Raw genomic sequence first — 144179 nt, 5'->3', positions numbered from 1 at the left:
CAATCCGTGAATTCTCTGCTAATTTATACTCAAACACCTGTTTTCCAACTTTAATCTATTTACAACAACAACTATATATAGCTATATTTTAGCAATCGTTCTTCCCGCTACACTTTCACTTCACTCTGTGGTGAATTTTGGCGTAGTCCATTTCTTGTGAGATGGCAGGGGTGACTGGAAGAAACCAAGTCGTGGGGGGAATATTTTCTACAGTACCACTATATACAACTTGAACTTGAGACACAGAGAGGAGTTGACTGCGATGACGGGGTTCAAGTCTGGTGAAGAATGGTTCCAGAAAGCGAGTAGGACAAAAACAGAACCCAAAAATAAAATAAACAAGTAAATAACAGGATGAAAATGTGGTAGGATGTGAAAATGTGGTAAAAATCAGATGAAGACTTTTCTTTTTTCTGGATTGCTTTTGAAAAACTGTCGGTTGGGTTTGGGGAAGAGGGTGGGTGGGTCAGTCGATTACTCAGTCAGTCAGTCAGTCACCAGCAGCCTCTGGTGGATTTACGTGAGAAGAGTACGCACGAACGGCATTCGCGAGACAAATCCAATATGAAAAAGCGTAAGTGCAAAAACAAAAACGGCAAAAAAACATACCTCCTGGATGTATTTGGCGCACTCTAAAAATATAAATAGGGGTACGTTTTCAGAATGAACCTGGGTTGACTTTATGTGTTCAGTCTATTGGCATATGCAACTTGACGACCAAAATAACAATGGAGCTCATGATTGTATGAGATGAATGCATAATGATTCTTTACACAGTGACAATGTCAACTACGGCATGGCATATTATACATAAAAACATATGTACACAATATGTCTCAGAAACGGAAAGGAACAAGTTTGCGTTTTTGGTACACTGTGTTTCCAGAAATCTGTCTGTTCTGTTGTCAGCTACGCCAAAATGGAAATGACTTGCATTTGTTTGTAATATGAGCTCTTATTGTCATTTTGTCACTCGGTCAGGTAATCCTGTTTCTGTTTGTATCCCCAAGCTGTCCTTCATCTTAGCTGAAAGTAGATTATGTGAATGGTACGGTGACTGTAATTACTTCTGATCTCTTCTTAGCTTCACTTTTATTCTCTGTGCTTTTCTTTCATGCTTCTCAATGCTTCTGCCCTTAAACACTATTTTGCACCCATTAGGATGTTACATGCTCTTCATGGTTGGTTAGTGGAGGATTAAACCAGCCTGATAGATCTCTGACTCCTCACTGAGGTCGTGTAAATAGCTTTTTCTTACCATTGGAGCAGAAAACTTTATGTGCAGTCACTTGCAATATTCAAGGCTGTTGAATTCAAGGAATAGTTAACTAAAAATTGCAGTTTTTCAAAAAAAACTGAAGTCATCATATTCTTGTCATCTTAAATGTAATGCAAATGTCTTTATTCATCAGAACACAAAAGAACTTGAAGAATCTGTATTTAGGATGAAAACAACAATGAACCCATTGAGTTTTATTATATAATAGCTTTATTATTTCTTAGACAAAGTCATGTTTTGCATTCCAAAGAAAAGTTTGGATTGGAGTGGCACAATTCTGTCAAAAATGACAGAATTTTTATGTTTTCTCTAAATTTGTTCTCCAATCTGGCACTGAGAGGTGTTGCTGAGGTAAAATCTGTGGCCTTTCCTCACGGCCTCAAAACCGTAAGGTCTTTCTCTTTTTGGAGGCCCCTTGACCTTTTTTATTCCCCCAGGGTCAAAGAGCAGGTCCTCCTCAGGGTGCCTTTGAATGGTTGCCGTTTTCTTAATTCACTGAGGGTTGCTGGTGCATTCCACATCTTTACTCCCAGGATATTGAGAACCTGGACGGTTGGTTGGTGTTTTATTAACACTTGTTGAAACGTGAAAGAAAGTGTGTCCAGTTCAACAAAAAAGCAATATAAGAAGCAATACCTAAGCACTTGGTTCAATACAAGCTGAGTTCAAACACCGGCATTTGCAGTATTGATTACTGCACAACAAGAACAATAATCATTACAATAATCAATTAGATATAACCTTACAAAAAATATTAAATTCAGGTTAATAGTCATAGTGATTGTATCACGTCTATTTAAATCTGGTTTGAGGGTTGTACATGTCAGTGACATTGCATTATGTTTATATGCCAAAAAGTACAAATACAGCAAAGTATATAGATGTTCTCTTACAACAAATTAAATTGTAGACTTTGCATTGTGTTATGATGCCTATTCAGAAATTTAAATGGATGACATTTGCATCTGAATTCCATAATGCCACAACACAATCTGAAGTATTGATTTTAACATTTTTTTTTTTTTTACTAAAGTCTGAAATTTGAGTGTGAAAAAAATTGTTAGTTGAAATTGCTAGCTAGCTCATTCAGACTGTAACTACTGTAAGCCCTTATTTAATTCCTGATACCAAGGTGCACTTTTGTCAATCAGATAACAAATGATGCTCTATATCGATGAAAACATTGGCTGCATCTGAAATCGGCATACTTCCATACTATATAGTATGCTAAAAGCAGTATTCGAGCCGAGTAGTACATCCGAATTCATAGAATCCGGCGCCAGTTTGCAAGAAGTACCCAGATGACATACTACTTCGAGCAAGATTCTCTAGTGTGCATCCGATGCACGCTACGCTATCCCATGATGGCATGTGGGAGAATTCATGAATGGGAGTGAAGTGACACAACTGACGTGGGTAGGTCACGTGATCATGACAAAATGGCAAATGTAATGCGTCCGAGTTCCATTTATACTGCATAGAACGTACTTTTCTAACAGCCGAGTAGTAAATTTAAATTCAAATGCAGTACCTACTGAGTAGTAGGCCGTTTCGGATGCAGCCAAGGTCTAAAATCTTTTCAGCTTTCAGTCAAAACAGACCATATGACTTCAGTGGTTCAATTGAAATATTATCAAGCTACGAAAATACTTTTGTGCACACAAACAAAAATAACGACTTCATTTAACAAAATTACAAATTTTGAGTGAATTATTTCTTTAATCTCTGCCTACTTTAGCAGTTCTTAAACATCTCTAGATATGTAGCTGAAGAGTACTGGCCAGACAAGATTTAAAACAACATATTCTGTGGATATCACAGAATAATCCAAAGCTGTTGCTCTCTGTATCATTTTCCATTGCCTCCTTTAGTACATTTTGGCCGCATTTACACTGCACGGTTCAAGTGACTCAATTCCGATTTTAATTTTTAATTTTTTCTCTCATGTGGCACAGATCGGATATGGCCCATGTTTGTGTAAGCAGGAACAAATCACATGGATTCCGATTTACTCAAATCAGATTCAGACCTTGTTCATATGTGAAAATTTATCCGATATGAATCGGATCTGTATCCAATATAAACTAATGAAAAACTAGTGCAGACATCACGTGCATAAATCACGCCATGGACATGACATTATGATGCCTACTGGTTTAAAAAGTCCTATATAAAAAGAAGATGGACAAATGAGGACCTTTCTGTCATAAACTATAGTGAAACAGCTTGTCAAAAGCTGCGAACAGATTGCATAAAGGAATAGAGAAAAGAGCACTCTTTAATTATCAGCTGTTAGTCAGCGCCTGCTATTTTGTTTCCTGGTCATTGCGCCTTTGCCGTGTGCTGTGTAAATGCACTAATGCTGACGATCGGATACGAGTGACTTTTAAAAGATGAAGTAAGCAGGTCATCAAAAAAATCGGATACAATCATAAAATCGGAATTGACCATCAAGATCTGCAGTGTAAGTGCAGCCTTTGTGAAAGCTTATTCTCCACTGATAAGAAGATCAAAATAATCCCAAACCTACACCCACTCATAGGCACTTCTCTCCAAATAAATGATGAAAGTGCACAAAACAGACAGATTAAAACATCAGATCTATCAGATCTACATTGGGAATATGTCTTCTCTGTATATTACCCAAATTGCATCGTAAACCCAGATATAAACAGCGAATCACAAAATGCGGCAAACATTTAAAATCTATCTTGTTTTTGTCAACCCAGGCTCATTCTGAAAACCTCGCCCTATATACATTTTTGAAAACCACCAAATATGTCCCAGGAGGTAAGTTTTTTTTTTTTTTTTTTGTAGTTTTTGTATTCGCGAATCCACCAGAGGCTGCTGTGTATGCTTTTTTTCAGATCTCAAATTTCTTTTACGAGTGCCATTCGCACCTGCTGTTCTCACGTAAATCCAGCAGAGGCTGCTGTCGACTGACTGACTAACTGACTGACTGAGTGATTGACTGACCCACCCTCCTCCTTCCCTAAACCCAATCAATAGTGTTTTCAAAAGCACCAATTTACCTGCCCACCCACTTCCCTTAACCCAAAATCCAGAAAAAGAAAAGCCCCCTGATTTTTACTCTGTTTTCTGATTTTACCACATTCTCACCCTGTTATTTACTTGTTAATTTTAGTTTTTGGATTAAAGTTTTGTTATACCTGCTTTTTGGACCCGTTTTATGTTGAACTCGAACCCCATCGTCCCGATCAACTCCTCTCTGCGTCTCAAATCCGCCGACATATGCGAAAAGCTACTGGACAAACTGGCAACAGCAGGAAAGCCGTCCATACGGAGGTAAGCTGTCAGCTGGTAAGGAAAGGCTTTATACCACCTCGTAGCATTAATTTTAAAGATGAAATGCAGCTATATGTTCTTTTGGCTACATAATTTGCGATCCCCAAAAATATATATAGGCTTATGCTTTCAGAATGAGACTGTGTTGGTTTTTGTTCTGGGACACTGTCAGATGGTTAAATCCATTATTCTGGATTTATTGTTGACGTTATCATATATAAAGTTGAGTGGTTTTGGAGGAGCAGCTTACAGCACTTGCCCTTGAGTTCTGTTTACACCGTTTTCTTACATAGACTGGGTGTAGCCAGGTGGTCAACACTGAAATGCCGTTTTCATATCCTTTCTATAACTCAGCAATTCTCAGAATTTTGTGGCTTCCTGGTAAAGTAAATATTTTAGTAACGTTAAACCAAGTGCCTCACACCCTTAAGAAATGTGCACTTTAAAAAAAAAAGTAATTGCTGCCATATACTTGCCTCTTATGGAAAGTTGGGTCAAGACTTGGTGTAAATTAAAACAGGGTTTTTTTCTTCTTTGTTGAGCTCTGCAATTGTACAAATGCTGTTGTTTACAGCAACCAGATTGTCTTGTTTGATAGTTTCCCGCTGTTTGACCTCCCTAAAGCAGTGATCCCATAGTTTGATTTGTTGCAGGGATGTCCAGCAGTGTCTATGTTTGGGCCTGTGGTTTTAGTGGTGGTTTTTGCTCTCTCTACAGCGTTGATGTTGTCTTGTGCTGTAATCTGATAGTCACAATATAACTGTAGGGAGGCATATAGACATGGTGCTGCTTCTGCCCCCACACTGCTGTGGCTGGACAGATAAAACAAGGCCAACGGCCAAAACAAACCAAAGCGTCATCCTCCCTCTCCGCTCTTTAAGGAGGTGAAGTGTGGCTGAGGGTTTTCTGGCCCCCTTCGTGAGCATTTGAGATGGGAAGAGGCTGGGAATGGGGGCAGGGGATAGAAACATGTTTATTACACAGGTATGATTAACACAGACAGCCTTCTGGCAACACCTGAGTTGTAAAATTACAGTGTGTTAGCATTTCTTCCACTATGAGATTCGTGTGTCAGATGGACTTTTTCTTGGGATAAAGGGATAGGGCATAGATATTTCAGAAATGATTTACACACCCGTTGGAATATTCCAAAACTAGTTTTTTTTTTTTTTTTGTAGATTTCAAAATGTGAACCTTTGAAGACTGCCTGTCCAATTTAATTCAATTCATCTTTATTTCTATAGTGCTTTTACAATCTAGATTGTGTCAAAGCAGCTTAACATTGAAGTTCTAGTAATTTGAAACTGTGTCAGTGCAGTTTTTGAGGTTGAAGTTCAGTTTAGTTCAGTTCAGTGTGGTTTAATTTTCACTGCTGAAAGTCCAAACACTGAAGAGCAAATCCATTGATGCGCTGCTCCACAAGTCCCAAACCAAGCAAGACAGTGGCGAGGAACAAACTTCACCAATAGACGAAAGTGAAGGAAAAAAGACCTTGAGAAAAACCAGGCAACCATTTCTCCTTTGGGCAAACGTCTTGTGCAGAGCTGCAGTCTAGGTGCCGGAGGCTGGAGAACACTGGACCTTTATCGTGGAGAACCTGTATGTGTGTGTAGGTCACTGGCGGCCCACAGGATCTATGCAAAGACTCGTCTATCATTAGGGTCTTTCAGGATCAGTCTCATGCTCTCCACTCCTCCATGATCACCAAAGCATCTGCTTAGGATACGGCCTGGTCCAGGATTATGGAGAACTCAGTATAGGGAAAAACAGACTAGCATAAATGTAGATGCTGTTCAAATTGTAATGTCTTAATTAATGCAGCCTAACAATCCTTTAGAGGATGTGGATTTCAAAAGCATTTGAGCTTTGTGTATGCTAATGCAAAGAGATGTGTCTTTAATCTAGATTTAAATAGACTGAGTGTCCAGTCTTTTAATATAATAAAGGTGAGTAAGCATGAGTGATGTCACAGCTATCATAATAGTATCATAAAATAAACCCTAATTCTGTGTCTGTGAGTCAATAGCTTTAAGGGAAATACAAAGCGAAACTGAAAAACTAACCAAATGAACAAACCAAATTGGGAACAACAAACCAAATTAAAATTGGTTTTCTAGATATACTGTAGTTTCTTGATTAAAATGACACCAAATTGACATCTAACATTGGCGTCAAAAATCAATTACAGGGCAGTCTTTTTGTGTGTTTGTTTGATGTCAGTGTTAGATGCCTATAGAGGAATTACCAACCTATGTCACACATGACGTCACATGGGTTCCCGGTTGCAAAAAAAGACCGGTTGCAATAGCTAACATGTCGTGTTGTGCGGTAGGATGCCAAATTCGATAGTCAAAAAATAAAAAACGTAGCTTTTACCGTACACCACACTGCTTTTAATGCCAATCACAGATGTCTTTGGTTAAAAGGGAGCTGAATGACGACCTAATTAGAAATGCTGGACTCTGCAGTTCTTATTTTATATCAGGTAGGTTCACGCTATGCTGAATCATACACATTACTCGTTTTTTATTGCAGCAATTATTTCAGCAAAAACAGTTAAATATGGTTAATTAAACTGCGGACACTGAATGCTAACAATGAAATGTAAACATGTAAGTTCACATACCTGCCGTACAGATGCAGTTAGCTGTCAGAATGCAGATGCTTTGCTTGTTGATGATTACCCAGGCCATGTATAGCTCTGTCTTCTTTCCTTGTCTTTGGCTAGGCAGAACCTCGATTTTTAGCACTACAATCAGAATCAGAATCAGTTTTATTGCCAAGTGTGCTTCACACACACAAGGAATTTGTTTTGGCTACAGAAGCTTCCAGTGTACATAAAGTGACAACACAAAATAAATCTGAAAAAATAAAATAATAATAATAAAAAATGATGAACATTAAACAGATGCGGATAGTGAAGAAACCTGGATGTTGAGTTGTATGTACAGATTGTTATAAATATACAGGTTATAAGGTGCTGTGTACAAGTGCGAATGTAGAAAGTATTGCATTGTATATTGATATAAGGTGCTGTGTACAAGTGCGTATGAGAAAGTATTGCACATATTTATTGCACCTTAGGGGAATATTTAACTGTTCATAAGGTAGACAGCCTGAGGAAAGAAACTTTTCCTGTGTCTGGCTGTTTTTGTGCTTGGTGCTCTGAAGCGCCGACCAGACGGTAACAGTTCGAACAGGTAGTGTGCTGGGTGTGAGGGGTCCAGAGTGATTTTGCTAGCCCTTTTACTCACTCTGGAAGAGTACAGTTCTTGAAGTGTAGGAAGGGTTGTACAAAACTACAAAGTTTTGAATCTGGTAATCATGGAACATTATTTCTTGCATATGTCCACACAGATAAAAATTGTTGGCATCCAAAGGCTTGTAGGCCTTTAACTGTAAAATCTCTTGGAGTTTCAATTAGATAGTTGTATATTTCGGGCTGGATGCTTGGCCATTTCGTCTCATCCAATATCCATTGGGAGGGTGCTATCGTAAATGGACCTATCAGACGAATGCTGCTCACTTTTACGTTAATTTTGCCAAATACTGTGCTTATCACTGGATGACAGGCTGTTAAAATACGCTGAAAGCATTGCGTATATAATATATGTAATCAATATAACTTATTCTTAAAATAACAAACTCTGTACCGCATCAGATGTCATTCCTTCGCCGTTTTTTTTTCTGCAACCTCGCTGTGCACATATCTTGAATGTTTATTAACTGGTAATTCGTCTATTTAATGTAGTTTTGTAAGGTAGTCAGGTAAGATAGTCAATTGAAATCAAATCGATTCGCATCTTCAACATGTTTTTTGATGTCCACTTGTCATGAACGTTTTTTGCCATAGATTAGCAGTGCTCCATTTTTTTTTTGACAAACAACAAAAGTGTTTTTTTGTCTGTTGTGGTCAACATGAACTTTTCTTTTTCAACATGAACTCATAAAAATTGATTTCCTAACCTGGTGTCTACATGATATTCCACACAGTCCACCCATGTTGATCTACTTCACTGTATGGTTTATTTATCAGACTTGCTGGATCTCAATGGAGGGCACATTGCACATTAAAAAGAAATGTAACACAGAGAATTGTAAAGCAATGCAGTTTTCTTCATACTTTAATCTGAGCTCTGACTGAATCATTGAAAATAGTGTTTGCCACACACTTCCATTAAGGTCCCTGTGTGAGAACCACAGAAAGGACTTCAATTAAGTCTTTTGTTCTGGTGTGACTGAACGCTTGTTAGATTCCATCATCATCCTGTCTGAGAAAACACACATCCTCCTCCTTCATCACAGAGACAATATTTCAGTTTTTAAATGTACTGCTGTTTATACACGTTCTTTTGTTACCTGCTGCACTGTCATCTCTGTTTCCATGATGTGGCTTGATCTGGAGCCAAAAAACAGCTGAGGCTCCAGGTGTGCTGATGGTGGGTGGGCTTAAGCAGTGATATTGCTGTGGAAAATCCACTTAAAGAAAGGACTTCAGGAACGTTCAAAACTGCCATAGAGTCAAATTTCCCATATCAGATTTTCAATGTAATATTATGTAATGTAGTACACAGTAATAGTATGTAGTAATGTTTAAACAGATTTTCAATGTAATATCTAGGGAGGTTCCAATCAGATTTTTTTTGCTCTTGAGTCTGAGTCATTTGATTTAGAGTATCTACCGATACCGAAACCCGATCCGATTTTTCTATAATACATAAAAAGAAGAGGAAACAGATCCAGGATGTTCTTTATTTTTTATTTAATTCACCTTATTTTAACAATAAACAACTCTGTTAACAAACAGAGTACTTTTGTGAGGTAGCTTGAACAAACAAGTAATAAATAACATCAATTCTTCACTTTTGGACTTCAGTGCAACAGTAAATATAAAAAAAATCTAATATAAAAACAAATAGCACCTCAACTTAAAATACCCGGCAGACAATCCCAAGTTTACATGTCTCACAGTTTTTGTCAACGCATAAAAAAGGCAATTTATTGATGCCAAACAGGTATTAGAGGCACTAATGCCTGAGTAATGATGGGTTGGTAGCATGAGGCTCAACATAATAGACAATGACTACAAATAATAATTTTAATGACATTTTTAGCAATATCAAAACAGCAGTGGTGTAAAGTAATCGACTACAAATACTCAAATACTGTAATTGAGTACGTTTTCCTCAGGAATTGTACTTTATTTACTTTACCTTTAAAAATGAGTACTTTTACTTGAATCCATTTTTAGTTCTATATCAGTACGCTTCCCACAGGTTTGAAATATACTTGTGGTGGTGGCTAGATTGAAACCCACAACACATAAATAGTTAACTATATGAGACAAACAAAACATAATTAGATTTTTAACACATTTTTTTTATTATTATCTGTTTCAAACTTTGTCTTTTCAATGGGTTAACGTAAAATAAAAGACTTGAAATAAATAAATAAAAATCCACTATTTCTCTTTTATGCTATATATGAGCCATGTGCACGCACTGACAGGTCAAATCTCTCATTCAAGTTCAGGTTACTTTGTTGGCATGACATTTTGTACAGTGTTGCCAAAGCATCATCAAATTAATAAAATATACAGCAAATGAGATATAAATGACAGAAAAAAAATTATAAAAACAGACAATTTCTCTAAAAATATATAATAATTACAAAAATAAAACATGTAGTTTATTTAAATAAGACAAATGAGTTGATTACCCATTTTTAATGGTGTACAAATATTTAGCAGTCAATTTAGATGTAATTTCGTCCTCTCCAAGTATTTAGTAAAGTTATTCTGAGTTGTTTAGATTAAAGAATTAATTATTGAATGTCTCTCTCACTCTTGTGGCTGTGCGCATAAAATGAACGACAGCTTAGAAAACGAAGGCAAAACCAAATCCTGGATGTTTTAGATTTATAAACCACTAAAAGTTTTGGGTCTGTGTGGGACTGCAGCGCACGTGAGATGGTCTGTGGGAGTGTTGATAATTCTCGCGCACACAGAACGAGCAGTATTTAACGGGAGAAGATTTTCCACCACTTAATCGCCCGCGGATGTTTTTTTATATTGGGCGGATACAAAAAAAGGGTGATAATAATAGTTAAAAAATGTGTCACTAAATATACTTGGGCGGCCCGCCCAAGTAAAATCTATGTGTGGGAAGCACTGAGTTCTTTTCTGCAGTGACTACATTTTGTTTATTTTCTTTTTGATTGGCTAAGTAGAATTTTCATGCTTGTTATTCCCGTCCATTAAAATTGCACATAGAAAAATTGCATTAAAAGCATTAACCTTTTAGCCAGCACTCAATTTTGGGGATTTACACCTACTTAACTTTAAATAAGAACAGTTCCTGACTGCAGTAAGCTACAAACACAAACTGAGTATCATTGGGAAAACGACACTTTGAGCTTTACGGTGGTAAAAGGTGAAATTACATGTTAAAAAATATAAAAAGTTATACATTATGAGGTCATGAGAAAAAAAAAATTGTATTGTGTTCAATATTTGTTTTTCCATCTACAAACCCAGAAAAACATTAATGGAATGTCCTAGAAAATATGACTAGAAAGCCAAGTGTCTCATGAGTTTATATTTCAAATTTGTTGAAGATAGCATGCAAAATGAAATTTCTGTCAAGATTACTTGTGTTCATTTTGGTGTAATCTATTCATAAAAATTGACATCCTGTGTTGGCTGTTGCTTCAGCATGACTTAGGCAAGTTGAATGTGCTGGCTAGTTTGCTATTTAAATTAATACTTATTGGCATATTGGATATTTAAATGGAAATAGGCTAGTTTTTAATTTAGATTCATTTAGATTAATTAGATTAATTTAGATTTAATGCAGATTTCTTGTTTTTTTCTAATAATATATATATATAATGTAATTGATGTAAATGTTTAGAAATCATTAATAAATGTTTTTGGTCCATCTAAAAGTGTGGTTGTGATGACCACCAAACAAGTTAATCCAGCAAAAATTGTGCTTATAATGTCACTAAAATGCAATCTATTTAAACCTTATAATTAAATAGAAAATGAGGTGAATAACTGCGAAAAGGTCCACTTTTTAAGAAAAAAGTACCACCCCTTTCACCAGGCTGGCTATGGGCCTGTATATAGCTAGATTTTGCCACTTAATTTTCTCAGATTTTGCATGTAAACGAATGATCCTCATGTGCATGACTAGATTTTACTGACATTTTAGGTATACAACAATCTTCGCCAGTCCTAGTATTAAAAAGACAAATGTGTGTATGGTGTGTGGTGTAGAGTAAGAGACAAACTCTTTAAATGTCTTTGTATTGAGAAGCTTTCTGAAGATGTGTAGAAAGAAGTATTGCAGTCCATATGGAGATGTTTGTGTCACCAGGTGTCTGTTTAGTGCTGCTATACCAGGGGTGAACTCAAAATATTTTGAGGTCTCTAAGGGTGATAACGGGACTTTTTAGAGGGAGAGGCTCACAGGGTCGAAAGAGGGTTCATAAATTGTCATTATGTCTCCTTACTGGAAGAATGTTTTGTGTGGTGAAGTGAAAAAGTAGAAAAGTGATAGTGAGCATGGACTTTGAAGCTACAGAATGAATGAATGAATGAATGAATGAAGAAATAAATTAGCAAATAAATAAATTAGTACAAGCGTGAAAGAAAGTGAAAGATTGAAGCAGTGTACTGACGCTGTGACATGTTACCTGATAGATTCAAAAGACAGAGTCGTTAGACAGAGACAAGATGAATTAAATATCACGTTTAACAACTATAGTGAGACGCGATCCAGCGGTACATCCTTGATAAACTGTCCTACGTGCACTGCTTTCTGGGGTGACTGCTGGAGCTCAGACGCTGCAGCACAGGACAGAGTGTTTCTGTGTGTGTTTGTGGTCACGTGATGTGCGTTTTCAGCGGTATAGTGTGGAAGGAGGGCTTTTCAGAAATGCTAGGTGAAACGCCAGTGTGGACAAGGATCGTTTTCCTTCTAAAATGCCATGCACGTTTTAGTGTAAACGGGGCCTAAGTGTGTATTTTTTGCGAGCGGGTTGCTGCTGCGACGGGGTGGGCCAGAGGATCGCGATACCGGCTCAGTTCGTCTATCGACCCAACCCTATTTCAGATTAAACTTTTATTTCATGTAGTTCCCAAGGAAATATTAATAAAAATAAATAAATAAATAAAATTTTTAATAATCCATATTTTTTTACAATTAAATAATAAAAAAATAATTAAATAATTAAAAAGTTGTTTTAAAAAAAGTCCTAACATATTTTCTTTTTTTCTAAAATCCGGTATATAGAGCTCTTCTTGATACAGTGACATGCAAAAGCATTGAGATGCTTAAATAGTTCTTAAAGGCTTTGAAGGACAAATTGTTAGGAAACTTCTTATATGGAGATGGAAAGAGGAAGTTTTATTGAAACGACTGTCTTTGTGCTTGCAGACACTCATTTACAATACTTAGAATTCACAAAAATCTTGTGCTTATTGATATTTTGTAAATTACACTAAAGGTTTTCATGAGACTTTCAAATGAGCCCAGTCCTGGGTCTGGGGAAAACTTAAAGTATAATGATAACAAAAGTTATTTAAATGCATTTTTACTAGAAACATTGTTAACTATTGGTACAGTATTCTTCTCTCGTGATTGCATGTTGGTTCCACTCCAGCTTTCATATGTTTCATTAACTGTGATGTTTTTAGTGTCTGTTTTTTGCATGTTTCCTGTTTACCTCACCTTCACTGAATTCCTTTATGCTCAGGTAGTGTGCAAAAGTTCTCTGTCTTTCTCCTCACTTCTAATGGCGAGGCAGAACTGGGTTGCATCTGACCCAGAATCGGTGCTGTGTGGAACTCATTGCTGGAGTCCCCTGGAGTGTCAGCAGCACCGGCTGTTCTAGTTCTTCAAAATAGGGCCATTTTCTGAGCATCTGCAATGCAAGTTGTTGAATTAGGACTTTTGAAGGACGAGGGTTTTGGCACGCCTGGCCATTAAAAAGACTCCAGCATGTTTGCATGTTTTCCAAAGGTCTGTTCAATGTTTTTGTCAAATCCTGCTTTTGTTTAATCTACTTCCTTCCACAATGTGGTTTAGTCCTTTTGTAATTAAATGAACATGAGTGAAGTCTTGTGATCCACTTGTGTGTTTCGACCCCTTTGCTTTCTGGCCAATGACAAGCAATGACCTATTTTCCTTAGTCTCCGAACAGCATGGGAAACGCAGCGCTAATACTGTGTCCTAACTAGATGTGATACACTACGCTGATAAACAATGAACAATGAATTGATTCTTCCATTCAATTCAGAGATTTTGTTTAGCCTTAATAACTTACCTAAAAATAAACTTTTATGAATTTCTTTATTTTGTTGAATAATGAAGAATGTTGGGAAAAAGAATCCAGACATCCATAGTAGAAACAAAGAGTTTCATGGAAGTTAATTATTTTTCCAACGTTCTTCAGATTCATGTTGCCAAAAGTATCTAGTTCGGTACCAATCGTTACTGAAGTTTTAAAAACATCCATTTCCCGCTAACATTTAAGCGCTCTTGAGCATGTATTAAACACTGTTGATTGACCCTTGTGTTTATGTGCTCAACAAAAATGACTGTGATTGGCTGTAAAGGTCATTAATTCATCACTGTTCACAGAGTGCAAACACAGAAACAGGGACAATGGAGCGTTTCAAAGTCGCGTCGATCAGCTGATCTGTCTATGAGCTGACATACAATGGATCAGCTGATCTTCGCGGCATTGAAACGCTCCAGTGTCCGTATCTGTGTTTGCACTCAGTGAACAGTGATAATAAGCAATGAACTGATGACCTCCAAGGCCAATCACAGTCATTTTCTTAACAGCACTCTAATGTTGGCAGCAAATGGACGTTTTTAAAATTTCAGTACTGATTGGTACCGAACTCGATACTTTTGACAGCCGTACTTCGGATAGAACGTCTTCTTTTGTGTTCAATCTTAAACAGGTTTGGAACAACAGGAGGATGAGTAAAATGATGGCAAAATTGTCATTTTTGGGTGAAATACCAGTTTAGGATGGAGTTCTAGGCTGATTTAATTTTACAGACAATCTGAGAATAATCTTCTCTTGAACCTCTATCCTGATGTTTGTGTCTGGATTATCTGGTGAAGTGTTTTACGAATCAAAACGTAATCTGATCGCAGACACATCAGGTCCACCATGATTTTATCAGACATGTTTGATTTTTAGGATACTAAATTGGGATGAACCTGCCCTCTTTTTTTATTATACTCTTTCGTAGGAGTGCTCGGTGCTCTGTTACTCTAAAACTATTGAATGAACAAACACCTTCAACACGGGCTCATTAGAAACTTGCTTCAATCTACACTGCAAAAATGCACTTGAACATACGATATGTATGCGCAAACATAATTTAATGTTAAGGGGCAGTATGACGCCAACAACTTTTATTATTTTTCTCATGAATGATATTTACAGGGACATATTATCTGCAAATAAGCAATTATTTATCAATTATATCTAATAAATACATCAAAACAAACCTTAAGTTGTCAAAATTGCTGTTGTAGTAACTTGTGATTCAGAATGCTCTGGTTTGAGCATTAGTAATGTAATAGCAAGGTAAATCTACGTGGTCGCAGTACACTTTTCTCTTATGCTTGCTTTTCGAACACTGTTGGTTGGGTTTAGATCAGTGGTTTGCTGGTCTTGGTGATCGGTACAACAAGCCTCGCCTTCTAGTGGATGTTCACAAGAAATACATGTATCTAATAGTACAACAGACCTACCTCAAGTAACACATTTCAGTTTTGCAACATATTTAATGAGTCCAGCAACAATTCCCATGAGTCTAGGCTGGATATATTACATGGCTTATGAGGGAGCAAGTAAAGCATGGCAACAATGATTTCAGTTATAATCTGTCCTTCCCTATTTGTGTAAAGCATGAAACTACTTTTTTTGTGTGCTTTTTCAGAAGCTGTTTGTGATCATATGCTTGGTCAGTAGAAACTAGTGTAAAAAATTCAAGAAGCAACGTAATATAGTTCATTTTTGTAAAAATGTCACCACTAGCATGTTTTTTTTTTTTATTAACCTCGATTGCAAAATGTCCAATGTTTTTAAAGAAATTAAATGCCCAGTTCTAGAATCGAACAAAAAAAAGAAGAAAAGTGATCATTCTACCATTCATCTTATTTATTTATGTTCATTTTTGTTTATTATTATTGATGATATGTTGTTTATTGTTGATTATTTATTAACATTTTTGAGCCGGGTATACTAGGTACGATTCTCCAGAGACCTCCAGAGACGTATGTTGGGATGGTACCACTAAAAGTGTGCTTAATGAAGAGGGTGGAGGTGGTTAAAAGCTGCAGTAGCAGCCTCTAATGTAAGCAAGCAGTATTGATTAAGGGTGATGCTGCAGTTATTATCTGTTATTTCCTCCATTGCACTTTTTGCTGCAACCTTGGTGTTGGCCTGACTAGGCTTTTCTGAAATCCTTGGCTTTTGTACTTGTACAGGTCTGGTCTGGCCTGGTTCAAGGTGAGCAGCTGGGATTATGTGTATCAGAGCATGACCTGCTTTGCTTCTTGTTTAAGGTGCATACCTACAGTACAAGACAACAGAATGTCCTGTGTCTCACAAACAGGCAAACAGGTCATCTTGTTCAGGCATGTTTAAATGACAGGGGAAGATTCCCTCCTGCTGTGCTTTACTCTTCAGATAAGTTAGGTCCACAGATCCTGGAGGTCCTGAATAATGAAGTAATGTTCCACCTTAAAATAGAAATATTTAGTTGTATTTTAATGTATAATAATATTAATAATGTATATAATAAGAATATTTTATATGCAATTGTTTATTTAGAAATAATTCATTGTATTTTATTTAAAGACATTTTTATGATTAACTTAATAATAATTTTCAGAAAATTTCATTCATTCATTTTCTTTTTCGGCTTAGTCCCTTTATTAATCTGGGGTCGCCACAGCGGAATGAACCGCCAACTTATGCAGCACGTTTTTATGCGGCGGATGCCCTTTCAGCCGCAACCCATCACTGGGAAACATCCATTTATACGTATTCACATACATACACTACGGACAATTTAGCTTACCCAATTTACCTGTACCACATGTCTTTGGACTTGTGGGGGAAACCGGAGCATGTTAAGGAATATTTACATTTTTTTTTTTTTTTATTTATCTCCATTTTAAAATAATTTCTTTTAGAAATTTTTTACAAATACGTTTAGTTTTGTATTTTTAAAGATTTTTTTATCTTAAAAATTGGCAATGCATCAAACAATTTATAAAAAATATGCAAATTATCAAAACAGATGCTAACAAAACAAAAGTTTCAGACATTATTTAAAAAATACAAATGGTGGATTTAAGGAAACATTGAAAGTCGTGAGTTCTTACAAGACTTTTTATTCTTTTTTAATATTTAGTCTTTTTGCCATTTGTTATGTAAAGGTTTATTTTATTTTCATTCATATATTATTTTTTCAGCTTAGTCCCTGTATTATTCTGGGGTTGCCTCAGCGGAATGAACCACCAACTTATCCAGCATATTTTTATGCAGTGGATGCCCTTCCAGCTGCAACCCATCACTGTGAAACATCCATACACACATATTCACACTTATACACTATGGACAATTTTAGCTTTACCAAATTCAACTATAGCGCATGTCTTTGAAGTTGTGGGGAAAACCAGAGCACCCGGAGGAAACCCACACGAACACTGGGAAAACATGCAAACTCCACACAGAAATGCCAACTGACCCAGCAGAGGCTCAAACCAGCGACCTTCTTGCTGTGAGGCGATCGTACTACCCACCGCGCCACGATGATGCTCTTATTTTATTTTATTTTATTTTTCTGGTTATTTTATTTTATTTCTGTAGTCCTGCATTGTGGTTTGTTTCATTTTAGGAACACTTGCATTTTATTTTAGGAATATTTAATTCACAAATAAAACAGTTGTTTTTACTCAAGATAAAGTTATACTTCTACACTGCAGTGTTGAACCTCCAGTGCCAAACCTATGTTTTTGTCTTTGTCTTTTTTTTGTATACTACGCAGTAAGCAAGTGTCTATATCTTCTCACAGCATTTCTTGACAGCAAACATGAGTAGCTGAAGGTTGGTGGTGGGTGGAGCAGCTGAATTATTCACCATCACCACACCTGTTAATAAACCATTACTAATAGTTATTGTGTGGCATTCACCTCCTAATGCGTTTGTATTCAGAGGTGTGGATTTTTTGTTTGTGTTTTGAGTTAACCATGTGCAGCTGAACAGGTTTTAAACACGTAAGAGGATAACCAGATTAGGCAGCACTTTGTGAGTCAGCAGTGGCCAATATGTCTGGGTTAGTTTCCTTTCTCTCAATAGTCTCATGCTATTTTTCAAGCCCCACCACGTCTCTTATCGCTCGTAAAACAACACAGCATCACAAGCATGCGGCTTTGGTTTGAAATAGGAAATGTGAGTGCTAATGGACTTCCCGCCACAGTTACTCTTTATCCCCAACAATCCTGGGATGTTTCGGGCTTTATGAAAAATGCTGGGCACTTTGGGGAATAGCGATGCTGATGTTTCACATGGGGTAATGTGATCATGCCATGGCACATAACAAAACGTGAACCCTCTGATCCGGCCTTTTATTGGCTCCTAGTGAACAGAGTCCCATCCACGGATAACACAGCGTGACTGAGACTCCAGCCGGCCGTTCCCAGCACGAGAACACCAGATTACTGCGGTAAGGTTTCACCATCAAAAAGAGCAGAACACATCTGGGATCAACAAGTTAAACCAGAGTTGTTAACCTTCAGATTCCAGTAATCTGGTGTAAGCATGATTCCAGCTTTCACAACAGCTGCAGTGTAGTGAAGAGTTCAAAGTTTCATAATTTGGCGCCATCTAAGACCAAGGTCTTTTGAAAGTTCATCATTAACCTTTTAAAGCACCATTCGTAACTTAGACCTTAACTAATGTGGGTCTGTTTTTAAACAGTATCCATGGGCGATTTAGCGAAGTGCTGATAATGCCAAGTGCTCTACAGATAGCAGAAACAAGATTGGGTCAACAACATCATTGGCCTGGAATGCACATTGAAATATGTCTGTCCACTGTAAATTTTGGAGAGTAGAACTCAGGCTGTGTCCACACTTGACAGGTTTTGTTTTATTAAAATGAACTTTGGGGTCGAGTGATTTGTTAGTGATTTTTTGTTTTGGTTGAATGTGAAAGCTGCTTTGGTGAACTTTGGTGCACATCAAAAAGCTAGGCCGAGATCCCTGAAAAGATCTCAGTTTGCCACAATACACACATACACAAAGGAAAAAACCTCTGGTGTCATTGCTAGGTTGAATTTATGTCTGAACCTAGGTTTGCACACAAAACAAGCAGACCCCTAATAAGATCAAAAGATGGTTCTCAGTCTATTTAAGAAAGAACTCCAGTGATATGAAAACACTCTTCTAGATTGACACTTTTCTTGCATTTACTGCATACAGTCTCCATCCATACAGTATGTATAATCTAAGGGGTGGAAAACACCAAGTCGATGGTCTGCCATTGGGCTTTGTTGGTTCGTCAGTCCGGCTAGTTGGTTTGGTGTGTTGCACATATCAGGTCTTGCTGGCCCGATTAAGCATGCCGAATCGGCTAAAGAGAGCAATCTGGCTAGTTATTTAGTACGAATGAGAGCAATCCACTGCAAGGTGACAATACAGTTGGATTTCGTTGGTGTTAGTTGTTTGGTATCAACTTGATGTGTCCTAGCCCCTAAACGCATGAAGGCTGGTTTATACTTCTGCGTCGAGTGTCGAGTGATTGGCGTGACCCACGGAGCATGCCTTGTGCGTTGCCGTGGATTTATACTTCTGCTTTCTGTTTGTGTTGCTCTGCAATAACACTTCCAATACGCTAGCTGGCAGTGAGATTTTTATATTCCTGCGTTTAGTTTTTTTCTGAAAGCTATCTTAAAGTACAAGTAGCTAAAACTGCAACAACTTTAATCATAAGATAAACACAAAACAAAACTTTCCATCTGGAGCTCTTTCACGGGACCTGACACTTGTAAACACTTGCTCCAATGGATTCGTGTGGCTCTCAGTGTTGGTTCTACGTAGATTGCTAGGCGACCATCAACTGATTTTTCAGAGGATGACAAACTGACAAAACATTGCTGTAACTCTGATACCAGTTTTATTTATGGTAAAATTTCAAACACTGCAATGTTTGGGTGTTCTGTGTTTGTCTGAAGTAATTAGTCTACCAAAATGTGTTTGTTACAAACAATGTATGAATTTGCTTGGTTGCTCACGGTATTCTGAAATATATATTCAACTGAGTGCACCTGGAAGGTCCAAGCGTGTCGCTCCGATTCCATGCGTCGTTCCTATTATGTTCGGAAAAGACGTTAAGGGCCCCTAAAAGACCATCATCATTTGCAATCTCCAGCAGTTCATCTTCTTGCACAGATATGGTGGATTCACCTGATTTGTTGACAAATTGGTTGCGAGTCCATTCCTTGGCAGTCCATAGGTCTTCAAAGAAACTTTCCAAAGATGTCTGTTTTTGCTAGCTTGTGGATTCAGTTTTGGCACTCAAGTGACAGAGAGGTAGCGAGAATACAGTCATTTTTTAAAATAAAAGATTCTTCTTAATAAAATATTGTTCAGACTCTTAATAGATAATAAATAATTCATGATTTTTTTTTTGGTACCAATTGATCCATTTGTTTGTGGTACCAATTGATCCATGGACCGGTATCGACTACCGTTCATCCACTAGTATCCACTAGTTCCTGCTGCACTCCACTGAATGATAAATGATCTCACACAGATTTATTCTGACATTAGTCTGTGTGGTGTTTTATTCTGGAGAGTGAGAGTACTGTTTTTGTGAGTTGTAGTAGTAGTAGTGCTGGAGGGCTGAAGATTACAGGATTGTGGGTGATCCAGAACCGATCTGATGATGCCACGGGTAATTAGAAGCTTGGTGAGGGTAAGTAGAGCTATTCTCCAAGCATTTAATTTGTGATATGAAGGGGCAGGGAGAGCTGTAGCTGTGGTTTTTGTTGAAATAGGGCATCTTAAATTTACCATTTCAAGATGTGGCTGGTGTGTGTGAGAGTAATTGGTGGGCTGAAACAGCAACATGCGTGTTCAGTTTTTCTTAGAGTTTAGATATTCCAAAAAAAATAAATAAAAAGATTTACAATTTTTGTTAAGCATTAGGTTCTTTTTCTGTGGTTGTCCAATTCATTTCAGTTTATTCGTTTGTTGGTTTGTTCGTTCGCTCGCTCGCTCACTTGAACCGTTGAACGCGTTCATTCATCCGTTTGTTCGTCTGTTTGTTTGTTGTTTGTTCATTCATTCTTTTAGTTTTCTTTTATTGTGCAGAAGTTTTTTTTTTTTATCCAGAGTAACTTAAACATTAGCAATGCATCAAACAGTTAATAAAAAACATGCAAATATAAAAAATAAATGGGTGGATTTAAGGAAACATTGAAAGTCCTTACAAGATTTTTTTTTTTTTTTTTTTTTTTTTTTACTTTTTAACTTTTTTTTGTTATTTTTTGCCATTTTATTTTGATTTATTTTAATTATTTTACTTTTTATTTTAATTATTTAATATTAAATTAAATTAATTTAATTTAATTTAATTTAATTTAATTTAATTTAATTTAATTTAATTTAATTTAATTTAATTTAATTTAATTTAATTTAATTTAATTTAATTTAATTTAATTTAATTGTACAACCTGCAGCAAAACTAATAAAGCTGAATAAAAACTTCATTTTTGGCTCAACAATGCTGAAATTCGTTTGCTCGTTCGTTCGTTAATAATTTATTTATTTTTTTAGTATTTTTATTTCATTTAATTTGTTTTTATTGTACAAACTGCAGCAAAACTACTAAAGCTGTTAAAAACTCCAATATTGGCTCAACAATGCTGAAATTTGTTAATTCGCTCGTTCGTTCATTTATAATTTAATAATAATTAAAAAAAATATTTAATTCAATTAATTCATTCATTTACTTTTCGGCTTAGTCCCTTTATTAATCTGGGGTCGCCACAGCAAAATAAACCGCTAACTTATCCAGCATATGTTTTACACAGCGGATGCCCTTCCAGCTAAAGCCTATCACTGGGAAACATCCATACACACTCATTCACACACATACACTATGGACAATTTAGCCTACCCAATTCATCTATACCACATGTCTTTGGACTTGTGGGGGAAACCCACGCGAACACTAGGAGAACTTGCAAACACCACACAGAAATACCAACTCACCCAGCCGAGGCTCGAACCAGCGACCTTCTTGCTGTGAGGAGAACGTGCTACCAGCCTAATTTAATTTAATTTAATTTAATTTAATTTAATTTAATTTAATTTAATTTAATTTAATTTAATTTAATTTAATTTAATTTAATTTAATTTAATTTAATTTAATTTAATTTAATTTAATTTCCAGCAGCAAAACTACTGAAGCTAAATAAAAACTGTAATATTGGCTCAGCAATGCCTAAATAACTCCGGTCTGATGAATATTTGTCTTGTGTGAAAAGCCTTTCCCTAGCTATTTGTTTTACATTTGTGAATAGGCCATTCACAGTGAATAGGCCTTTATCCACCTTATGCAACCACATTTAAATGGTTTTACCACCTTATGAAGTATGTAACTCCCAGAGGTCACAAAGGATTACCAGACGGGGCACAGAACGGTTTGTGCACAGCTCCATCAGATAACTTTGATTCGGCTCACTTACAGGCGGAAACAGCTCCATAAAGAGCACAGAACGAGTCCTCGGTGTCTGCACAGCTGCTCTCCAGACGTGCCATTGAGCTGCAGGCGTGCGGGACGTTCAGAAGATCTCTATCGCCCCAAGCACAGATTGAAATCTTTTCCCCCTATTGACGGCACGTCTCTGAGCTTGTACGGCTGCAGATTTGGCAGAACGTGACACTGACTGTGCCAACAAATTGTGCATTGTAGCCACTGAGCTAAATGATCCATTTTGCTTCACTAAATAGGCTGCGGTGCATATTGATGTTTTAAGTTTTCCTACCTAACAAAGGTGTGCGCAGAAAATATCTGGAGATGTTCCTGTACACTACATGTATGTCAGTTTCATTAGCCACTGCTCTTTAAAGTCTGCATTAAATCAAAATAATGTAGTAATGTAGTTGGCGACCCCAATCAGGGACTAAGCCGAAGGAAAATGAATGAATGAATGTCATGTGAAAGTGAAAACATAAATGGTACTGCGCGGTTATTAAAGTGACATTACAGTATTTTCCTGCTGCAGACTGTTTTTATTATTATTAATCAAACAAAATAAGACAAGAACCAAATCACTCACTGCTCTTGACTGAAAGAGCTTTTTTGTAGCTTTAATAAGAAACAAATCAAGTTTAATTCTTTCAGTGAAGATTCTTAAAGCAAAGTTTGCTTCATTAGTATATTTTTATTCTATTGTATTTATTTCCTGTCCATAAAAACTATATGCATACTTTTTTGGGCATATGGCCCACTTATAATTGTTTTTAAAAATTGTGATTACAATTATGAGCAAAATGATCATGATTTTTTGAGTATTCGAGCAGCCTTATTATGAAGCACAGTCTAACACAACTTATAAATAAATAAATAAATAAATAAATAAATAAATAAATAAATAAATAAATATATATATATATATGTGTGTATATATATATATATATATATATATATATATATATATATATATATATATATATATATATATATATGTGTGTGTGTGTGTATATGTATATATATATATATATATATATATATATATATATATATATATATATATATATATATATATATATATATATATATATATATATATATGTATATGTATGTATGTATATGTATGTATATATATACATAATATATATACCTATATATATATATATATATATATATATATAAACCTAATATCTTTTAATGGTTTACCCTCTGTAGTGACAGCTTCAAAGGGATTTCAGTTTGGGACACCAATCAACTTTCCTGTGCAAAGAGTTATGGTAACCTGAAGTGTCCATCAGTTGTACCATATGAAATCCTTTTGAAGGATCACCTTTTGAAGGAGCCAGTTTTGAGCACTCCAGTTTGGATGGTTGAGCCATGGTGGTTTTCACTATGAAGTTATCCTTTAGACGGTGATAAATCCCATTTGGATTAGACTGCTTATTTAACTAGTCTAACTTTTCCAGTTTTCACTGATTTTGCAAGCTGTTGAGTCATTCTAAAGTGACTGAAACCCTCCGACAGCATTTTGTTCAGATGAAGACCAAAGGGTTGAAGCCACAGCATAAGGCACAAAAGTGGCCCAAAAGTTCATTAAAACAAATTGAAAATCTCTGGAAAGTATTTGGTGACAAATTTATGGCTAAGAAATCCAGATTTCAAATACTCAGATTTCTGTCATAATATTTCTTTGTGCTACAGTTATTGTTGTTCTTTCATTTTGCTTACTGTGTTAGCCACAAATTATAGGGTTTTCAAAGTGCCTTGCTTGTTTAATATAGGGATGCACCGGTCCCGATACTTGGATCGAATATCGGTTCGATACTGCACATTTTTGCTGGATCAGGTATAGGCCAGCTGGGTCGGATCCAAATCCGATTTTGTGCTTGTGCTATATTCAGTGTAATTTATAAGCCAACAAAAGCCATGAAGGTAGCCTATTATAAGGCACTATAAAGTTATCATGTAGGCCTACTGTATCCCAAATGTTCTGAAGCCATTCTATAGCTATATTCTATAGCTATATCTTATATTCAAGTGGTTGAATTCATGTTTAGTTCAGAGCTTCCTGTCAATCATTCTCCATTCATCCACAACTCAAACTGCGTGCCACGTTCATGACAACACGAAAAACTTTCTACAATTTTTCATTGCTGTTTCTAAATCATGTTGTGCTGTGTCTGTTAGATCAGCAGATCGCATTCGCAAAAACGGAGTAGTGAGGGTTAATACCTGCGCTTCACACACAAAGTAGGCCTACCTGAAATTTTAAATTAGAAAAGGCTCAATAATACATTGGACAGATCCTCAACACACTCATTTCTTTTCTTTGTGCTGCTCAGTTTTGAAAGTGTCTGCAGATACCGGAGGGCTGCGCACTGTGTCTCAGTGATGCATCAAGTGTGTCATTCACGCACCGGCTGCGCAGATGCGACGTGCGCCGCTCAGTAAAATTATTCTCACAGTGAGTTTCTGTTCTCTCATCCTTCCGACTGAGTTTATTCTTTGGCGGGAATACTTTCAGTGCTGCGAATAGTTTGCAAAGCCTGGCTCATTGTGGTCAAAGTAGTTGAATAAATTAATAAAAGTGAAACTGGCGGGCGCAATATGGATTGTCATTAACAGAAAAGGAAATGTTCATTTAGTAAAACTGGCCTCAGACAGTTTAGTTTAGTCTGCAGGAAAATATCAGGCTTTGCTAAATGGCTGATTATTTTACCAATGATTAGGTCAATAGTGGTAGCCTATTACATATTTTAAAGAACAATCTTTTTCTTTTTTATAATTATTTTTTAGGGGTTTACACCTTTATTTGACAGGACAGTAGAGAGAATCGACAGGAAAGTGTTGGGAGCAGAGAGAGGGTAAGGATCGGCATAGGACCTCGAGGCTGGAATCTAACTCGGGTCGCCGGGAACACCGGAGTGCATGTGTCGGTACACTTTCCACTACGCTATTGGCACCGACTTTAAAGAACAATCTTAATATTAAAAAAGGAAACATAAGCTGGACTACAACAGATCAATGTCATAACGAATGCTCAAATAATGTAGCCTAGTTTACAGCAAGCATCATGTTTTTACTGTCATATACAGTAGGCCTATAGGTCTGTTATTTTCACTAAAGAAGATATATTATTTGAGTTTATCATAAGAACTATAGAGACCGTATTATGCTTAAAAAAAAAAAAAAAACGGAACGGCACAGTATCGGAATCCAATCTGTATCGGTCGATACTCTGAATTTTGGTATCAGATCGGTTCCAAAAAAATGGTATCGGTGCATCTCTAGTTTCATAAAACACTTTTCTGCTAGTACTACAATTGGCACAACTAAAATAGCTTCAACATTCGGATGAGGATTTGACTGTATGAGAATAAAAATACATTTTTTAATTAAATCTCCACTGTTCTTCTGAACGAATAGGCCCAGCTTATGCTAATTAACACTTTTTTATGAGGTACAATGAGCTCATCATGGCTTGTCTGTGTGAGACAGTAATCCAGCTGTTGTTTGAGGGAGTCATGATAACGTGTTTTGTGGTGATTGATAACAGTGCTGTAGTCGACCGCATCAGTCACATAAAATGTTCTGCAATAGAGTCGCCTCGGGTGCAAACCTCGCCTTCATCATCATTTATGGATGGAAGTTTGGAGACATGAACAGACCTGTGAAAGCATCAAGTACAAGATGCTCTTCTTGTAGTTGCCAAATTTAAAGGGTTAGTTCAGTCCAAAATGTCATCATCATTTGTTCACCGTCATTTTGGTTAACACGTTGAAAGACAGATGAAAGTATTTTTATCAAATCTTAGAGATTGCAGTGCCTTCATTGAGTCTGTTTAAACTACTCATAAAGAAAACATGAATCAAGCCAAGCTCTTTAGCTCAGACGGGTTTGGAAATATTTTAAGCAGATTTCCTAAAACAAATCCTTTTCATAGCCACAATAGGAGATAATAATAATCTTAAGTAGCTTAAAATGGACAGCTTTCTACATATTTCAGCGGCCTCAATTTAGACAATCCACAGTTGTTGTCTATAAAATAATTTCCATCTGTCACAGGAATAAACAGTCAAACTGTTTTGGTTATTGGTGATTTTTTACATATTGTTATTTTTTTATTTATTTCAAATTTAAAAAAATATTTAATAATTTTTTAGTTGTTGATATATACATTGAGTATACATTTTATACATTGAGTATACATTGTATACTATATTCTATATTCCAGGGGTGGGAAATTAATTTTTCCAAGGGGGCACATTAGACTCTGGGGTGGTTTTAGAGGGCCAGACCAATACAGTCAATTTGTTTAAAAAAAAAAAAAAAATTTAATTCTGTGAAAATATTCAATAAGCATTCACTTTATTATTTTATAAATATGCTCTTTATAATTTAAAGTTTAATTTAAAAAGGATCTATTTTACACAAAAACATATTTTAAAGAGCAGCATGACACTATCAACTTCATATAAATGCCACAGGGTTGTTTGTTTGATTGCTTCACCTTCGTTAATTTTCATTTATTCGTTCGTTTGTTTGTTTGTTTGTTCGTTCATTCATTCTTTCGTTCGTTCGTTCGTTCGTTCATTATTTTTATATGTTCATTGAGAGAATTCTAGCCTGTGTTGGGGTGAACAAGTGCACTGAAGTCAGGTTGAATGAGAGGTAGATATGCGATGTAATAATCATCACTGAAAGAGGATCTGTATCTGCATTTTTTAAGTCGTTAATCTGAGGTAGTTTACCTTTATTGCGGTGTAATTCCATATAAAGTGTGAAGCTGCCTGGTTGGTTCCTGTCACATGACTCGTGGTTCGCTCACGGCACTCTGAAATGTTTAGATTTTTTTCAACTCGTGCTACCAGGAAAACCTGAGCGTGACATATCGCATATGCATCCCTTCCTATTTGTGCGCTGGACCCGCGTGTCTCCATTTGAAATAATTAAGATGAGCGCGCAAAAGATGTTATATGTGACCGTTCCGTTTTGTTGACTTACGATTTCAGACCTGCGCATTGCAAGGCCTTGTTTGCTGTTGAATTTAAATTAAATAAATACTTCACGATCAAAGAACCCCAGCCCGCATGTGGCCCGAAGGTTGTAAAATGCACAGGTCTGCTATACACTAAGATTCCTTTTAGTTGGTTAGTTTAGTAATTGCTGTATTTCAAATGTATTTAAAATAGTTTTCACTTATAATATATATTGGAATTGACTGTACTTCACTTTTATTTCAATCAAACCATTTGTAGTTGTCTAAGTTTTAACGATAACAGCAATGATTGTGATGTCTGAATTCACTTGGAACATTTACTTTAACATAATTTTTGTCAGTTTTGTTTAATTTATTTTCATATAATTTATTTGTATATAGCTGCATTTGTAGCACAATTATTCACCAACCCAATATCATGTATGTTCATAATGCTTCTCTAGTAGCTGAATCTACAAGAATGGGGCTCGTCTGTTTTTGCAGCTGCCGGCGCTCTTTTGAGAAGAAAGCAGATGCCTGTCATGTTACCGTGTGGCTGATTAAACAGGTGAACAGAGTCTAGATGTTAGCATATTCCTTACACAGCCTGTCAGTTATTAACCAAGCCTCATGAACTGGAAATAAACAATTGAGTAAAAGCTTTGCCAGAGGGACCAAATGCAGTCTCATGCAGTAGGCTGAAGTCTTCCATAGACAAAAAAAAAAACATGAAGTGTAATTTTTGGCCAATTTGTGCTACAACAATGTTACGATTGCATGTCTTTCTGGGTTAGTTCACCCAAAAAATGAATTATGTTATTATTACTAACCTTATGTCTGACTGACTTACTTACTTACTTACTTACTTACTTACTACCTACTTACTTACTAACTTACTTACTTACTTACTTACTTACTTACTTACTTACTTACTTACTTACTTACTTACTTACTAACAAACAATACACTTTATTGTCTCCAATGAGGACATTTGTTTTTGCCCACATTTCCATACACTGAACAAAACCGACAACACAAATCAACACAAACACTCAATCATCAACACAAGTATTACATATTTAAAAGTCTAATGTCCAAAAAGACTTATGTCATTCCAAACCCCTGGGATCTTCATTCATCTTTGGAATGCAAATTAAGGTATTTTAGATCAGTGTTTCTCAACCAGATCCTGGAGGACCACCAGCTCTGCATATTTTCCAATGTCTCTTTAACTAAACACAAATGATTTAGATCATTAGCAGTGACTGAAAGAGTTGTAACAGGTGTGACAGGCAAAGGAGACATCCAAAACATGCAGAGTTGGTGGTCTTCAAGGAACGTGGTTGAGAAATACTGTTTTAGGTGAAATCTGAAAGCTCCCTCACACTCCATACACACACTGAAAGGTTATCCATAAACCTTGTTCATTTGCTTTCAGCGGTTTAATCAGAATATTATCAAGCTACAAGAATCCTATTGTGAGCACATAAAACAAAAACTAACATCTAATTTAACAATTTTTTCTCCTCAATGTCAGTATATTGCATGTGTTCACTAGAGAAATCTTATCTTATGGTGTATTCACACTAGCTACAGGTGGCTTGAACCGTGCTGAAGCATGATGGCTCCCCCTCTCCCTCTACTGCCTGCATTCACACTGCATTTTGTCTCCCGAACCTGAGCACACTTATGTCATTGATGATGTGACTGTTCAGTTTAACAGTAAGAGAAGCGCTCTCCCTCAGCACAGTAGAGATTGCTTTAGTTCTATCACTTGAGTTGTTTGGGATGCAGTGACACGCAGTCAAACATTTTGCCGAACAGATCCACAATTTTTGATGCTCATAAATGATCATAAAAGTCCTCGTGCTTCACGTATTAGGAGGCTTCCTGAAGGTGTAGCTGACATGCAGCGAGGGCTTTGTGTCTTTAATAAACTACGACAGTTTACGTTCATTGAAAAGTAAGAATGATTTATAAATCCATATGAAACAGTCCCTTAAATGTGACGTTGCTTCTTCAGTTTGGGGCTCACGCCTGAGCCCAGCCGAACTGCGCTCTGGCTCACCCTTCCAACCAGGCCAGGGCTGGCTAACTGGACCACGCCTGTGCCCGATTCGGAACACTCACACTTGTCAAACGAACCAGGAAATGCGACTGGGCACGGTTCAGATAGCATAGTGTCAGTGCACCTATCGCGATATGAGAAAACAGTGATGAAAATATTCACAAATATCTTAATTATATTGCAAAATTCATTTGTCATTTGTCATTAAATTATCTTAATAACTGTCATATTAATTGATCTATGGCAGGTGATGGGCACCAGCATGTTGCACCATCTTGACTGCAGAGGAGAGATCAGAGCTGCTGGATTTACAAAATGTTAATTTGTCAACTTTTAAATTAGCAATGTTTTTTACTGAAAGCAGATTTAAATTTAGTAGATGGTCACGTGACACACTGAAGTAGATGGACCGAGACCCACTAGATTATTTCAATCCCCAGTTAAGACTAAATAAGGCAAGGTAAGTTTATTTATATAGCACATTTCATACACAGTGGCAGTTCAAAGTGCTTCACGTAAACAAGAATAAAAAAAACAAGTATAAGAAAGTAAAAACAATTAATAAAAATATCAAAAACAGAATAAAATGTGTTTAAACGGGTTATAAAAGAGTGGTAAAGAAAAGAAAAAAACACTGTCGGACATAGCACAGTGCTCATTCAGTAAAGGCACAGCTAAACCGATATGTTTTCAGTCTTGATTTGAATGTGCCTAATGTTGGAACACATCCGATCATTTCTGGAAGCTGATTCCAGCAGTGAGGGGCATAGTAGCTAAAAAGCCGATTCACCCTGCTTTGACTGAACTCTTGGAATTTCTAGTTAGAAAACCTTATAGTTCTTTATAATACTACAATTCTGAATGAAAACTGTATTATATCTAGCACGTTTTCAGTTGTATTGCAAGCAAAAACATGTCATAAATTACAAAATTTTTTGCATGCAGGGATCGCTGGTTTCACTTTCTCATGCACTTTATCCTAAAGCCACTACTGTATGCTTAGTGGTTGGCCGGTGGCGTGCAGGAATTACACTTATTACTAAGCCATACTTACATGCTGTTTGAGACCGAATATTCAAAGTAGCATGGTAAACAATATAGGAACCGAGTCACAGGCTGTCATTGTTCAAAAATGAACCAATGTGAATATATTACCAACTTCAGCTCAGTAAAGCAGGCTAGGCGGAATAGCGGTATTTACTTATGTTTTTAACTTTTACTTATGTTGTAAAACTAAATAAAATCCACATTATTGATGCTGCGAAAGGCTTATGAAATTGAAAATAGTCACATCAATCTTTCGACGGAAGATTTCAGTGGCTGAACAACACTTCTGTTTATATAGCCCATTCGTAACAACTAAATCTACATCAACTTTGTGTGACTAAAATAGCTTTAAAATGTAACATTATACTTCAGACATGGTGTCATACTTCCTCCAGCGTGCAATAGTAACTCCAATATTCATTCAGGATTTGAAAAAGTTTTGAGTCAGCATTTGCTTTTACCGATGTCACTCATGTCCAGGTGACCACAACACGCGTGCACGCGCAAATGGTGAATCTGCATGAACAGAGGTGCGCAGTTGTACAAATCCACATTTGTTGACAGACTGTTTGGGCTACTTTTCAGAATTATGGGAATTATCGGCCTGACAATATTTAATTGGATGAACATGTTTTAGTCTTATGCCTTACCCAGAATATAAAAATACATATTAACACATTTAGATAATTTACTGTAATTATTACTATTGGGAGTTGAAGAGACTTTCAACCAGCACAAAAAAAATGTTTCTGAAGACAATCAACTACTCCACCTATAAGTTAACTAGTTTTTACAAATTTAAATAAGTTGAGCATAAAACAAATAAGTTGTCCCCAGAAAAACTCAAGAATTGTGTTGTTTCAGCTCATTTTGAATAAGTATATTGAACAAACAGCTGACATCATTTTTTTGAGGGCTGCTAGATATAGATAATAGCTGCAGTTATAGATAATATCTGATATTATCTGCCCTGTCATCAAACATTGTTTTATTACTACCTCAAGTGTTCATTTAAGCTAACCCCCCCCCCAGCAAATCAAATGCATAGGTATGTGTTTTTAAGTTTTGTAAAAAAGGGTTGATGAAAATAAAACTAGGGCATACCAGAACAGCAAACAACCTTATAATCAGTTGATTGACAAGTACAACACTTGCTCCGCTGTGTTCAGGCTGTCATCAGTTTATTAGCAAGGGTCAGCAGAGATTGTAGGTTTACTTTCAGACAAGCTTTTCCTCCAGCTCCACGGGAGGGTGGCTTCAGTGTTTTGTTCCTTGTTCTCCACAGTTAGAATGTCTGCAGCTGTCACATGGACTCCCGGGCCAAACACCAACAAAAGATTTGACACCCCCTACCATCAGATTTCCCTCAATTTGCTATTTAAGCCATTGATCACATTTACTGCTTGCTTGAATATGAAAATTGTTGAAGCTTTTGGTATTAAGCTGCAAAGTAGGACCATTTGTCCTGTCAGAGATGGACGCTTGACATGGTGAGGTATAAAAAAAATGCAAAAGCAAAAGGGTGAGAAATTGACACAGAATAAAACTTTTTGATCAGCATCAACTTTTGATTCTGTGTTGAAAATATTTTGTTGCCACTGGAAGTTGAAATTTATCTTTATGGCTACACTCTTAAAAAAAAAGTTCTTTATTAGCATTGACAGTTTATTTAACGTCCATGTAACCTTCAGATTCTAAAATAGTTTCTTTAAAGTGGAAACGTGCTTTACATTATTAAAATGTTTTGTTCCTTTAAAGAATTGTTTACTGTATGGTTCTTTGGCAAACCAAAAAGTTTACTTTAATAAGTTTTCTTTAATTTTTAAAGATATATAGGAAGTTCAAACAATCTTTTATAACATTATTGATAACTTTATTGTTACTTTTGATCATTTTAATGAAACTTTGCTGTATAAAAGTAATAATTTCTTAAAGAATTGCAACTTTTGCTATTGAGTAAAAACCACAATACTCATTTTTTATGCAAATGAAATACACACACACTCACACAAACATATATACAGAGATGCAAAATAACGAAGTTCAAAAACTTCATTAATGTACTTAAGTAGATTTTTCTGGTATCAGTACTTGACTACACTATTTATTTTTCTGACAACTTTTTACTTTTACTCCTTGCATTTTTACACACATATCTGTACTTTCTTCTCCTTACATTTTTAAATCAGGCTTGTTACTTTCGTTTTAATGTGTTTTGTGGTGCAATCCATATTATTTCTTGTTATTGTGCAATTAGAATGCCTTTTTGATTTAATCGATTTTTTTTTGTCATTGCGCGTGCCTGTGGGCTAAACCTCTTATCATGCACCGTAAGTAGGCTTGTTTATTAAGCTTACAGTAAAGCACAAAATTATTCATACTCCTGGGGTATGAATTATTTGAGACTTGATTGTATATAAAGAATATTGTTAAATAAATGTTTTTGCCCAATGTCCAAGTATGTCACAGCTAGGCATGTGATGATAACCTGTTTCAAGATTTACTGCGGTTTGGAAAAGTTTTCTGTTTCTGTTTTACCATTGCCAAGGTATATGTACGTTTTTGTTTTGTTTTTTGTTTGTTTGTTTTTTTAACATGTTTTTCACAACTATTTTATTTAGTGTTTTAGGGCAACAGTATCTCCAGCAGAAAAGGAACCTCAGTATTAAAGCTACTCCAAAATATTTGATATGTTTCTTAAAATAAAATCTATTGTGTTCAATAGGGGGGGGGGAGTGGTTGTTTTTTATACCTAGACATTGAAAAAGAACTTATTTTGGTTATCGCATTAATAATCACAATAGAATCTTATACTGGCCCATGCCTAGTCACAGTCTTTAAAATTTGCATGTAACTTTCTAATGCAGTGGCAGGTGGTGTCAGGGGGAGGGGGTGATGTCATTCATTTTACAAAAAATATTTTCCCTACGTATAACACAGTGCTTATTTTTGGTCCTTTGCTTCAGAAAAGATTGATTAAAAGATTGTGTGCCTTTATTTGCTTTCTTGGTTCGGCAGTTCTATACTTTTTCTTTTAGCTTCAGTCCTCTGAATGCATCTGCTAACACACTCTGAACAAAAGAGTGAAGATGATGCTCAGCCTGCTCAAAGCACTGACTCTTTCACTGACTCTTTCTTAAACAGCCCCCCTTATAGACACACAGGCTCACATAGATGTTTACATTATCTAAGTGGAGGCATTCCATAGGCGTCTATTGTTTTTCTATATGGCTGGTTATAAATACTACAAATAAATACCAACATGAAATAAATTTTATGCATTTTTTAAGGAAATAACCATGTTTCTAAAATTAGGTTTAGCCAGAATTAGATAGCTTCAAGGAACAGATTTGGTTTCAGCCTGAGGTTACAAGAAACAAACTTTTTAATCATTAGAAATTCAAAAAATTCAAGTAAGTAAGAATATTAAATGGTTTTGTGTTTCATTTTAACCCTTTAAGGTGCACTCCTTGAAAATATATATTTTTTGGACTACATCTTGTATTGAATAATATGCTGACACAACTCTGAATAGTAATTAGCAATTAAGGTAATAATGATAACCAATGAATAAAAGGTCAACCAGGGGGTTATGATGCCTGTTAAAGGGTTAATGCATGTGCACTGGACAAAAATGGTTATTTTATTTGTATAATTACTTAATGTAAAGTATTAATTACCTTGTATTTTTTGTATTGTTTTACAAAAAAACACTTTTTTTAAATGAAATTTGTCCTCAAAAGTCAGATTTAGCTCAATTTTAGGGTCAAAATTGTCTCTAAAATATGGTTAAGTAGGTGTATAGACACACACACACACACACACACACACGCACACACACACACACACCTGGGTTGTCCATTTCACAGCTCTTCTCTAAACAAACTGTAAACAGTGCTGCAGCAGAGAGAAAGAGGGGGAGGTAGTGAAGAGCAGTGGGCGGAGTCTGATTCTCCCTGTGTCCTATGAGAGGCCTGGGTGTTGAAAAGAGGTGTGTCCTGTCGATAGTAACATCTGTGCGATTGTGTCCTCAGAGAGAGAGAGAGAGAGAAATGCGAAGGCAAGGGGGAGGTGGAGCGCTTGTATGAGCTGTCCTGTATGAGACGCTGCATATGTGTGTTTACCGGTTCAGGATCACTCATGCCGGCTCTCGGATGTGAAAGCTTTCTCGATCTGTTCTACGGCACGTTTATTTTCAGAATGACTGAATTGACATCTTCAAATTTAGATGCTTTTCAAGCCTTTTAGAGAAGATCCTTTGAGCCCGTCTTGTTTTCTCTTGAGGGATGTAACATTAAACGGACCTTAAGCAAAGACATAAAGGGTAAGTTAACACAAGCAGAGGTTTTCAAAAGACAGACTGAATGAAGGATTCTGGTTGGGTTTTCTGTGTAGATCTTTGGCTGTGATGGCAGCTGAGCAGTTTTAATAGCTTGTAAAGCTTTGAAGGGCAGGTGTGCGTTCTCTCTGGGAGCTTGTGGACGTGTATGGCTCTGCGGTGCTGATAACATGCTAGCATTTCTACCGGTTTCAGCTTTGGCTGTGGTGAGAAGACATGCAGCTCTCCTCAGTTTGCGATATTATATTGCATGGATCCATTTTAATGTGAGAGATCTGTGGGGAAGCAAATTGCTCTTGTTGTCTTATCACAAATTATCAAGTCTTTCCTCTTTGTATTGATTTTCTAGAGCATGCTTGATCCTCATTGAATGTGATGAAGGAAGAACAAGTTGTTTGGTTGATTTATTCCAGCATCTTAATGTATCTTTCAGGCTCTGACATGTCATGTTGAGATGGTTTAATGGTCTTTTGGCTTAAAATCTGCTGTCATATCTGTTTTTTCAACACTACCGCACCCTCAGCGGTATCTGGGTTCAGTTTAGCACATCAGCTTTCTCTCTTTTGTCCTTTATTTCACCTTTTTCTTCTTTGATAAATCAGTGTCTTTTTTGGTGTAAAGATCTGGGAGGTGTTGTTCATAATTAATGTGAACATTCGGGGCGTTGTCATGGGAGTTTTCTGCTGACCTATCAGCTGTCTCATACGCTAATAGTTGATTTAAATATTACATGTTTTTTTAATAAGTGGGTGTGGCTCACCGTCTGGATTGCAGCGTCTAGTATTTAATGATTACAGATGGTGACAGATTTCGCAAGATCATCTGATCGTTGTTGATTAGAAATCATCAAATGTAATGAAAAATATTTTTGGTGGTTGTTCTTGGATTAATGAAAAAAGAGGGTTTAATGCCGGCCGGCAATACATGTGCTGGTTGCCATGGCAACAGCAGGGCAAGGGAGGGACGGATGGCATGCTCAGCGCTATGGTTTGCTGCACATGTTGCTGAATGCTCTGACATTACTGAATCAATCTATTTTTTTATGTATTTAAAATGTTTAAAATGGTAGATTTCTGTTATCATAAATGCAATGCATAAATCCTTTGTGCTTCACCAAAACTCATGCTTCATTAGGATGTCTCAAGGGAAATATAGGATCAAATTAGCATTCAGTGTGATCTATGAGTGACCATACATCTGAGCAAGGTGTCATTTCCTGTCATTCAGGGTTTCAGAGTTCACAAGTATCTTTCCACTGAACTCATTCCCTTTCTTATCCAGGCCTAACACAACCTTTGTGGCCTCCAGGCCAAGGCAAGTTCAGACTACCCTCTGCAAGCATGCCTGCTGTCTTTGAGCTCCTTAATGTGGGTTACATTGACTCATCAGTTCAGGGCTTTAGCTCTTTAAACTGGAACATTGGCATCTTTTACAATGTCCAAATAAGCTTTACATCCTATTTTGTATTAATGCACAAAATATCAGATGAAGTATCTATGTCGGCTGATTAAATATTTCAGATGATGATATTATTAAAATGTTAATAATGTTTTATTATTATTATCATTATTACTACTACTACTACTTGATATTTACTAAAGGTTATATTGCAGTGTATTATTAAATTATTAGGGTCTGTTTAACCAATACCTTTTGCCTGCTCACAATCCCTTTTCCTAATTCCAAAAAAACAAACAAAAAAACACTAAAACTGGAATGAAAAGGCATAAACACACTTGCACTTTTATCTAACATTGCAAAAAAAAAAAAAAAAACATAATATAACCTATTTATCACACAATGTTGTATTATCATCTGCATTTTATAGGATTGCCCTGTTGGTGATTGTCCAGGTGTGGTTTTAGTGTTTTAGCTGTGATTCACTTTTGACATTATGCATTACTTGACAGCAAAGTTAATTTTGTCAAGGAATATAAGGGATGAAAATTTTCATTAATTGTTTTTTCCAAAAACAAAGATGAGGAATGAAGGAATGGCATGATATCATTAGATACTAACAGTGACGCATGCAATATCATTTTCAAAATAGGAGACTAAAATTAAGTCAAAAGATAAAAAACTGACCAGCATTTAATTTTTGTTATAATCTGCTGGATATCCAAACAGTTTCTTCTCCTCAATGTCAGTATATTGCGGTTGTTCAGCAATTTAGTAATACTGAAATGATAATACAGTGATGAAAATAGCCACAAACATCCTAATTATATTGTGAAATTTCTCAAATATGTGTAAGAATGAATAATTTGTAATTTATTATAAAAATAACGGTCTTATTAGTTGGTCTATGCATGATGGGTGCCACCATGCTAGCCTGCACTGCAGTGAAGAGATCAGAGCTGCTGGATTTACAACATGTTAATTCATCAATTTTAAATTACCAATCTCTTTCTTTGCCTCGGATTCCACTGTTCATTCACTTGATGAGCAGATCAGAGCACCTGCATTCATGGTTTTCAGTCACCTTACTAGCACAGCAAACCTGTTAAGCTTCTGTTTATTTCAAGCTATAGGAAATGAACATTTTTCATCCTTATTTTTATGACGAAATTGACAATGACCAAAGGTAATCTGAAGGATAAAATAGGAGAAATAAGCTTACACAATCAAATACACAGAACTGAACCTTTAACTCTTAACATAAAGGCCAATAACCTTATGAATAATCTTCATGAAAACGATTGATGTAGATGCCAGTCATTTGAATTGAACCATCTGACCATGGTTTAGGGTTGGGTTTGGGGTAGGAATATGACCCACTGATAAAATGATCACCATTCAGTTGAACCCAGTTTGTCCTGCATAGCCCCTCAGATGGGAGTGTCAGCGTAGAGAGGAATGCTCATGCTTTTGGCCGTTGTGTGTCTGTGTGTGTGTGCTTGTGTATGCAGTTTGTGCAAGTGTCGAGAGGGGGGATGGTGGTGGTCTCATTGTCTGCAGAACATGTTTGACAGGCTGTCTGCAAGGGGGAGCAGCAATTCAAACCTCTTCATCTTCTCCTCCTGTTTTTCCTTCTAAATTACCCCTGACAGAAGGGAGTGTGGAATCTAAACCCTGACTTTTGGGTTCACGTCAGAGGAATCCCTGGCCCGGCCTGCGCAATCCAGCTCTCTTCGCTCTTCCATCCAGATACTGTGTTCTTTAAAACATGAGGGGGAGACATAACCATTAGCCTGATAGCTACCACCACCCTCATGATTAATGAAGGGCTTTTCTCACAGTCGTAGTGTTACTCAACACCTCTTTAGAAAGCTTCACTCTATATCTCACTCTCCAGGTCTGAGAGTCTCCTCATTGTGGTGAAGCACTCAATGGTTCCCCAGTGCGTCTCTCCTCGATGTTGATTTAGGAAGCTATTTTAGTTTCACCCAGCACTTCGCATTTTTTGTATGTGAAGTGTGTGCTGGTCTGATTCCGTGTTTGATATAAGTTGTTTAGGGGAAAGTCCTAATAGAAATGTTCCACTTGAGACCGCAATGTGTGTGTCTGTGTGTGTGAAGTAGAGCTGCACAATTAATCGAAAAAATATCGCGATCTCGATTCGACCCCCTAGACGATCTTAATCCAGCATTTCTACGATTCTGCCAATCTTATTTTCAAGTTCAGGAAAGAAGCAAAGGCGGCTGCACGAGTCTCTTCATCGTTTCACATACATTGCTCAGCGATATGGACACCTCCAAATGATGTTGAAAGAGTCACATACTGTATTTATAAGGTGTAATTCACCTAAAAATTAAATTTTGTCTTCATATAATGCTGTATTCGCGGCCGACAAGCATTTGATATGTTTTTTCTTTCATAGCGAACACACAGTTGTGCATGAAAGTAAATGTTTACAGTGTCAGTATAACTACTCTAGCCTATATAATGTTTTTACCAGTGAAGTAAATGGTCTAATAATGTTGTCAATGACAGATTGCAAGCATAGACCTATATCTCAAACATAATTCAACCTCAGAATTATTATAAGTAGAATAGAATTATTTATAGAAACCAGTAGACCTACACATAATATTATTTTTGTTGTTTTACCATATGTTTGAGAAAAAACAATAATAATTGCTGACTCATATTAAGCTTTATTTTATATCTACAGAATCGTGAGAAAATCGTGATCTTTATTTTAAGCAAAAATCGTGATTCTCATTTTAGCCAGAATCGTGCAGCTCTAGTGTGAAGTATTGCAAAAACACAATAAAAATAACACTTTCGCCTCAAAAACAGCTGTCAAAAAAGCCAAAATGAAAACATCATCGTTTTCATGTAACATCTAATGTTAAAGTTAATGATGTGCCAATTTGGAGCTTTTGCTAATACTTTGTATCTGGAAACTGACAACTGATATATTGTCAGAAAATACAAATCTTGAATCTGTCTGCAATTCTAGACATGGTTAGACAAGTGAAGGTGCACGTGCACGCATGACGTCTCCATTTCGTTTGCCTGGCTGACAGATTCTCCATAGCTGGCTATGCATAAGGGCACTATTTGTTTGTTGATTTATTGTTATTAACAAAGTAAATATCTGAAAAAAAAGATGTTCTCAAAACCGGAATATCTGGTCATCGTCTATATTGCTGTTTACACTTGCATTACCTAGGCAGTTATTAGCGCATTTGTATTACATTCTACCTTAAGCACTACAATGGAAAGTGAAACCATATCTGTGCTGAGTTGCCTGGTTCAGCACAGAATGGAGCAGTTAAGCAAAGAGAATTGTTTTGCCCAATGGTGAAAGAGCAGATTTCAGAGGGGACAAGTGATTGACATTTTTTGCTTACAGGAATGCAAGATGATGCAAGATGATTACTCTTGAGATTAAACCCTTCAAAGGGATTAGGGGATTGAACGAGACTTTCAGATTTAAGTAATGTAATCGTTGTTATTTTAAAAAGCCAAAATGAAAGCATCATCATTTTCATGTAACATCTAATGTTAAAGTTAATGATGCGCCTATTTGGAGCTTTTGCTGATACTTTGTATCTGGAAACCTACAACCAATATATTGTCGGAAAATACAAATCTTGATTTAAAAAATCTGTCCAATCAAAAATCTAAATGCCAACAAAAAACAAGTGGACAGCTGTTTTTATTTTAAAACCTAAAAGAAAACCCCAAGGAAACAAGGATGCTTAAAGGAAACATCTAGATCAGGGGTGCCCAATCCTGTCCTGGAGATCTACCTTGCTGCAGTTCAGCTGAAACCTTGATCAAACACACCTGTCTGTAATTACCAAATGCTACTTCAGGTCTGATGCCACAGTCACACTAGAGTTTGAGCTTGCGAAATTCTGTTGTATGGCACCATGAAAAGGGGCGGGATTAAACAAGACTATTAGACGTAAAAAAAAGTGAGCGATTGGTCCATATTTTAAATTTCTGTACAGAGAGGTGAGGTTTTGATCTTTGATTGGTCTCACACAGTCACGTGATGCGATTTCGCAGGTCAGAGTTCACCAAGCATTAAACTTTGCAACGCAGCAAATTGCAAAACTTGTCGCACGAGCTTGTTGTTTCTGGTCTGCCGCGTTCATGTGCATATGAATGGAAGCCTATGGGGAGAAAAGTGCAGTGTGACTTGACTTAGTTTGTTTAGTTATGTTTAATCAGGGTTGGAGCTGATATCTGCTGGAAGGTAGATCTCTAGGAACAGGATTGGCACCACTGATCTAGATCTTTTAGATTGCAGAATGGGAAATGTTGGTTCCTTTCTAAATCACACATTTCATGTGGATTGGCCATGTTTTCTACACATTCATGAAATCATCAAGACTGTAGAGCTAACTTTTGTGGACTTCACAATGCTTATTACCTAGCAATCTGTGCAGACTTGGGCAGTGATTGCCATTGTTGCATTCCAAAAGGTCTAAAATCTATCTTAGAAGGGCACTTAGAGCAAGAATAATCAAGACTGCCATATTGAAGGCTGGTTTGGAAGTGCTAAAAACACAAAGGGCACTTCAAGTGGAAGAGCCACTTTTCTACTATCATGCCCAGTGGTCCTAAGAACAGTTGGGTATGGTTCCAGTTGTATTTACACTTGGGCCTGGTATGGTGCAGCATGATTACACACCATTCCTGGCACAGAATTCTAGACAACTGAAGGAGCGTGTGTGCGCATGACGTCTCCACTTTTATTTGCCTGGCTTGCACTTTCTCCATAGCTGGTTACATATAAGTGCACTATTGGTTTGTTTATTTATGTTATGAACGAAGTAAATATTAGAAAAAAAGTAGTTGGAATATCTGATCATCTTCTATATCGCTGTTTACACTTACCAATCAGCAACTGGCGCATTTGTATCACATTCCAATTACATTCTGTTATAAGCACTACAGTGGAAAATGAAACCATATCTGTGCTGAGTTGCCTGATTCGGCACAGAATGGAACCATTAAGCAAAGAGAACTGTTCTGCCCAATGGTGCAAAAGCAGATTTCAAAGGGGACAAGTAATTGACACTTTTTGTTTACAGAAATGCAAGATGATTGCTCTTGAGGTTAAACCCTTCAAAGGGATTAGGACATTGATCAAAACTTTCAGAAAGTAATGTAATCAATGTCATTTGGGATATGCCCATTATTTCTCAATTGCTTTGCTCAACCCCATTTTTAAAGGAAAGTTTTGTTTGCCATCAGTATTTACTGGCCTTAAAAGCTGGTTTCATCAACCAAACCTCACTGTTTTCTGCTCAATAATATCAATGTGCGATGGCTCTTACTTAGTGGCAGTTTCCACTAACATTGATTTGTAGCAACAAATTGAGTGGAACTGATTCTTTTTCAATGACAATAATCAACATTAATCATTGGCAATGTGTCAAAGTTGATAACAGAGGATAACGTTATTGAAATGAACAATGAATTTAGTGACTACCAATGGGAATGAAGAGAAATAGACTAGGAACGCCTGCTAGAAACCAACTTATCTGATCTTTTTTGGTTTAATCTCTGTCAGTGTGAACCCATTTAGGCTGTAGAATTGAATTAATTTTAGATGCTTCAGGCAGGTGGAAATGGCATGCTTGCAGCCATAAAACAGATTAACACATGGCCAGTACAGATCAAGAGCGCAACCTCAGAATGCCCTGTTCTCAGCAGTCTGAGAGAAAATGAGATTTGTCAGGAATTCTCAGAACAGTCCCAGTGCGCTGTGTTATAATGACATTTGCACCCCAGAAATGCTCTTGTTGACTCTATGTTGGAAACCGTCATGTACAGCATCCAGGCAACTGAACGTAAACATTGGCCTCTGAGTTTGCCTACAATAACTCATCTAAATATTTTGGCAGTGCGGCTGTAAGCAGATAATATTTACTCATGCTGTTTTATCTTTTAATGTCTAGTTATTTTACTTCATTTCAGTTTATTTTATTAAAACAAGTCTGTAAATTGTGGCACACAAAGTTAGATGAATATTTCAAGAGCTTGATCTGCTTTAACTGGCAGTTTGTGGTTTATAGGGTCTGCTATGCTCTATGATTTCTGCGATGTTCAAAACAGATGGAGTTCAGTCATGAAAATGAATTAGCATTATAATTCGAATCATTTTAGATGTATAAATCCAAAGTAGTGCTGTAGATCTAATCTAAACACAACGTAGACTAGTGTCTGTTTATACTAAACCTCAAAAAGATGTTTAAATATGATGTCTGCATGTTTTGCATGTCTGGGTGAATAAGTGGCATGTTTCAATTGCTAAAGCATGCATGATACTCGGGGTGCTTAGGGCATCTGTTACCTCACTATGAGGACATGAACACATGAAGTTCATATTCAGACCTGCTTTGACATTGACTTCACTGGCATTTCATCACAGTGTCTATACAACAACTTGAAATTGTGAGACAGATAAATTATATTACTATTATAGATATTACTACACTTATACTCACTATTATGTTCTGTAATTTAGAAAAATGTACTTCTAACAGGAGTAAAACAGAATTTGAGGAAAAGGTAACAGTTTTTTTATGTAACCTTTGACTTGATATTTTATTTAATAATTTTTTTATTTAATGTAATTTTGAATTTAATTTAGTTTTATTTTTAATTTAATTACATTTTTTGTTTAATTAAATTTTATTTTATTTTTAATTTAATTACATTTTTATTTTTATTTTAATTAAATTTTATTTTATTTTTAATGTAATTTTATTTTATTTAGTTTACTTTATAAATTAATAAAAATTTAATTTTACATTTATTTTATTTTATTTTGCAGTTGTGGTGGTGTGCAGTTAATATTTGCTATTTTTGTTGTATTTTAATATTTAATAAGGATAGAAACTGAACTTTAAATTGTGACAGACCCTGTCAAAGGATTACAAGAGCTTATTCTGCTTTAGCTTGATTTTCAGTGGAACTATTAAGTAAAATAAATTGGGAGCTTTTCTAGATTTGAGGATTTTTCCAAAGCTCTTATCATTTTTTTAAGAAACTACAGACTAAAAGAGATCTTCATTTCATTTTGATGTCATATTGCTGTTGTCCTGCTATATTTTTGCCTGATTCTTGTACAGTTACAGTCTCAGAAATAAAGGTACGCAAGCTGTCACTGGGGTTATACCTTTTCAAAAGCTACAAATTTGTACTTAAAGGGTCCATATTGGTACCTCAAATGTATACATTAGTACCTAAAACTTTTTAGGTACAAATATGTACCCTTTAGAAATTAATCTGGACCTTTTAGGTACAAATTTGTATCTTTTGAAAAGGTATAACCCCGGTGACAGCTTGCGTACCTTTATTTCTGAGAGTGTACATGAAAATTGTGTCTCTTCGATTGTGGGTTTAAAACTCAACAAAGAACGTGGCTGGATTCAATTAAGTTAAGTTTTGTTGTTGTTGTTTTTTTTAGAAAAGCTCCATAATAAAAAAAGTTGTCATACATGCGCTGATGTTTATGCATTTTAGGCCTCTTCCTGTACTGCATCTTCTGTGTATGATAAAGCCTTCCCTAGCTAATCTGGGCATCACTCCAGCCAAGTTATCTGACAAAGTGCACTTAATATTTGCTGAGTAAGAAGAGAATGGAAAGAAGATGTTTGAGTTTGAGAAAGAAGGAGAAACAGAGAGAGAGAAAATAAAAGGCTGAAGTGGTAGGACAGAAAGGGCCTTGTTTTTTACATGGGGACTGTCTAGCATGCCACAGTCGATAAAGTCTCAGCCGGTACATCCTGACACGTGGCTCTCGTTCCAGTTGATCAACTTTTTCTTTCATTTCTCTCTCATCCTGATGACCTGTCTGACTGGAAGGATGTTATTGTTGACTTCCAAAGCAACAACAGACACTAAATGTCACTGTATCTGCGGCCATTGTCTGCAGGTGTAGTGTTACTATAGTTGGTTTAGAATGTCTTGGGTGTGTGCGTGAGACAATCTCTTTAAGTGGAAGCACAGTTCATACAGTAGTATGCGATTAAAAATGTAAAGGCATACATTTAAACACCAGGTCTATGGCACACTTTTATGGCACACATTTTTAAATACGCCTAAATCCAACTAGATTTTGTTGTTGGGTTTCATTTTGTGTTGATTAATTTTCAAATATATTTAACAAATCTCAATGATCACTTATGATTTCCAGTTTATTGCAGTTCAGACTCTAGTCTAGTATAGTAGACTTGTGTAGTAACTCAAATATCTCTTATTTTGATGCAACCTTTTTAAGTTTTTTGCTTCTTCTCTTGAACACAAGATGTATTGAAGAACATTGGAAACTGCTAGCCATCGACTTTAATAGTATTACTTCCTACTATGGATGTCAATGGCTACTGGTTTCCACAAAAATATCAAAATATATTATTTTGTGTTCTAAAGAAAAAATCATAAAGGTTTGAAACGACGAGGGTGTTGAAATGGCAAGCAAATTTGATATTTTGGTTCAACAATTTCTTTAGCATCTCATTGCAGATATGTTGCAGCTTCACTTATGGCCTGTTTCCACTGAGTGGTCCAGTACGGTTCAGTAGGCTTTTATGGCTGTTTCCACTGTCAAAATATCTAAAAGCTAACCATACCGTACCACTTTTTGGTTACCATTTCGGAAGGTTGTACCTAGCACAACTAAAGGGTACCAAAAGGCGGAGCAAGACGAGGTTTACAGATATACGTCACTAGCTCGTAAACAAGCAGAAGAATGAAAACAAAGGTTTTTTAAAAACACAGCCGAGACATTACACCATAATAATATATACATATAATAATGAACCATGGTCGACCCGAGCACAAACAAGCCTTGAAGAAGCCAAAAAGAAGAGCAGAACTACCTTGTGCCCCGTAGCTTTTTTCAAGGCCATCTAAAGTGGGAGCGGTTTTGCTTTCTCGCTTGCACGAGCCACGCATCTATATTTAAAATAACAAACTTCTTGAGCTCATGATAATAACGTGCGCATGATTATTGAAGTGCTTCTGACACCCGATCCTTTCAGAAATGGACAAACGCGAGAGTGACGCGTGAAAAAACAAAGGAGAAGCCTGACAAAACAAAAGAGCAAGTGATTCTTTCAGCAACCTAAAACATGAACTAACTGCCATGTTTATTTTTATTGTCGCTTTTTGGACTATTATGAACTCGGAATGACGGAATTACTCTTTAACAGAGGTTACATTTGCTGGTTAAGATTACAGATACAGATGAGAGGTTTGCACTGACTGTGGGCTGTATGTTGCTTGTTGTTTTTGAACCCAAATGAGGACTAAATGTATGCTGTGCGTAGTTTTTCTGTAATTTGGTAACATATCCGAGACTGTGTGGGTCTGTATGTGTTCATATATGATGCATTTATTAATTTATTTTTATATAATTGCAGATGTTACAGTATTTCATTGATACAGTAGGCTATTATCATTGATCTGCAGTTGTAATCAAATCCTGTTCATAGAAAGGTTAGTAATGAACATTTATACACTAGTATTTATGTGTATAAAGCATCCGTTTTGTGAGAAGTGCTTCTCATATGATATGGGAACGACTCATACAACTTTACTTGGACATTTCCTCGAGCGAGAATGACGTCAACTAATCTTTCTGTCGTACACCATGCCACCAAAAGGGTACTATTGGGATCCTTTTGGCAGTGTAAACACAAGCCTGATAAAGGTGACCCATATTATACTTTACCACTTTGTGGAAACGGGCCAATACAGAACACATCTGGTGCATGTGCACCAAACAGCAATAGTGATGTGTTTTTAAAGAAAGATTGACTGATTCTGTGACACAAAAACAGCAGAAGCTGTCTAACGGGTGTTTAATTCAAAAACAGACTTGAACCCGATTACCATTAGCACCCTGGGGACACAGGAAGAGTGACAAGAGTGTGCGTGGTGAGATGACAGTGGGGCTGTGCAGAGCTTGGTTGGAAATGTGTGGAATGTGGCCTGTCAGGACAGGCCCATAGGATGAGAAACCCTCAGCAAGGGCCAGAGGTGAGCGGGTTGGAGGATTAATGCCGTTAGTGTATCCATCTGAACACCAGTGGGCTTACAGTGGCAGATAACACTAAACTCCTTTGTGTGTGTTCAATTCTTGTGGAAAAATGCTGAGTAATTATACGGCCTGCTTGCATGTTTTGCTGATCCAAAGTCAGCTTCTGAAATGCTTCCTGTTCTGAGCATTCTTTTCAACAGTTGGGGAAGCTACTGTGAAGCTATAACCTTGCTAGATATGAATTGATTATTACAATTTACAGCTGGTGCTGAGATGCATTTACATAAAGCCGATCATAAGACATTACATTCATTAGCAAACGAGTGTAAATATGTTTTGACCTTATCCATTTTTCACCACTTTCAAAAGTTGCTTTCATAGTGTAAATGCTTGTGTGGTCAAATGTTTATACAGACTCTAAAGACAACCAATTCTCTGCCTACTAAGCAAACATGTGATTGTTATGGGACGTGTTATGAGAACATGAACAAAAACAAGGTATACATAGCTGTCACATGATGTCACAGACTTATAGGAACGTCCACACAGTAGGCAAAACAAGGCTTTTCGATGTTGATTGCCATTCATTTTTACTGTTGTGATTGTTGTGCACTTGCATGAATGTTCTTAACGCGATTATTCTTAACACACAGACAAAGCAATCAACATTTTTGCCCATTGTTTTTGCCCAACTTGAAGAACTTAAACGCCATTTTGTCAGCTTATTGAAGTGAAAATGCCTGGCAATTTGACAGGAAAGCATCCTTAACAGTGTCCTGCAGTAACCACTGCAGATGTTTGGTTTTTTTTGTGAAAGAGGGAAGATGTACACAACAACCTCTCTTTCTTGACCCAAGAAATGATAAAAATGACAGGAGTTTGTGCAAGTTTTCCACGAATATGTACTACAGTAGGTTGCATGTTTAAGCTCTTGCATAATGCATTAATTTTGTGGCCTCATTGCATTACATTTATTGAGGACTAAATGAAGAATGAAGATATTTAATGGGAGAAATACATTTTGAGGGTCCTGAAGATGACAAAAAACCCTTAATTACAGACTGCGCACAGCATGATGTTACAGTTAGCACATGAACTGCAAATACACTGTAAATACACAAATTCTTGCTGCCTTACATTTTTTAGTTAAATCGTTCATTTTCCTTCAGCTTAATTCCTTTATTTATCAGGGGGTCACCACAACGAAATGAACCGCCAACTTCTTTTGCACAGCGGATGCCCTTCCAGCTGCAACCCAGTACTGGGAAACACCCATACGCTCTCACATTCACACACATACACTACGGCCAATTAAGCTCATTCAATTCGCCTATAGCGCATGTCTTTGGACTGTGGGGGAAACTGGAGCATCCGGAGGAAACCCACGCCAACACAGGGAGAACACGCAAACTCTACAAAGAAATGCCAACTCGAACCAGTGACTTTCTTGCTGTGAGGTGAAAGTGCTAACCACTGAACCACCGTGTCACCCGTTTACTTGAATCAAATGAAGTTTTCCAGTCATCTCAACTCACATCAGTCAAACTGACTATAAATATTAAGTTAAACTTTGTATAACTTAAAAGATGTAGTTGAAATATGATTAACCTATTATAATAAACAAAAGCAACACAAATATTTGTTGTCTTGACTTTTTGTCGTTATATTTTTTACTGTGTATGATTACAGAGTCCAACAAAGCATCATGGAGAATTTCTGGTTATTTGTTCAAGTGACAAATGTCTTATGTTTTTAGTTTGCAAGGTTTTGTTTATCTATATTGTTTAGGCTAACTCATTAGCAGCTCGGTAGCTTGGAAACAGACCTGAGAGTGCATTGTCAAATTTGACGACACAATTTAAGATTTACTAACTAGACATAAGATATGCTTTTGTAAGATGTGATAAGATTTCACCTCACAGTTGGTTGGTTTTTGTTCATGGCTTGTCTAACTACTAAACAAAGACTTTTTACAACACAGGCTCATTCTGTTAATGTAGCCATATTTACATTTATTGAGATCACAAATTATGTAGCCAGAAGTACGCATGGCTGCATTTAGTTTTTAAAATGAACGCTATAGGGCAGTATATACTTTTCACGCTTACCTGCTGACTGCTTACCTTTGTATGGACGACTTCCCTGCTGTTAGCAGTTCGTCCAGTTAGCTCGCCATATTCTTCTGCGGACTTGAGACACAGAGAGGAGTTGACTGTGATGACGAGGTTCGAGTCCAGTGAAGAAAGGTTCCAGAAATCAGGTAAAACAAAAACAGAAGCCAAAAAAAAACCAAGTAAACAACAGGGTGAGAATATAGTAAAATCTGAAAACATGGTAAAAATCAGACGAGGGCTTTTTTTTCTGGGTTGCTTTTTAAAACTGTCAGTTGGGTTTAAGGAAGTGGGGGGGCAGGTAAATCGCTGCGTTTGAAAACACTATTAGTTGGGTTTAGGGAAGGAGGAGGGTGAGTCAGTCGATCAGTCAGTCAGTCAGTCGACAGTGGCAACTGGTGGATTTACGTGAGAACAGCAGGCGTGAATAACACTCGCGAGAGAAATTGAAAATCTGAAAAAGTGTGCACAGCGTATTCGCAAAAACTGCAAAAAAAACTCCTGGGATGATTGGTACTCTCCAGAAACGCATAGAGGTGTACGGTTTCAGAATGAGCCGGGGTTGACTTAAAAAAAATACCTTACCTAAAAAATGTTAATACTTTCAGAACCAAGATGAGTCAGAAAGTGGACTGGCAGTGTATTACACTGATACAAAAGTACATTTGTACCAATTCAAGCTAGAAAACAACACTTAGAGAAGTATTTCATTATTACAAACAAACCAATTTAAAATAATTTGATGATTGATTGAGAGTGACAGTAGGTTAGCTTAGCTCTGTTTAGCTTAGCTTTGCTAAGTGTGCAGTAGTCTGTGACAACAACTATACACTTGAAAATAACTTGCTCACTGGAAAGGCTACATTTTTTGTTAACATGTCAATGATTATGCTCTTTTCAAAATTCTCACCACTGGTTTGAATAAAGCCGTGACCTGAAATCTGTTTCCTTTAATCACCCTCACAGACTTTCTGTTCTTTTCTTCTGTTTGTCATGTTGACATTCTTTATGTTTAACAACAGGTTAAAGTTTAAACAGTTTTCTTTAAGGTAATTTCATTTCTATCTTTTTTAATCTTTTTTTTTTTTGGAGTAGACGGAAGAGTTGAAGTCAGTAGACTGTTTCAGGTTTTTCTGTTAGTATCCGTGTCTGAAGACACAAATGTGTCTCAGTAAGCTTTCATTTTTTTGCTCATGTGTTTTCCAGCTAAGTACACCTTGCACCTCTATGGAAACAACAAGGAAGTGATTTACAGTAAACCCTTGACCTTAAGGCTTTTCACTGTATTGCTGTAGGCACATACTGTACAGCATTTATGGCAGTTTCAGTGTTTTGCATCAGCTGTAATTACTTATTGCTTAATCTAATAGGGCTAAAAAAGATTACGCAGCGACCCCTCTGGCTTTCACATGGGGAAGCAGACGTTTGTTTTTTGACTCTATGCAAAGCAGTCTGGTCACATGAACTCCGCCTCTGTTTGTTGTGTCAGCTGAATGGAAAGAAAGGAGAGATTATATTGTGGGTCAACAAGTCATAACTCCTCTACACTGTGGATTCATAGTTTGAGATGTGGCCTGTGAAATGTCAGTACGTGAATGAAAATGAAATAGTAGTCAGTTTAAGTACAGTATGGTCGGTATATTATGTCTATAAACTAAAAAAAAGGGCTTTGTGGTGACTTTATGAGGTCTGTTTGCTTGCAGCTTTTACCTCACTGCTGATATTTTAGGTTGTTTGTCAAAAAAATTAAGTCCAAAGAAAGAAATTGGGACTGTTTAATTACATGTCAGATGTCTAACTAAATCAAAAATCATATTAATACTGTATGTATGAGGTCATGTTACATATCTGGTAGCTTGTGAAATGATTCATGGTTTAGTTCTGTTTTCATAGTAATCCAAAGTACTGTAACCTGTCTGCTTGATTCTGTCATTATTAATGGCTTGTGACTTTGCACTTGATAGATCTGGAAAAATGCCATGGCAAGAAATTATGTTGCATTAAACCTTTCCTAAGCAGTATATTTGTGTTGTTTTTGAGTAAACCCTTAATATTATATATAAATTATAGTTACTTTTTATATAATATAACTTGTTTTTTTCAATTAAATAATTTATGCTGATATTAGTGATTTATCAAACGCTAAAATCCTCAACCAAAACAAAAAACAATGTTTTACCTGAACTACTTTTTTAAATTCTTAAATTAGAAAAATTTCAGATTATTAAAGATTTTAATAAACAAAAAATATATATATATTAAAACTCAATACTGAGGTAAAAACAACTAACGAGTTTTACAAGCTAACTAGATAAAATTAGGACAATTAATGTATTTTACAAGCTGTTTTACTGGTATTTTTTCTGTTGTTGACTCGCTCATTAACTGACTGCATGATCAGTCATAATACTCAGAATCAGAATCAGAATCAGTTTTATTGCCAAGTGTGCTTCACACACACAAGGAATTTGTTTTGGCTACAGAAGCTTCCAGTGTACATAAAGTGACAAGTGACAACACAAAATAAATATATATAAAAAAATGATAAACATTAAACAGATGCAGTTAGTGAAGAAACCTGGATGTTGAGTTGTATGTACAGATTGTTATAAATATACAGGTGCTGTGTACAAGTGCGAATGTAGAAAGTATTGCATTGTATATTGATATAAGGTGCTGTGTACAAGTGCGTATGAGAAAGTATTGCACATATTTATTGCACAGTAGGGGAATATTTACTGTTCACAAGGTAGACAGCCTGAGGAAAGAAACTTGTCATGTGTCTGGCTGTTTTTGTGCTTGGTGCTCTGAAGCGCCGACCAGACGGTAACAGGTAGTGTGCTGGGTGTGAGGCGTCCAGAGTGATTTTGCGAGCCCTTTTACTCACTCTGGAAGAGTACAGTTCTTGAAGTGTAGGAAGGGTTGTGCCAGTGATTCGTTCAGCAGTCCGGACTATTCGCTGTAGTCTACGGAGGTCGGTTTTGGCAGCTGAGCCGAACCAGACGGTGATTGAAGTGCAGATGATGTACATGTACATGTACATACTGTACATGTTATTCTAAATCTTTCAACATAGCTTCTAATTTTAATTTGTTTTTATTTAGTGCTGTAACTAGTAGTAAAAAGAAGAAGAGATGATTTGTTTGGGTGCACTTGATCTGTGTTGCCACTATAGCTAATGCCACTATATCGAACTGTCCCGCCCTGTTAACAGTGTTAGGCAAGCTACTTGAAAAAGGTAGTTAGCTAAGCTATTAGGTACTCTACTTAAAATGTAGCTTAACTACACTAAAAGCTACCCTCTGGGAAATGTAGCAAGCTAAGCTAAAAGCTACTTGGCAAAAGTAGCTTCGCTACATTTAAGCAATTTTTTATTGCAATAAAAATATTGTAAAAAAACAAATTCATCCAAGCTATTATGGCAATTTTCATTTTTAAATCGAAGCAACTTAAATCCAAGTAAATCCTATCTTAGTGATCAATAAAACTGTCGCTGAAACAGTTCAGATAAATTGTTTATTGCATATACTATGCTCTACCAAATAAAAACAGATTATAGTATATAACAGCAAAAACTAAAAATCTAATAAAACTATATATATGTATACCCATCTTTCCATCAAGCAAATTTCTCGTGTTAGCCTAGTTGGTTGGCGGCGTCACTGATCCAAGCGAGAGGTGGCAGTAATGCACCAAAAAGTTTGTTGTCGACCACCGTAAAACAGGTAGAAGAAGAAATCGTCATTCTCGTCATCATATGGATTTACTTTCATCAGCTAGACACTGGCCTCACACCTCTGTGAATGTCGGTGCCGTCACTTATTGATCTGTGATCGGTAAATGTAGTTTGTGTGGATGCTACTGTGCTACTTGTAGTTACTTGTAGCCATGCTTCTGCCCAACACTGCATATTAATGAACAAAAATGAAGTTTATTCATTTATTGAATTATTAAATTTGACTTTTGATTATTGGATGTTTTTTTTCACTGGACAAAATCTCAAATATTTTTCAAACATCTCAAATCTGCCATCAAGCTTTAATCAAACCTAACTTATGTTAGACTGCACATTTGCATCTCTAATGTGTGTCTATATTGATTTAATCTGTCTAATAGCTTTTTTGGGGTTTGTGCTTGGCCCGTTGAGAATGTCGGACTTTGTAACGGTTGTTTATTTCACTGGTGAAAGTGGAGGTAATTTGTATGTGCATTGAGTCCTCTTTCATTTCTTTGTCTCTTACCGTTGCCGTTCCACTCGTAACTGTCTTCCTCTGGTCAGGGCCACTTGCAATGCAGCTTTCCAATCACCACTTAGGAATAAACCACAGCAGAGGATACCAAAGAAAAAGAAAAAAAAAATCTGGCTTAGCCATATCTGACGTGAGTTTAAAATCCACCCATGTTGACCAACAGTAAACCACAGTAAATGCAGACACTTACAATAAGAGTTATGGCAGAAGGAGGGCTGGAGATTCTTTAAAGAAACATATTTTTAAATTAATAAATCTTTTTTTGTATAGTTTTCCAGTGAAAGTATTATTTGTTTTAACAGTATTACAACTGCACATTGTAATATTATTTTCACTATTTAATATAGTTTTTGTAATAATACATGTTTAATGCTTGTAGTAAATACAAATACAAAGCCCTATATACATTTCTGGAGATCGTGAATTTTGTTGCCAGAGGAACATACGGCTGCATTTTGTCTTTAAAATGAACGCTACAGGGCTATATGACACCGTTCCTGGTTTTTAAAACACTGTTGGTTGGGTTTGGGGATGGGGTGGGTGGAGTGATTAGTCGGTCAGTCAGTCAGTCAGTCGCTCAGTCAACAGCGGCCTCTGGTGGATTTACACGAGAACAGCAGGCGCGAGTGGCACTTGCGAGAGAAATTTGAGATCTCAAAAAGCATACACAGCGGCCTCTGGTGGATTTGCGAAAACAAAAACTACAAAAAAAATAGTAGCTCCTGGGATGTAATTGGTGCTCTCCAAAAATGTATATAGACGTACATATAATACAATATAATACATATAATACAATATAAACCATGTAAAGTATGAGCACCAACCATCTCAATTAGCCTGCCTCAATGGCATTCCTCTTATCATAGACGCTGATTACTCACCAGTCAGACAGTTTTGATGCAAACCTCATGGTCCGATTCAGATGAGCGTTATTTTATCATCAGCCTGGAGTCAGCCAGAGGTTAAACAGAGACTCTGAGCGAGTGCTGGCGTAGAGTTTCCTCACAGTCTGACTGTACTGCTGGGCCACAGGTCTCGTCCACAAGACCTGTGTTTTGATATCAGAGCCCAGAGGCCAGGAATGTGAAGCGGCTCGTGATCTTTGAGGAGCAGGAGATGATCTCACAGTTCACTCCATCAAATCTGGCTCCCGTTGGTATGCAGGACGTCAGTAAGTGTAACCAGACCCTTGAACTGCCAGCTGGTTGACTGATATCCTTATGACGTTCTTAGGGTTGGACAGAGTGTTTATCGCCCCCAAAGTATTAACATTGATCCTTTTTTCGGAAGCATGAAAATTTTTTTAGCATCCGAATATGCCCACTTTCATAAAGTTGTAGAAAAAAGTGTGTGAATTGATTGGTAAGTCTGAATTCATAAAATCTAGCCAGGCTCATTCTGAAAACTTACCTCTACAGATGTTTCTGGAGAACGCGAAATATGTCCCGTTTTTGTTTTTGTTTTCGCAAATCCACGAAAGGCGCTGTGTACGCTTATTGAGATCTCAAATTTCCCTTGCGACTGCCATTCGTGCCTGCTGTTCTTGCGTAAATCCACCAGAGGCTGCTGTCGACTGACTTTTTGACAGACTTTTTGACTGACTGAGCGAACGATCGACTGACCCACCCTCCCCCTTCCCTAAACCCAACCAATTTTATCGATGGACCTGCCCACCCACTTTCCAAGCCAACCAACACGTTTCAAAAGCAATCCAAAAAAAAAGAAAAGCTTGCTGAGTGTACTTCATCATTTCTTTTGGTTTTGTTTTTACAAGCTACGCTACCTCCATAATTTGAGTTCAACTTGTTTACCGAAAGGTACAGTAAGGTCATTTTATTTTTGTTTACTGTTTGCTCTAGAGAAAAATTAGTGTTTAATGGCTGAATACTTAAAAACAAATTTGAATAAATGTTTAAGTTATAATCTTTTTTTAACTAACACGTACTACATTTTAGCAGTAAGAAGTTACAATAAGATTGTTGAGCTGAAGCTTGACTACAAAATTAAATCGCAAATCAAATCGAAATTGCAATATCTGGCAAAAAAAAAATCGCAATTAGATATTTTCCCTAAATCGCACAGCCTTATTAGGGATGTCCCGATCAGGTTTTTTGCCCATGAGTCTGAGTCCGAGTCATGTGATTTTGAGTATCTGGCTATTCCAAAACCCGATTTGATACTTCTATAATATATAAAGGCTTAGTAAAGACATGGGAGCTACGGACAAACTCCATATATCTGTGGTGAACGAAACATGGGGTACATCTTATAACGGTACAAGTAGTTTGTCAGAAATCTTCTTATAAAGGGCTGGCAGAGTTTGTTTTTAGGTGTCTTATCCGGTTTATTGTGGTAAATATAGCCTTTTCCTTTCCACCTCTTGCAATGCCAAGTTTACATATTTCAAAATATTGGCAATGGCAATGTTGGCAATCTCAATGTTGTCATCATCAACTTTATAATACCTCCAGACTGCAGACATACTCGCTCTTTCTGCTTCAATCTACTTCCGTGTTCTACTTTGCCGGCATTTAACCAGTAGCTTCTCTGCAACAAAGTGATGTTGTGCCCCACGCATTGCTCTTTCTGTGTAAAGTCTAGAAAGAGGTCTAACTCTGTGCCACCGCATAACTATAGGATGTGTTAAAAAAGAATGAGAATATATACATAAATATATATTCGAATCCTGATCGGGAGGTAACGTCCGATTCAGAGTCTGAAACCTCAAGAACGGGCCCTAATGTATATAATGTACATCCCTAATGTATATCTGGTGGACACATTACTATCCCATGAGGCCACGGGAGGCAACTTACACTGGTAGGTCATGTGAAAATGACAACATAGACAATGTAGTATTTCTGAATGTCATTCCTACTATTTACAACATTCTTTTTAACTGTATGTGATATCGGATGCATTAATTAAGAGCTCTGTTCATAACTGTCAATATTTGTTCTTAGCCAATGTTAAGAGTTTGTGGCTGTTGTGTATGGCATTCTTATTCAGCTTATCTTTCATATAAGAATAGGCAGAGCTATTGTAACTTATAGTACATGTGTCAACTTCAGACTTCTGGTCTCACTCTGTTCCATGGATGTTTTCCTGTACAATGCTACAAAGGGTATTTTCTTATCATTTTATTTTAATTTCATTGTCATAAACACACTGTGCAGGTAGTTTGACCATTTACTGCCACTGGTTATTCTTAATCTTTTAGCCTTAGCAGAAAATACATCAGAAGTCTTAGAGGCAGGGTAGGCGATTTGGTTCAAAAACATGTTATGCTGGTTCTCTTCACATCTCAATAGCACACATTAAGTTAAGTGGTCTGAATGTATTTATAACGTCTGTGGAAAATGTGGGACCAAAAAAATATTTCTTCCAATCAAAAAGTTTGATCTGAACATTATGATAGGCTGTCCTACCTTCAGGTCAAAATGTGGATTTGCATAACTCTGTGCATCCTGTTTGTGCAGAGTCTGCAGACAGGTCATGTTGTCAGCACGTTCCCACTATGCAGACTGATTAGAGTGTTTGTCCACTGAAGCAGCTGAAAATGCCTGCGCTCTTTCAAATATGCTCCACTGAGTTTGAAACAAAGCACAGGTGCATCTGAGGTAATACGTCAGCAGTGCGTCTGAGCTAAACACACATAAACAGCACAACATGAACATGCGCAATATACTGACACTAAGAAAAAGAATCTCTTGAACAAAGTCTTTATTTTTGACTTATGTGCACACTGAAGGATTCTCGTAGCATGATATTTTTACAATTGAACTATTGAAGGCATATGGTCTGTTTTGAGGTTGTTTTTAGTATTTATTTTGACTTTGTTGGAATGAGGGAGCTCTCAGATTTAATCTAAAATATCTTAATTTGTATTCCAAAGATGAACTAAGGTCTCAGGGTTTTGGAATGTCATGATGGTGAGTAATTAGTTCCATCATTTTCATTCTTGGGTGAACTAACCTTTTAACTAAGTTCTCCCACTTCCAGTGCATTTAAAAAAAAATGTAAAAAAAAAAACAGTGCCTCGTCATGCTGCTGGCATTCTATTCTCATTAAAAACAACAGAAAAAATGCACTTGCCTCAGGATGAAATGCTTTGGTGGACATGCACCCTTATTATGTTGCTATTTGAATATAATGGACTTTGAGCTGTAAGGTTTTCTCAGTGGTGAATGAGAGATGATGTAACCTCCCTCGTCTTGTCACTTCTGGTTCAGTGTTTTGGAGGAGGCGTGGCTTTGGACAGTGGTTATCCAACTTTAGCAACTGCTAGCTTCTTTTTAATTGCCTACCCAACCTTTAACACATTTGCACAAAGATCTTGCTTCCACATTGGAAAATAATGTGAGACTGAACACTAAATACGCATGCACATGGCATCACTATTTTCCGAGAATCATGCTTTTTGTAGTTTACTCAAAGACTATAATAGTATCATCTACGTAAGCATACACTTTGGAACAAAATAAAAAAAGGGGTTCTAGGAATGAAATGTATTACACACAAAACCAGTAGAGGCTGAAGCTAAATTTAAAAGTCTCCTGACATCTCAATTAGGTTAAGTGGTCTAAATGTATTTATGTATGTATAATTTCTGTGGAAGGCATTGGACCAATCCAATCAAAACTCAGTTTGAACGTTATGTTCAAACCTGTCCTACCATTAGCTATGAAAAGCTTCTCTGAAGTAGCCTACGCTACACTGAAAAATAAATCCGTAAAATTCACGGTAAAAAACCCGGCAGCTGTGGTTGCCAGTATTTTACTGTTAAAAGTACTGTACAAACCGTAAAAAGTAATTCTCATTTTTACAGTAAACTATCATATTTCATTAATTTATAGATGTGATATATGTGTATTTTGAATTACGAACATCTACACATCTTTTGTTACACAGTTAGACACGTTAACACAGCCATATGCAGTTGGGGATGAGAAAGTTACATAATGAACCAATACTCATCACAAACATCTCTTCCCACAAACAGAAACGTGTATCAGTGTATTGAAGGTGCTCAGTGTCATTCACACAGCTACTAAACACCAGTATGGTAACACGCATAAAATTAAAGTCATGAAATAAACATTGTTTATCAACATTAGATATAACATAAATCTCTTATGTACATAACTGATGGGGAAACAACTAAAAAGATCCATAGTAATATTAACAAAAAAGCATAAAAAGTGATGTGCCATACAGGGAATTCTGGGAAAGTAAATTTTCGGTTATTCGCCGTATATATTAAGGAAATATACTGTTAACCAGGTTACAGATTTTTACTGTAGTTTTTTTACTGTTGAAATAACGGCCATTTTTTTACAGTGTTCCTTTGACACCTGAAAGAGCTTGCCCACATTACAAAATAATGTGGCGACTGAACACTAAATATGCATGCACATGACCACTATTTTTAGAAAATATTAAATAGTTTACGAATAGTCTATAATAATATAATCTACAAACGCATACACTTTTGAACAAAATAGTAAAAGGGATCCAACGATTAACCAATTTCACTATTAACCACGCTTAATTCGTCATGGTTAATTAATTGTAAAGGCTTCTCAACACCACATTTCTGCATGGAGCAAAACTGCTACAACTAAACTAATACCCACGCACACTGGATTAACTATGGATGAGGCTATTAACTAAGCGCCATTTATTCATTTATTCATTCATTCATTTTCTTTTTCAGCTTAGTCCCTTTATTAATCTGGGGTCGCCACAGCGGAATGAACTGCCAACTTATCCAGCATGCGTTTTTCGCAGCAGAGTCCCTTTTAGCTGCAACCCATCACTGGGAAACACCCAAACACTCTCATTAACACACATACACTACGGACAATTTTATCTTACCCAATTCACCTGTACCGCATGTCTTTGAAGAACATGCAAACTCCACACAGAAATGCCAGCTGACCCAGCCGAGGCTCGAACCAGAGTCTTTCTTGCTGTGAGGCTACAGCACTACCTACTGCGCCACCGCGTCACCAAGGGTCATTCATATATTGCGTATTTTACACAAGCAAGATCGTTATTTTTCAATGGAAGCATTCAACTTGCATGCACATGTTGGGAGCTGCGCATGAGAAGACCACTAGTCACATGACAAGATCTGGACCGATCAGCTTCATACTTTGTATGGAATATACACATTTCTGCTGTGGTTCAAACATGAAAATACCCAACATTTTTGTAATTTAGTTGGCCAAAAGTGCTTTCATTTACATGTTTTAAATGAAATACTTTCATTTACATGATTAAATACTAACAATAGATTTACATTAGACAAATACTATTTTTTTATTTATATTTATTTTTATTTATTAATTGTTCTGTCATTTATTTTCAGTGTAAAATTATTACTAATGTTTAAATGTCAGAAACTTTTTTTTTCACTTATTTTTAAGTCCAAAGAAAAATGGACTGCTGTTTGCTTTTTAATATTATTTTGTACTGCATTATTTGGTTACTGAGAAGCAATAAATAATACTTTAAAATATAAGGAGTTTTCATGTGATTTTCTAAACTAGTAGTGTTTTGAAATCAATTAATGCATAATAATCGTGATAACCGTGAAAATGTGATTATTCCTCAGACTATAATCGTACAACCAAAATCTATAATCGTTGCATCTCTAATCCTAAGGATGAGTTGTACAGTATTACACAGAAAACCAGTAGCGGCTGAAGCTACATTTGGGACACAGCCGACTGTAATTCCAGGGAGGGGCAGCTGGGAATTCCACTGTGGCAATGGCCTGGCGGAGGGGCGTTACGTTCAGCTGTACTCCAGCTGTGTCCATTTATACTGGTGACCGACAGGCGGTGAAGGGGCATTGCTGCCAGACTCGCCCACTCAAGGGAACACTTGGCCAGAGACATCCACAACTCCACCAAAAACACTTTCTCTTATTCTATTTCATTTTTTTCTCTTTAAGTTCCACTTAAAAAAAAATAACATCAGCTGTTTGTTTAAACTACTTATTTAAATTGAGCTGAAACAACACAACTCTTGAAATTTTTTGTGGGTGGACAACTTAAATTTTCCATGTTCAATCCACTTAAATTTGTAAAAACTACTAAGTTAACTTGATTCCTTTATGTTTTCCCAACACAAATCGATTGTGTGGACCCAGCCTTTATTAAACTGTATGTTTTTCTCACAACCGTGTTTCTCAGTAACAGCAGGGTAGCCATCTGGTGATAAGAATCATCATCATTGGCCCTCAGGCCAAACGGTTTCTCACTTTATCAGTGCTGCACACACCTGCACATCACAACGTTTCTCTGAATCAGCAAGATTTTCAGCCTCAAAGTTGTGACTATGGTGTTCATTGTTCAGGCCATGTGTTGTTTGTTTGTGTCTCCACACCCAAAAGCAAGGCCGAAAAGACAGCTGACAGACCTCCTGCTGCTGGGCTTCAGTGGCAGATGTTGCTTCTCTGTGGATTCTGTCATGCAGTCATTGTTCTTGTAGCAGTTGCTCATATGTCATCATCATGTTTAGAAATCATGTTTATTATTGATGCATTATTACGTTTATTATAGAGTGGCTGCAGGGTTCATGACATCCAAAGCATCGTTGTATTTTTTCTTCAGTGTTTTGGCTGTTAGTGACATTTACATTACACTAAACTGAACAAAACTGAATTTCAACTGTATAAACTGGGCTGAAGAAGTTTCCATTTACTAGAACTTCATCTATGTTAAGCTGCTTTGACACAATTTACATTGTAAAAGTGCTATAGAAATTAAGATGAATTTATTTGAATGACATGCCATACTTGTTTGAATAGATTTATTAATTTATTCAAAAATACTATTAAAAAATTTAATTATACCCACTATTACAAGAATACACCTCTTCAGTGATGAACATGCTTGTTCATTCTGAATCTAAATTTGTTCATTTTGAAGGAACTTCAATTATGTAAAATGTTCTTTATTGATGTTTTCGTATCACACTTTACAATTCTCACTAATAACCAGGGCTTGACATTGACACTGGCCAACCCGCCAAATGCGGGTAGATTTCAGCTGTTAGACGACACCCTCACTAGCCACTTTGGCTGGTTGAAAATCATTTTTAAATTGCAAGTGCTCCTTTGTCCCTAAAGATTAGAATGTTAGTTTAAGACCGTTTGTCAATATGCGTGCAAATGTGCTCTTTTAATCGAGAAGCAGCACGATTGATGAGTGTTCGCGGGAGCAGAAAGCAGGTGAATATCGAATGAAAGGGTGATACAGGCGATCCTGGCTCACTGACGTCAATGTCGCGCACACAGCTGATGTGATGGCCACGAGTGTTTAAAAGCTGCTGTGTCCTGTTTCCTTGCGCAAAGCAACCGTGCTTGGAAATGCAACTGGTGCAGTCATTTCTCTTTGAAATAGACTGTAAAAAAAGCAGTGCTCATGCATGCACAGTCTTGTTACTTTCGAGAGCCCCAGATTTTTTGTAAGCAGCAGTGGTTGCCGCTTTCACTTTAACCGTTCTTTGAACAGATTTTTAATGTTATTAACGTTAGCCATGTGTACACAATCATCCTTTTTATTATTGCACACAGAATTTTTTTCACCGTCTTTCTTTTGCTTGCATTTAATTTTGTTTATGTGATTTAAATACCATCTGGTAACTGGTAATCTGGGACCTTTAGCCTAGACAGACTGCAGTGTATAGTTCCAGATACCTGAAAATAATTTATTTTAATATAAATTTATTTTATAATTAATATTTTTGTTGAATAAAATGTTCTATTTTGCTTGTTTTGACCTATTATTTAAAATTTGTGGCAAGGAAATAATTAGTTTGGTGTGGCCAGTAATAAAAAGGTAAATACCTAGTGTTGAGCCCTGAAAAGTCAAATAAAACTACGGCACTATGAAACAACAACCCATTTGCTCATCCACATCGATCAAGGTCACAACATACAAAAAAGTGAAATGAACGAGGAGGCATGTGGACATAACACATTATTTAATTCAAGTAATTTTAGCATGCCAAAGTCAAATTTATGCATATAAAATATATTTTCCCAACAACAAAATTGTGGATAGTGAAAAAGACAACTAAAACTACTGAAAAACTGGAAAACTGGACAACTGGAAAACTACTAGCCACACTGGCTGGTGATCAAAAAAGTTAATGACAAGCCCTGCTAATAACAAAACATTAACTATGTCTTTTAGCTCAATCAATTCCTAATTTGTTTCTTATTAATAGTTATTAAAGTAGTAGTTGGGTTTAGGTATTGGATAGGATTAAGGCTGTTGAATATGATCATGCAGAATATGTATTTTATAAGTACTATTAAACAGCCTATGTCTTAATAGGCAGGTAATAAGATACTATAGTTAATATAGAGAATTGGTACTACTATGTTATCATAATTTCCCTTTCAATTATATCATCCGTCCTCTTATTTGTCAAGTTTGGATCAAATGAAAGTGTTTTTTTCTTCTTCTTTTTCTTCTTCTTCTTCTCTTTGGTCTCTGTGGTGCTTTCTATTGTCCTAAATATAGATGCGGCCCCGCACATGTGCATGCAAGCTGTGTTAATTTGCACAGTCTCTCTAATCCCATATAGGGAGTGATGCATTGTGGTCCACAGTCATGTCTGTGATGTGGTTGGCTGGAATGAGCCAATCTGATGATTACATGAAAGTTATGAGATTTTTGACTTGTGGTGTTGACTAGGCTTAGCGGAGTCTTTCAACTCTGACGTCTTGATTCAAAGTTTTAAATAAAGCAGATCTCAATAACTGGAATTAGGATTGAACCATTTCTGAAAATAATCTTATTGTGGTTTTTGATTTAATCTGTTGTGTCTATATATTCTTCTCTTCATCTTCTGTGTTAAAAATTAATGAAGGACAAGTATTAAATCATTAAATGGCATAACCAACACAATGATAGTGTGTACAATAAAAATAAATCAATCAACAGTCAGCACAGGTGAGTGGGATTGACAAACCACCTGTAGAAAACACACTCTTTCATATCTCTGACACTTTAACAGACTCTTGCACCAGTTTGATCCAGACATATTCTTACAAGAACTCAGTAAAAAATGCACTGTGCATCTATGAAGTGTGCTTCACACAGGTGAGTGGCCTTGACAAACCACCTCTAAAAACACTCTTTTCTCTTTCAATAAAAAATAAAAACACTCCCGTCTCCATACTCTGGCACTTATTTCTCTGAGCACTAACAACACTTTTTTTATAATTAGCACTTCTTGTGTGTATTGCCTCTCCTTGTTGAATCGCTGAATGCCTCCTCAGTTGTAAGTTGCTTTGGACAAAACTTTTGATAAATGACTAAATATAAATGTAATGCAGTCAATTACTCAATTAACAGTTTCAGTTTAATCAGTTAAAATTTCCAGCAGTTTACCGAAATTGTCACCTAAATATTTGTAATCACACATGTTGACACTTGCAAAGCTTTACAGACAGGAAAGTGTGGGAAACAGAGAAAGAGGAAAGATTGGCAAAGGACCTCAAAAAGGGAATCGAGCTCAGGTCGCCGTGATGAGCAACTTGGTGCTATGTGTTGGCACACTAACCAATCTTTCTCTATGTGTTTTTATCATAGGGCTGAGTGACCCAAGAGTAGCTTTCACCTGAGGGAGGACCACCGCCCCCTCGTTCCCATCATCCCTTGAGCCCCCAGTCTGAAGCCGCCATGGCACCACGCAAACGCGGAGGTGGAGGTCATGGCGCATCCTTTTTCTTCTGCTGCTTCCAGAGCAGCGATCACCCGGAGATCACCTACCGTCTGCGGGAGGACTTCGCCCTGCAGACTATGGAGCCCGCGCTGCCCATTCCAAGCTACGATGAGCTGGATGCCATGTTCTCTGAGCTGGTGGTAAGTACAAACTTTTAACATGCATGTGCAACTTTATATCTGCTCAGTTCTTTTAGTAAAAAAAAAAAAACTATAATTATAATGCTTTGCTTCTTAGACTTTACACACCTGAAACCTGTCTATAGCACTTTTTCACTGCTGCTCTTATAGTTGTGTAAATTGCTTCCTTGTCCTTATTTGTAAGTCGCTTTGGATAAAAGCGTCTGCTAAATGACTAAATGTAAATGTAAAGTAAAGATCCTTAAATCTTACAGTATAGGGCTGGGAGTCAGTACCAAAAAAGATGTATTCCTTAATTCAGAGGCATTGGCAAATGAGAGTACAAACTTGGGAAATATATTGTTTTACATTATGAATGCAGCCATCAATGTCAACATTATTAGGGGCCAAGCATCAAAGGTGCTTCTCCTTCTCCTTCTCTGGGAGTCTATGGCAGCCCTATGAACCGATTGCGGCATTTGTGCAAATTTTGGCACACTGATAGAGGACAATCTGATCTTCAAACACAACAAATTTGAACTGTTTAACTCAAATTCTCTAGCACCACCGCTTGTTCAAATTTCGCTTATGTTTATCTTTATAACTTTTGAACCGAACGAGCTATGAGCTTCCTATGATTCCTTGGCTCAAGCTGATTCAAATGTACCCTATGACGTCATTTTTCATCACAAAATTTTTTTCACTATTTTGATTTTTTTTTTTGGAAAACCTATTTGAACTAACTTGTCCTAGGCCGTTTGTCCGATTTTTCACCAAAAGTGAATCACATGATCTTCAGACTATGTTGACCAAAAGTTATGGAATTCAAATTGATTAGACGAATTGTTTTCGATTAACAATTTTTTTATAATAATATTTTCTGGGTTTTCAGCTTTAATAGACAGGACAGTAGAGAGTATTGACAGAAAAGCATGGGGAGCAGAGAGAGGGTAAGGATCAGCATAGGATTGTGAGGCGGAATCGAACTCGGGTCGCCGTAAGCACCGGAGTGCATGTGTCGACGCACTAACCACTACACCACTGGCGCTGACTTCGATTAACAATTTTACCGTAGAGCTTGCGAAATTTGACTTAAGGTGTTGTCTTCATAACGCATTGACGTATTCACACCAAACATGTTATCACAAACATGGTCTGAAGTGAGCAGCAGCGTTTCGGCGAATTGCCCCCTAGTGGTCAGGAGGTACAAAAAATGGCATTTTTGCTTATAACTTCTCAACCCTTTGTCCAAAATTCATATTGGTTGCTGGACTGCTTGGCCTCGATATTTGCTGCTTGCAGCTATATTTAAATGAACATTATTTTTGTTACTAAGCTATAGCAGTTTTGTGCGTGTATAATATACTAATTTGTGTTTTACAAAATACTGTTGTTACCCGCATACAATAGTAATTTAAAGTAAATACTTTATTGTTTTTGAAGCATGCTGTAGTAAAGTATTTGAATCATCTGTTTTGGTATTTCTTACTGTGGTAATACAACTATATTAATATATAAAAAGTACCTAATACTGTACTAAGTTTTCTACAACTGTATATTATACTACAATACCACACAGTTTGCTGTAGTATAAACCTAAAGGAAAGTACATTATTTATTACAGTATTACAGACAATAGAGTTTATCTGTTCACTGTAGTTATGCTGTTGCATTCATAAGCAAAGCATTGTAAATAACAATTTAATATACAGTTTAATACACTTTACTATAAACTACCTGACGAAAGCCTCGTCGCCGATCCCAGTTGTAGGAGCAACAAATAATAACTTGACTTCTAGTTGATCGTCTGGAAAAGTGGCAGAAGGTAGATTTTTCCACTGAATCATCTGTTAAACTGCATTCCAGTCATCACAAATACTTCACAAGACCTATTGGAACCCGCATGAACCCAAGATTCTTATAGAAATAAATCAAGTTTGGTGAAGGAAAAATCATAGTTTGGGGTTACATTCAGTATGGGGCGTGTGACAGATCTGCAGAGTGGATGGCAGCATCAACAGCCTGAGGTATCAAGACATTTGGGCTGCTCATTACATTACAAACCACAGGAGAGGGCGAATTCTTCAGCAGGATAGCGCTCCGTCTCATACTTCAGCCTCCACATCAAAGTTCCTGAAAGCAAAGAAGGTCAAGGTGCTCCAGGATTGGCCAGTCCAGTCACCAGATATGCATATTATTGAGCATGTCTGGGGTAAGATGAAGGAGGAGGCATTGAAGATGAATCTTGATAAACTTGATGAACGCTTTCTTTGCCATTCCAGATGACTTTATTAATAAGTGATTTGAGTCATTGCAGAGATGTATGGATGCAGTCCTCCAAGCTCATGGGTGTCATACACAATATTAATTCTTTTTCCACTGCACCATGATTTTATAATCTATACTGTACATTATTTCTGTTAAGTGACAAGACTTTTGTCTAAGCAAAGTCAGACCGTACTCTCCTAATTAAAGTTATATTTTATTTTGGTAATATAAGCACAATCTAGAGGCCTTTGCCTTTCATATAAGCCACTTCTAAAACCAAATGATCAACGAGAAGTCAAGTTATTATTTGTTGTTCCTAAAACATGGATAGACAACAAGACTTTTGTCAGGTAGTGTAGTATGGTTCAACAATACAGTAGTATTTACTACAAATTAATATAGTATTTTTTTTAAATCTGGGAAGGCAAAGTGAGGTTGTGATTGTATGTGTTTATACTGTATGCGGTTAACCTGAACTTAATGCAGTTTTGAACATTTAAATTTTGCCATTTACTTAATTAGAATGACTGTTTTTGAAGAGATTATCGAATGTTTGGTAAATGTTTGTCAGGTTCTGGTGATAAACAATACTCCAATGTTAAAAGCAGAACTGTGTTGTTTGTACAGATTTTATTTCGAAGCAGGATTTAAAAAAATGAATAAATTCTATAAATGTCTTTGAACTTTATTGTGATCGTTTTCAACATCAACTGACATTTTAGGCCAAATTGCCCAGCCCTAGATACAGGAAGAGCTAATTACAGAATTAACCAAACCATTATTTTCCATATGCCCCTTTCCTCCTTATTTGTGCTCTAATTCAGTGTAATTAAAGAGCTGTAATTGATCCGTCAAGTGTGTTGTCTTTAATCCTTGCTTGAATAGCAATAGCAGCACTGCTCTCTCTCGTCTCCTCCTCCATCTCTGCCAGCTTCCACTTTGCACATCAATGGGTCCCATTGAGCAGCCTTGTGTCTTGGACTGCAGTGCAGAGTAATTGCTTGTTTTAGGTCTGACCCACTCTTAACCTCTCTCTCCCTGTACTTGGGTTCGAATAGATGTACAACACAAAGCAGCAGCAGTTGCTCTCTTTTCACAGAACGATTTCATGCTCTCAGCACGCGCCGTTCTGGCAAGTTATTGTTGAATTTGTAAACCGGTGTTGCGTAACTGGCTACCTGCCTGCTTATTCGCATGGATTACATGAAAAGTAATAGCACGCTTTAGTAGAAGATACCTGGGTAATTATTTGAAATGCCGTAGCTGACATTTATTCTGTTTATTTGGAGGTTATTATGGAGATTTTGGTCAGAGCTTGGCAACGTCTTCTTAGAGATTCATCATATTCAGCACACTGGGGACATTAGAATTACAAAAATATCATTAGAACAAAGGGGCTTTTCAGGATGAAATGAAAATAATGAGGTACACGAGGGGAGTTTCCATGTGATTTAGCCATGCTATATCTTTTTAATGGGATTAGATAGGTATTTTCTGTTACAATGGGGCCCAGATGTGACATTTGAGTCTCCGTTGGAATTATTACATTATTATCCATTTATGGCAAAGAATTAAATGGATAGTTCTCCCAGAAATGAAAGTTCTGTAATTGTTTAATCATTTACCTCATGTTTTTCCAAACCGGCATGACTTCAATTTGTCTACTGAGCACAAAAGTGTTTTTTCATTTACGGACTGTACAGTAATATATCCCAAAATGATTTATGTTGGTCTGAATCTTTTATGGCCAGTTGTTTGGTGTATCCCTAGACAGCAAGTTTATTGCAACACAGGCTCATTGTGGATATGTACACTCGACCACATTTCTAATGGGCGCAAATTATGTAGGTACATCTGGCTAGGCCTGCCAATTCTGGCTAAAATGCTTAAAATCAAGATCACAATTTTCTTACGATTCTGTAGATGTAGAATAAAGGTTAATATGAGTAGGCCATTATTATTATTATGTTATTTCTCAAACATATGGTAAAACATCAATAATAATATTAGGCCTATGTGGAAGTCTACTGTTAATAAAAATGCAAAATTTTATATAGACTTTGAATGGTGGACATGAACAGATTTAAATTTGTCCTAGGCTGTTAATTCATAGTAAAGTGATGACATCAGAATACAAGAATTCATTATTGTAAAGTTGAATTATTGTGTTTGAGACATCCGCTTGAAATCTGTCATTGACAACATTATTAGATAAACATTATTAATAACTGGTAAAATGAGACTTTTGGCATTATCAGATTCAACATAGGCTAGAGTAGTTAGACTGAATCAGTAAACATTTATTTTTACTTTGTGTTCGCTATGAAAGAAAAAAAAACATATCAAATGCTTGTCGTAATCATAACTCTAAAATGAGGTTTGATCATTTAAATGATGTGCGCACTTTCGGTTTCACTTTCACTGCCGAGTGCGGTTCATGTCATGGCCGCTGTCACTTTGATAAATGAAAACGTACAAGCAAATCATACTTCTTGCGTGCAACAAGCTAAACATTATTTATAACTTTATTACCTGTTACTCAGAGCCTATGCAGGTTCTGTTTGCTACAGTAAACATCATTGGAGGGCACGCGCACGTCCACAGTGCACCAGCTAATGCGTGATTTTACAGCTGCTAATACGTCATTAAGTGCGAAATGACCATTTTGGGTGAGTAATACCTTATAAATACAGTATGTGACACTTTTAACAGCATTTGGAGATGTCCATGTTGCTGAGCAACGTATATAAAACAAATGTGAAGACTCGTGCGACCGCCTTTACGCTTCTCTCCTGACCTTGAAAATATAATTGGCTGAATTGTAGAAAAGCTGAATTAAGATTGTGTGTAGGGTCGAATCGATTTTCGATTAATCATGCAGCACTCTGTCTGGCTGCATTTCATCTTTAAAACAAACACTACGGGGCGGTGTGATCCCCTCAACAGCTTCTGTTCAATTTAGCGCTACCAGCTGACTGTTTACCTCTATATGGACAGCTTTTTTGGTTTGACCAGTTTACCCAGTAGCTCACTTTATATGTTGGTGGACTTGGGATTGACTGTTATAATGGGGTTTAAGTCCAGCGAAGAACAGTTTCAGAAACCAGGTAAAACAAAAGCCAAATTAAATAAATAAATAAACAACAGACTGAAAACGTGGTGAAATCACGCAGCCACGACGGCTTTTCTTTTTCGGTTCGGTTATGGGGAGGGGTGTTTGGGACAGTCGGTCAGTCATTCAGTCGACTGAAAGCTGGCTTCGCCGGCTGAAATGTATATTGCGCCCTCTGGTGTATTTACGTGAGTAGAGGACGCGCGAGAGGAAATTATGATCATCAAAAAGCATACACAGTGGTCTCTGATGTATTTGCAAAAACAAAAACTGCGAGCAGACGTACCTCCGGTTATGTATTTCACTGTGCCCAGAAATGTAGACCTGAATACGTATCCACAATGAGCCTGGGTTGGTTTATTTCCAGGCTTTATTTTCATTTTCACTTCATAGATATGAATAATACTGTATATTAATTCGGTAGACCGCTATAGTGTAAGCTGTATAATAATTGATCTCTTTTACAAATGTAAACTCTTTTAATAATTAATGTAATCTGTGAGTTACCCTCCTGTATTCTCCATTATAGTACCCATTTATTTTATTCAGGAGTTGATTTGACAACTCAATGACTCGCTATAGTGTACACAATGGAGCGCTTATGATCTACAGTGGACGTTTTCCTCTGAAAGGATTGGCATAGTGCAGTAGAGCATTGACAGATTGATTCACACTGCCCAGGCTTTAATGTTTGTTCTGTGATAGAGTGTGGGGCTTGATGTGGCATGTTGAGTTCAGATAAGGCGAGGTGTGGTTTTCTGCATGAATGGAACATCCTGGTTGTAGTCTGGCTGCCCTTGACTGTAATGAGACTCTGCGCGTGTATGTTCTTTATGCTGGGGGATGTCTAGACTTCTGCTGACTGTGCAGCTCATTTCCGCTAAAGGCTGGGGGATTCACAGGAAGACTAGAGATGGAAGAGACACCAGGCCGGATGAGAGGAACAGCAGCTCATCCTCTCTCCTGCATCCCTGTGGAGCATCAGGGACATCACTGTCACCAGGAGCTGCCAGACAGGAAGCCATTACCAGTTTTGGCAGGCAGATCTCTGTGTAGCGTTACATGCAGCGGTTTACAGTGAGAGATGCATGCTGAGAGGCCTCTTTATTAGGTTCTGCCGCTGAAGTGGACAGGATGATGGTGGATCCATTCATTGAATGGTTCAGATGGTATAGTTAAATTAAATTAGCTTTGACAGATGAAGCTTAGTGCTTTTCCACTGTCAATATCTGCAGGCTATTGTGTAGGTTTTTCATATGATTGCCTTTGAGAACTGTGTGGAATCGGACTCTATCCAACATTTTGGCATGAGAGTAGTGCACACTAAAAAGGACACCAAAGACTGCTATCTCTAGCATCAATTGCTTGTGCATAGATAGCACAGATCTCACTTGATTGTCTCTAGTACACTCCCTGCTAAAGCTCACTCCCATCCAGGTCATGGCACCAGTGTAACTCCTTTAGTTCCACTCTCCAAGCCCCAAGCACCAAGCAGGTTTTGAAAAGGCATTTCTGGCAGGAAAGGAGCGTGAAGTGAAAAGGATGCTAAAGCCATACCCTTGAGTACACCTTTTAATTCCAGAGGAGTGAGATTTAACTGCACAGCTAATACTAGCTGACCTGCTTTGCACTCACTCCCATCCGGGTCATGGCACCAATTTAACACCTCCACTTCTACTAGTACCAATCCGAGCAAGATTTGAGCTGTCATTTACAACATATGAGTCAGGGACACTCACAAGGTCTAGAGGCTCAAGCATCTACTAGATCAGTGGTGTCAAATTCAGTTCCTGGAGGGTCGCTGTCCTGCACAGTTTAGTTCCAACCCTGCTTCAACACACTTACCTGTAGGTTTCAAACAAGCCCAAAGAACTCAATTAGTTTGATCAGTTGTGTTTAATTCGAGTTGGAACTAAACTGTGCAAAGCTACGGTCCCCCAGGAACTGAGTTTGACAGCTGTGTACTAGATCACCTTTACACCCACACCCACTAATCCTCCCTCCAACCCAAGTAGTGGAACCAGTGCAACCCTTGCAGTTTTCGCCCTGCTCCAAGCAAGATTCGAACAGGCATTTCTGGCATGGGAGTTAAGTGCATTAGATCTAAATAGGCTAATGGTTTACGGAAAACTTGAATTAGCTGGCCACCTTAACACTTACGTCCCTAAGTGAGGTTTGCTCATGTAGGTCTTACTAGCTTTCTCTATGTTCAACCGCACAACCCAAATCTCACTCTTATCCGGGTCACGGCACCAATATAACCCCATCCTTTCTAGTCACCCCACTCCTGTTAGGATTTAAACCAGATTTTTAGATTTGGCATGAGGAGGAACCACTAACAAGGATACTAAAGACCGTAGCCTCTAGCATCACTGCATCATGTATTTTTTGAGGCCAGGAAAATTAGGTTTGCTCATATAGTTCTTATTAAGCGGCCTTATTCACAATTAACTACATAATTTTACATTTTAAAGGGATAGTTAAAATTAAATAAAAAATTTTATCATCATTTACTCACCCATTCTAGTTCCAAACATGTTTAGCTTCCTTTCTTCTGGAACACATATATTTTGAAAAAGCTGGAAACCTGTAACCATTGACTTCCATAGTATTTGTTTTCCACTATGGAAGTCAATGGTTATAGATTTTCAGCTTTCTTCAAAATAACTTCTGAAGTATGAATAAAGAAATTCAGGTTTGGAACCACTTGAGGGTGAGTACTCTGTAAGAAATGCTGGGTTATTTAAACAGAAATTTGGTAAAATATGGACTAACCTAAACATTGGGTTAAATTTGGTCCTATTAATTTAACTGAAAAAATTTACATCAAGAATTAGGTTAAAATAACTCATTTTTAGAGTATAAATAGTGATTAAATTTTCATTTTTGGGTGAACTATCCCTTTTAAGCCTATTTTAAACTGTTTATATATGATTTTTTAGCAAATGATTTTATATAGGTCCATCACTTCTTTGGAGTACTGTACACTATGAATATAGAGTCTTATGACTGTCTCCAGAGAACAACAGAATGCTTTGTAAAGGGCCATTATGAGGGACAAAACCCTCATGTCACAAAATTTATGATTATACACAGATTTAGTTATGTATTTAGGTCAATTCATTTATGTTCTATATGCATTGTATGAATGATTTTGTTTGTGTGACTGCACAAGTGGGAAATCACTGTGGAAAAAATCAGTGCGCTTGGGACTCCCATGTTGAGAGCAGCACACTAACAAACAAACCAAGACTTTCTTTGTGAAAGTCTACACCCACTGCTAAGGACCAACCACAACACAGTGATTGTTGTGGTGTACTGCCATTTCAAGCACAAAACAAAGGGAAATTACAAGTGGCAGAAGTATATATATGTAGGACTTTCATTGCCAAAGCCACTGGCTGTTCATTCGTCAGTTGTTCAGTGTTTACAACCAGTAATAGGCACAATTATTGTCCACTGGATCTTCATCTGCATTGGCATTGAATTAGAGAATAGGAATTTTTCAAGCTTTAAAATGGTAAAATTGGAATGCAGATGTGATTTAAAACATGTCTTGTTTGAATTATATATATAAATCATATATCTATAATTATTTTTTTCCCAAAGTAAATATACATATAGTATTTAAGGTGTCATTTACAGGCATTTTATATTAAGAAAATAATGAATATAAAACACCCACCACAATGAGGTGCAAGACATGTATGGCGGATTTGTTGCTATTTTCAGACCAGCGCAACCCATATTTTCCCATTTTGTGCCACATTGTTTAAATTGCAAATCCATTTGCACCACTTTGTGGACTCATAGGTTTTCTGGTCTATAAAGGAGGTGTATTAAGGTGCATTGTTGGCTCGTTGCGATTTTCAGGAACTGAAATAGACTGCGCTATTGACCAAGTAAAAGCTGGTCTAAAGTCCAGCGCCGATCGCTTTAGTTATGTGCCTATACAGGTCCAAATGCTTACACATTGCTTAATACACACACAATTTTAATCCTTGAATTTTTTTCATATGTAAAGATATTTGTGTATTGCTTAATACACACAGCATTTATTAAGTATTAAATAAAAAGTATTACTAATTTCCTACATAAATATAAAAACCACTGCCTCCATGCATCATCTTGGGGCTTTTTTTTCAGTTTATTCATGACAGTTTGCTTTTGTATAATGTTATTTTTATTAGCAGTATTATTTATTATATGCACATTTCTATTTGTTTTAGTAAAAACAAGTTTAGATTTGTCCACCTGTTGGGTTTTGGAGACGTATGCATCGCTATATGGGGCATAAGAATAGGACGTGTGTTTGGATATAACTCTAACCACACTTTGTTATTATTGTTCAATTATTTATTTGCTGGAAATTAGAACTGAATTTAGAAATAGTTTTGAAACAAATCTTTGTACTTAACAAACAAAATTAAATATGTAGGCTGATGTATTTCTTCAGTTGAGTGCATACAACAGTTTCCTTATCAACAAAAGTATGGCTGAATGGAGGAGCCTCATTCTTTATCTTCACTGCAGATGGTCTGTTAAACGGTTTTCTCGCTAGTAAAGCGTTCAGTTTTTCCACTTAAAAAGTTCGCCATGTAAATAGCAAATGTGCCATGGCGTGATGCAACTGTCTCTTAAAGGAAATGGAAGATGAGACTCTGATTGGTTTTAGGGTTGGGCGATGTTGACCAATTTGGGATTATAAAATGTCTAATGTAAAACATGGACGATGGCATTGTCGTCATAGGTGTCAGTGAATTAATTATTCATGAATAATTTATTTATTCATAACAAATTAATTATTTGTAGCCTACCTTTACACGTACCTGGCCCACATGGTCTGTTTTACCCATAGCCAAATCATAAATAAATAAAGATAAGTTACACACAAATTACCACCTGTCAATCCCTTTTTCCATGGGACTCTGGCATGATTAGGCAGAGTGATCTGTGTCGTTATAATGGCGTCGACAGACTTTGTTGGTAAAAAAAGGTGCACAACCAACAGGAACTAACCAAAAGTATCTGAGGTTTTCGCTAAAATTACTAAGTACGAAAGTGAAAGATTGAAGCAGTGTACTGACGCTGTGACATGTTACCTGATAGAGTGAAAAGACAGAAGAGTCGTTAGATAGAGACAAGACGAATTAAATATTAAGTTTAACAACTATAGTGAGATGCGATCCAGCGGTACATCCTTGATAAACTGTCTGACATGCACTACCCAAAGCATCCGCTAAGCTGGAGCTCAGACGAGCGCATGACAGTATGTGTGTGTGTGTGTGTGTGTGTGTGTGTGTGTGTGTGTGTGTGTGTGTGTGTGTGTGTGTGTGTGGCAACGTGATGTGCGTTTTCAGCATGTGGTACTCGTATAGTGTGGATGGAGGGCTGTTCAGAAATGCCAGTGTGGACGTGGATGGTTTTCATTCTAGAGGCTCATTTCAATCTTTCATTCTGCCATTTTAAAACTAAAATGTATTAGTGTAAACGGGGCTTAAGTGTGTATTTTTTGCGAGCAGGTTCGCGAAAGGGGGCAGGGCGGAGGAGCGCGATGCTGGCTGAGCATCGTGATGTCTATCGGCCATCATGATGGACGACGGCATCGTCTATCAACCCAACCCTAATTGGTTTAATGCACGTTATGCTCAAAACAAACCCATAACTCATTAAGAGAATAAGCACAACCCTGTTAGACCACGCGCCAGGGTGCAAAGCGTATTTTTCCATCCTTAAAACAGCAAAAGTGTATTCAGACACACCCTTAATGCTTTTGCGCTATGTGCTTTAGACTTTGAGCCTACATCATTAAAATAGAGCTCATATTGCTATTGCAATAACTATAGTTAAATTGTTTATTGGGACTATATACCTATAATTTTACAAATGTAGCCCTAATTATTTTTCAATTCAAATGCATTTATAATCAAGAATTACTGAACACTATATAATAGCACTTACTTACCCAAATGTATATTTAATCTGACTATAAAACAAGAAATGGCATTCTCATCTGCTTTCATTAACTGAAATATATTAGGTGTAACTTTTATTCATATCCTTTGCTTTTTTCAAATTTACATCAAGTGAAGTTTAAGTCAACTTTGATTTATTATTGCCCCAGCCATAGTATCTGCAGTGCAAATCACCACTCACTCTGTCTTCTATCGCCAACATTTTCTTTTCTTTCTGTCAATGTCGTCGCTGCTAGAGGATGGGAGGAAGTATTTGTGGCTGAAGAGAAAGTAAAAAAAAAAACATTCAGTGGTTTCCACATGCTGTTATCTTTGGTTTGTGGCTGGGTATTGACCCTGCCTCCAGGGATTTACAGTTTGTTTTTGCCATGTCCAGGTTCAAAAATATCTAATCTTTTTCCCCTCTTTCTGTCTCCCTTTTTATTTCATTTCAGGATGAGCTGGACCTCACAGAGAAGCACAGAGAGGCCATGTTTGCCTTACCCGCAGAAAAGAAATGGCAGATTTACTGCAGCAAGAAGAAGGTTAGACCTGTTTAACATTAGGTCAATGTGTGTGCGTGTGTGTGTGTGTTTTACCCTGTCATCCTCAGTTGAAAGTTCATTGCACCAGATTACACTGTCATACTGTCAGAATGGCGCTTAAACATCTCATATATCAAGGTGCTTAACACAGTCACAGCTCTGTCTGAAAGACGCAGGGTTTGGAGCTAATGCCTCTTATCTTTGCTTGCTCTGCTTTTAAAAAACGAGCTAATCTATGAAACGTTTCCATTCGTCTTTTCTTTATCAATTAAGTGTCAGCTGTGATTTTGGATGACTGGATGTGTTAAAGACAAGTTGAAGAGCCTTTCTCTTTGGTATGATCTTAGCAGATGCTTTCTTACCAGGGGGGGGGCGGAGAGCTTGGCGGTGTTTCAGTCAGCCTGTTTCTTTAGGCGTTACTTTTATCAACATCTGAAAAATGGTGATTCACACCTCAGGGATATGAGAAGGTGTTTTTTGTTTGGGAAATGCTCTGCTTTACTTATGTATAAAAACATTTTGATCTATTTATTTATTTACTTAATTTAGTTTCATGTTGTTTTATTTATTTCTATTTTTCATCTTTGCATTTGTTTTGATTTTATTTTTTAAATTTTGTCTTGCTTTTGTTATTTTGTTCTTGTTTTTAATGCACGTCTGTATTCATTTAAAACTGTTAAACAAACCATTTTTAGAATTTTTAGTTTTATTCATTTTGTGTTTTGTTTTGATTGATGTTTTGTTTTTAATTTTGCTTGGTTTCATGTTTTGTTTTAATTTTTAGCAACACTTTACAGTTTGGGACATGTAGTGATTATTGTGTTTACTAACATGAGCAAACAATAAACAGTGCTTGAACAGCATTTGTTATAGTTCAACCAGTGTTGAACTATAATACTAGAAGTAGTGACGTTACTAGCTTAACTACATTTCTCAGTAGCTTGGCAGCAAAATCGCTACTTTCTAAATGAAGTAGCTTTTCAGTAGCAAAACTATTATTTTAAGCAAGTAGCGCAGTATCTTCAACACAAGCTACATTTGCTGATCACGGATCATTAAGTGATGCTACCGTCACTCACAGAGCTGTAAAGCCGGTGTCTGGCCGATGAATTCTTCTTCTTCTTCGTGTTTTACGGTGGTCGAGGTTACTGCCACCTCTCGCTCCGGTTGATAAAAAGATGACTGTAGAGGAATTATTTCTGAAGCAGGACCATACCTCGAAGCACATGCCTTAAAGTTAATTCTGATGCTGTGCTCTTGTTAGAGTTGAATTGTTTTTTCAAATGTATTCACTCTTTGTTCTGCAAATGTGCCCAAGTGCATTTACAGGAAAAAATTATTTGGTAGTTTAATGTAAATATAGTATTTTATTCATTCATTAATTTTCTTTTCGGCTTAGTCCCTTTATTAATCTGCGGTCGCCACAGCAGATTAAATGGGAAACTTATCCAGCACATGTTTCACACAGCGGATGCCCTTCCAGCTGCAACCCATCGCTGGGAAACATCCATACACACTCATACACTACGTACAATTTAGCCTACCCAATTTACCTGTACCGCATGTGTATGTATATATATATATTTATATATAATATAATTTTTCTTCTTTATTTTGATCTTTAGGGATTAATCCAAAAGAAGGTTGCTTAACTTTTTCTCTCTCTCAGATTTCACTCACTGAAGAATCTAACATGTAGCTCACTCAGGACATGTGTTAGGGCTTCCCCTACCATAATACACCTAAAACACACACTGCCGAAAAACTTGTTGCAGGAAAACGTTTTCTCTCGTTAACTGCAGGAAAAGTTCAGCGAAATCATTTATCGATTTCATGATGAACATCGTAATACCAGCCGTATATATCAAGCACAAATAATGTCCTTCAATTCGGTCACGTCCAGCGGCTGTCATCCGCTGTACTTGTTAACAGTAGTTAATGCAATCTGAGGTAACATGAACTAACAATGAACTACTGTATTTTGATCCTAACATTAAGAAACACACTTTATTAAATGTTTTGTTCATTGTTTGTATGTGTTAGTAAAAACATTAACTAATTACATACAACAAATGTTTGTTTCTTTAGGGAATAAAATCTGGTTATGAAAGAAATCAAAATACAAAACTGTGATCAGCAAATGAATATAGTGACAAATTTGACATACTGACAAAGTAACCTTCAACATGTAGAGTTCACCAACTTCAAGCAAAAAGTTTCAGAAATGATTGCTTTGCAATGGGAACAAAGGAATTTACTGGGTCCATGTTGAATTTTGCACATTTGCCATAATGCAAGTTCAACACATGGGTCTGCCTTTCCCGCCGCTTTATCCTGTCAGTATCCTCTGCCGTAATGTTTTGTTAACAAGCAAATCCTGTTTTATGAAACCACACTTATTCATTTATACTGGCCTTGGCTGCATGTTTGGGAATGCAGGATACGGCGAGGCCAAGTCATACTATTTATCCTCAGAGTGCAGAGAAACACCAATGTGGATCTGAGTTCATTAATGACATCAGACCCTCCATGATGCCACAAACATTAGTCCTGCCAAGGTGTTCTTCTGATGTGAATCCATGTGTTATCTCAGGACAGTGTGGGTGGTCAGTGGTTACCTGGCAGAGCTGTGACAGCGATACAGTCAGGGTGATAGAAAGCACACTGAGGTGACAAAGTCCTACAGGTCTATAAACTCATGGCGCTTTGTTTGTTCTTGGTTAAATGTTCGCACTAAAGCGTAAAGACCCAATCAAACCCAGGCAGTAGCTGTGCCTGAAACCTGCTATTGTTTACTGGATTTTAGGGGTGTGAACCTACATTGGTCTCATGGTTCGGTTCGGTTACGATTTTCATGAATTAAGTTCAATTCGATATCTTGGTCACAGTGCATTGACAATGCTTTCCATAAACAATTTTTAGATTTAATTAGCTACACAATAATTTTGTATTAAAATTTGTTCATTCATTCATTTTCTTTTCGGCTTAGTCTCTTTATTAATCTGGGGTCGCCACAGCAGAATGAACCGCCAACTTATCCAGCACATGTTTTACGCAGCAGATGCCCTTCCAGCTGTAACCCATCCCTGGGAAACACCCATACACACTCATACACTACGGACAATTTAACCTACCCAATTCACCTGTACCACATGTCTTTGGATTGTGGGAGAAACCGGAGCACCCGGAGGAAACCCACGTGAATGCAGGGAGAACATGCAAACTCCACATAGAAATGCCAGCTGACCCAGCCGAGGCTCAAACCAGCGACCTTCTTGCTGTGAGGCGACAGCACAACCTACTGCGCCACGGCGTCGCCATATTAAAATGTTTAATTTACATATATATTATTTGTAAAACATTTTGTCCTTTAATACAAGCAGGCAGATATATGTACAGTACCTTTAATTTTACCTGCTCCAAGCAAACACTCATGCACAGAACAACATGAGCATTTATAGCAAATAAACAAATGTAAATATTATCCCGCTCGCTTTTTGAGCATTGTTGAGCGAGTTTTTAAACGCTTGTGATTGATCACGCATTCAAAATAAAACGCTGCGATTGGCTTTAACGTTCTCAGGCACTGTTCAGCAAGCACAGTGACAAGGGCACTGATGTTAAACGGCTGCGGCAACGAGCTGATCCATCATAGACGGCGGCGCAGTGAAAAAAACTCTGCAGACACGCTCATGTCTGGATCCACAAGTAACGTTATAGTTGTATCAGCCGAGAGAGGAGATAAAACATTACCTCACGAACACGCCGAGAGTTTACAGCGTTCATTTATTCATAGCTGGGTTCTGGTGTACTTCCCTGTCAGGTAAAGACTGTCCAGCAAACTCAGACTCACGGTTTCCTCCCTCGCCATAGCAAGCTACAACCATGAAACCCTTTTGTGATAAATGACTTCAGTACTTAATAACCGGTTATGATTATTACTGAACTGATACCTAATTATTTGCATCTCCATCTTGGTGCATTGAAGAAACAATTAATTTTAACACCCCTACTTGAGTGTCATGGTGGCGCAGTGGGTAGCACGATCACCCCACAGCAAGAAGGTCGCTGGTTCGAGCCCTGGCTGTGCCAGTTGGCCTTTATGTGTGGAGTTTGCATGTTCTCCTCGTGTTTGCATGGGTTTCCTCCGGGTGCTTCGATTTCCCCCACAAGTCCAAAGACATGCACAATTGACCTTTTTTTCAATGCAGAAGTGTGCCGATTAGCTGCCTGTGGGAGAAATGACTAGGAATAATAATACGCAGAAGATGGTCCAACTACTGCTCTAAAAACAAGTGTTTGCATGATTATTCATATAATAAGAAAATATCAGTTTGCAACATCAAGCAGCAGAACATATGCTGGATAAGTTGGCGGTTCATTCCGCTGTGGCGACCCCTGATTAATAAAGGGACTAAGCCGAAAGGAAAATGAATGAATGAATGAAGCCCTACTCGATTTAAAAGTGAAACCCGTTGCCTAAGTTGTCATTTCCCACTAAAAATTGTATCCCACCGTTTTGAGCTTTCAGACAAATTAGTTTTTTTCAAACATACTCAGTGGTTTGTCTGATTTTTACAAACACTGGTTCAGATCTACAGACTGTCCTGAAAAACCTTTCTTAATGGAATGCTACAATTGTTTTTGTCACTTAAAATTAACCGTGGCTGCAAAGTTCCTTGATTATTACGCTGGAATGAGAGTGTAGTTCTTAGCCACATTGACTTAGAAAATAGCAACTTTTAATTGTAACTACAGATTAGTCAAGCTTTAAATTGGTAAATTATTAATTTTTTTCTTTTAAAATCGAGATGCTAATGGTTTAATCTGATTAAATGATTTAAGTTGAGCTAAGCTAAAATTGTAAAAACAAGAATAGTAAAACTCAACTGTTTAACGTTAAGGTACTTGTAAAATTAGTCTGTTTAGGGATGCACCAAAATAAAAATTCAGGGACAAAACTGAAACTTATAGATGCGCTTTCCTGAAAACTAAAGCTGAAAGTGATTTGTAATAGTTATTTATTATTTTATCAAACAGTATGAAGCCATTTTGTAAGACTCAATTAAACTTAATAACTTAAATTATACTGATTTACAAAATAAACACAAACCATTATAGTAACCACATTTTATTGCCAGTAAAATTGTATTGAAAGTGAATGAGTCAAGAGTAGGGCCAGACGGAATCTGCGGACGTTTTTTGCTATTTCTGCTGAGAATTTTGGTATAAAAACTGCGGATTTCTGCGAATTTATTTTGGGAGTATCAAAACTAAAACCTTAACTTGTGAAATAAAAAAATATTATCTTTTTAGCTTTTATTTAATGTTTAAAATGCAAATCCAATTAGATTCAGTTTATTTGGTAATCAAAGCAAGTCTCTCATATAATAATATATCTACTAAAAGATAAAATATTACTGTACAAACTGCATTGTACATAAATCAGATGAACATTTTCATATTAGTCAATAATATTACTGAAATTAATTTGAAAAGTGAATAAATATAGATTTACACACATTTACTCAAGTAAATAAACAGAATTAATGATGGGCTAAAAATCTGCCGAATTCTGCGGAAATCTGTGGAAAATCTGCGGAATTCTGCGCGCGCAGATTCCATGTGAGCCTAGTCAAGAGGCATCAATTTACCAGCGACAGCAGGACAAGTGTATAGTTCTGGTGATCATATGCAGCGCATGCATAGATAAGTATGCATGTACATAAGCAGAATATTCGCATTTTGAACTTTCACGCTCTGCTCTGCTGCTTTTGGCTTTGGCCGTTGCAGTAACAATACACCCTTGCATGGGACAAGCCATAGAAATTAATGAGTTTTTTGCACATTCAGTTTGATGCCACTGCACATCATCCAATGTCTATGGCTGGATGTAGAGTGAAGCTAGCACTGAACATTGCTTGGCAGTGTGACACAGCAGTTTTTGGTGACAGAAAATTTGGTATATACATATTTAATTGCATTATGTAAAATAAATACTGTGCATGCTAATCGGACAAGGATCACCTAAATTCTGGACTCTATATGACCTCTGAGGTTGTCTAGAAATATGATATATAGATTTTTTTTATTATTATTTCAGCTTCAGCACATTAAAGGTAAAGGAATCTCCACATGCTTGATATACCGTATTGTAATGCATTAAAAGAAAGCACCCCACTGGGATTTCCTTATCCATGAGTTATAATGCTTCAAAGGATGATATTGGTTACAGGTCGACCATCTGTCTGGCCATGATATCTTTTCTCATATAGCCACATATATGCTGTGTCCCAATTACAGACCCATTTACTCATTGTCAAGGGACACTAAGCTGAAAGAGGGCATGATGCGAAGTAGGGCGCTAGAAACTGACTCGTTTTAGTGGATTTTTTGTAAATGTTTTGTAAATGACCTGCTTTCTGACCTGATCCCAGTTTTTGGAAGCGCATCAGAGCCGATCGGGATGCCGTTTCTGTGTTTTGATAAGTGTCTTTCAGCCACATTTAATTTCGCTCTACTTGCATCAGGAGGTCAAGCTCCACGATTCAACACATGGAACCAATGAAGAAGATTTAAGACGGCGAGCGGATGGATGAGATTAAGGAAGAGTTTGTCTGTCGTGAGATGCCCGTGGCTCTGCAGACTCAGCACAGTGCCCGTCCTGGGACTAGTAAAACAGGGGCTTGGCGCTCTTCCCCAGGGCTTGGGTCTGGGAGAGGAGGGTGGAAGGATAAGGGAAGCAGTGGTTGGTCCAAAGCAAACAGGAAGGCCTCCATTTGCAGGTGCAGATTATGTTATCTGCAAGGACTGGGGGGCTTTTGATGGGTCTGTCAACCCTGGGAAACTGGCGGGTTGTAGCCTTCAACTTCTCTTTCATTGCCTTTTTCATTCCATGTGTCAGTAAAAAGCAGATGGAAGGCCTAAAATGCACTCTAAGCACAAAAATGACAGTAAAAATTGGTGTTGCAAATTATATGAAATGCTGTTGCTCGCCAGTTGGCTCAAAACTTTTCTTTCTTGAAATAAATTGTGAGAATGTGATATGTTTTTCACATAAACAGCTCATGTTAAGAGTGTTTTCATTGTTTTGGAGCTGCTCAAGTTGTTTTAAATGCTTCTCCATGCTGTACGAGTTATATTTGTACTCTCTTTTGAAAACATATGCATCCTTGTGTGAATGGTTTAATGTTAAAGTAAAAGTAAAGTGAAAAACTTACTTTAATGTTAATTTTGTAATTTAACTGTTGTTTAATTATAACAATGACAGAAATAATAACAATAAAATAAATAATAATAATATTAATATTAATAATAATAATAACAAAATAATTTATTAATTATTTAGTAAGATTGTTTGCTTATTTATTTTAATTTCATTAATTAATTTTCTTTTCGGCTTAGTCCCTTTATTAATCAGGGGTCGCCACAGTGGAATGAACTGCCAACTTATCCAGCATATGTTTTACGCAGTGGATGCTCTTCCAGCTGCAACCTAACACTGGGAAGCACCGGGGCTCGAACCAGTGACCTTCTTGCTGTGAGGCGTTCGTGCTACCCACTGCGCCACCATGACGCCCATTTATTTTAATGTGTTTATCTTATTTAAAATATATATAATGCATAAGCAATTCATCATCATTCGAAAAAACGTCTCCATTCGTGAAGTTTAATATATTAAACTAATTTCGAGAGGAGTATGCGCTCATGATTGACCCAGCTGGCTCATATTAGCTAATCACGATCCTCCAATCAAAGGATCCTTAGTTCCTATATATATATCCTCTTTTTCTCTCTACAACAATCTTCATCTTGAAGAAACCCCCCTCCTCCCCTTCTTCCACCTTTATCCAGAATAGGTGGCTCGGTGGCCCAGCAACCAGCAAGAATTCCAATGGGTCTAGCTCCTTGCTGGAACGTTTGGCGTTTCTGCGCGGAGCTGGCACGTTCTCCCTTTGTCTGCGTGGGTTCCCCCCGGGTTCCCTGGTTTCCTCTCAAAGCCTAAATACGCTCTACATTTTAGACCAAATAAACCTAAGTCTTTTTACTAGATGTCTCACTCTCAGGAAGTTCACCTTGGCCTTAGCTGCGGGGGAGTTTTGAGATCGTCCTGAGCTCAATCTTCCCTCGCCCCGCAAAGGGAGGGAGCCCTGGACTCGAGGATCCCTTGAGCTCAGCGCTCTCTCCTGGGACAGCATGCCAAACAAGCTTTCGTGAGTCATGAGTCAAGTGTGAACTCTTGAACCTCCTTTGGGTAATACGGCTTACACAAGTTACTGAAACATTACATATGACCAGGGGCGTAGCGGACATTTTAATAGTGGGTAGGACAGCTGAATAAGATCCAAAAGTTCATAAAGTTATTAATTTACTTTTTCTAAATGGTCTGTCTCTAAAAGTGAGGGGGACGTACCCCATCCCTCATTATAAGAAGTATCATGTTTATATAAATGCTATAAATGAGGAGGACTTCTCTTCTCCTGAATCCTGGGTCTGAATGCAGACAGCAGATATCTTTTCCTATCTATTTCAACCTTTAGCCATGCCGGTAATCAGGAGGATTTTCAACATGTGTGAACAAAGCAGCACGGATATAGGCAATGTGTCTGAATAGTAACAAACTCCACCATTCTTTAATTCTCATACAGCTCTGCTGACAAAAATGCTTGCTGCATGCAAACAGGTTGGCTGCATTAGTGGCCTGAACAGGATCGCAGGAAAAGCCATGCCTTAAACTCTGGATCATGGAAACAAACATACAGTATATAAGCCTTCATGAACGGCTAAACAGTGCGTGCCATGCACTGTCTCACAGCTTGGCTGGTCTATGGTACAGTATGTCCAGCCTGATCTCATGAGAAAACGTAAGTATTTTACGTTTTGTCAGTTTAGTGGCTAATTCGTATGAATTAAAAAAGGAGGCGTGGCACCTAACCCCACCCCTAAACCCAACAGTCATTGGGGGATGAGCAAATTGTACGAAAATGTATGAATTAGATCGTACGAATTCATACGAATTAGCCAATAAATCAAAAAGTTACGAACTGCTGTGAGATTGTCTTGGTATGTTCATATTAGTCTGTCATCAAAAAGCAAGTGCAGTCATGAATAATTAAGAAGCAGGGTCTAAAAATTATTTTAATCCCGGAAAATGAAATTATCTGACAAAAGCTCCAAATGATCGATTTTCCCCACAATTAAAGTTAAAAAAAGTTTAAAGTTTAATTTAGCTTAAACAGGTGCTAACATTGTCTTAACTGATGCTCAACACTCACAAATCTGTTAAAATTTAAAAAAGAAAAGTAATTCTTAAGGTTTTTCTACTTATACAATGTATAATTCAATAAAACATTCTTATTTGAAATAGAAACCTTTTAGTACAGCTTTTATTGTCGCTTTTATTTAATTTAATAACAAAAATAAAAGTATTGTTTCAAAAATATTCTTAACACCACACTTCTGAGTGCCAATGCTTAATGGTAATAATCTGCTAATATTTATACAAATAGTTCGACTAAAGGCATGTTCTAGAGACATTTGTGTGAAGCTAATAGTGGAGTCGCATGTTTACACTACTTTAGGATCAGACTTCAGAGCACTGATCGATCCTTATCATTCAGAGCTGCTAAACCGGTTGCAATCTGATCACAGGTTCAACAATGACCTCAATAAGCTGAGTCATAAACGACTGTCTGTCTGTCTCTCTGTATGATGGAGAACAAAACAGAAAAAGTAGAGTTTATTGCTTGAGTAGATCAGGCTATCCTAAAGCTGACATTTCCCCCAAACTCTCCTGCATTTAATTTTTCATAGTTTTTTTAGGATAGAAGGTGTCATCATGAAGATTCACATTTTCTTTGATCTGATTCGATAAAAGTAAAAACACTTTATAAAAAGACAGCAAACTCATATTCCAGATAAAACAGCAGCCATTTGGAGTTAGGCATTTCAAAACAAATATTTTGTGTTATTCAGAGATCCAGGTCACGATCAAAAAACCTAATTATGATACAAAAAGGTTTATTAAAGTACCCGTGAAGTGCTTTAAAATGCGTTTTTTTTTTTATAGGGTGGGACATAGAATAGCTCATCCCCTTTTAAAAACATTCGATTGCCAATAGCTCAGTTAGTAATTAGCTAGAGACTCACTCTGACCAAATCATTTGAATTAGTGGATAATGAGCTGGAGACTTGCTCTGACTAGAGCCCTTGAATCAGTAAATCATCCAACTGATTCATTTAGAGCAAATCACAAGTTAAAAATGTACTGATTCAAATGATCTGTTCAGAGCAAATCTCCAGTTAATAGCTTACTGATTCAACTGAGTCAGTCAGAGTGAGTCTCCAGTTAACTGCTCACTGATTTAAATGATTCAGTCAGAGTGAGTCTACAATTAACAGCTTACTGATTCAAATGATTCAGTCAGAGTAAGTTTCCACTTAACATCTCACTGATTCAAATGATTCAGTCAAAGTGGGTCTGCAGTTAACAGCTCACTGATTCACATGATTCAGTCAGTGTGAGTCTCCACTTACTGCTCACTGATTCAAATGATTTAATCAGAGTAAGAGTACAATAAACGTGAAATACAAGAGTGTGTACAATAAACGGCTCTCTGATTCAACTGATTCAGATAGAGTGTGTCTCCAGTTAACAGCTCACTGATTCAAATGATTCAGTCAGAGTGAGTTTCCACTTAACAGCTCACTGATTCAAATGATTCAGTCAGAGTGAGTTTCCACTTAACGGCTCACTGATTCAAATGATTCAGTCAAAGTGAGTCTGCAGTTAACAGCTCACTGATTCAAATAATTCAGTCAGAGTGAGTCTCCACTAAACAGCTCACTAATTTAAATGATTCAGTCAGAGTGAGTCTCCAGTTAACAGCTCACTGATTCAAACAATTCAGTTAAAGTGAGTCTCCAGCTAACAACTTAATGATTCAAATGATTCAATCAGAGTGAGTTTCTACTTAACAGCTTACTGATTCAAATGATTCAGTCAGAGTGAGGCTGCAGTTAACAGCTCACAGATTCAAATGATTCAGTCAGAGTGAGTCTCCACTAAACAACTCCTCACTGATTCAAATGATTCAATCAGAGTGAGTCTTCAGTTAACAGCTGATTCAAACAGTTTAGTCAGAGTGAGTTTCTAATTATCAGCTAACTAATTCACAAGTGAGTCTTCAGTTAACAACTCAGTGATTCAAATGATTCAGTCAGAGTGAATTCCTACTTAACAGCTCACTGATTGAAACAATTCAGTCAGAACAATTCTCAAGTTTAAAATTTATAAAGTGACTCAATATAAGCCAAGAATGGGAGATCCTTGAATACTTTATATGGCTATTAACACTAAATATGCTGTATATGAGCATAAGGTGGATCTTTCAGGCCATGAAAGTCACTTTTTGTCTTTCTGGTGCCTCTGGAATGTTAACAGGACATTATAGCACTCTTATGACCCCTGTGAAGGGCGAGGACTATTTTAAGATTCTGAAACTGTTCTGCTGACTTTTTTTGCTATACGCAGTGCTGAGCTCAGGGATTGTTCACCTGTGCCCTGATCTCAATCTCTCAATGCACTCAGGTGTGCAGCTCTCCTGGCTCATGACTGCAGTATCAGCTGTCCTGCTCCTGACAGTCAGTGTGGATATTAATCTGATCCACCTCAATTATCCCCATTGTGGAAAACTAAACATCTGTAATAAGAGCATTCTGATTTCTGCCAAATAATCAGGTGCTGTGGTAATCTTACACTATCGTTCTATTTGCTGATGCATTCAGTGTTTTCACATAAGAAGAAAAGTCTGTGCTTTTTTTATTAAGGTCAGGGGCTATCAAGCTTTTTGCCAGAGTTTCTTGGGCGCTGAGCCAACAGATACTTAGACAAGTGGGTTTAAATGAGCAGAGCGAGTCTCTGACCCGCTGCTGTCTGACAGATGTGAAAGATTAGACCTGGAAAACTGCAGTCATCACTGACTGCTGCAAAAAAATATTAAAAATAAAAATATTATTATAAAAATTTCAAATAAAAAATATATAAATCTGTCAAAATATGTACAGTTTATATGAATGTCTTTTTTTTATTTTTCACGTTAGTTGCTACCAACAGAGAGTCAAAAATATAACATAATTAACTACAAAAATGAAATTAACTGTAAATACAGGCAAAACACTACTTGTGGCCTCTGAAAATACATTGAGGACTTACAAAGCAAATCAACTGGTTTATGCAAGAAATTAAATTAATATTTTCTATAGGATGCTTCGCAATAATGTATTTGAGCATATACACCATTAATGAGAACCAAAGCCAAAACTGGAACTAACAAAAAAGTTAACAGGAAATATCAAGAGAAACCAACATAGGCTCATTCTGAAAATGTAGGCCTATATACAGTTTTGGAGATCGTGAATTATTTATCCAGAGCTACTGTACGTATGGCTGCATTTCATCATTCAAATAAATGCTACGGGGCAACATGACGCAATTCTTTTTCGTCCTTACCTGGTGACAGCTTACCTCAGTATGGACGCCTTTCCCGCTGTAACCAGTTTGTCCGGTAGCTCGACGCATACGTTTGCGGACTTGAGATGCAGAGTGGAGTTAACCGCAACAACGGGGTTTGAGTCTGGTGAAGAACGATTCCAGAAAGCGGGTAAGACAAAAACAAAAGCTAAAAAATAAAATAAACAAGTAAATAACTGCAATTTTGCGAATTTGCGAAAACAAAAACTGCATAAAAACGTAGCTCCTGGGACATATTTGGCACTCTACAGAAATGTGTATAGCAGTACGTAATCAGAATGAATCTGGGTTGAAACATATACAATTAAAACATTTTTTTTTTACAATATTATCTTTCTATTCCTTAAGATGTTAGTTGTCCAAACTCTTATTTGAATGGATTTCACTGTGTAATAAATCAGTTTAGTTTAAATGCACCAACAATTATTGGCTACTTTCACTGAGAAATTAAAAAATGTTCATTTTTCAAAGGGGCTGTACTCATTAATGCTGATATTGAGTTCCTATTTGCTTATAGGACAAACAGAATTAGAAATGATTTTACTATGGGGGCTATACATCTAAAAATTGCAACCCAGGCTCATTCTGAAAATGGACCTCTATATACACTTCTGGAGACCGCGAAATGCATCCCAGGAGCTACTTTTTTTTTGCAGTTTTTGTTATCACGAATCCACGAGAGGCCTCTGTGTACGCTTTTTGAGATCTCAAACTTCCTCGCGAATGCCATTCACGCCCGCTCTTATTGCGTAAATCCACGAGAGGCCGCTGTTGACTGACTGAATGACTGACTGACTGACTGACTGACTAATCAACTGACCCACCCTCCTCCTTCCCTCAACCCAACCAATTTTATTGACTGACCAATCAATGTCCATACGGAGGTAAGTGGTCAGCTGGTAAGCGTGAAAAAGAATGTCATCATACCGCCCTGTAGTGTTCATTTTAAAAATTAAATGCAGCCATACGTACTTTTGAAACGTCTAGAATGGTTTATAAGGCAACGTTTTCAGAATGAGCCTATGTTGAAAAATGCATTTATTGTATGTTTTATGGTAATAATTTAGTAATGTGTACATGGTACTTTGTCTGTGTTATAACACCTTAATGCAAATTTAGTTTCCCTAAAGAGGATAATAAATTTGAGTCAGATATAAAAACTTTTTTTAATAGTTTTTATTATTATTATAAGAATATTTTGTCATGATGGTTAAGTGAGTTGACCTTGATATTTATGGTCAGTTATGAGATATGTGCAGACTTTTTAGACTGATTCATTTTCCTGCTAATTCCTGATTTTCTGAAACTCTTAATTATCTTAAATGAATACCCTGAAGCGCTGATTCCTAGAAAGAGCCTCTTCGAACCAACCTCAGTCCCTCAATGACATGTTTGTCTGAGAATGAAGCGTTCATGGGAAAAGAGACGTCCTTCCATCCGCAGCCAGTCAGAGCCAGTCAGTCCAGCCAGAAATCCGCATTAATGCTTTGCTCATTAAGGCCAAATGGCGAGTGGGGATTTGAGCTGAAATATGCAGGCCGGTGGAAGATCACGGCTCTCCAGGACATTGTCCAAAACTCCCCACTCATCCAAACAGATGCCCATTTGTGAGATGCCATCGTTTCCCAACGGCTCGAGCGTCCCACGCAGTTGCTGCAAGGAGCTCATTGCTATGCCAGATTTTTTTCCTTTCCTGTGTGTTCAGTGAACATAAGCTACAATTAAACTCCTTATTAGTGGCCGAGCGGGCAGACTGTGCTTGTTTTGAGAAGGAAGTTGTCGCACTTCACAAGTTCCAGTCGTTTTTGATTCATTGCTCCCTGCGTAGCTCCCTTTTTCCTTCTCGTCTTCTGCATTTTCAGTCTTTCAGAGCTGTGCTTATGCGGCATTGGCTCGTGTTGTTTCTCTAGTGTCTGTGAATCTCTCCTGGCCTACATACAGCGTGTGCTATTTCTGACAGGGCTTTGAGCGTGATGTTCTGTTCAGATCTGCTTTTTCAGAGTCGTATGTTTGGGTGAAGTGTTTTGGGGAGGCAGTGTTCTCTTGGGAATGCATGCAGGGTGAAAAATGATTGCATGTTTAATCTTTTGTTTATTTAATTTGCATTTAATATACGTAATATATATTTTATATGGTAACCAATGGGCAAGTTGTGCAAGTAATGTGGAAGTAAGTCAATAATTCCCAGTTTTGAACAGTATTAACCTTCATTACATTATGTGTCAATGTAAATTAGTTAGATTTTAGAGGCCATTGTAATTATCCAGCAGGCACAGGATGTCAACATGACGTCAGATTGACGTTGTACCCCAACGTCATAGGGATGTTGCATTTTGGGTGGAAATGAAAATCGGGTTGATGTCAGAACCCAACGTTTTGGTCATTTCCCAACGTCCAACCTAAAAACAAAATATCTACATTTAATGATGTTACAGCTTGAGGTTGTGAGGACGTTACCACTATGACATCTATCAGACATTGGATTTTGGTTGCAATACCTGACAAATAAATGTCAGTATTTGACGTCAATATGACGTTGGTTTAAGGCAGGGGTGTCCAAACTCATTCCTGGAGGGCTGATGTCCTGCTGAGTTTAACTCCAACTTGCTTCAACACACCTGCCAGGAAATATCTAGTATATCTAGTAGCTTGATCAGCTGGTTCAGCTGTGTTTGATTAGGATTGGAGCTAAACTCTCCAGGACCGAGTTTGGACACCCTTGGTTTAAGGTGTTGGCTCGACGTTGGATTTTGGTTACTTCCCATCACAACCTAATATCAACCAAATATCAACGTCATTTGACGTCGTTATTGGACATCAAAATAACGTTGTCTTTAGACGCTGGCTAGACATTGAATTTTGGTCACCTGACATTAAGCCCTAAATCTAACATAATGTTATTATCATATGATGACGGTATTGGACATCAAAATAACTTAGTTCTTAGACACTGGCTAGACACTGAATTTTGATCACTCTATGTCACAACCTAAATCTAACCTAATATTAATGTCTTAATGACATTGTGTGCTGGCTCGGTAGAGATGTATAAACTACTTAACTAATAAGTTTATGAATCTGAAAGTTTTTAAAAATCTGATTATACCAGCATTTGCATTTTGAGTGCTGCTGAGGGGATTCTTGAACAACTCTGATTGGCCATAGTGTTCACATGCTCAACAGATATGACTGTGATTGGCTCCAGTAGTCTTTCAGTAATCAAGCGTCAAACGATGATCATTGGAGCCAATCACAGTCATGTCTGGAGAGCAGGTAAGCAATGAAAAGGAACGGCAGTCAATGGAATGACCAGTCAGCTGTTTTTTTAGAAGCTGCTCAACAGTGCTCTGCTGGAAATGATGGGAAATGCAAGAAAATTGTGGGAAATACCAGGGGAAATGGATATTTTTAAAATGACAATAGACCTACTGATTAGTGTTGGAGTCAGTACTTTTGACTATCTTAATTGTAATCCCATGAGGGGGCTATCCATCCATCCATCCATCTATTCATCCATCCATTCATTTCTCTCATATTTTGACAATTTTATTTAATTGACAATGTAAAACAGACATGTTGCTTGCATTTAATGTGATTTCTATGTATAGAAACTTATTTAGTAAATTTAATTTAATGCAAAAACTAATGGCACTATATGCAAGTTACATATATGACACACAGGTGCGTGTTTGTATTTCACATATTCAGTTAGGTCCATAAATATTTGGACATCGACACAACATTTTTGGCTCTATACACCAACACAATGGAATTGAAATGAATGTGAATGTGAAAAGATGTGCTTTAACCGCAGACTGTCTTTAATTTGAGGGTATTTACATCCAAATCAACGTTGTCCGAAGGATTTGCAACCATAATTCTAAAGTATTAAAAAATGAAAAAATTTATTTTATGATTATTATTCTGTCCAATTACTTTTGGACCCTTAACAAGTGGGAGGCACAAATGCAAACTGTTGTAATTCCTACAGAGTTCACCTGATTTGGATGTAAATACCCTCATATTAAAGCTGACAGCCTGCAGTTAAAGCACATCTTGTTAGTTTCATTTGTTTCAATATCTAAATATGTTTTGTCGATATCTAAATATTTATGAACCTAACTGTATAAAATATATCCAACTTATATTAGCAAAAATGAAAAAGCATTTTTTTAACTATTAGAAGCACAAAATATGTACATATATGTTTAAAATGCATACATACATGTATATATTCAATTCAATTAATTTTTATTTCTACTCTGATATTCATATATGGCTAAATATCATATTTCTACTGTGGTATTTACAGATGTAAAAATTCTAGCTTCTAAAAAAATGTGAGAAAAAGACATTTGAAAGCAAAAGCGGCAACAGAATAAATAAATGCCTTTCAGATAAGCCAATTCACACTTCAGTCAGCTGAATATTTGGTTTCACACAACTGGTCAGTATCAAAATAAGATAATTTTCAAGATAAAGATCGTTTTTCATCGCTGTTGAGTTGGGAAAGTTTTATTCCCATCGAAGCGTCCAAATTATGTCATTACCAATAACATTCCGAAACCACTTTCTTTCCCTGCTCAGTCCTGATATGTTGTTTCACATTCCTCTATTCCCAGCGCCATGTTAGTGTTGTTTGCTCTACGATCAGTGTGAATGCGTCTCATGTGGGCCGCGTGGATTAATGGCGTGTGACTGAAATGAAAACAAGAGCCATGTTTGTATTTGTTTTTCAGTCTTCTCATGCTGACATTTTTAGACCAGTGTGCAAACCAAAGAAATAAAAACAAAGATATCATTTAGGTGTCTTGTTCTTTTTTTAATCGCATACACTTTACTTTTCTTTCAGGAACAAGAGGAGAATAAAGGTGCTACTAGCTGGCCGGAGTTCTACATCGACCAGCTCAATTCAATGGCAGCTGTAAGTATGACGCTTTGACGTTTTTTTAAATCCTTTAAGCCCTGCACCATGTGCTTTGTCAGTTTGATCTGTTTTGATTTTTAAGTTGTTGGAAATGCTACGCTGTAAAACAAATGCTGGGTTCCACACATTTCCTTCATGTTATCTTAACACAAATCGATTAAGTTAACTTACTTTTACAAACTTTTTAGTGGATTGAACATAAAACAATTAAGTTGTCCCCCCAAAAAACTTTAAAATAAGTAGTTTGAACAATTACCCTGAACGTTCTTTTGTAAAACAAAAGAAGATAATTTAAAGAATGTTAATAACCAGACTCTTGATGGGATCCATTGACTTCATAATCATAGTGCACCTTCACAAGTTTGGTTACCAACATTCTTCATAATGTAAAAAAAAGAAAAATAAACTCACACTGGAACCACCTGAGGATGAGTAAAATGTATTTTTATTTTTTAATTTGTGATCTATTCCTTTAATCTATGATTCATTGATTGATTGATTTGATATTTTGTCATTCTAATACATTTGTATCCAAGCTAATTGTGGGGTGTAAAGGAACACTGCATTTTTTAAAATAGGCTAATTTTGAGTTCCATCCATTCAGCCAATATCTGGGTCTGGCAGGAACACTTTTACTGTAGCTTAGCTTAGCATAGATCATTGAATAGGATTTCCTTTGGAACTATACTACCATTAAGACGTTTTGAAAGACCATTCAGAACAATTTTCAGAAGGTGCATAATATCATTGCACCTGCTGCAGCCATGGTAAGGGAGCAAAGTTTCTTGATTATTATACCGGAATAAGAGTATATATTTCCTAGCCATATTGGCTTAGAACAGGGATCTCAAACTCAAACTGGCAGGGGCCATTTCAGTCACTGACATTTCATAGGAGGGCCGTTTTAACATTCAAGCACAAGAAAAAAAGTGACTTAATTGATGCATCTTACGACAACAGACGTGATGTTTAAATTTCAAGCATTACCTGTCACAAATCAGCACGTTTGTTGCTTCACACAACTGCTGAAATATATCTGTGGCTGTTTAAATTACCATTTTTACATTTAAATAATGATAATAATAGTTATTTTTATTCCGTCCCAACCAATTGTAGCTTTAACAAAAGTTTAACAAATAGCGTAAGAACAGCAGAAAGCAGATTGAGTAACTCCTGGCTTAGAAAATAGCAACTTTTAATTTTCCTTCAATCTTAGTACAGGATGTACAGTAACTTCAAGTCTAGCTGTAAATAGAAAAATTGTCAAAACTCTTTTGTTATTTTTGATAGATGCTAGTGGTCTAATTTGATTCAATGATTTATGCTAAGCTAAGCTAAAAGTGCTCTCAACTGACTCGGATATCAGATGAATGGACTTAAAAATGGTAAAACTCAGCTGTTTAACACTAGGGGAGTTTTAAAATGAACCTGTTTACAAAAATGTGTTTTTTAAGGCATCAGCAAAAGAAAATAGAAGCGAGTTTTAGTTTTGTGTCTAGAGCTCGGTTGTCAGTTTGTAAGTAAGGCATGTCATTATATTTTATAGAGGAAGACTCTGTTGGCATTGGAGAAGGAAGAAGAGGAGGAACGCAACAAGACCATTGAAAGCCTTAAAACGGCACTGCGTACACAACCCATGAGGTCTGTATACTGTTACAACAAACTCCCTTTCAAGCAAAGCCTGCTTACTTGGCAGCCATATTTGCAACACCCCCAGGCATATATATCAGGCATACAAGACAAAGCCCTGTCTATTTGTATGAGGAAACACTGAATTCTCAAAAACATTTGACAAACTCACAATTAAAGGCGTATAGTTTACACAAAATTGAAATTCGGTTATCCTATACTCATCTTCCACTTGTTCCAAACCTGTTTGAGTTTCTTTTTTTCTGTTGAACACAAAGGAAGATATTCTAAAGAATGTTGGAAAAAACTGTCATTGACTTCCATAGTATTTTTGTACCTGAAACAGTCAATGACTGCTTTTCTCCAATGATTGTTTTACCAATGTTATTTTAATATTCAATGTTGTGTTCAACAGAAGAAAAAAATTCATAAAAGTTTAGAAAGAACCATTTGAGGGAGAGTAAATAGCGAGTAAATGTTCATTTTTGGTTGAACTATCCTACTTAAGTAACTATTTAAGTATTTAAGTTACATTTCCTCAAATAGTGTTAAGAAGTCTGAATGGCTGATGTAGCGATGCGATGAGTTAACCAGTTATTTAATAGCTCTTTTATTTAGAAAGTAATGTACTGTATGTTGAGCTGATTCTGATTTCTGTGATTTCTGATTTGGCAACACAAATAAGTTAACATATTCTGTCTTTATTAAATATAAAGTCCTCAAAATTAAGTAACATGAATATAAAACATTATATAAGTGTATTTCATTAAATAATAGCATGACAAAGTTTCATTCATTCATTCATTTTCAACCGCTTTTCCGGAGCCGGGTCGTGGGGCAGCAGTCTTAGGAGAGAACTCCAGACTTCCCTCTCCCCAGACACTTCCTTTAGCTCCTCTGGGGGGATCCTGAGGTGTTCCCTGGGCCAGCCGAGAGACATAGGCCCCGTTTACACTGCCAGTTAAATGTGACCTAATTCCGAGTTTTTGTGACGAGGATGGGATCCGTTCTATGACTGTGTAAACACCAAAAAAACACACGCATTTGGATATTCAGAGATCGGTTTCAGGCCTCCTTCGAATGTGGAAATAAATCAGATATAAATCGGATATGTGACAATGCAACTGTCATGTAAACAGGCAGATCAGATTTATTGAGGCATTTCGTTTTGTACATCACTAAACTTGCGACATTAAACTTCTCCTCAGTTTAATGACGTAGAAGGAAGAGCATGTGGAGACGCCGATGCAGTAAACAACAACAACAACAGAGGAAACATGGAGGAGGAAAGTGGTCAGTCGCCACAATTTGCTTCCACCAGACCTTAGATCTCTCTCATACCAACAAATTCCTCTGAATTGTGGAGAACACCATATATAAACTATAGGTGCAAGCTGCGAAGATGGCCCTTTCCCTCCTCCACTGCTGCAAAATCATTTTAAAGTTGGGCAAACTTCACATATTTCTTAGAGCTAAAAGGAAGACGATTTCTTCTGCCATGGCTAGTGTGACGCAGATGCTAGAACCCGCCTTTACGCATGCGAGACATCGTAAATTCTTTGGCTAGTGTAAACACATGAATCAGATATGGGTCATAAGTAAAAGAACGTGTAAACGGACAAGCAAAAAAAATCAGATATAGGCAACAAATCGGAATTGGGCATCAAGGCCTGACAGTGTAAACAGGGCCATAGTCCTTGTAGCATGTCCTGGGTCTTCCTCGAGGCCTTATCTTGGAGGGACATGCCTGGAACACCTCCCTAGGTAGGCATCTAAAACAGATGCCCGAGCCACCTCAGCTGACTTCTCTCAGTGTGGAGAAGCAGATGCCCGAGCTCCTCTTAGGTGCCCTGGCACCCTGCGAAAGAAAATCATTTTGGCTGCTTGAATACAAGATCTTGTCCTTTCAGTCATGACCCAAAGCTCATGACCATAGATGAGAGTAGGAACATTGATTGACTGGTAAATCGAGAGCTTTGCCTTTCGGCTCAGCTCCTTCTTTATGACGCACTGGTACGTTGACCGCATTACTGCTTATCCGCCAATCCGCCTGTCAATCTTACGTTCCATCCTTCCCTCACTCTTGAACAAAAGCCCAAGATACTTGAACTTCTCCCCCTGGGGTGAGGACTTTCCTCCAGGAGATGGCAAACCACCTTTTTTTTGGTGGAGCACCATGGCCTTGGATTTGGAGGTGCTGGTTTTCATCCCAGCTGTGTCACACTCGGCAGCAATCCGCCACAGTGCATCCTGAAGGTCCATGAAAAGAGAAGTTTTATTAAAGTAATAAAAAGTTAATACTAAAAGTTACCACAAAGTTAATATTTTTATATAGTTATAAAATATTTATTTTAATAATATTTTGTTATATGATTTCAAGAAAGAACCCTGCTAAGATGTTTTATAGTCTCGCTCCAAAGATATTCCACAGCACAGTTAGAAAGACGTATTTTATTTTGCAACAATATTTATATTAATTGTATTTTTGGTTTCAAAATCTCAATACCAATGCTATGAAAGTTTTAATACACTTAAAGTATTGTTAACATTTTTAACATTAAATATAGTTATTAACATTTATTATCTAAAATAATCCAATTCAAATTTGCCAAATCAAAGACTAAACCCCTTTTTATTTGAAGATTTCTTTAACATTTTATTGAACATGTCATTGACTTTTCCATTGGCAAGAGGCTCACTCTATTTTTAATTATGAGCTTTGCTTTCCTTATGGTGTGTGATTTGGGACTCTTTATGCAAATGATACTGCTTTCATCAAGAACAGATGTGTTTGATGATCAGTGTGTGCCGTTCTGGGCGTTTGATCCCGGGTCACTGGTCATCACCTCTGACCCCACAACACTCCAACCCTCTTTGTGTGCCTAATGACATCACAACACTCTATTCACAGTTCTGGACAGTTGCATTTGAAGTCAAGTGCTTTATAGGGGCCATAAATCAAGGCACGCATCTGTGACATGTTATTTTGCATTCATCACCTTGCTGTGGAGTTGATTATTATCACATTGACAGACTGTTTTGCTCCAGACACATTGAGTTATGCTTCCCGTGTTACGAATCTAATGTGGGTTTGAATGCAGCCCATGTCATGTGGCAATCCTGTTGCTGCACATACTGCTGCCTGTTCACTTTTGATATTAATTATAGTGGAAAGCAAAGTAGACTCAACATTTAAAATATATTTATATTTAAAAATTATGAAAGAGTTCTAATTATTATTGCATATCAGCATTTTAATATATTCAAATATACTACTTTAAGGTTGCATATTTTAGTTGTAAATGAATAGTTGCAATTTAATTGAAATGTAAATTAAATTCCTAAATGAATTCTTTAAAATAAAATAAAATTTATTTATTTATTTATTTATTTATTTATTTATTTATTTATTTATTTATTTATTTATTATTTTTAATTTAATTTTATTTTATGTGTGCCTTTAGCTGTATGTTTAGCAATCATATTTGCTATTTTCTATTTTCTGTCTTTTAAATATTTTATAAACCCTTTTTAATTTACTTTTAAAAAATATTAGTTTGCTTTATAAGAGTTAAAAAAATTACCTTCTAGGAAAAAATGCTAACTTTTGAAAAAAGTTGCACATTCATCAGCACTACAAATCCCATCATGCACATCACTCACACACCTGGCCCAGATGCCCCTTGATTGCAAACACACACAGCTGAAGCTGTTCAGGACTAATCAGATGGACTACAAACACAGCAGACTTCGCCTGTGACTTTGACTATGCTTCTGGATTACCCCTATCATACTATTTGTACCTGTATGACCATTGCCTAGTGGTGGGCGAAGTGAGGCTTCATGAAACACTGAAACAATCGAAGCAAATGTGTCGAAGCTTCAAAACGTTTTGAAACCTGTCTCTACAACTCTCTTTTTATGTATTGCACTGGAACAGCTTCAGCAAAGAAACAGTTCAGCAAATTGAGGTACTAAACCCCATGTTGTAGAGTTGAAGCTTCAAATGTTTTAGTGGAGGGGCCAGAGTTCCTGACTAGCATGCAGCAATAATGGGTTTGAACCCAGGGTGATGCAGCTATAGATGTTAGGTTTGAAATGCTCTGTTCTTGTAATGTGTTTTGTTTTAACATCAGTCTGACTTCCGAACGAACACTTTGTGAATAAATATGTCTTGTTTTTGTCATAAAACAGCTGTTGCTAGATCAGATATAGTTGCGGCCGGAAGTTAACAAGAATTATTTATTTTATTCATTAAATTTCCCATTTATTGTATTTTAATTTCAACACTAAGCCCAACCATCACAGTACTCTAAAAATATTAATTATTGTTATACAGTATTACAAAAAAGATGCTATATTGATGGCGTAACCGCAGCTGTATCCTATCTAGACTACACCATAAAACAGTAACATTATTAAAATACACATCTATAATAACATTAAATAATAATTTCAGATATTGAAATATTTATATTAAAATTTAGATTTTGTATCCGTTGGGATTCGAACTCAAAAGCCATTTGCACCACAGTAACTATGTGCACACGCACGGTTCACTAGGCTGTATGAGTTTATTCTGACCTTGTCAGTCAAATGCAGATTCGCCAGGTCTCAAAACACTTCTGAAATGATCAATGCTTCGAATCGCTGTAGTCACCTGACCAGGTGTTTCGAAACATTTTATTCACGTGACCTGGGTGTTTTGGATCACGCTGCGATGCAGTGTTTCGAAACACTTGCCCTTCGGAATCTCGACACTATGTCGAAACATCAATTTCACATCAGTTAAATATATCAACATAAATATACCTACCATTGCTTGCCTGACCATTCTCTGTTTAATAAACTACATGTGGATCCTCAACTCCGTTGTACACTAACTCCATCTGTTACACTCATAAGTTGTCCAAATAGCTCTATTTCACAATATGAAATACAGGCATATACTAGAAAATATGGTAATTGTTGAGTATAAAACATGAATTAAAAACATTCTAAACTTAAAAACAAACTTTTGAAATCATTAAACTGAAAACACGGAAGATGTCTGGGAGAGTATATAAATTCACAATACATTACATAATAGCTAAAATATAAAAAAATATTTATTGCATGAAATTACTCCATTAAACAACAAATTTTTTCTTCTATTGTGCCTTACAGCAGGTAATATAAGTGCAAATGGTCTTCAGCTATTGAATTGATTGATTTTTCTCAGGTTTGTGACACGGTTTATCGATCTGGATGGCCTGACATGCATCCTAAACTTCCTGAAGAGCATGGAATATGAGACCACCGAGTCTCAGATTCACACGTCGCTCATAGGCTGCATCAAAGCACTGATGAACAACTCTCAGGGCCGCGCTCACGTTCTGTCCCACACAGAGAGCATCAACATCATCGCCCAGAGCCTCGCCACTGACAACATCAAAACCAAAGTGGCTGTGCTGGAGATCATGGGCGCTGTGTGTCTGGTGCCCGGCGGACACAAGAAGATTCTCGAGGCCATGCTGCACTACCAGAAGTTCGCCTGCGAGCGCACACGATTTCAGGTGTGTGTTTTCAATAAAAACATTAAGAGAATCTGATTCTGGGGGCTGATTTTTTTCATGAATCCCTCAGTTAGCTAGATTTTTATTGTTGTTTTTGCAGTTTGACATGATTCGAGATTGTTTGGTTTTTTGAAGCTCATCCTATAATTGTTGTCATAGTAACAGGTCTCAATGTTTCTTTCCCACTGAACAGTATGGTACAGTTTAGTACTGAACAGTATGATTCGGTGCTGGTCACCTTGAGCCTTGCGTTTCCTCTGCTAATAATAACATTTTACTCAGTAATCAGGGAGGACCATATGGAATCTGTGCGTGCAGAAGTCTGCAGATTTTTAGCCCAACATCGAATCTATTTATTTACTTATGTAAATGTGTATAAATGTATATTTGTTCAATTTTTATATTAGTTTTCTGTAATATTATTGAATAGTATGCAACACCAAACAAGTGGATCTAACTGGATTTGGACCTTAAATAAAAGTTTTTTTTTTTTTTCATGTTTTAAGTTTAAGCAAAAAAAGTTCACAGATTTTGCTGGCCATGCAAGGTGAAGAAGAAGAAAGCTGTACGGGTCATTCCCATATTGTGACTTTTGTGCACTCAAGTTTATTATTTCAGATGTAAACGATTGATGAGTGCACAAATATAGAAAGTGCAAAATAATTTTTGTTTTTCTTTGTAAACAATCAGCATTCTTCAGTGAGCATAGATCCACTCTTTAGTGCCAAATTTTTGCATGCCATATTTTTGTACAGCAGGGGTCTCAAACTGCTGCCTCGCAGGCCATTTACGGCCTGCCTTCCTCCTCCTCCAAGCCTGTAACTGACATAAAAAATTCGTTTAAAACTGTTATCTACACACTCAGAAGATACAAAAACAGTCACTTGTAGTAGTTCCTTTGTTTAAAATGTTTTAGGTTCAAAATGTTTACCTTTTAATTTATTTGGGAAGGACTAAGTCAGTTACCTAAAGCAATCAAGCTAATCCCATTTGTGTGTTGTCTATTTGTGTGACAGACGTTGCTGAATGATCTGGACAAGAGTACAGGGCGGTACAGGGACGAGGTCAGCCTGAAAACAGCCATCATGTCCTTCATTAATGCTGTGTTAAGCCAAGGAGCTGGTGAAGTAAGACATTTACACTATTTCTTCACATTCATACAAACAATTCTGTTTGGTTTTGAAGAAATGATTTGTCTGATAATTCACAAATAAAAGCATAGTTCACTCAAAATATGAACATTCTGTCATCTCCACTCGATCCAAACCCATTTTAGTTTTTTTCTTCAGTAGAACAAAAATTAGATGTTTTGAAGAATGTTGAAAACTGTTATCTATTTACATCCATAGTATTAGTTTATCTGACTATAGGTGTCAAAAGCTCCTGGTCTCCAACATTTTTCTAAGTATTTTATTTTGTTCATGTTCAACTGAAAAATGAAACCTCAAGTGACTTGAGGTTGAGTAAATCGTGAGGACATAGTCATTTTTAGCTCAACTTTTCCTATAAGCAGGTGTTGTGTATAAAAACCCACAGTTCTGTTGGGTTTGACCAAGTTTTTTGTTTCCTTGTTTTAGTCCAGTCTTGAGTTCCGGGTTCATTTGCGATATGAGTTCCTCATGTTGGGGATTCAGCCCATCATCGACAAACTCAGGTCACATGAAAACTCCACTTTAGACAGGTAAGCCCCACATTGGTAATTAAGTTTTGCTGCAATGTTTAATCAGCTAACTGAAGCTGTCTTTTGTGTGTGCGTGTGTGTGTGTCCTCAGGCATTTGGATTACTTTGAAATGCTGAGAAATGATGATGAGCTCACATTATCCAGACGCTTTGAGGCTGTAAGTAGATTAAAAATCTATTTATTTTTTACATAATTGTTAATTATTGTTATTATATTACAGCATTTAATCAAATAATTACTGTTATGTATATTATTATTATAATAGTTTGGATTTATCTGATTATATAATAAAAATTGTTACATTATTTATAATCAACCAATTATGTTATATATTATTCATATAAATAATTGATATGGTATTTCTATTAATGTTATTATTGTTATTAGTAATTCCTTTTATTATTATCGTTTTTTTATAATTATTACATTAAATTAATATATTATTGTTTCCCAGTGATGGGTTGCAGCTGGAAGGGATCCGCTCTGTTAAACATATGCTGGATAAGTTGGCAGTTCATTCCGATCTGGCGTCCCCAAATTAATAAAGGGACTAAGCCCAGAAGAAAATGAATGAATGAATGATATATTATTATTATTATTATTATTATTATTATTATTATTATTATTATTATTATTATTATTATTATTATTATTATTATTATTATTATTGATTTAATTGAATAATTGACACAATTTGGATACAATAACTTTATTTTAAATTATAAATACTTAATTATAAATATAATTGTATTTTCTGAAATGTATTTAATTGTGTGTTTTTCTGTGTTTTTTCAGATTCACATAGACACGAAGAGTGCGACACAGGTGTTTGAGCTTGTGAGGAAGAAACTGGCGCACACAGACGCATATCCACACTTCATGTCTGTCCTTCATCACTGCCTGCTCATGCCTCGTGAGTGACCACCTGTCCTTCTCACAGCACATCTGTCCTCATCTGTAGCTCTCAAATAGGTCCTATAACTCCCTCACTACCCTTTGATGGGAAATTATTGCTTACACTTTCATAGTTTAGACCTGAAACCAAAAGCGTTGCTGACTTTTTAATTAAAAAATGTGTAAATTCAGTTCCATTTTATATTAAGTGACCTTAATTACTATGCATTTACATTTAACCTAATCATTTGATACAATGCACTTATTATGTTAAATAAATTACATACAGGTTTTTATTATATGTATATTTTTAACATTATCTGCATGTTGACCCATTCCACACCTAAACTCACCCTAAACCTACCCATACCACCAAACCTGTCCATAACCTTATCGATATCCCACCTAAATAGCACCAAAGTGTTCTGCAATACACTATGAACATAATAAGTACATTGTATAAATTTGTGTAAGTGCCACCTAATATAACGTGGGATTTATCTTTCCCTAGAATTATAAAATATCTTTTTTTCCCTACATTTCAGTGATGGTTTTATGTTTGGGTACTGAGAATCATCTCAGTATTTGCCAACTGTATAAGGGCTTATCATTTTTTGTGCCAAAAGTCAAGAGAGAAGTGTCAAACAAATCAACACATTTCTCAATGCAAGAGTCTTTCACCAACTACCATCTGTCATATTGTGAAACGACTGAGGGAATCTAGAGAAAGCTCAGTCTGTGTAGGGCAAGGCAGGAAACCACATAAAAATGTCATGCTGTTGAGTTAAATACAGTCACATGAGTTCAGGAGAACTTCAGAAAACCACAGTCACTTCACACAGCCTGCCACTGCATCAAGAAATGACACTTGAGTTCCTTAAGGAAAAAGCAATGCATCAGTTCTAGTGATGCCTCTGGTTCTCCAGGCTGAAGCTTATCACAGAAAATGAGGAAGAGAGTGGTAATGTGTGCTGGCTCAAATGAACTTCAACTTATAGGGATCGTTTACACAGAAATAAACATTCTGTCATCATTTACTCACTTTATGAGTTTCTTTTTTCTGTTGAATACTAATAAGGATATCTTGAAAAAATGTTAGAAACCTGTAGCCATTGACTTCTAGAGTATTTGTTTTTTAAGGAAGTCAGTGGGTACAGGTACTGGTACAGAAACCCATACAGGTTTCTTTGGGAAGAACACTTCGGGGGGGGGGGTGTAAATAGTGAGCAAATTTTCATTTTAGAGAGAACTATCACTTTAACTCTGGAAAAAAGGTAGCTTGAGGTTTTAGACAGGTGCTTATTTCTTCTTCTTATTTATTACTGAGCGGTAAAATATAGTATAGTACAGTACGATTTGGCAAGGGTCACATTTATGCATTCCTAACTTGGTATGTGTGGTGCACTCCAAAACGTTGCAATCGATGTTACTCAGATCAAAGAAGAAAGCCGTTCAGGCCCTTCACTGTCTTATGTGCACTTAAGTTCGTTCATTCAAATGCAGACGATTGAAAAGTGCTCTTTAATAGAGAGAGGAAGTGGCCAAGCTATTCAACACCGTTTTGAACAACCCTGTAAAAGATGACATACAGCAGATCCTGCTCTTGCTTCTTAACATGTAGCTGTTTGTTGCTAGAAGACAATCTTGTCTGATTGTGGCTCATTTCTGCACTCCATTATTGAGTTGTTAAGGTGTGTTTCAGTTGTGTATTTTAAAATTGGTACTTCCTGTGTTGTTGTTCCCCTGACTTATTGCGCTCTCAATTGACAATTCTCTGTAAACCAATAAAAATTCTGCAGTGCTCCACCCTTTAGTATTACTACTGCTACTAATTATAATAATTTCTTATATTTATATAGCGCTTTTCTATACGCTTAAAGCGCTTTACACATTGGGGGAAATGTCCTCATCCACCACTAGTGTGCAGCATCCACCTGGATGATGTGACGGCAGCCATATTGTGCCAGACCGCACACCAGCTGCGAGGAGACAGAGGGATAAAGCCAATTATGATATGGGGATGATTAGAGAGTCATGATGGACAGAGGCCAGGATGCCGGGGTTAAACCCCTACTCTTTTTTTGAAGGACAACCTAGGATTTTTATCGGCCACAGAGAGTCAGGACGTTGGTTTAACGTCTCATCCAAAAGACGGTGCTCACTGAGTAGTATAGAGTCACCTTCACCCACACAGACCACAGGTTGAGTACTCCCTGCTGGCCTCACTAACACCACTTCCAGCAGCAATCTAGCTTTCCTATGTGGTCTCCCATCCAGATACTGACCGGGCGCAGCCCTGCTTAGCTTCAGCGGGTGACCATGTGAGGGTTGCAGAGAGCTAGCTGCCGGAAACTGTACTGTACTGTGCTGTTGTGCTAGGTATATTTATGAAGGGCCACAAAAGTGGTACAGTAATGTACAGTTTGCTATTTTGGTACTTTTGACAGTGGAAAAAGTAAATCCATGCAGTACCGAACTGTAAGTTCAGTGAAAATGAGCCATTAAAGTCCAAAGGGAGCATTCAAACAGATGCAAAAGCAAATGTCCTGAAAATGTCATGGTTTCAGGATGCAGCAAATAAAACTGCAAAATAAAAGTTATCGCTGACATGGAGGTGTATATTGAGATATGAACAGACATAGGCTACGTTCACACTGCTAGGCTTAGTGCTCAAATCTGATTTTTTTCTCAGATCTGATTTTTTTTGCATGGCTGCTGTTTAAAGTAAGCACGTTATCAGATCATGCTTATGATTATTACTCTTTTCACAGATAACCGTGGTGTATTTCATGAACTGTAAAGGGTTGCTTTGCTACTACTTATGTGTATTTCGACATTTGAGACCTAAAATAAGTCTCTTGTGATTGAAAACACAGATTATTTGTGATTTATGACAACCGCGGCGCATTGCGCTCTGACCACCGGTGTAGTGAACTCATCAAGGGTTAATGAACAGCCGCAGGCTGAACTGTGAAGGCGGAGTTGGTTTATCTCCGTTTGCAAAGTTATTTTCAATTTGACTTCGTTATAAACAGCAGGCACGTGCAGAAGCGGGGTTTGGGTGCTCGAGCACCTGCCTTTTTTTCTCTCGGAGAGAAAGTTCCCCCTCCTTTGCACACGAATCCCTTATCCGCAACATCCACGACTCTCTTTAGCTTTGCGATCAACCCGTGCTTCAATCGTTAACCAGATTAGTTAACAAGCACCAGTTTTGCCTTCAAAATCTTTTTCAACATGAACAACCAACTTTCTGTGGTACAGTAATCACCCTGTGTGCAATTCTACTACGCTGCTGAGGAGTAGAGGATGTTTGCAGCACAAAATGATTATGTAAAAGTCGCATGAAATCCGACCTAACCGTTCACACTGAGGTCGCATTGCGAAACATCAGATCTGTGTCTGAAGTGGCACAAATCTGACCTGAAAAGATCAGATTCCATGCGGTTTGGGCTCTTCACACTATCAACACCTGAGTCACATGAGGGGGAAAAATCTGATTCAGGCTACATTTGCCTGCAGTGTGAACGTAGCCATATAGTGCCTTCAACACGATGTCTTTAATGGAAAGTCTGCGGTTATTAAATAGAGTCTCATTCTGCACTGTAAAAATCCATTAGTTACTTTACTTTAAAAAAAAAGTGAGTAAACTCAGTGCCTCAAAAGAAACAAGTTAATATTTCTTTAAAAAAAATCAGCAAACCCATTGACTTAACTTTTATAGTTATGCACATATTGTTCACTTAATAATTATAAGGAACGTTTACTCTCTTTTTATAAGTAAAGACAGCTAATCACTTTTTACAGTGTGCATGCTTCCAACAGCTTGTTTTGCAGACACACACTTAAAAAATGTCATTTGCTGTTTGTTCAACCAACTTATTTAAAATGAGCTGAAACAACACAATTCTTCATTTTTTGGTGAACAACCTAATTGTTTTTGTTCAATCCACTTAAATTAGTAAAAATAAAAATAAAATGGGTAACACTTAATAATAGTCCATTCTTAATGTATTTACTAATGTTAACTAAGTATGAATAATCTTGTAAATCATTTATTAATCATCGTTCAACATTAGCAAATGCAATATTCAAATCCAAAGATTAGTTAATGCATCATAAGTCAACATGAACTAACATTATTTAACTTAAATGCCACTAACAAAGTTGAATAAATACCATTATAAAGGTATTACTAATAGTTTGTTCATGTTAGTAAATACATTAACAAGCGTTAACTAATGGACCATTATTCTAAAGTGATACCATAACACGTTAACTTAATTCCTTCATGTTGTCCCAACACAAATGGATTGTGTGGAACCCAGCATTTTCGTGAATGCAGTGCAGAGTGAATGTGTTTGACCACCCAGATGTGTGTGACATCAGATGTGTGTGTCCTGTTAAAAATGTGCGGTCTCGTCATGAAAAGGAGAATCAGACCACCACAAACTGTTAAGCAGATGATTTCTTATATCGTGCCAATAATACTATAACAATCTGTTTCCACAATATTCATACAATTAAACTTACACTGTAAAACCCCAAAGTCAGCTTTATCAAATGAAATGAGTGTAGTTAACTCAAAATGTACTGAAAGTTAATTCTACTCATTTGAAAAGAGTTTTGAACTCAGCGTTGAAGGTAATCAGTTAATTAAATACCTTATTACTTCAGCTTAAATGGATTAAGTTCACAGTACTCGTATAGATTAGTTTGTTAACGCAAATGATTTGTTGCGATCAGTTTTTTCAAACGGTTTGAGTTGCCTTAACTTATTGGGTTTTGCAGTACTCAGTTGGTTTGAGGTCTCTTGATTTATTGGGTTTTACTGATGCTTAAATTGCTTCGTTTACTCAAATGGATTAAGTTCACAGTACTCATTAGGATTAGTTCTTTGAATTTAAATGGTTTGGTGCAATCGGTTTCCTCAAACGGTTTGAGTTACCTCAACTTTTTGGATTTTACAGTGTATTTAAAAAAAAAAACATGTCACTCTCCCATTTTTATATATTTTTTTGTTTTTGGAGTGTGTCCCATTCTTCAAAATCAAAATGTGTTTATATTTACATAACACTGATTGTTAGCTCAGTAAAAACATTGAAAGCCATTTCTTTGTACTTTTTTCCAGTATAAAAAAAAATCATTAAAGACAATCGACAAATCACATATTATTGATTTTGCTACTTTTTATAAAACACCTGGACCTTAATTTTATTTTTAAGATTAAGGTTTTATTTGATCAGGAGTCAGGTGTATATTAAATATATTTTATTCTGAAGGCATTGTTGTGGGGATTTTTTAGTGTCCTTCATGCAGTAGTGTTATAATGTGCTGTGTGTTTTAGATAAGAGGAGCGGGAACACAGTGCAGTACTGGCTGCTTCTGGACCGTATCGTTCAACAGATGGTCCTGCAGAACGACAAAGGTCACGATCCCGACGCCACGCCGTTAGAAAACTTCAACGTCAAGAATGTGGTTCGAATGTGAGCTCACTGCTTCTTTTAGACATCTCGCTCATAATTTAAAAATCTTTTTAAAGTCTGTGTTTTAATACACTCATTTAGATCTTTGCTCAATAAAGCAGGATTAGCTGGGGTTGGATTAATGAGGTTTGCTTTAACCACTTCTCTCGCCCTCCTTCAGGCTTGTCAATGAAAATGAGGTGAAACAGTGGAAGGAGCAGGCGGAGAAAATGCGAAAAGGTCAGCATGTGTTCTGCACATTGATGTTTCATTTACAACACACATTTGTTTTTTTGTTTTTTTCATTTAGATTTAATTGTGCTTTTGGTGCATTCACATCATGTAGGAATTATGTCTGTGGAAAATGTCTTTGTCAGACTTATTTATATTAAATCATAGCCTAAAACTAATAATAAGAATCAGAATAATATTTACTTGACTTTCATTACATCAATGTACATCAAGCATACTTTTTAATTCTTTGTTTCTTTATTTACATAATTATGAACATTATTATTTTCATCTATACTTTTTATCTGATGTCTTATGATTGTAAATAAATATAAAATGTAATTAAAAAACAGTGCTGTCGCCTCACAGCAAGAAGGCCGCTGGTTCAAGCCTCGGCTGGGCCAGTTGGCGTTTCTGTGTGGAGTTTGCATGTTCTCCCTGAGTTTGCCTGGGTTTCCTCCGGGTGCTCCGGTTTCCCCCACAGTCCAAAGACATGTGGTACAGGTGAATTGGGTATGCTAAATTGTCTGTAAATTGTAGACTGTAGTGTAGTATAAATGAGTGTGTGTGGATGTTTCCCAGAGTTGGGTTGTGGCTGGAAGGGCATCCGCTGCGTAAAACAAATGCTGGATAAGTTGGCGGTTCATTCCGCTTTGGCGACCCCAGATTAATAAAGGGACTAAGCCGACAAGAAAATGAATGAATGAATGTAAATAAAAAACTTCTCTTCTGACATTACCTGATAGCAGCCTGTTTATGGATTCATTGTGTAATGCAGACTCAAAGAAATCGCTGCAATGAAGACATTGTGTATAAAATTTGACCTGTGAGCTGTTTGTCCTGCAGACCACCATGAGCTTCAACAGAAGATGGAGAAGAAGGAGCGCGAGTGTGACGCCAAAACACAGGAGAAGGAGGAGATGATGCAGACCCTCAACAAGATGAAGGAGAAGTTAGAAAGGGAAATGGGGGAACATAAACTCGTCAAGCAGCAAGTGGCAGAAATGACCACCAGACTACATGAGCTCAGCACGGTACGCTGATGATGTCACTTGTACAGACATGGTCAGAATTATTGTCAGCTTTGGTAAATATGAGCAAAAAATTCTGGGGATATAAATTTGTGTAAGTTTGTCTTTTTTAGATTTAGCTCAAAAAACAATTTCATCGAAAGTTTTCTTAAAAATAAAACGATAGAATAATTTGACACAAAATCTCACTATGAAATAAATGTTTTTTTCACCAATAAACAATGGCCAAAATAATAGGCACACTTAAAAATTTTTAAGTAAATAAAAAACCTCAGTGTTCTTTTTTCAGCGCAGACCCACATCTGTTTATCAGTTTTTATTTGTATTTACAGAGACAGATAGCGAGTGTTCCTGGAGGACCTCCTGTCTCTGGTCCTCCAGGTGGACCTCTTCTTCCTCCACCTCCTCCACCTCCACCGGGCGGCATGATGCCTCCTCCACCGCCTCCTCCACCATGTGGTGCTATGATGCCTCCACCACCTCCACCACCCCCCGGTGGCCCTCCGCCTCCTCCTGGACGCCCTCCGTTCGGCGGTGCACCTCCTCCTCCAGGAGCTCCAATAGGCCCATCCCTAAAGAAGAAGAACATTCCTCAACCTTCAAACCCTCTCAAGTCCTTTAACTGGGCCAAACTGTCCGAGGTGAGGCTTATCTTGCTGATCCTGACACTCACTGGAAATAATAGCTTCTGCATTTAATAACGAAAAACACTTTTGGAAGTCACTTCTGGAAATTGGTTTTAAAGCTGTCGTAGATTAGGCAGATGAGTTGAGGACTTCCTAGATCTTACATTTCAATTTAGTATTAAATAGTTTTTCTTTTTATTAGTTTGTTTGTGTGTTTGTTTATTTCATTAATTCATAAATTATTAACATTTAGTTCTATGAAAGGATTTAATCTACTTTGTAGTGATAAAAATTAGACAGACAGACAGATAGACAGACAGACAGACAGATAGACAGACAGACAGATAGACAGACAGATAGACAGACAGACAGACAGACAGACAGACAGACAGACAGACAGACAGACAGACAGACAGACAGACAGAAGGTATTTATAAAAAGTCTTTATTTTTTTAAACAAGTATCTATAAGTTTCGCATTGCATTTAATTCAATGTATACATTTAAATCATTTAAATGTTTAATTCCATGAAATTTCATTACGTTTTGAATGTAACAAAAAAAATCAATAAAATCACAAACACACACACACACACACACACACACACACACACACACTGTTTTGTTTTTGTGAATTGTGGGAACATAACTTTCTTAAAACAACTAATTTGGTGTGATTTATGCGCTTTTTAAGAAATTAGCAATGTCCTCATAATTCACCACCTTCTTGTAATACCTGTGTCATGCCCTTGTAGTTGGACAGATTTGGTTCTTGGTATGTCACAAAAACACATACACACAGACACACACATATATTATTTCTATTGAATTAAATAATAAAGAATACTAAAACATATAATTATTATATGTATATATTTATTTTCTGTACAGTTGAAGTCAAAATTATTATCCCTCCTGTGAATTTTGTTTTCTTTTTCAAATATTACCCAAAGGATGTTTAACAGAGCAGGGGATTTTTCACAGTATGTCTGATAATATTTTTTTCTTCTGGTGAAAGTTTTATTTGTCTTATTTTGACTACAATAAAAGCAGTTTTTCATTTTTAACAAACATTTTAAGGCCAATATTATTAGCCCTCTTCTGCAGAACAAACCACTGTTATACAGTGACTTACCTAATTACCCTAACTAGCCTAATTACCCTAATTAACCCAATTAAGCCCTTAATTGCACTTTAAGCTGAATACTAAGATCTTGAAAAATATCTAGTAAAATATTATTTACTGTCATCATGGCAAAGAATAATGAAATGAGTTATTAGAAACGAGTTATTAAAACTATTATGTTTGGAAATGTGTTGAAACAATTTTCTTTTGAACAGAAATTGGGAAAAGATATTCAGGGGGGCTAAGAATTTAGACTTTAACTGTATATATTTTCAGTATTATATGCAGAGTTTATAATGAACAAAACTCTACACCGCTATCTGACTTCAGATTGGATAGCAATCTAGTGCTAATAGTGAAAACAACAATATCTCTCTCTCTCTCTCTCTCTCTCTCTCTCTCTCTCTCTCTCTCTCTCTCTCTCTCTCTCTCTCTCCCCCGCAGAACAAACTTGAAGGGACAGTCTGGGCAGATGTTGATGATGGCAGAGTTTTCAAAATCCTGGATTTAGGGGACATTGAGAAGACCTTCTCTGCCTATCAGAGGCAACAGGTCACTACACAATGCTTCTTTCTCTGGTTTTGACTTTATTCCCCCCCATCCACCATGATTTCACCAAGCATTTACTGTTTCTCATGCATGTTATTCATACGTTTGCCCATGATAATCCTGCATCACAGAGCATGGGGTTTGAATTAGCAGACTGTAAAATGCATTGATATCACCAGCAGTTTTCTATCAAAAACAGACATTGGCAAACCGTCCTCATTACGCCTGGTAAACCACACACTTATTCTCGTTATAAAGCCATTACATAAATTTCTTATGCCTTTACAGTCAAATTAGAGAAGAAGAAGAAGAAAAAAAACTAGTTTAGATACAGCTTGAGGCTTATTTGCCCTTGTATAATCTTAATTTAAAACAATGTTTAAATTCTGGAAGCTGGTTATGAAATAAGGTTTTGAAAGCATGCTTAATACCTTAAAATAGATATTAATTGAACCTCTCTAATTTCATCAAGTACTGTCTTTGCATTGTACGTATCTAATTACATATATTAACATATTTAAGTCTAATTTTTGCAACAGGTAAATTAGATTTATTTGCAATTATGATTTTAATATATTACAACTAAGGCTGTATTTCTCACAACTTCTGGCAATTTCTTCTTTTTTTTATACTTGTGATTATATATTTCACAACTGCAGCTTGATTGTGGTTGTGCTTATTTTGCATTATTAATACTTTATTTTTAAACCTAACTGAGAATTAAGTTTTTCACAGCTATGAATGTAATTTTTTGTAATTGTGATTAATAATTGTAGTTGCATATTTATTTTTGTACTGACTATTTTGCACAATTAAGAATTATTTATCCCAAATAATTGTATTGTAACAGTTGTTAATTTATTTCTCAGTATTTATGATTTTTTTTATGTTAAAATATGTCCCAGGAGCTATTTTATTTATTTATTTATTTATTTTTTGCAGTTTTTGTTTTCACGAATCTGCCAGAGGCCGCTGTGTACGCTTCTCAAATATCTCTCGCAAATGCCATTCGCGCCTGCTCTTCTCCTGTAAATCCACCAGAGGCCGCTGTTGACTAACTCACTGATGGACTGACCAACCGGCTGATCCCCCCACCTTCCCCCTTCCCTAAACCCAACCAATAGTATTGTGAAAATCACCTATTGACCCACCCACTCCCTTCCCTCGACCCAACTGCAGTGTTTTGAAAAGCAGTCCAGAAAAAGAAAAACCCTCGCCCGATTTTTACCACGTTTTCAGATTTTACCACATTTCCACCCTGTTATTTACTTGTTTATTTTATTTTTTGGCTTCTGTTTTTGTCTTACCTGCTTTCTGGAACCGTTCTTCTCCGGACTCAAACCCCTTCATTGTAGTCAACTTCGCTCTGCATCTCAAGTCTGCCGATGTACTTTTCGAGCTACCGGACCTCTTCCCTCTGTTGGGACAGCTTTTCAGCTGTCCAGTGGCTCACCTCGTATGTTGGCAGACTTGAGACACAAAGAGGAGTTAACTGTGATGACAGGGTTCGATTCTGGCGAAGAATGGTTCCAAAAAGCAGGTCAAACAAAAGGTGATTTTTTTAAAAACAAACAAGTAAATAGCAGGGTGAGAATGTGGCAAAATCTAAAAATGTAGTAAAAATTAGGTGGCTACTAGGGCTTTTCTTTTACTGGATTGCTTTTGAAAACACTGTCGGTTGAGTTTAGGGAAAGCAGTGGGAGGGGGGGATCAGGCGGTCAGTCAGTCAGTCAGTTAACAGCGGCCTCTGGTGGATTTAGCTGAGAAGAGCAGGCACGAATGGCACTTGCAAGTGATATTTGAGATCTCAAAAAGTGTACACAGCGACCTCAGGTGGATTCGCAAAAACTGTTTAAAAAATGTAGCTCCTGGAATGTATTTCACTCTCTCCTGAAATTTATACAGAGGTACGTGTTCATAATGCACCTGGGTTGGATAAAAGACAAATTTGTGAGTTGTGAGTGCCACAATTGTGAATCTTTGGGGGTCTTTTCATGATTGCAAAAATTTTGTTACAGTTGTGAAATTAATTGTAACTTTAATTTCTAGTTCAACATATTTTTCATATTTTATTGCTTGTAACTGTGAATGAACTCCATGTTTTTCTTGTAATTGCTACTCTTTAAAATTCTTCTAATTTGTCAACAATAATTAATAATTAACTTTATTTTTTGTCATTGTGATTATTTCTTGCAATTGCAACTTGATTACCCAAACGTTTCTGCATTTTAAGTATCCAAAAATTAATTTGCTAAATAAAAAAGACAAATCACATATATCACAGTGCATAAACTTATTAAATTGCCTTTGCAAAGCATCTAACTTAAATATACCATTGTAGGTGGAATTGGAGAGGTAGCTTGTTGCATTTAGCCATTGTTAAGCCATTAACCAGTCATTCATAAACAACCAGCATGCATATTTCAATCCGCAAACAAACACACATTTACAGACTACCCATAAGTCTCTGCTTTCATGCATCCTCACCCACACGCTCGCCATTCACCATCCCAATAATATCATCATGTGCCTGTTTGAGTTTGTTTTTGGCTGAATTCACCAAACTACTGTCTCTCTAACATGTGCTGCATCTTCCTTGCTTCTTGCCTGCATTTTAGGACTTCTTTATGGTCAATAACAACAAGCAGGTAAGTGTGTTTGAACAGATGTACTGTATAGCGTTTGCATCATCTCTACCCCCTCATTCTTTCTATGTCTCATTTATTTGATTTCCAGACTGCATATAAATGTGGAAATTGTTTTTCTGTTGTTTCAAATCAGTATGATATGGTTTTACTGATATTGTAGGGCTGCAACAAATAAACATTTGATAATATTAGGATAATATTTAACAAGTGTTGATTAATCGTGTCTGCATGCTGCTTTACAATTAGCATTTTCAAACAGACACGTAAGCATATACGTGTGCATCTTGTAATCTTGAAATGTTAAAAAATATAAAATAATTAGTTAATTAATAATTTTTTTAATTATTAAAAACATCTTTGGTTAAAACTTTGGTTTGAAGGATATAAAGATTTAAAATGACAATTAATTATTATTATTATAGGGCTACATTGTGATGCTTAAGTAGAATTTTTTAATATTTCAACAAAGGATTTTTGTTCTAAATATGACTGACAAACTTTTGGGTAAAAAAATGCTCTAACACTTACAACTTGGCAATTTGTACAATGTCAAATATAATTAGTTACTGTGCTTTAAAAAAAATGAGTAAACCCATTGTCTTAAAAGTGACAGCATGGCTTTACAGTACTTGAAAAAAGTAACCCTGTTGTCTTAAAATTAGGTAAATTAACTATGTGCATAATTATAAAAGAGTTCCAAATTACACTGGCAAGTTAAAGCTACAAAAATGGAAGTGCTTATTTAGTGAATTCTTGTTCTTTGCCAAACTTTAATTCATTCATTTATTCATTTTCTTTTCGACTTAGTCCCTTTATTAATCCAGGGTCGCCACAGCGGAATGAACCGCCAACTTTAATTCAATATCTTCTAATTATGTTCCCCTTATATAAAGACACAACATGCAAAGCTTGCATGAAAAGATTTCATTTATAATTGATAAAAAAAAATCAAGCATTACACAAGCATAGCACTAAAAAATAGCATTACACTTAAGGTAAAGGTAACACAATATTAGAAAATCCACTGTCGCAAATACTAGCTTATTTGCTAACTCTATTTTTCAAAGTTCAAATACTGCCACAAATCTTTTTAGCTTTTTAACAGCTTCTGGAACGGGTTTGCTTAGTTCTTAGGTGCATTGATGTAAATGTAAATTGTACATTTTCTCTTGAGTGAAATGTGTCTGATTTAAACTCTGACCACAGAAAGAAACTGAGGATGATGCGTTGAGCTCCAAGAAAGTCAAAGAGCTTTCAGTCATTGATGGCCGTCGGGCTCAGAACTGCAACATCCTTCTGTCAAGGTGAGTGATGCGTCTGCACCGCTATGAGCTCTCCTGTGTGTATGTACTGTGTGTGTGTTTTTGTGTGTGGCATGTCCTGTGGGAGTGAAAGCTTGTAGCTCCAACAGTCCTGTTTAATACTGTATCGTCTACCTTAGTTATTATACCATTTCCTATCAATGAAAGACATACAGTACCACCACTTAGTTTCTTCACATATATATGAGGAGGGTTCCTTGAATTCTATGTAAATTAGTGCAGCAGGGGCTGCACTAATTTACGGTTTGGTTGAAATTGAATTATGGTTGAAAGGCATTCTCACACATAAGGAATCAGAAGCTCCACGGATTGCAGTGGTTTGAGATGCGCATATTTGAAAATGTTTCACACATGACCGCCCTTTTGGTGGTTTGTTAAATATTTAGGCTAATTTGATTATACTTTCAGCTACCAAAAAGGGGAAATGTCTTCTATTTTATGCACTGTTAATTAGGGCTAGGGTTAGTATACATTTATATTATCAGTATACATTATATATTATTAATTGTAACATTTATTAAGTATAAATGCAATTAATTGCTTAATACATTGACAATAAAGACAGTTGAAGGCAAAACTATTAGCACTCCTGTAAAATTTGAGTTCTTTATCAAATATTTTCTAAGTGATGGAACAAGGAAATTTCAACAGTAATTCTTAGAATATCTTTCTTCTAGAGAAAATTTGATCTGTTTTAGTTTGGCTGGAATAAAACAAATAACAGAAAAAAAATCTATAATTTAGTCAATATTATTAGCCGTTTTAAGAATTTAACCACAAACCACAGTTATGCCTATAATTAACCTAACTGACCTAGTTAACCTTAAAACCTAGTTAAGCCTTTCAATTGCACTTTAAGCTGAATACTAGTATCTTAGAAATAACTAGAAAAATAAAATAATAACAATTTCACCGTAGGGCTACTATTTTGCCTTTAACTGTAAAAGTAAATATAAAAGTTTATAGTCATCTAAGGAATTAATTTCACAAAATTATTGAGCACCATTTATTTTCAGTAGTATTCATTCAGCAACAAATTATCATAGTAAATGCAGTTGTCACTCCTGAAGCTTTACAATGTCCACGCTCCAAGTATGTTTCTTAGAATAAATTGGCCATTAAACATCCTTTAAAAAAATTGCATTTCTCTTGAAATATGTGCACTGTGCTCAAAAACAAAAATACTGTAAAAAAATACTGTAAAACTTACAGTAACTTACTGGCAATTTTAGTTGCCAGAAAGACTGTGTCATTGCAATTTCAAATAAAGAGACTCTTTCTGGTCAAGAGACAAAGCCTTACAAGGTTTACTGTCAAAAAGATTTTTGAAACTTTGTCACAGTTAACAGCCAGTTCTCTTTAGAGCATTAGACTTTAGAGCCAGGATTTACATTTATTAAATGCAAATGTTTAAATGCAGATGACCCTTCCAGTAGTATTTGTTTTTGTATCATCTTTAGGAAGGCATATGTTTTTTAATATGTGGCGACGCAGTGGTGCAGTAGGTAGTGCTGTCGTCTCACAGCAAAAAGGTCACTGGTTTGAGCCTCGGCTGGGTCAGATGGTGTTTCTGTGTGGAGTTTGCATGTTCTCCCTGCGTTCGCGTGGGTTTTCTCCGGTTGCTCCGGTTTCCCCCACAGTCCAAAGACATGCGGTACAGGTGAATTGGGTAGGCTAAATTGTCCATAGTGTATGTGTGTGAATAAGTGTATATGGATGTTTCCCAGAGATGGGTTGCAGCTGGAAGGGCATCCGTTGCATAAAACATATGCTGGATAAGTTGGCGGTTCATTCCGCTGTGGCGACCCCAGATTAATAAAGGGACTAAGCCGAAAAGAAAATGAATGAATGAATGAATAAATGAATGTTTCTTAATATATTATGTTTATTATAGGAAAGAGAAGTTTTATAAAAATTTTTAGTTTTAGTAATAATAAAATGAATTTTCCACCACAACTGTAAATTTACAACCACACTGTAAATAAATAATTACAACTGTGCTGTACTTTTTCTTTGCAATTGTAATTATTAGTTTACAGTGCACTTTTAAATTTACAGTCTTACCAGCAACCAATTTTGCCAGTAAGTTACTGTAAATTTTACTGTACATTTTTTACAGTTCAGAAATGCATCGGATTTATATGATTCAGCCTGTTTCATGATCTCAATTTAATCTTTAAAGAATATTTTGTCAACTCAAACCCCAGCAAATATTATTATATAGGTGATCATGCCTCTTTACGCAAAATATATGACACAATAAAAGAAAAGTCTTAGTCTTAATCTCCTGGGAGGGTGACTATTATTCAGGGTTTAAGTTTCTACTGTTTTTAGTTTTATAGTGGTGACTGAAGTGCAAGAATGAGCTAAATTAAAACAATCCTCCATGCAGAGCTTAATGCTTTAATTATCCAGGATTCCTGCTGAGTTCCTCTTTCTCAGTGGCAGGATTTTTTCATTAGAGGATCCGATTCTTATTTTAGGTTAAGATATCTGCTTGTCACTTCAGCACCGCCCTATCTGTAGGAAACCAATCCTTTAAAGTGAACTGGAACAGTTGCTCGCAGCTGCCAATCCAGATGCTGGCAGATGAATGACGGCTCACCGAATTACTGCGGTTTGGCTTGAGACCCAAACGCCAAAGGTTCTTGTAAAGCAAGACTCCAAACTACATGAAACAAAGCAGGCCCATTCCAGGATTGCAAGATTTGCATGACCAATTGTGATAAATAGTTTCTAAAACACATTTAGGTGAGACACTGCACACAAAAACAGTCAACTATTGTTTTGTGTTGGTCTTTTTCTAAAGTTTTGTTCATTTTTTTCAGTCTAATGTAATGAAAATTTCCAAAATACATCTTTAACAGTTACTCTTGTCAATTTGTGCTTGTAGATTGAAATTAAAACTCATATTTTTAAAGGCTGTTTACTTAAAGTTCTATTTTTTTATCACTTGCACAGACCAAACATCATGTTTTTGTTTGAATCATAACTATATTCCAAAGGTTTTTACAGATTATTCACTTTTATGTTCATACACGATTTGCCTTATTATATTCTTCTACAAAACATTGTTTTTCAGAATATTCACAGTATTTTCTAAATTATAGTGATAAAAAAAGATTCCCATAACTCCTCAATCGAGTCTAGTATGTCAGAAAATAAAACAACACTTTTGAAACTTGTTTCATTTATTGTTTACATTTGGTCAGTGCATATTTGTGTGTCTCGACCAGGAAACCAGCCATAAGGTACATTTTTGGAAATTGAGATCTCAATCATATGAAATTGGAATAAATAAACTTTCCAATAATAAGATTTCTATTAAAATTGTTAGGAAAGCACAATATTTAGTGGAGATACAACTTGAAAATCTGGAATCTGAGGGTTCAAAAAATAAGTTGAGAAAGATTCTTAGCTATGCATATTACTAATCAAAAATTAAGGCTTTGATATACAGTTGAAGTCAGAATTATTAGCCCCCCCTGTATAATTAGCCCCTCTGTTTATTTTTTTCACCAATTTCGGTTTAACGGAGAGAAGATTTTTCCAACACATTTCTAAACATAAGAGTTTTAATAACTCATTTCTAATAACTGATTTATTTGATGACAGTAAATAATATTTTACTAGATTTTTTTAAGACACTAGGTGGGTTATGGTAATTAGGCAAGTTATTGCATAGCAATGGTTTGTTCTGTAGGCTATTGAAAAAATATATAGCTTAAAGGGGCTAATAATTTTCAAAAGAAAAATCAATCATTTTGACATGCACAATGTATTGTTGGCTATTCCCACAAATATACTTGTGCAACATCTGTAACACAACAAAATCTTTATGTAATCAGTCTTCTGGAGAACTATGGTTTTAAAGTTACCCTATTCACCTGCAGTGTCATGCTGTAACATCCAACATCTGTCTTTCGTCACCATCTGTAGATTTCAGCCTGTGCTTTGGTTGCATTCTCATCCTCTCTCAAGGGTCTCCACAAGCACAAATTGGGGTTCAATTCATTGTACAGCCACCGACCGGACCACCCAGGCTGAGATTCACAGGGTTTTGGAGTGGAAGCCTGTAGAGTCATTAGTGTTGGTTTAGGGTTGGTGAATGTGGCGCTGGACGTCAGAGCAAGAGATGGTGGTCTGGACAGATGAGACTGAGCAGTAACATATGTTCAGTGAATGCGGATTACAGCTCAGTTCCTATTTGTCTACTTAGTGTTGACAGTTCTCAGTCGGAGGAGGGAATTAAACTTTTGAAGGTGCACAGAACTACATAATAAAGCATGATAATAGCAGTGTTTGTATGCAGTGTTGGGGTAACGCGTTATAAGTAAGGCACTAGGTAATAATATTACTTTTCTAAAGTAACGAATAAAGTAATGCATTACTTTTAAAAATAAGTCATGTTAATATATACAGTGCATTTGGAAAGTATTTATAGCGCTTCACTTTTTCCACATTTTATAATGTTTTTTATTATTCCAAAATTGATTAAAATCATTTATTTGTTCAAAATTCTACACACAATACCCCATAATGGCAATATGATTTTTTTTTAATTGTTGCAAATTTATTAAAATAAAAAAACATGTACATAAGTATTCACAGCCTTTGCTGTGAAGCTCTAAATTGAGCTCAGGTGCATTCTGTTTCCACGGAACATTCTTGAGATGTTTCAGCAGCTGAATTGGAGTTCACCTGTGGTAAATTCAGTTGATTGGACATGATTTGAAAAGGCATACATCTGTCTATATAAGGTCCCAGGGTTGACAGCGCATGCCAAATCACAAAGCAAGCATTAAGACAAGGGAATTGTCTGTAGACCTCCGAGACAGGATTGTCTTGAGGCACAAGGCTGGGGAAGGTTACAGAAAAATGTCTGCAGCTCTGAAAGTTCCAGTGAGCACAGTGGCCTCCATCACCCGTAAGTGGAAGATGTTTGGAACCACTAGGACTCTTCCTAGAGCTGGCTGGCCATCTAAGCTGAGTGATTGGGGGACAAGGGCCTTAGTCAGTGAGGTGATCAATAACCCAATGGTTACTCTGTCTGAGCTCCAGTGTTCTTCTGTGAATAGAGGAGAAACTTCTGTGGAAGGGACAACAATCTGTGCAGCAATCCACCAATCAGGCCTGTATGGTAGAGTGGCCAAACAGAAGCCACTTCCTGTCTGGAATTTGCCTAAAGGCATCTGAAGGACTCTCAGACCATAAGAAACAAAATTTAACTCTTTGGAGTGAATGACAGGCGTTACGTTTGGAGAAAACCAGGCACTGCTCATCACCAGGCTAATTACATCCCTACAGTGAAGCATGGTGGTGGCAGCATCATGCTGTGGGGATGTTTATCAACAGCAGGAACTGCTGAAAAACCTGCTTCAGAGCGCTCTTGATCTCAGACTGGGGCGACGGCTCATCTTCCAGCAAGACAATGACCCAAAGCACACCGACAAAATATCAATGGAGTGGCTTCACAACAACTCAGTGAATGTTCTTGAGTGGCCCAGCCAGAGCCGAGACCTAAATCCTATTGAGCATCTCTGGAGAGATCTGAAATGGCTGTACACCATCGCTTCCCATCCAACCTGATAGAGCTTCAGAGGTACTGCAAAGAGGAATGGGCAAAAATTTCCAAAGACAGCTGTGCCAAGCTTGTGGCATCAAATTCAAAAAGACTTGTGGCTGTAATTGCTGCCAAAGGTGCATCAACAAAGTATTAAGCAAAGGCTGTGAATACTTATGCACATGTGATTTTTCGATTTTTTTATTTTTTTTTATAAATTTGCAACAATTTCAAAAACTCTTTTTTCACATTGTCAAGAAGGAGTATTGTGTGTAGAATTTTGAGGAAATAAATTAATTTAATCCATTTTGAAATAAGGCTGCAACATAAACAAATGTGGAAAAAGTGAAGCGCTATGAATACTTTCCGAATCCACTGTATAATTATAAGAATATTATAATATAGTTCCTTTTTTAAAAAAATGTAATGCAAGTTACTTTTTACCTTGCTTAATATGCTTTTAAATATATATTGTTGAAAAAATAATTACCTTAGTCAAGTTGAATCACATACTCAATGAGAGAGCATGCTGCAGGGGAACAGACATCATCATCAGGTCTTCTTTTTCACAGCAGATGAGTCAGTGTACTGTTCTGGTAACTGAGTAACTTTCGAGTTTATTTCAAGTCAGAGGGGGTATCCGGTATGTTAAAAAGTAAGTAATTAAGTACTTACTGAAGATGCAAACCGTTTCAGAACAACTCACTTTTGGGAATTTACACCTACCTTACTTTAAATAGTAACAGATCTTGACCACAGTAAGCTACAAATACAAATTAGGTATCAATGGAAAGATCATTGGGCTTTACTGTGTTAAAAGGGTAAGTTATATGCTCAAAAATATAAAAAGTTATACAATATGAAGTCATGAGAATAAAAAAATGTGTTCAATATTTGCGTTTCCATATACAAACACAGGAAAACATTAATGTAATGTACATGAAAAAAATATGCCTTGAAAGCCTAATGTTTAATGAGTTTATATTTCAAATTTGATGAAGACAGCATGCAAAATTAGATATCTGTAAAAAGTTTGCCGAGGCTATATCGGTGTCCTTCTTTCCTCACCATCAGAGGCATTTTCTCAAAAATGACCATCCCAAACTAAAACATTAACAGTTGCTGAATAATTTGATCTACATTCACAGTTCATGGATCTTTGGAAAGAAGACACCTTGGGCTTTATTATCCATCATCTAGAGCAGTGTTTCCCAACCCTGTTCCTGAAGGCACACCAACAGTACACATTTTCGACCTCTCCCTAATCAAACACACCTGAATCAACTCATCAGAAGATTAGAAGAGACTCCAAAACCTGAAGTTAATGGGCCAGATAGGGGAGACATTCAAAATATGGACTGTTGGTGTGCCTCCAGGAACAGGGTTGGCAAACACTGATCTAGAGTTTATAATGCGCAAAATGAAAAAAAAGTTATTGATGCTAAAGTAATGTAAAAAAATGCATTTTATTATTTTATAAACAAATAAATGAAATTAGTCCTGGAGCAATACAGAAAAGTAATAGGTCAAAAGCCACACATCTCCTGAGTAGTGCGTATATGTTTTGAATTTGATGCCAATATCATGGATATTTTGCCAATATCACAAATTTCTGGAATTATTTGTGATTTTTCTCCCTCTCGTTGTTTGTGGAGAAGCAGTCTGATGACCACACGGATACTAAAGGTTTCTAACAACTATTTTAGTCTTTTCACATACCACTTATTTTTTTTATTGTAAAATAATAGACAGAAACATATAGTACGAATGATTTATTTGAGAAATTATTAGTTTAGGCTGGACATAAATCTGCGTACAGTACAGTACTGAAGTTAAAAACAAAATACCTATTAATCTGTCTACTAAAAGTGAATTCAGTCCACATCAACACCAGCACATACAGATGGCCTCAAAGCTAACGCACAGACTAAAGGTTAAAAAGCTTTGATTTTGTTTTTTAAAGGATTGAATCATGGCATTTCACAATCAGGGTAAAGCGTCTGTGACCACATGAAATGGAAAAATCTCCGCGACTCTGCAAGATTTTCTCCCCACTGTGTCTCCAGCTTATTATTTACTGATTAGATAATAAAGCAGGGAGTCTTGCGGTTACTCTAATGACCTAATAATGCCGCTGGCTTGCCTCTAAATGAACTGACGCTGGCATCATTTCATTCTTTTCCTCCCGGAGTTCAACTTCACTGACTCCTTTAAACTTGAAAAAGTTTGTTAGAAAGAACACTGAAAACTGGAAGCTCTGCTTGGCACAAACATCCTCGACTTGAACATGGAAACAGCTTTGGCTTTGTTTCACAATGCTGCTGTGGTTTACAGTCTTTCTGGATTCTGGCTTGAGAGTGAATGCTGCTCTCCAACACTGATCTCAGACCTGTCAAACACCTGCTCGTCTTGGCTTGTAGTCCACGCAGAGCTGACCCTGGATCAGTGGATCACTGGACCCGTCTATCATTAGTTTGCTATCTAGACTGGCGAGCCGCATTGGAGAATTTCCTTTGGGATGTTCCGAATATGGCAAGCTGTTTTAACAATGAATCTATTAAACACATTTTCATGCTACTAGTATTTTCTTTACGTTAAAGCAGGGGTCTCAAACTCAAATTGGCTGGGGGCCATATCAGTGACTGACAATTCATAGGAGGGCCGTTTTAACATTTAAGCACAAGAAAAAATTGGAAACTTGATGTAATTGATGCACTCAGACATTCTTCCCCAGAGTATATGCGGTCAAAGATTCTTATTTATTGCTGTACATACTGAAGAGGTAGTATAAATTGCTATGAAAATACTACAATTTTATAACAGGCACTGGTTGCAATAGGCTTGTGGCCGGGCACTGGTTGGCAATAGGCTGTTAAATCAAAAGTTTAACAGATAGCATACAGTACAACAGCAGAAAGCAAATTGGGTAACTTTAGTGACTTTACTGGCAATTGTTCTTCTCAATATCTTTCTTTTTTTAAAACTACAACAAAGTGGAGGAAAGTATGTACATATTCACACTTACTTTAACTTGTTCAATTCAGCCAGCAGTAAAACTTTACTAATGCACATTTTTATACATATCTTAATATGCATATGAGGTAAATCTATTAATGAGACCATTTGAATCGAATATTAGCAAATTATCATATTTACACTACCAGCATAACTTCTAAGTTACTTTAGAGGTGTTTGTACAACAAAATACAGATGGTATAAAACTGATAATAATTAGATAATATTTGCAAAAATAGAACTTTGGTAAAAATAAAGCACTTAAGGACATATATTTCAACGTTTAAATCAGCCCCAGAAATAATATGCATGTGTGTTACTTTCGACTGCACACTGAGAGAAACAGAAAGTAATCCAGATATATAGCACAATACTTTAAATGTCCAATAGGTGGACAGTCAAAATCACAAGTGGCTGTATGCGACTGCACAACAAGGATAGTGATATAAAAATATATGTTCTGGTGGACAGAATCTCGTTATATTTTGACGTGGGTGTTAAAGGGATAGTTAACCTAAAAGTTTTAATTTACTCACTATTTACTCACTCTCGAATGCTTCCAAACCTTTATGAGTTTCTTTCTTCTGTCAAACACAGAAGATGATCTTTCATGTGTGTATTTAACTTAAAAACAAAACTCATAAATGTTTGAAAACAGTAAAAGGTGAGAAAATAATAACAGAAATTTTCATTTTGGGTGAACTATTCCTTTAAGTAAATTATTTTGCATATTCATTCATTTATTCATTTTCTTTTCGGCTTAGTCCCTTTATTAATCTGGGGTTGCCACAGTGGAATGAACCGCCAACTTATACAGCATATGTTTTACTCAGCGGATGCCCTTCCAGCTGCAACCCATCACTGGGAAACATCCATACACTCTCATTCATACACATACACTAAGGACTATTTAGCTTACCCAATTTACCTGTACCGCATGTTTTTGGACTTGTGGGGGAAACCGGAGCTGCCCTAATCTATTATCACTCCATCATCATTTCTCTTATCACATATTGTTTAACCACTTGGTCCCAAGCTAGCATTACTACTTTGAAGCTACTTGAATCATTGTACAAACAATCCTTACAAACCCTTGATAAAAACTCAGTTCAATTTCACCATTGTTCAATATTAAAGAAATACAACCTGCTTAATTGGGAAAATGTAATTAAATATGTACATATTTGTTTACTGTATAAGACTTTACATAACCCGACTTCACCACTAAATCAGTTTGTGAAAGTTAGAATGACTGTCCACCGAACTACTAGAGTTGGTGAAAGAGGGGATTTTATTATTCCTGTCAAAAAAAGTAAACTCAATCAGTCTGTACTTTTAGTGAAAGCTGCTAGGGAATGGAACTCCATCCCAACTCCATCCCATCATTTTTCGTTCTTTTCAGTTTCATGTTAAAACCAGGTCATTGACAAATCAGCATTGTCAGCATTAGTACTGTATTTTGACACTTATTTGTACTGTTTGTCCTCTTCTGCTGCCATCAATCTGTTTTTGTTTTTTGCTTCTTTTTTGTGTGTATTTAATATATGATAGTGTATTCCATGTTATTATGCTGTGCTTCTATTTTAGGTGTAACTTTTTAACATTCTGAAAGGGGTCTACAGATGAAAAATAGCCATTCTTGCCAAATTCTGGCACATTTTTCAGTAATTACTATTAGGGTGCATTGATTCTTCTATGGGGATCTGGTGTTAAGATATCAACACTTTATTTTGACTAGTACATATATTCAAGTTTGACTATACTAGTAATACAAATAAATATGTACTAGTACATATTAGAATAGATGCATTCTAGTAATAGAATAGTACATACGTAGATTATAGTAATATAGTATCTGTTAGGTAATCAATAACTACTATTATATAATAAATAATTAATGGTTTATATTTAATATGCACTACTATGATGAATAAGTAATGATAAAGAAGAATTAGTATCAAATTAATTTATAAGAGTATGCCATAAGAACTATAAACAGATTATTAAGCACTGTATCTTTAAAAAGGTACAAGAACAAAGTGAATAATTAATGATATTCTAGTCACAATCAGAAAAAAATACAACTCAAAACCAGTTAGTTAGTTACTATTAACAATAGAATAGCTATTAGTCACTAATTAAAGAAGTACAATAATCTAATAAAAAAGTAGTATCTATTTAATACATGTTAGTGTCTATTAAATTAACACCTGTATCAAGTAGTACTAACAGCTAATGCACAAGTACTAAATGGAAAAGTAGATATAGAGAATAAAAGAAAATGGATACTAGTACTGTTTATGAATTAAATGCTAAAGCAGCTTGCCATATACTAATGTCTCTGTCAAAGAAAATCTGACGTTATATTTATCTTCCCTAGATTGTCAGCTTGTTTTAACGGCATCCTTGTCATACAAAGCTCAAACAAATCAGTGGAAAGGGCAGGAACTAAATTTGACAAACTGGCCACAAATGAGACGTAAAGAGCGACGATCACAGATTATTTAAAGCAGTCAAATGCTGGGTTAACTTATGTGAGTCATGCGATAATATCACTTCTTCTCTCCAGTAATGATATATAGTGTTAGCCAGGAAATTCTTGGTAACTGGAACAAACATTTGGGTTCAACATCGGGCCTCAAGATTAATAGCTCTTCTAAATAACATACACTAATTTATTTACGCCGCATGCCAAAGAAAAACTGATGTAACGGGAGGAAATTCCTAGCAATTTCCTTTTTTTGTGTGTGATTATTAAGAGTTTGTGGAGTTGATGTGTATCTATCGCTCATGTGTCATGGGTGAATTTATTTGTCCCAGTCTGCTTGATCTGTACGTCCTGTTTTTGTGTTGCAGATTGAAACTTTCCAATGAGGAAATAAAGAGAGCCATTCTGACTATGGATGAACAGGAAGATTTGCCCAAGGACATGCTGGAGCAGGTGAGTGTCCAGACATTCTGCATTAAAAAATGGCTGTATGGATTTAATATGGCTAACCTGTATGGAAAATCTTTTTCTCTCACTTCTGTCTCTTTCTAAAATATACCCTTATAGTTTTGAGAGATTTGAGTTTGGTATAATGGTAAATAGTTGCATTTCAACCCAGCAATTTTGTGCTTAAAAACATGTAATAGATGTCCAAACTTAGATGTCTTGGCTAAAAAAAAGCTAAATTTGGTCTGTCAGTGAACATACAGCAAACGTCAAACTATAGTCCAAAACTAGACTAGTCATCAAATAGACAGACTTCACATGTGTACCATTCATTCCTGTGTATTGGATTTTGGACAATTGTCAATACATTTTATTAGATTCATTCATTTTCTTTTTGGCTTATTCCCTTTAATAATCTTGGGTCGCCACAGCAGAATGAACTGCCAATTTATCCAGCATATGTTTTACTAGAAATATTCCATACTGACATGACAGCATCATGCAGTTGCTGCAGATTTGTCTCTGCACACTCATGATGTGACTCTCCCATCCACATCCCATAGGTGCATAACTGGATTGAGATCTGGTGATTGTGGAGGCCATTTGAGTACAGTGAACTTATTGTCATGTTCAAGAAACCAGTCTGAGATGATTCATGCTTTATGACATGGCACGTTATCCTGCTGGAAATAGCCTTCAGAAGATGGGTACAATGTAAAGGGATGAACATGGTCAGCAACAATACTTTGTTGCTGTGGTAGGCTGTGGCGTTGACACAATGCTCAATTGGTACTAATGGGCTTAATTTGTGCCAAGAAAATATCCCACACACCATAACACCACCAGCAGCCTAAACCGTTGATACAAGGCAGGATGGATCCATGCTTTCATGTTGTTGACGCCAAATTCTGACCCTGTCATCCGAATGTCGCAGCAGAAATCGAGACTCATCAGACCAGGCAACATTTTCCAATCTTCTATTGTCCAATTTTGGTGAGCCTGTGTGAATTGTATCCTCAAATTTCTGTTCACTTAAATCACCTTTCTTCCCCATTCTTATGCTTTGTTTGAAATGCGACAAATCGTGTGGACCATGTCTACATGCCCAAATGCATTAAGTTGCTGCCATGCGATTGGCTGATAAAAAAAATTGCGTTAATGAGCAGCTGGACAGGTGTACCTAAAGTGGCTGGTGAGTGTATGTCGTTTAAGCATCGATATTGCAATGTGAGCATCTGCAATAGTCACAAGTTGTGGGATTGTAGTCATGGTTGACCATCACCACAGTTTAGAACATCGTGGAGTCATTGCAAAGTTAATAGAGTGACCGTTTTCTTTATTTTCTTTATTGTTTTGACCCATGACTAAGATTTCAGGCAAATTTAAACCATTTGTATATAAGGAATTACTTTTGTAGTGTAATGTTAGATTTTTTAAAATCTGTTCTAATTAAGGGTGTTTTTTTCAATGCTCCAGATGCTGAAGTTTGTTCCAGAGAAGAGTGACGTGGATCTTCTAGAAGAGCACAAACATGAGCTGGACCGCATGGCGAAAGCAGACCGTTTCCTCTATGAAATGAGCAGGTAGGACAATTAATCAGTTAAACACGAAAGCCTTTGTGATCGTTTAAGGACATTTTGATGTAGACACATTCACATTTTAAAGAACAGAAAAAGTTGAACACTACAATATTCTGCATCTAGGGTAAAAGTAAGTTAAAAACGCATCACGATTGAGAATAAGCCCTAATTTAATTTACATTTTCCCTTTGCTCCCACAACTCTACTTTAATCACAAAGAGCCTCATTTAGTTGTATGTATGTTTAGTTGTATGAATCTGATGACTTAAGCAAGTTAGTCTGTTGCACATACCCATGCTTTGCTGATTGGCTTGTATGTTGTAAATTTGGGAAAGTACTAACTGTGAGCTACAAGGCCATATTTATGAGATATAAAGTCATAATTTTAAGATCTAAAATCACAACTGTGACAGTTCTGGGGGGAAAAACGATTTTTAGCTAAGGTTGTAATGATGATGTAAAGTCGCAGCTGTGAAAAATAAAAAACTACAGAGATAAAGATGAGAGTTTTTTAAAGGTTTCATTCATGAGATAAAGATTATGTGTGTAAGAAAATAGTCAAAATTGTGAGATGTAAAGTCACTATTATTTGAGTAAATGAGTAAGTGTCTCATTACACCCCTAATATCTATGTATGTACTGCACCACACATGCTTACCAGAATAGAAAATTTTGTTTAAATACCGCACAGACAGGATATTTATATATAGTATAGTTGTTCCTGCTGATTGCAATAGTGCCACTGTGCTGTGATGGCAACACTGGTAAAATAACACCTTTTATTGACGTGTTTTTTTAAATCAGTATAACTTACAGTAAGTTCGTGAGTTTGCTTATTATAATTTTTAAAACTAAATTACTTACTAATTGCTAAAGCTTTTTTTGATGTTGGATTTCGGGCCAAGTGCATCCAGATTTTTTAATTTTGGTGCATCTTTCTCTACTTAACATTTTAATGTTGACCTGGTGAAGGATATCTCACACATGAAGGCCACCCACAAAGGTGCACCAACACATTCAGCTCTGTTTCATTTTCCACATGCAGTGTTTGTCAGGAGGAAATGTGATTTCCTGCAGGTAGGAAGGAAGCAAACGTGTTATGAATCCTGGGTGACACATTGATCTGGTCAGATCCCGTTCAACATCAATATTTGCTGAAACCAAATAATCACTATCTCATCGCAGCTATGCAGCAGCTTTATGCTTTCTAGCAGAGGAGATTAGCCAAACAAAGCACAGGTGCCTTGGCTGGCTTGCTTTTTCTTCCTCTATTTATGAGACCCTAGTGAGTTTTTTTATTTTTTCACTCCGCTGTGGAAGGGAAATCGTTCCAACAATCCACCGGGTTGTCTGGTTTTAGTCTCTAGGCTGTGTTTAGGCCCTCAGTAAAGAGTGCAGTAACCAAAGTGACGGCCCTTGGCACTCGAGTGCTGAATGCAACACAGCAGCGTCAGGTTCAGGCTGTTTGCTCTGTATTCAGTGGAAACATTAATGCTGTGTGTACAGATCATATGCGTTTTATTGTGTCACAAGCAGGACAATAAAATGTTGTACAGCTCATTTAGGAACCATTATGGGTTATGGAGTGGTCTGTTCTTTTAATGGACCTTGCTTTTATATTTAATGTTCTGTACTCTCTCTTTCTTTTTCCTTGTCCTTCCCGCAGAATAAACCATTACCAGCAGAGGTTACAGTCTTTGTACTTCAAAAAGAAGTTTGCTGAGAGGATTGCAGAAATTAAACCTAAAGTAGAAGGTGTGTGAATGTGCATTTGAAATACTTTTCTTTTACAAAAGCTTGTGACTATTAGTCAATGATTATTATTATATATTACTTTTTTCTGACAATTATATGTTTGTGTTTGGAACGACAGTCACATTTAGCCAAGTAAATTAAAGTACAGTCGAAGTCAGAATTATTAGCCCCATGAATTATTAGCCCCCCTGTTTATTTTTTTCCCAATTACTGTTTCATGGGGAAATTATTTTTTCAACACATTTCTAAACATAATAGTTTTAATAACTTATTTCTAATAACTGATTTATTTTATCTTTGCCATGATGACAGAATATAATATTTGACTAGATATTTTTCAAGACACTTCTATACAGCCTAAAGTGATATTTAAAGGCTTAACTAGGTTAATTGGGTTAACTAGGCATGTATAGTTTGTTTTGTAGACTATAGGGGAAAAAATTGTGCAAAGGGCCTAATAATTTTGACCTAAAAAATGGATTTTAAAAAATGTAAAAACTGCTTTTATTCTAGCCGAAATAAAACAAATAAGACTTTCTCCAGGAGAAAAAATATTATCAAACATACTGTGAACATTTTCTTGCTCTGTTAAACATCATTTAAGAAAATTTAAAAGGGGTTTAATAATTCTGACTTCAACTGTAACAACAGTATAAACTAGATTTTTTTTATATTTAAAAAAATATATATATATAAATTACATATTGTATCTTACATATTACATATAAGTTCAATAATTTACATTTACACAGGCAAAAGCTAAGAATCTCTTTTCTCTTGAATCTCTTGGATATACATTATACAATAACAGTAAATATCAAATGGTGCATTTTTCAATCAAATGAATGTATTCCAGGACTGTTTTACCAACTTTTCCATTGGTTGTCATCGAAAATCATTGTTATTTCATCAAATATTGGTTCATTATCTCTTCTGAAGTTTCAATAATGAGTATAATGCCTGAAAACATAATCATGTCTGGAAACAAAGCACCTTTTTGTTATCTTGTGCCAAAAAAGCTCAACACGACAAATTTGTATTTAAAATTTGTACGAAATGTCATTCGTAGTTTACAGAAAAAAGCACAAAAAAAAAAAACCATGATATTTTACTCAAGTTATATGATATATAAAATATGTGCTACAGCTTAAATTGTATTGTAAGTGACAAACTTTGACTTGAACCAGAAGTCCGTAATTTTCACACGTTAAAAAATTAATTCAACCTCAAGTTGTGTCAATCGTATTGACACACTGCCTTCAAAACGAATTTCCTGTTGATCTCTATGAATCAGCTTTGACACAGTCTGCATTTTATAAGCGCTTGTATTTGTGCTAGTACTTGTAAGTGCTGTTCCAGTGCATAGTTCATGAACACGAATGTGTATTTTATTTTTCAGCACTGACCAAAGCCTCAAAGGAGGTGCTGCACAGCAAAAATTTCAAGCAGTTGCTGGAGGTGGTGCTGGCGTTTGGAAACTACATGAACAAAGGACAAAGAGGAAATGCATACGGCTTCAAAATCTCCTCGCTCAACAAGATTGCAGACACCAAGTCCAGCATTGACAAGTGAGATGACATACCATAGTGTTTATGACAAAATAAAGAACACTCAATGGTTCAGAGATATTATATTCCCGCTTTTATTGTCCCATTGCAGGAATATCACTCTCCTACACTACCTGATCACCATTCTGGAAAAGAAGTACTCCAAAGTCATGCTCTTCCAAGAGGAACTGAAGAACGTGCCGGAAGCTGCAAAAGTCAAGTAGGTATAGCTGTGGAGAGCCTAGTGTGTGCTTCTTTCGTCGGCTTTGCGATTTAAAGGTCTTTAGGGTCTACTTGTGTTAAATGGATTTTGGAAATAGTATTTGCGGTGTCACCCCCACCCACCACTGGGCTTAAATCCACGCTGTGGGTCACACAAGCTTTTGGTTGCAGAGCGAAACCCTAAATTATAGTTGGTGGAAATGGGGCCCTGGACTCTCCTGGCTTTAGGTGCTGAAATATATAAGTGGCTGAGAGATAGATAGCAAAGAGTGTGCGAATACCTCTCCCCTCCATGACCTCTTCAGTTCTGTGTGCTGCTGTGAAGTGTGTTCCAGTACTTTTGGGCCAAATTGTGAGTGTTACGCTTGGGAGTCATGGGTTAGTTCAGTCTAATATGAAAATTCTGTCATTGTTTGTGAACTCATGTGGCCCTTCAATCATTTTTGGAGAGGTTTCTTGTCCTCTGGTTCTTGCGGAAGGTCTGACATGACAACCAAGAATAAGGTCAAATTCCAAAAGAAAGTAAACACCCCTATGCCCTACTCCCTACAAAAGGCAGTCTTTCAAATGAGTTATTTGAAGAGTGTAGTGCATGACCCTTGGATATGTTCCCTTCATTAAATTACTTACAAGTGCCCATCATGAAGAGATTTAGATGTTAAACCTTGGTGGAACGTCCCTAAGGTAGAAATGGTATCCCCTTCTCAAAGTGCCCTTTGAAGGTCCTAAAAAGATATTTGGAATTGGCCCTAAACCTCAATTGATCTTAAATATCGCAATCAAGAATAAACCAATGTTTGGATTTCCTCAAAAATCAAGGATGCTAATTCTTTTTGGTCCGTTGGAGATTTGAACTTCTGCAAAAACCAGTACCTGCACATCAAGCATGTACTGTTAACCTTTTGTTTGTGTTCAATGATTAATGATTCGTGTTGATACTATATTTATATCGCAGCCATATCACTCTGCAGCACAAGACCTCATAAATGCCTAATGAAGCTAATCAGTGCTGAGCCTGGTCAGGATGGTAGACCACCTGGGAAATCTGTGTTGCTGTGTTAGTGGTGTTAGTGAGAACAGCAGGGGATGTTCACCCAGTGGAAATTGTGGGTCCTGGTGACCCAGTAAATTGACAGGGACACAAGTTAAGTCAGTTTTATTGTTATAGCACTCTTTCAATGTAGATTGTGTTAAAGCAGCTTAAGATTGTTAATAACAGTAAAAATATTTTAGATTTAGAACATTCCAGCATATCAAGCAGGCAGGAGAGATGTGGTAGAATGCTGGTTGGATCTAGTGAAATAAAAACGTATTCAATTCAATTTAATACAAATGTCACTGTTGAAGGACAATGCGCTGAAGAGCAGTTCCACCAGCCTCAACCAAGCAAGCCAGATGTGACAGTGGCAAGGAACTCAACTATACGTTGGAAATGGAGAAAAGAACTGGAGAATTCAGGTTCAATCAATTGTCCTCTGGCTCAAAGTAAAGGGCAGAGCTGCAGTCTAAAGGCTAATTTATACTTCTGCGTCAAGCGCACACATGTGCTTCGGTGCAGCCTGCACGTGGATGCATAGCTCTGGCCGACATGCACCTCACAAACAATATAACTACACATCGCATTGACTCGAGAGCTGAGTGAACCCGTTGGAGCGAGTGTTTACAAGTGTCAGGTCCTGTGAAGGAGCTCAGAAGGAAAGTTTTGTTTTGTGTTTACTTTATAATTAAAGTTGTTGCACTACCCCCGGTTCCTGCCTCAAAATGAGCAATTTTGAGCTACTTCTACAATAAGGTATCGTTCAGAAAAAACAAAACACCAGCGAAGAAACTCGACACAGTAGAACATAAAAACCTACTGCCAGCAGCCGTTTCGGAAGTGTTATTGCAGAGCAACACAAACAGCACGCAGAAGTATGAATGCACGACAACGCGCATGCATGCAACATGGGTCACGCGGATCACTCGACGCAGAAGTATAAACCAGGCTTAAGGCTGTGTGTCCACTAAAGTGTTTTTGCGCTGCAAAGTGTGATAAGCTGTGAGCGCTTCTCCAACTGTCAAAGCATTTAAAAACACAGAGCCCTCAGCACTAAGCTTATAATGCACACTCAATTCCAGACTACACAGTCATTGACAACAACAGAAAAAAAATGCTCAGCTGGCACTGAAAACACATTGTTGGACATGCATCCCAAGACACCGAAGGGCTTGAGAATGATTAGCATCTGTCACGGAGTAGGTGCAGGTCCAAGTAGGTCACCAGGTGGATGTCTAGACTAGCCAGTGGGATCAATGCGCTGAGGTCATTGCAGGAATCAGTCTTGTGCTTTTGACTTATCAATGACCACAACAACCATCTGCTCTAGATGCAGGCCGGATCCAACAATATGTCAACCTCAGGATAAGGAGAAACAGGCAGACTAACATGAGCACACAGTAGATGCTGTCTTTTTGGAATTATACTGTACTGTTTAACAGTATACTGTAAGGAGCCCCCTCTTTCGGATGAGTCAAAACCGATGTCTTGACTCTCTTTGTTTATTAAAATTCCTATGTCCCTTCTTGAGAAGAGTAGGGGTATAGGTCCTGGTCAAATTCCCACCATTAGCCAGTTGTTGCTAGATCAGATACGGTTGTGGCCGGAAGTTAAGAAGAATTATTTTTATTATTTATTAAATTTCTCATTACTTGTATTTTAATAGCATCTACCCCCACCCCAAACCCAACCGTAATGGTAATGAAAAACAGTAGTTGTACAGAGTAATATTTATGTTATTTATTAAATTACACAATAAATTGTATTTTTTAATGTCTACCCCTACACCAACACTATACTCAACCATCACAGTACTGTAAAAATATTAATTATTATACAGTAACACAAAAATTATGCTATATTGATGTGTTTATCCGCAGCTGTATCCTATCTAGACTTAATCCCATCGGCCCTTAGCCATCATGGCCTAATAATTATCCCCATCCACTACTGTATATTGCCTCTACTGTATCACTGCCTCTCCTTCTCACTTATAGCTGGTGTTTGTGTTGGGTGCACTGGTGCTATTGAAGTGCTATATAAATACATGTATTCCTTCATTCATTCATTTAAGCAAAAATGAAAGTTTGGAAGTTTGAAGTGATCTAAATTCATAGATTTGATTAAAAATATCTTTCTTTGTGGAACAGAAGTCTAATGGTTTTGGAATGTGGGTGAGCAAATGAAGACAGAATTTTCATTTTGAGCTTGAAAGGACTTTTTAAAGTCCAGATAAAATGGACACAATACACAGCCACTAAATTGCTTTTCAGTCACGCCAGTGAGACTAATGTAATCATGCTTGGTCCGCAAGTGAAGTCACAAGACAAATTTTGAACGTGATCTCATTTGAGAAGATAGAAAAAAAGAAATGAAAGATTCTGTTTGTTTGCCTCTGGCTTTTAGTGACTGTAATTTATCCAGAGAGCAAATGAAAAATAATATATTACAGAGTCATAAGCTACAGTGAGAGTGACTAATCAGTAAGTGCAGTTAGGTTTTTCCACAATCACACAGGCATGTGTCTGTGTACTTTGATGGTTTGGTCTGTCACAATGGCCTGTTTGTGTGTATGAAGGAAGAAGGGCGACTCAGTCCTATTAAGGTCATTTCTGCTGCTAAGAATAGTTCTGCTCTAAATAGAGCCATTCGCACACATTAAAAGCACTTTAGTGCTATCATAAGGGTTAAAGTTCAGAAGATTGCTTGTGTATGCATCTGTGGTTCTTATCAGTGTCACCTGTTTGGATAAAAGGCTAGAAATGGTCAGCCTTTACTACATGTGGAGATAATTATGTTAGATAGCATAAGGGAGGGTGAGGCAAGATGTTTCAACCCTTTAATAATTGTTATTTTTAATTTTATATTTATATATATATAGTTAAAGTTAGAATTATTAGCCCCCTGAAATATTAGCCCCCTGTTTCATTTTTCAACGCATTGCTAAACATTGCTAAACATATAATTTAATTAGGTTAAAAAGGCAGGATAGGGTAATTAGGCAAGTTTTTGTATAATGATGGTTTGTTCTGTTGACTATCGAAAAAATATAGCTTAAAGGGGCTAATAATATTGATCTTAAAATGTTTTTTTTTTTTTTTTATTAAAAACTGCTTTTATTCTAGCCAAAATAAAGACTTTCTCCAGAAGAAAACATTTTATCAGATATACTGTGAAAATTTCCTTGCTCTGTTAAACATCATTTGGGAAATATTTAAATAACTCTGACTTCAACTGTATATATAATTTATTATATTATAATGTAATTTAGAATGTATATGCTTTAGAGCACAGGTGTCAAACTCTGCACAGTTTAGTTCCAACCCTAATTAAACACACCTGATCAAACTAATTGAGTCCTTCAGGATTGTTTGAAACCTACAGGTAAATGTGTTGAAGCAGGGTTGGAACTTTGAGTTGGAGTTTTGACACCCCTACTTTAGAGTAAACAAGTATGTTAAAATATTTTTTCATACAATTGAATTTATAAAGAATGTAATGATTAAAAACATAACTTACTGATTGTTATAAACTCAGTTCTTATTACCTAAATATTTGACTTGAACGGCACATTTCAAAAATGGTAAAAGTATGTTAGATTGCTGCATATGATACAATTGTACACTTTGCCTTAATTATAAGCTCTGTTCATATTTCTATTTAATAGTTTCAGTATGTAATAAAACTATAATAAATCTCTGCGTGACACAACTAATCCCTTACTGATTTGTATCGTATACGTGTTATAAATTTCAGCAGACATCCTCACAAGATTTCATCTTCATGTAATTTAAATCAGTTTCCCAGTGTTGGGTTGCAGCTGGAAGAGCATCCGCTGTGTAAATATATGTGCTGGATAATTGGCGGTTCATTCCACAGTGGTGGCTCCTGATTAATAAAAGGACTAAGCAGAAAAGAAAATAAATGAATTTAGATCAAAAGTGGCACCTCTTGACTGTGATCTCTTTGACTGTCTTTCCAGCATGACTGAACTGGAGAAGGAGATCAATAATCTCCGCAGTGGCTTGAAGAGCGTAGAGAGCGTAAGTGTTGCGCGATTCTTATTTTTCTCCTCCTCAAGTTTACAAGCGGATCATCTCTACATCATCTTTCTGTGTGTTTCATGCAGGAGTTGGACTTCCAGAAGAAGCGTCCTCAGGAGTACGGGGATAAGTTTGTGTCTGTGGTCAGTCAGTTCATCACGGTGGCCAGTTTTAGCTTCTCTGAGTGTGAGGACTCCCTCGGTGAGGCCAAAGAGCTGGTGAGTGCATCAATTTGTTTGTTGGTGTGTGTGTGTGTGTGTGTGTGTATTAGGGAGGTCAGTTTCCATAAATGCCAATGTTTGACTGCTGTTTAAATGAACCCTCAATTAAACAGTAAATTGTTGAGCTTAATAATGCAAAATGTGTCTACTTTTGTGGCAAAAGCATGAAAGGAAGTGCAAATAACTCTCAACCTCTCAACCAAAGGAATGTTTTTGTAAATAAAAGGCTAATAGGATTGTAAAGAGTTGCAAACTTGGGTTACAAATCCAACTGTCTAAACAATAGGGTGTGTAAAGCATATCTTTCAGTTGTTGTCAGCGGAAGCGTCATGATTTTTAGAACGCAAGCATCGTGATGAGGTGCTGGGCATTCATTTTACGTGAAATGCTGCATACTTTGGTTAACGTGAGCCCAAAGGATATGACTGCTGCTTGTTATTAAAAGAAACAAACAATAATTAAAATAAAAATAATAGTTTGAAATAATGTCATTAATTTCGTCATCAAAAATTAGGCTGAAAAATGTTTGTTGCCTAAAGCCAAAGTCCTTTTAAGGCAAGTCATTACACTCGGCGGCCAACCTCGGAAACACCTCTTGGGCAGTATGCTCGGGCATTATGTCTGAATTGGGAAACATCAAATTCTCCAAAACTGTTTGCCAAGCTTAAAATTACACTACATATTTGGAACCACCAATAAAATTATACAACAACCATCTTATAAGTTTAGTTTCTAAACGTCCGAATCAAACAAAATCGTCATATTTTCAAGTTGCCTGAGCTCGAAAGGAACATGATCACGACACCAACCTCATTTATCATCCTCTGGGTAATGATTATCTGATCGTGCTGTTCTTCTGAAGTAATTCACAACTTGATCTTGATAGTGCGTCTCCTCCAGAAATGACAGTGGCTCTTTATTTACAAGTGTGTGAGCGTTTGAGTAGTTGCTGGTGTCATGTGATGTGCATTTGACAGGATGGACTGTACCTCTCATTTGTTTCATACAGATTACTAACCAGAAAACTTTTTCTAGTGGCACCTGGTCATTTAAAAGTACAGATTTCACCACCAAACTGTCGTAAAAGCACACGTCTGGTCCAAGCTTCTCCGTCAGTCTATAGCGATCGATGATTGGCTCCTGTGCTAGTAGGCGGGGCTCCATTCGTTATATTGACTGTTACACTTTTCCCATTCAAAACTATACGAGTGACACGTCTTGTGTATTCTATAGTCTTTGCTATAGCTTGACAAAAATAGAAACTTGACCAGTTCTCTGTGCTAGTAACATAACTGAAAACTATGTTCCCACTCATCTAACGAATGAACAGTGCAGGTTTCCCACACATCCCGGAAAACCTGTAAAATCTTGAAATTTAGAGGGTTGTTCTGTTATCCACCTGTCCCCAATAACCCAAACAAAATCATCAGTGTTGGTCTGTCTTGTTTTTCTCTTATTTAATGTATCTTTTCATTTTTTATTACAAACCTTTATAGCTTTATAGCTGCTACTAGGGTTGTGCAATACTGAAAAAAAGATATCTCTGTATTTTCTAGGATTGATGCTGATGCTTGATACTTTTCTTGGATGCTAACAAGGATATTTTGCATGATTCAAATATGTGTTTGAAATTTTCTGATATTTTATTAGCTTACTTTCAAATTGTCAAAATGATTAATTAAAACAATAAAATGAAGAACAGTGTCTTAATCATTTAAAACTAAAGCAGTCAAGCAAAACAAACAAACCAGATTTATGATATTATCATACACCCCTAACCAACACGGCCTCTCCACAATAATTTTTTGGTTCCACTACTATTAACATTCAGACTTTAAATCACTCTCACAGGCTACTATGGTGACACATATTGGTTGTTACTGATTCAGTACTAAACCTGCGACCTTGTGAGAAACTTCCATCATGAATTGCTTGAAAATTCCCCTCCAATTGCCCTACAAAATCATTTCTTAAAAAAAGTGGGAACCCTAACAGCACATTATTCTTGATAAAATAGACAAGGACAAATGTAGTCAATAAGATAAAAACTAACAATCATTGTTTACTTTATAATCAGCTGCATTGCAATGTTCGTTCACTTCAGATGAGCGTATTGGAGAGCTTGCATTCAGTCACGTCACTAGCCGAAGCAGAACCTGTCAAGTTTGTGTTTGTGTCAAGCCATTTTCATTTACGAAATGAACACTGTAATGATAGAATATAACATTATGTACCAAATGAGCATGATGTACATATTGAGGATTAACTGGACAAATGTGAAAATGGCATTTAGATGTTATTAGCCCACTTCATCAGTTTGCATACCTCTATAGTTGAAAAAGGAAAGTGGGGAGCCCAGTTTTGTTTAGGTGGGAGTGTCGAGTGGTGAAAGAGGGAAGGGTTTGCATAAAAAGAGGAGTTTCATTACGTGCGCACGCTGATTTTCACAGCAGGCAACACAAACACAGACACAGGGGGAGATAGACAGTGATTCATAGAGTATCATTTACAGCGATCTGAGAAGCTGTGTGGAGGAGTAGGATTTTCAGTCCATAATATTGTTGTGATATTAACGTACAGTAAACTGAAGGCCTTGGTTATACTTCTGTGTCAAGTGATTGGCACGCCCCACGGCGCATGTGTAGGATTGTGTTTTTAAAACCACACGCGTTCGAACTGTAGTTCTGCCGATGGGCAGTATAATAGCTATAAATGTGGGAGAGCGTTGATATTATGTGATTGTATTGTATTGCAATATGGAACAGTTAAGTGTTGATGTTAAATCAAAAGGAATTAACAAATACTTGAAAATGAGATGATTTAATGACAATAATTCTCTATGGTTACAACTGAATTAGTTACAAAATAATTGTATAAAATGATCAAATATGAAATGATAAAAGCATATGATATAAACTGTACCCAGCTTAAATGTAAAAATAAAGTGACCAGAGGTAGAAGGAGAGACACAGGAGGAGGGAGAGAGAGACGAAGAGAGCAGGCCCAGAAGTTAGCCTGATTGCAGTAGAGTCAGAGAAGATAGACTCCAGAGAAGGAGAGGAGAAAAGCAGACCAGGAAAAGACAGGTCAGGAAAAGAAAAGAGGCAGAGCCGCGTTTTACCACCTATTTTGTATCTTTCTTGACCATGTGACTAAAGCCCAAATACTGAGACATTCAAACTGACCAATCAACATGTGACCACATCGTAAAACCCCCAAAGTCCACATACCAGTCTCTGATCTTATCAGTATCTGCCTTTAGAGTCAGTATGGACCTTTTTGAGTCAAAAATTCATGTTTTGTCATGTAAACAAACGCATATAATAATTTAGCCTCTTACAGATGCAACGCACGTAGCTGTGCATTCATACTTCTGCGCGCTGTTTCTGTTGCTCTGCAATAACACTTCCGAAAGGCTAGTTGGCAGTGAGGTGTCTATGTTTCTCTGTGTCGAGTTTTTCGCTGGTGTTTTGTTTTTTCTGAACGCTTCCTTAATGTACCTCGTCAATCCGCTCGTCAGCCCTACCAAGCCGACCAATCACAGAGCTTGCGCTACGTGTGGTTGTGACGTGTAGTTACATTTTTTGAGAGGTGCGCGTCAGCGAGACCGACGGTCACAGCGAGGGCTATGCGTCCACGAGTAGCCCGCGCCGTAGCATACGCGTGCGCTTGACACAGAAGTATAAATTAGCCTTTAGTAACCAAATCATTTTGACTAAGGTATGTCTTTAAAAACTGAAAGACTACTGCTGACGATTCCAACTAACTTTGCCATCTGGAGAAACATATACACCGAACATTGATCGCACACTGGCCAAATCCGTAAAGACAGGAGAATCAACACCAACTGGAACTGCATTCTTTTTTTTTTAAGAAGATGAGTGGACAAATCCAGATTTCACTATTTCCAGATTCGAACATCATGTTAAAAATGTTCCTTAAAAACATATATTTGTCGCGTGTTAGCAGACCACTGTAATCCCAGATGTGGGTCCACACGCAGCTGTGCTTTCATCACGAGGAAATGAAAACAAAACCTTTGTTGCCGCACATTTATAACGCAACACTGTCAACCCATGTCTCCGAACAATTCTTCTTCTTCTACTTATTTGAATTCAATTGGCAAACAACATGGCGTATCTCTGAATAAGTAACAGGTAAAGGAGGTCTTCGAAGCTATATCATGCATATTAATGAAGTTGCATCTCGTTCACAATAGAGACTGATTGGTTCAACCAAGTCTTTCTCATGAAATATGAACAGATGTGCTAAAAACTTAACGATGTCACTTTGTACCGGCTTGTACAGACAGCCAATCTCTATGCTGGAATTGACACAAGATCCATCGCCATGTACGTGCTTCAATATTTTTTTTTAAACCGGAAGAACGAATGTGCTCAAAACAACACAAAAACAACCAATTTTCACTTGTTAGATGAATATATTGTACTAATAGTGTGTTTATCAACGTGGGACACGTATATGACTGTCAACATCTCAAAAAATGTGTTTTGGTGTTTCCCATGACCCTTTAAAATATACAATGCATAAACACACAACACAACAACAACACAACTTCTGATGGCCGTTCTGTTTCTCCAAGCGTAGTAGCGGAGAGTTTTTAATAAACTCGTGTGCTCACTTAGTTTTTCCCTCACATCTGGTGTACATGTTTTGAATGCAAGCCACATGCACCTCAGAACTGTTCACATTAATCGTTCATGCTTAATCAAGCATCAGTAAAGTGTATCGATTGAAAGGGTTATTGTCGATGAATGGGTTGTTTAAGGAGGTGCATGTTCTGGTGCTCCTTGATCTTCAAAGGCCAGCTGGAGAAGCGTCCCTCTGTGTGCAGGAGATGACCTTTAACCTCTCGCTGCGAATGCTTCCTATGTAGTGACCCTGGCACTTTCACTGGCCCCTGGGGGTCCCACAGGACATCTCTTATTGAGCTTGAGAGCTCCATCTGTGCAGAGCCAGGCAGACGGTTGATTACATGATCATAACACTATATCTTCCAGTCCGGTTAGGGGAAACGGTGACATAAAATATCATGTTTTTTTTTTTTTACATGTTTTTGAAAGGCAAAATGCAGCAATGATTGTGCAACATTTTATAGTGTGGGACCGTAAACTTCTCCTGCATATGTTTTACGCAGCAGATGCTTTTCCAGCTGCAACCGATCACTGGGAAACACCCATACACTCCCATTCACACACATACACTACGGACAATTTAGCTTACCCAATTCACCTATAGCGCATGTCTTTGGACTGTGGGGGAAACCGGAGCACCTGGAGAAAACCCACGCGAACTGGGGCAGAACATGCAAACTCCACAAAGTAATTCCAACTGGCCCAGCCGAACCAGCAACCTTCTTGCTGTGAGGCGATCGTGCTAGCCACTGCGCCACCGGGCTGCCTATATTCAATTATTTATTAATAATTTCAGCTATCTTTTATTTTAATAAATGTTCAGTTTTAACCCCTTTCCTTGTTTTAACCATTTTATTTATTGATATTTTTTTTTTTTACATATTTTCTTGTTTTGTTGATGAAGTTTAGACAATTTTAGCCTTCAGTTTTAGTACTGTTAATAGCTAATGCTATATTTTAGATTTTTTTAAATAGAATTTGTCTCCATGTTTGTTAATAATAATCAAAAATATATGTAAAATTAACGGATTATGCTATACCACTTAACTTTCAAAACATATATTTTATACATTTTATCTTTTAAATTTTTTGTCTTCATTATGCTGTCATGACAGTTTTACCTTGACATTTGTAATTTTATCCCCATGTAAGATTAATTTAATTTAATTTAATTTAATTTAATTTAATTTAATTTAATTATTAATTTAATTTAATTAATTTAATTTAATTTAATTTAATTTAATTTAATTTAATTTAATTTAATTTAATTTAATTTAATTTAATTTGTACACTTTTTAGACCTATAAAGCTACACTTAAATGCACAATGACACACCACACATGATACACACTGTCAAAAATAGCTGTAAATGAACCGTTTTCTGTATTTTCTTATTTGTTATTTGTCATGTTTTTATTATTTTTATTTTCCTCCTTTTATTTATGCTTTTGAATTGATGTTTGATGTTTCTTGATGTTTCCTCCAACAAATAGATTTTTTCTTCCAACAGCTTTCAATCTTGAAAAGTTCTAAAAAGTTCTAAAAAGATACTTTTATTAAAACATTTTTATAGTTTACAGTATAGTTTAAAGTGATATATTGTCTGGATAGCAGGTGTTGTATATTATAGTGACCTATGACTTATTTTTCTTTATACAGTTGAAATCAGAATTATTCAACCCCTTTGAATTTTTTTTTCTTTTTTAAGAATTTCCAAAATTATGTTTCACAGGGCAAGGAAATTTTCAGTGTGTCTGATAATATTTTTTAGACTTTCTAGAGAAAGTCTTATTTATTTTATTTTGGCTAGAATAAAAGCAATTTTTTCTTTTTTTAAAAATTCATTTTAAGTTTAAAGTTATTAGCCCCTTTAAGCAATTTTTTCCCATAATCTACAGAACAAACCATTGTTATATAATAACTTGCCTAATTACCCTATCCTGTCTAGTTAACCTAATTAACCTAGTTAAGCCTTTAAATGTCACTTTAAGCTGTATTCACCTTATTTTCCGCGT

At 36.7% G+C, this 144179-nt stretch overlaps 1 protein-coding gene across 1 annotated transcript; it reads left to right on the top strand.

Moving 5' to 3' along the window:
• The first annotated feature begins 34533 nt into the window (after positions 1-34533).
• On the top strand, positions 34534-137677 carry daam1b (dishevelled associated activator of morphogenesis 1b). Its single transcript, XM_056481503.1, has 25 exons — positions 34534-34804; positions 63249-63521; positions 75290-75379; positions 92764-92835; positions 94385-94479; positions 99689-100022; positions 101039-101149; positions 101600-101703; positions 101795-101861; positions 102500-102617; positions 107943-108081; positions 108242-108300; positions 109138-109325; positions 109655-109963; positions 111518-111625; positions 114241-114270; positions 115477-115574; positions 127027-127111; positions 128582-128688; positions 130352-130440; positions 131840-132008; positions 132100-132207; positions 137228-137288; positions 137375-137522; positions 137673-137677. Exons 2-25 carry the CDS (start codon positions 63339-63341, stop codon positions 137675-137677), a joined length of 2877 nt encoding a protein of 958 aa, XP_056337478.1. The 5' UTR covers positions 34534-34804; positions 63249-63338.
• Positions 137678-144179: the final 6502 nt, after the last annotated feature.

Source organism: Danio aesculapii, chromosome 20, assembly GCF_903798145.1.
Source record: "Danio aesculapii chromosome 20, fDanAes4.1, whole genome shotgun sequence".
NCBI lineage: Eukaryota > Metazoa > Chordata > Actinopteri > Cypriniformes > Danionidae > Danio > Danio aesculapii.
This window is presented reverse-complemented; position numbering and strand designations above follow the sequence as displayed.

What these genes read in the sequence shown, in the direction of transcription:
- daam1b (XM_056481503.1), top strand. Translation starts at nt 63,339, where the DNA reads ATGGCACCACGCAAACGCGGAGGTGGAGGTCATGGCGCATCCTTTTTC. An exon ending in GGCGGAGAAAATGCGAAAAG is followed by an intron (nt 108,301 to 109,137) that starts GTCAGCATGTGT and finishes TTTGTCCTGCAG; the next exon opens with ACCACCATGAGCTTCAACAG. An exon ending in ACTGGGCCAAACTGTCCGAG is followed by an intron (nt 109,964 to 111,517) that starts GTGAGGCTTATC and finishes TCTCCCCCGCAG; the next exon opens with AACAAACTTGAAGGGACAGT.